General features: G+C 43.5%; 4 protein-coding genes across 18 annotated transcripts in view; 2 read left to right on the forward strand and 2 right to left on the reverse strand.

Annotated features, from left to right (window-relative positions):
- The first annotated feature begins 2,542 nt into the window (after positions 1-2,542).
- Positions 2,543-17,890, forward strand: LOC108708781 (sodium-dependent proline transporter-like). Of its 2 annotated transcripts, XM_041582752.1 has the most exons (15): positions 2,543-2,783; positions 5,616-5,823; positions 6,705-6,836; positions 7,151-7,299; positions 7,549-7,598; positions 8,942-9,080; positions 9,421-9,555; positions 10,460-10,563; positions 11,393-11,517; positions 11,995-12,107; positions 12,928-13,062; positions 13,290-13,389; positions 13,586-13,704; positions 14,293-14,466; positions 16,093-17,890. In XM_041582752.1, the coding sequence occupies exons 1-15, from the start codon at positions 2,664-2,666 to the stop codon at positions 16,249-16,251; spliced, it is 1,962 nt and encodes a 653-aa protein (XP_041438686.1). In that variant the 5' UTR covers positions 2,543-2,663; the 3' UTR covers positions 16,252-17,890. The 2 variants fall into 2 exon arrangements, with proteins under 2 accessions (XP_041438686.1, XP_041438687.1); XM_041582753.1 differs by lacking the exon at positions 2,543-2,783 and having other exon boundaries at positions 5,702-5,837.
- Positions 17,891-23,059: 5,169 nt separating this feature from the next.
- stim1.L (stromal interaction molecule 1 L homeolog) lies at positions 23,060-84,207 on the reverse strand. Of its 13 annotated transcripts, none has more exons than XM_041581147.1 (14): positions 83,944-84,206; positions 47,435-47,565; positions 45,623-45,737; positions 44,576-44,687; positions 42,724-42,839; positions 41,442-41,619; positions 38,718-38,895; positions 37,286-37,453; positions 37,087-37,187; positions 35,857-36,092; positions 34,428-34,508; positions 33,538-33,668; positions 26,227-26,277; positions 23,060-24,098 (listed from the first exon to the last, which is right to left on the reverse strand). In XM_041581147.1, exons 1-14 carry the CDS (start codon positions 84,047-84,049, stop codon positions 24,075-24,077), a joined length of 1,728 nt encoding a protein of 575 aa, XP_041437081.1. In that variant the 5' UTR covers positions 84,050-84,206; the 3' UTR covers positions 23,060-24,074.
- A 22,525-nt stretch (positions 84,208-106,732) lies between these two features.
- rhog.L (ras homolog family member G L homeolog) lies at positions 106,733-126,179 on the forward strand. Its single transcript, NM_001086532.1, is given in 3 exon segments — positions 106,733-106,817; positions 122,062-124,341; positions 124,808-126,179. A coding segment is annotated over 1 exon segment (576 nt). The 5' UTR covers positions 106,733-106,817; positions 122,062-122,085; the 3' UTR covers positions 122,662-124,341; positions 124,808-126,179.
- Positions 126,180-140,145: 13,966 nt separating this feature from the next.
- pgap2.L (post-GPI attachment to proteins 2 L homeolog) overlaps positions 140,146-144,179 on the reverse strand; it is a 5,825-nt gene continuing 1,791 nt past the window's right edge. Inside the window, exons 1-5 of one of the 2 annotated variants that reach the window (XM_041581085.1) lie at positions 144,018-144,179; positions 143,578-143,830; positions 142,914-143,020; positions 142,518-142,626; positions 140,146-141,610 (exon numbers count right to left, since the gene is read on the reverse strand). The exon at positions 144,018-144,179 is cut by the window's right edge and continues 15 nt beyond it. In XM_041581085.1, the coding sequence (XP_041437019.1) occupies positions 141,483-141,610; positions 142,518-142,626; positions 142,914-143,020; positions 143,578-143,830; positions 144,018-144,179 (759 nt within the window). In that variant the 3' untranslated portion in view covers positions 140,146-141,482. 2 annotated transcript variants of the gene reach the window in all.

A 144,179-nucleotide genomic window follows, 5' to 3' on the forward strand; every position in this document is an offset into this window, starting at 1 on the left:
AAATATTAAGGGGATATGATCACTATATATAAATATATAAGGGGGATATGATCACTATATATAATATATATGGGGATATGATCACTATATATAAACATATAAGGGGGATATGATCACTATATATAAATATATAAGGGGGATATGATCACTATATATAAATATATAAGGGGGATATGATCACTATATATAAATATATAAGGGGATATGATCACTATATATAAATATATAAGGGGGATATGATCACTATATATAAATATATAAGGGGGATATGATCACTATATATAAATATATAAGGGGATATGATCACTATATATAAATATATAAGGGGGATATGATTACTATATATAAATATATAAAGGGGATATGATCACTATATATAAATATATAAGGGACATATGATCAATATATATATATAAATATATAAGGGGATATGATCAATATGTATAAATATATAAGGGGATATGATCACTATATATAAATATATAAGGGGGATATGATCACTATATATAAATATATAAGGGGCATATGATCACTATATATAAATATATAAGGGGGATATGATCACTATATATATAAATATATAAGGGGATATGATGACTATAAATAAATATATAAGGGGGATATGATCACTATATATAAATATAAAAGGTGATATGATCACTATATATAAATATATAAGGGGATATGATCACTATATATAAATATATAAGAGGAATATGATCGCTATATATAAATATATATAAGGGGATTTGATCACTATATATAAATATATAAGGGGGATATGATCACTATACATAAATATATAAGGGGATATGATCACTATATATAAATATAAAAGGGGATATGATCACTATATATAAATATATAAGAGGGATATGATCACTATATATAAATATTTAAGGGGATATGATCACTATATATAAATATATAAGGGGACATGATCACTATATATAAATATATAAGGGGATATGATCACTATATATAAATATACAAGGGGGGATATGATCACTATATATAAATATATAAGGGGATATGATCACTATATATAAATATACAAGGGGGGACAGTAATGAAATAGAGAAAGTACAGAGAAAAGCGACTATACTGATAAAGGGAATGGAAGGGATCAGTTATGGGGAAAGATTGGGTAAGATGAGATTCGGAAAGGAGGTTCCATGTTAAGGAGGGAACGGGTTGTTACAGGGAGAGTTGAGAAGTTGTGGGAATCAGTTGTACAGACAGATACATTAGAGAGGTACAAGGAAGGGTCGGATGCCTTTTTAGCGAGTGGCTGATATTCAGGTGACATCTGCTTATGGATGAAACCAGTTGTGTGACTAGGTATAAGGAAATATATCAGGTTACAATATGTTTCTTTACAATGAAGTAATGACGTGCCCCTTGCGTCTGCCCCATTGTCTCTGTATTGTATCAGACCTGACTATAGAGATACACCTGACTCTCTGATTTAATGGGAAACTACTTATAAATAGAATATACATTATATCTTATATTACTCAATATATATTCAAAATATTCAGTAAAACCCATTTGCCAAAGAGTCACTTCTCTGCCAGTTTGTATTTATCAGTATTAGTAGGAGCTGCCATACTGTTAAATATATTTATATATAGTGAAATATGCCCCAGAAATGCCATTTAACCACTACCCCCAGTGCCAGAATGTGCCATGGAGCAGAAACACATTATTATAGTACTCTGCACCTACTGTAATGAACTATAAATCCCAGCATACACTTGGCTGTCTGAGAATACTGGGAATTTCCTCATTGGCCACTGAAGACACAAGGGAGGGGATTGGTGCTGGGAAAGACCCTGGAGTCTCGGAACCCCATGTTTATAACTCCCTGAACCCAGTGATATATACAGGTGTAATGAGTTGGGGTACAGCATATTTTATTTATAATGGTAGCAGCATGTCATCCTGGATATGGGGAAGTCCTTAAAGGGGAAGTAAAGCTTCACAAACCTTAGGGCTATTGTTAGAATCCCATGCTAGTATTATATATATCATTGATGTAGATATGAGAGGCGCTGTTCTATTGCTGCCTAGGGAAGGCATTGGATTCTACCAACAGGTGAAAAGTGGTACTGCAGCCTTTAAAGCCTCTGGACTTTTCCTGCAATAATTCTTCTTTCCCATTAAATGAAATAAGACACAGGCATTGGGTACATAGTTGTAGAAGAACAAGTCTCCCTTAGGTACCAGGCAGCTCAGTTCTGCACCTATAAATACATATACACTGTATATACACAGATAGTTCTGCACCTATATATATATATATATATATATATATAGTCAACTACAAGAGGTCCTCTGCACTCAACCCATTATCAATATATTTAAGACAACGACATTTTTAAGACAACGACATTTTGTGCATACTGCTACTAAACCTTCCCTTGTTTTTTTATATATATATATATACTGTATTACAGACAGTTCTGAAATCCCACCCAGTCTAACTGTGAGTGACATTTCAGGTTGGGTGAGTCCTGTTGCCATAGGGACATGGTGATGACATAGGAGGCTGGGCGGGGCTTAGCTCACCTGGCCCAGGTATTGCTGTGTGTGTGTGTCGTGCGCCTTTGCTGGAAGAGAAACAAACTGAGCTCCAGGGACCTCCACTCACCCTCCTTCCTATGAAGTTTCCCTCAGAGCAATGGAGTGAGGGGCTACAGAAGGGAGACCCCCCAGGAGCACAAATGCAGAATTATGGGAACGAGGGGGGAGAGGGGGCAGCAAGTCCAGACACAGCCCAGGTAAGTCAATGGGAGACTGGGGGAGGGGCGGGAATGAATGGGGAACAGACATAACCAACTGCTGCTGATTCTGATTCTGCCCCAACATTTACCCCCCAGACAGTTGGAACAATGAGAGAGAGAATGAGAGAGAGAGAGAGAATGAGACAGAGGTGAAGAGAATCAGAGAGAGAAAGAAAATGAGAGAGAGAGAGAGAGAGAGAGAATGAGAGAGAGAGAGAATGAGAGAGAGAGAGAGAATGAGAGAGAGAATGAGACAGGTGAAGAGAATGAGAGAGAGAGAATGAGACAGAAGAGAGAGGGAAAGAGATGATGGTAAAGAGAAAGACTATGAGTTAGAAGAGAGAATGAGAGAGGGAAAGAGAATCATAGAGAGAGAGAGAATGACAGACTGAAAGAGAATCAGATCGAGAAAGAGAGAATGAGAGACTGAGAGAGGGAAAGAGAATCAGAAATAGCGAGAATGAGACAGAAGAGAGAGGGAGGGAAAGAGACAGGAGAGAGAGAATGAGAGAGGGAAAGAGAATGAGAGAGAATGAGACAGAAGAGAGAGGGAGGGAAAGAGACAGAGGTAAAGAGAATGAGAGAGAGACAGAAGGAAATAGAGTTTGAGACAGTGAGTGAGAAAACAAGCAGATGTGACAGACAGAAATGAGAAGCCCAGTGAGAGACAGACCAAGAGAGAGGGAATGAGAGGGGTTTGGGGGGCCCAGCAGTTAAAATGTAATCATTGAGGAATCACTTCTCCCACACGGTGTGTAACGTTGTATCTATTGTTGTATAGGCCCCGGAGCCCAGAACATTCATTCTCTGTGTATGTACATGTGAGCGGGAGCTGCCATACAGGTTGCAGTCTAATGAGAGGAGTATAGGGGTCAGTCAGTGTCATGTGTGGATTACACTTGGGTGTGTGATACATGTCTGTGAGTCTGTACATGAAGAGGATCCGCCTGTCCCTACAGGGCTATAAATAAGCTGCTATAAGTGGCAGTTTGGGTGCAACCGCTTCCTCATTTAGCTCTTTGTGCAGGGAGAAACCTTGAGCCGGCAGGGGGGGGTATTAAAGGGCATATTTTCTATAAACACAGAAGCTGCACTTGCTGTGACTCGCACGACCCACTGGGCTGAACAGAACACACTGCTCTCGGCCCCGACCCAGTTATAGTCAGAAACCCTGGGGTTTTAGCATCTAATATCCTGCTGAACTACACCTTTCTGTCAGGGGATGCTGGGAAATGTAGTTCTGGCACAGCTGGAAGGACTGAATGGATGTGTCATTAACCCAGTGCTGCAGGCAATAATCCCGCCCCTCCGTGCGTAATATAATATAATAGGCCGGGAATCTTGGAACTGCCCTATCACAGCGCAATTAATAATTATCATTCCAGTCATTAACCTTTAAAGAATCCATCTGCCCAAATGATAAACAAGGAAAGGTTGAGTTATAAATAAATGTCTCCTGCTCTTCCCTTCACTGCTTGTCTGACTACAGAAACAATATAGCAAGTCTCCTCCAGCCAACACCCCTCCTTTTCCAATGCTGCTTGTTACAGTTACAATGTGTGATGTCTACTCTGCTTGCTTTAGGGTTGCTAGTATAACTGGCCCTAGCAACCAGACAGATCTGTACATTCTTGTCCCGCTGAAACTCAGGGTGAAGGAGGAGTTAGAGGGTAAATAAACCTGTACAGATGCAGTAACACAGGGGTGTAGGTTTCCTGTCCATTGCATAATTGAATATAAGTGGAAGCTGCCATACTGGGAATGTGGTGGGAATTCGGGTCCAGACTAGGAAGCGTTTCTGGGTGTGGCTGGTTCTGTGCTTGGATTCCAGTGTCCCTATGGGCTGGAGTCAGAATAAAGTGAATTTCCAGGGAAGTCTTTGTGCTGCCGGGAGGGAGTGGAAATGTTCCAGGAATCAGCTCAGCGCTGACAGATAGAGAAGCTGCACCTCCTTGTTCCAGGATTTCTGGGGATTTTAACCCTTCCAGTGACCAGTTCAGGTGGGTCAGTGACTCCCGTGGGTGTGTAATTGTGTTGCACAAGTGTCGTCTGAACAACCCGAGGCAAATCGGGGGTCCCACAAAGTGTCAGGATTAAGGTTTTGGACCAGAAACAAATTCACAAAAACAAACTGTCAGGTTTATGCGTTTGATACAAAATATCCCAGAGAATAAGATTTGTTATTGGGCCACATGAGGGAATTGGCCCAGGGGCCGACCAGTTCTCAGGCAAGTACAATGTAACATTGCTGAAGCAGCCGTTAGATCCTGGGGGGGCCATGCCCTCTGTTCCCCAAATCTGGGACCCCGGTCACTGCTGTGAGACACAATGGGGACAGCCCCCCAATTTAACAACTCCTTTCTCCAATTAATCCAGTCAGTGATTTCTGGCCTTGGAGTATATGGGCCCTTTTATTGGGTGTCTCAGTCTGGTGGGGGGGACTGCACCCCACAAATCAGGGGTTACACTGGACCATAGCACCTCCTATACTGGGAATAACATTGGGAGACTCAGGGAATGGGTGAGATTTCAGCAGAAATGGGAACTTGATAAATGAACATTTCTGAACCTCATTTATATATAAATATGGGGGTGACGGGATGAGCCCCCAAAATAACATCCCTGAGAAAGGGTGGGGGTTACTCTCTGATACAGATTTCAAGATGCTGCACCCCAAGAACCCCCACCTCTTGCTCCCGACCCCCCTTACCTGCCGTAGTGTGGGGCGCTGTTTGGTTTTGTGGGTTTTTTACGTTACTTTTGTATCCAAAAAATGTATTGATCTTATTGGGGGTTATTTTGAGTTTTACCCTCCTCTCCCTTTCCCAGGATGCCCCTGGATTAGAGTCTGGCATCTCCCAAGATGGGACCAACCTCCAAACCCAAAGATCCACCGAGCAGGCGCCCCCCACACCCTCTGGGCCAACTCGTGAGACCTGGGGAGGGAAGTACGAGTTCCTGCTCTCCTGTATTGGATATTGTGTGGGACTGGGCAATGTCTGGAGGTTCCCCTATCTCTGCTACCGTAATGGGGGAGGTGAGCTCCAAAATGTACTACCTGACATACTTCTGCCTTACTATTTGCTGTACTACAGCCTTACTGTTTGCTATACTAGAGCCTTACTATTTGCTATACTAGAGCTTTACTATTTGCTATACTAAAGCCTTACTATTTGCTATACTAGAGCCTTACTTTTTGCTATACTAGAGCCTTACTATTTGCTATACTAGAGCTTTACTATTTGCTATACTAAAGCCTTACTATTTGCTATACTAGAGCCTTACTATTTGCTATACTAGAGCCTTACTATTTGCTATACCACAGCCTTACTGTTTGCTATACCAGAGCCTTACTGTTTGTGCTATACTAGAGCCTTACTATTTGCTATACTAGAGCCTTACTATGTGCTATTCCACAGCCTTACTATTTGCTATACCACAGCCTTACTATTTGCTATACCACAGCCTTACTATTTGCTATAACACAGCCTTACTGTTTGCTATACTAGAGCTTTACTGTTTGCTATACTAGAGCCTTACTGTTTGCCATACTAGAGCCTTACTATTTGCTATATTAGAGTCTTACTGTTTGCTATACCAGAGCCTTACTATTTGCTATACTAGAGCCTTACTATTTGTTATACCACAGCCTTACAAATTGCAGTATTACAGCCTTACTATTTGCTATACTAGAGCCTTACTATTTGCTGTATTACAGCCCTACTACTCATACCCAGTTTGATATAGTCTTGCGCTACTGCTCATGCGCCACTCCTCTTATAGTTCTGCCATTCTGCTCAGACTCTGCTACTTACTGTACCTTGTCCTTGTTCTACCCCATTGCTTTTGTTATTGGTGCTGCCCAGTTCACAGACTGGGAGATACATGGACTCATTGCAGTTTGCTCTCTGTCCCTAGGAGCCTTCCTCATCCCTTACTCAATCATGCTGTTCTTCACTGGGCTCCCACTCTTCCTCATGGAGCTGAGTTTGGGCCAATATGGAGCCGCTGGACCCATAACAGTGTGGAAGTGTTGCCCCATCCTTAAAGGTACGACCAATAGACACAACTATGTACAAGTGCACCAGCAGTGGGACTAGTAGGAGTAGTAGGACACTGTCCGGTCAGTCTGTCCCCAGCCAAACCTACACCTTGACTCCTGTCTGTTTGGGGATCACTCAGTTTTGATTGGTCCTTTTCCTGATGGATCTGCATAGGTCCCTGTTGTGATTGGATCACTGGCCTGATACAAGATTATTTGACCCAAATCCTGGGCAGTTTTATCCGGCAAATCATGTTTATCATTAATATTATATAATATTTTCTTCCCTGTTCTCCTCTCACAATAACTTTATCTCCCTTAGGGATCGGCATCGGGATGCTCCTGGTATCGACTCTGGTCTCCCTTTATTATAACGTTATTATTGCCTGGACTTTCTTTTACCTGGGTCAGTCCTTCCAGAGCCCCCTGCCCTGGTCCTGTGAATCGCCCCTGTACTCCCAGCTCTGCCAGGTGAGGACAAATTGGGGGCTGTATAATGGCCCAGAGGGCACAATATTATCCCAAAGCCAAATAACTGCCCCCGGAGTATTACCCTTCTATTACTGGACACCAGTCATTCAGACCTTCCCACTGATCTTCAGCAGACGTGAGGCCAGGAATGGATTTGCACATTAGTACAGTGTGTAGTCACTACTATTGCTGCTCACTTTCCTGCACTGCTGGGCACAGTGTCTGATCTGAAATCTGTCTTTTTTGCAGAATGTCTCAAGCAATGGCTCAAAGTTCAGCGCAACAGAAGCCTTCTGGAAGTGAGTATAATAACAAGGAAAGTACACATTATGTATATGTATGTGTGTGTGAATACATATATAATACACAAAAGCCATGAATATCTTGTAAATTATATCCTTATAAACGGTGAGTAGTGATGTCATCAGTTATAAACGGTGAGTAGTGATGTAATTTCTGTCACATGACTCACTAAAATTTGTGTATTATAATTAATAAAGTACCCCCAGTTGTAAAATATGAGGAGGCCTTCGGCCTCGTGTTTTTATATGGTCATGAAACTCCTCGGTAACTTATAATATCCTTATATTTTACAAGAGGGGGTACTTTATTCACTATATATATGTGTGTATTTGCATTGCACATGGGCTATGCCCCACCCAGCCCTGGAATTAAGCTTCTTGCCCCTGTAAGCTGCCGTCACTGCTTTGAAGTCCCACCCACTGCTTCAGTTAAAGGGGAACTATAGTGAAAATTAAAATTTATTACAAGCTTCCTTATACTGAAATAAGAAACATTCTAAATATAATCATTTAAATATCAAGTTATCTTCACCATCCCTCTCTCAGAAACAGATGCCGAGAGAGGAATAGTGAAGATAAACTTGATTATTTCAAAAACAATGTAGAATATTTAATAGGTTGTATTTAGAAAGTTTCTTATTCCAGTAAGATGAAGATTACTGTTAAATTTTCATTTTTGCAATAGTTCCCCTTTAAAGACTTCTTGCTCCTCCCCCTGCTAACTGCCATTGTGTGTTCTGGTCCCACCCACTATTTCAGTTGCAGACTTCCTGCGCCGCCCCCTGTTAGCTTCCTTCAGAGTGTCCTAGTCCCATCCACTGCCCTCCCCTTATTGGGTTAAAGGAGAAGGAAATCCCCTGGGTGCAAAAACCCTCTTTTCCCAAGCGACCTTCTTCCTGCTTTGACCAGCGTTTCTGGCACATGCGCAGTAGGAGCATTTCACCGGTACGGATCTACTGCGCATGCGCCAAAAGTCACGAAGTTTTCGTGACTTTTGGCGCATGCGCAGTAGATCCGTACTGGCAAAATGCTCCTACTGCGCATGCGCCAAAAACGCCGGTCAAAGCAGGAAGAAGATCGCTTGGGAAAAGATGCCGTCTGTGAACTCCGTGGACTGGACCTGCGCAGAGGGGTAAGTAACAAGTTAGGGGCATTTGCCCAGTGGGACAGGTAGGCCAGGGGGGAGGAGGGAGGGGAAGCAACACAGGGGAGGGTTTTTGCGCCCACGGTGTTTCCTTCTCCTTTAAAGTCATTAGATGCCCCAACCTTTCTCTTTGGACTGGGGCTCCATGTAGAAAAATGAGGAGGTGCCTAACTGTCTCTTTCCATGTGACCTGCAGTGAGAAAGTCCTGGGAGTCGTGCACAGCAGTGGCCTGGATGACCCGGGTCCAGTCCGATGGGAATTGGCGCTGTGTTTGTTGGCAGCCTGGATCATCATCTTCCTCTGCATGCTGAAGGGCATCCATAGCTCTGGCAAGGTAAGTCCTCACTACCCCTCATCCCTGAGACCTACTCATTGGGGGGAGCTAGAGTCTGACTCACTATACATTTACTCCAGTAAATAAGAGAATAATGAACTAGAGCCAATTCGGCAGCACATAGTGTAAATGTCCATCTGTTACTCACATTGGGATAGTGATTTGGCTGATTTATGTGTAGGAGTGTTATATCCTATTCATTTCTGTACAGTGAGATAAAGGGACATTTAGCCCAACTGGGCCACATCTTAAGGTTCTGACACCAGCCCTTGCTCCAGACTGTAGACACAAGCAGAACTTCAGATTCCCAATACTTAAGTGATATCCTTTTCACCTGCAGGTTGTCTATTTCACTGCCACGTTCCCCTACTTTGTCATCATTGTGCTGCTTATAAGAGGGGCCACACTGGAAGGCTCCATAGATGGTGTGAAATTCTACCTGACAGCTGATTGGAAGAGACTACAAAGTGCTCAGGTATTGCATGCCCTCCCAATCCCCACTGATCATGGAATCACCCAATATCCATTGCCCTGAAACCCCATACCCAAACCACATCCAGTGGTGTAACTATAGAGGAAGCATTGCCATTGCAGGAGGGCCTGGATTTCTGGGTCTGCTCTACAGATATTGCCTCTCCCCCAGGGTTGCCGGTCTAATTTTCAAAACCAGCAAAAGTCGGCTACAAAACCAGCCCAAAACTAGCACTTCAAAAGTAGCCCAAAATAGCACATTATGTGCAGTGAAAAAAAAATCTAAAAAATAAATGAATATATGTGAAAAAAGTATTTTTAAAATTTTCATTGTTTCGCAAATTTTTCCATGAAGCAAAACGGTACAGAATCACCCGTCGCCAGGGGCGTAAGTACAGAGGGGGCCCAGGAGGTATAGGGGTCCCATAAGTTCTAAATAAATAAAAAATTTCAAAAAACATTGCTAATACAGGTCAACCTCTAGACATTTTGGTGGCCAGCAGATTTTTGCACCAAAATTGTCTGAAATTGGGGAAAGTCACAGGAAAATGCGAGAATGCTTAAGAGTGATGGGAGACAGAGCCCAAAATATGGTAACTCCAACTTCTACACAATTGCATGCTGGGTATTGTAGTCTTAAATTAAACTTGGCAGTTGCCAAACTGTTAAACAAAAACTACATTACCCAAAAATGCATTGGGAGATGCAGGCTTGGCACATTAGGGAAAGAAAAAACGTTGTTTTTGGGGTTGTACTTTGGAAACCCTATAGATACCCCCAAATACACTGCCATCTAGCCATCCTACCATCTCCACTGCCCAACCGTGGCCAGACATGATTCCAATATGTGCTGCCCCATTACTCTACTTTCAAGCCTTTCCCCCCACTCACCTCTCCTTTCCCATCAGGTGTGGAATGATGCAGCTTCACAGATCTTTTACTCCCTCGGGATTGGATTTGGGGGGCTGCTTTCCATGGCTTCCTACAATAAGTTTGATAATAATGTTATCAGGTGAGTGTTGAAGAGCTTATGGTCAGATACATTACAGGACAACAAAGGAAAACACAAATTAAAGCAATTATGGTGTCAAGGCAATGATGAAAAACATATGCCATTTCAAAATTTAAAAAATATGTACATTTGACTATTTACAGACCAGTAAGTCTGACACCTGTATTGGGGAAATAATATGGAGGATTGTTATGCGATAAAATTCTTATGTTGGGAGAATAACTTTATAATAATTAACATGAAAAATAAAATATGTGCTTCGTATGTGGCGTAGTCGGCAGGACTGTGGACATGCTCTACTAGGAGTTCTTGATCCACTGCCACAGAAATGTTTGTTTTCTACTAAGGTCTAATTGTGTTGGAAGGATTATGTTTACATGGACGGGCCCCAGGACTGTGTGTGCAGCAGCTCTCCGTAATGGAAGGAATTACCTTCTTTACCTGTTTTACCAGAATGTTTTGCTCCATCTAATCCAATCTCTTAAATACAGACCTGAAAGCTAATCTTGTAATCAGTGAGATGCTGCTATTGGCCACCACAGGGCTCTGCAAGGGAAACTCTGTGCCCTATGGGAGAGCTTGACATACCTTGGGAATTCTCTATAGTCAGTAGATGGAACTCATAGAATCATAAAGTGATTGATATAACTTCAGATGAGGGGTGCTTTATTAAGGGTGCTTTATGGCTCACACTAGTGTCATTTTGCACAGTGTTGTTGTGTGGTGATCTGTTTGCGGTTTATATCTGCTCCATCTGTAGACGGCACCTTCCTGTATATGACACAGGTTAAGAAATATATTGCAAGTTCTGTTTACTCTGTCCCCACAGAGACACGTTGGTCATCGCCATTGGGAACTGCTCCACAAGCTTCTTTGCCGGCTTTGCCATTTTCTCTGTGTTGGGCCATATGGCCTGGAAAAAGGGGGTGCCAGTGGGAGAGGTGGCGGATTCCGGTAAGTGGGATTTTTATGATTCTTTCTGACGACCAATTGAGTCATTTGGACTCTGAGGGGACAAAGGGACAGTAATGTTTATTTTTTCAGGTGAAATGATCAGTACTGCCCCCTTAGCACAGAGTCCATAGCACAGAGGTTTATGGAGACTTGGTACAATTGTTTCCTCTTAGATCATGATATGGTAAACTTGCCCCTCCCCCTGTCACTGTACTGGCCCTTTAAGGTCACGAATGCCCAAGAAACGGTCATGACTTTCCAGCACACATTACTATTCCTTTGATACTTAACACTGTTAGTTATGGGGTGATCTTGGGGCAACCTTTCCTTGCATGGACTTTAATGGGACCCCAGCAGTAGATCCACATTGGCACATAGAGACCCCTATGTGCATCAAGTCTATAGACAGAAGCAGTAGGGGAAATAACCACGGACAAATTCCTAACATTCCTCTCACTCTGTCCCTCATCCTCATAGGTCCGGGTTTGGCTTTTGTAGCTTACCCAGAAGCTCTTGCTCTGCTGCCAGGCTCAGTGTTTTGGTCTATCCTGTTCTTCCTGATGTTGTTCACCTTGGGAGTAGACACTCTGGTAAATGCACGGCTGAGGTGGTATCATCAGGTCCGAGAGTTGTGGCTCTCAACTACGAAATGTGGCAATAGAAGTAGGGTGGCTATTGGCTGCTCGTTGTAACCAATCACTTTATTTTCTTTCTGGTACCATCTGATGTTCTAGACATGCTCCTCACATTCTCTGGAACATGTCCTCAGGCTTCATTTCACCATTTGCTATAAAGAATACGTGTTGTAAAGATGCTAAGCAAGTACAGGCAGCAGCACGCCATGATTTAGAGGTTGCCTGCGGCCTACATCACCTTCCACAGGCTCCATCACCTGGCTGAGCTCTTGGCCAATGGGGAGTTTGTGACTAACAAGCACCTCGAGCACCACAGCGGATATATATATAATATATTTTTGAAAAAATGGTTTATCACAAATGAGGAAAGTGCAATATATTTCTTACACCTGAATATATTCCCAAATGCACTGGTATTTGGGTATAGATGCAGTGCCATGGGAGGAAGCCTCAGCTAAGAAACTGGAGGCATGGAATAGTGTGGGAAAGGAGTAGCAGGGGGCATGGAGTAGCAGGGGGCATGGAGTAGCTGGGGCATGGATTAGAGGGGGCATGGTGTATCGGGGCATGGAGTAGACGAGGCCTCATAGCATAGCTATTATTTCATACCACAACTCTTTAGACTGGAAGGGAATCCCATCTGTTCTCTTGGCCTGCTGCCTGGGAATGGATAGGGAATTACACGCCTGCCTAGGCTGCCCTCTCCTGGCAAGGTTGTGCAATTGCTCCTCTATAGACTACATACTAACATGGTTAGTATTGTCTCCCCCCACAGTTTGGGAACATGGAGGGGATCACGACAGCCATACTAGATGAGATCCCATCTCTGCGAGACTGGAAAAAGAAAACTATATTTCTGGGCATCCTCTGCTTTTGCTTCTACCTGCTGGGGCTCCTACTCATCACTCAGGTAAGGATCAGGGGGGATATTTCCTTCTTCCCAAATTCCATGAAATGAATTTGTGTCTCAGCAGAGATGCATTCAATTAAATTATTTTGGTTTTCCATACATTGCTAAGAGAGGCACATACAGTATCACCTACATACTGTATAATGGCAAAGGATCTTGGGAGATACAAGAGCAGCTAATGACTTGATCTCCATCCTTCTTACTACCCTTCTATTCTTGCCTCACAGGGAGGAATATACTGGTTCACTCTCATAGACTCGTACAGCACAAGTTTTGGCCTCATCATCATTGCCCTGTTCATGTGCCTTGGAATCTCTTTCTTTTATGGTGAGTTCAGCAGCGCCCCCTACTGATCTGGCTGGTACTGCATTCTCTTAATTTAATTAGGTATTGTCTATATCACTATATTACCATTGCTTTACCTTAGCCTGCCCCATAGAGTGAAGTAGTCTTGATGTAAAACCCAAATAATTATTTGGTCAAACAGACTATTAATAATGCATTTTACTTCTCTCATCTCAAGGTGTCAACCAGTTTTGCCAGGACATAGTGGACATGGTGTGCAGGTGTCCCCCCTGGTGCACTAAAGTCCTGTGGTACTTCAAAGCCTGCTGGGCGTTCATTACCCCTCTCCTATTACTGGTAAGTAGGTCTCAATACAATGGGCACTAACCCTGCAGGGGGGGTTAAAGGCAGGTACAAAGAGGGCATTAGCATTAAGTCCCCTCTCCCCTAAAAAAAAATTATTCTGGTTAATGTGCCAATGTCATCTCTGAATGAATGATGGCACTGGCTGTCTGGGTGGTGCATTTTCTGTGTCTGTCTCGTGTTCTATAGAGGGTTATGGGCCGTGGGGCCTCCTCCCAAGCACTGACAGGGCTTTAATAAAAGGAGGGATGCAGGGAATCCAGGATTCAGTTTGGACTTTTGATCAAGCTCATGATTTATTGGCTGAATAGTGCTTGTTCAAGTCATGTGACATTAAATCACTGAATCAACTGAAACAATTCTGAAAAAAGTTCAGAAATGATGAGTTTGATGCACCTCTAATAAAGACAAGGGATTACAGTCATGACCCATGATGCTTTATAGAACACAGAAATATTTTGTGGAAGATTTGGTACATCCCTGGTATAACTGGCAGCACCTTTGCCTTTGATGGGTGCCAAGGTGGTACAAGTTCTGTTCTTCTTATTTCCCATCACATATTTGTGTGTCTTCTTTTTCAAGTTTATCCTGTTCTATATATTCCTGGAGATGTACAACACGCCTCTGCACTATGGCTCCTACGAGTACCCTCACTGGGGGAAGGCTCTGGGAATTTGTATGGGCACACTCTGCTGCATTCAGATCCCAATCTGGGCGACTGTAGCAGTATTCAGAGAGACCGGAACCCTCAAGGATGTGAGTATTTTTTTATGATCCCCCCCCAGTGACTGCAATCACCAATCTTATACCCCAGTCAGTGCTCCAGTTTGCTGAAAATCACCTCATCCTGAGATACTGACTGCACATGTTACTGTACTAGGTCTGCACTTGATCCCAAAGGTCTCTGTGTCCCAAAATATCAATCCCATAATATATGGTCAAAAGTATCCAAACAACCCTACTAATTGGGTTGGGGGGGTGGCTATATAAGACACCTCCTCCTCATTACTAACTTGTATATATAAGCACCCAGCCTGATGATAATGGATGGATGTAAGATGATGATAATGATGGATAGAGGATGATGATGATGATAATGATGGTTGGAGGGTGATGATGGAGGATGGTGATAATGATGGATGGATGGAGGATAATGAGAATGATGGATGGAGGATGATGAGAATGATGGATGGAGGATGGTGATAATTATGGATTAATGGAGTATGATAATGATGCATGGAGGACAATGATGGATGGATGGAGGATGATGATAATGATGGAAGGAGGATGATGAGAATGATGGATGGATGGAGGATGATAATGATGGATGGATGGAGGATGATAATGATGGATGGATGGAGGATGATAATGATGGATGGATGAGGATGATGATAATGATGGATGGATGGAGGATGGTGATAATGATGGCTGGATGGAGGATGGTGATAATTATGGATTAATGGAGGATGATAATGATGGATGAAGGATGGTGATAATGATGGATGGAGGATGGTGATAATGATGGTGATAATGATGGGAGGACGGTGATAATGATGGATGGATGGAGGATGATGATGATGTTTATGATGGATGATGATAATGATAGACGGAGGATGATAATGATGGATGGAGGATGATGATAATGATGGAAGGAGGATGATGATGAGAATGATGGACGGAGAATGATGGATGATAATGATGGATGGATGGAGGATGGTGATAATGATGGATGGATGGAGGATGGTGATAATGATGAATGGATGGAGGACGGTGATAATGATGGATGGAGGATGATGATGTTTATGATGGACGGAGGATGATAATGATGGACGGAGCATGATGAGAATGATGGATGGATGGAGGATAATGATGGTTGGATGGAGGATGGTGGTAATTATGGATTAATGGAGGATGATTATAATGGATGGATGGAGGATGGTGATAATGATGGAGGATAATGATGGAGGATGATAATGATGGAGGATGATAATAATGAAGGATGGTGATAATTATGGATTAATAAATGGATGATAATGATGGATGGAGGATGATAATGATGGATGGAGGATGATGGATGGTTGAATCAAGCATCACTATTTAGTAGTCTTGGTTTAACAGGTGCCAAGAGACCACAATGCCAACTACAAGGCTTGGAAGAATAATGGTCTGACCCTGATTCCATTGAAGCAAACCATAAGGCTACAGTATATAAAGACATTCCTTGTACAAGATTTGGATGGTCAGACTATGGCCATAAAATCACCCTGGCATGAGACGGGCATGAAACCCTAGAGATATCAAAGTAATGGCTAATGTTTTGGACCAAGTCCCAAGGGCACTTTAAACTGACCAGATTTAATGTATTCCTTTTATTCCCCACAGAGATTTAAGAAATCCCTGCGCCCGTTAAACACCTGGCGCAATGCCAACAGCCCACAGGAGCATAGCAGTGCCATCATCGATGTGCCCTACACAGTCAATCTGACAGAGCAGGATTTCTCAGATGCCGTATGGCAGGGGGCAGGAATGCTGGAGCACTGATAGCAATTGGGACCTAGGGCAAGTCAGTGTACAACTCCAACAAGGAGGAGGAGGCATTTAGGACTAAATTAAATATGAACATGGAAACCAGAGGACTTGCCTTCACCATTAGGTTCCACTGTGTACTGAGGTCCCAGTAAAGGCATAAGAAGAAAATATATCCAGGTCTCCTTCAGGGATGAGCAAGCTGCATCCTTGGCCCATCATTGTGTTCTGGTTCTAGTTGCAGTAGAACAGCTCTAGTGCCATGAGGTTCTGATGATGGGCCCCACTTACCCTACCAGACATTGAACTATTGTTTACATGATCCTCTGGGTATCTTATAGGACAGAGCATCACCGCAAGGTTATCATTGCTGCCATTACAAGGGGAAGCACCACTCCATGCTCAGAAGAAGCTTCTCTTTATCCATAACGATACTCATTACTCAGCGTCAGAGCAGCACATTGTATCATAGCTCTGCTTATAACTCAGGAATACACAGGACTTGCGATACCAAATGGGAATGGCGCATCCAAGGAACTGACACCAGCAGAACCTGTACAAGGAGCACCAATTCCTGTCCAAGTCACATCATTGGAACCAACTATAGTGGATTGTTACAAACCTGACAACACTACCTACCTGCTTCCTTTCTCTACTTCCTGGTCTTGTGCCGAGAAAAGCTCCACCTTCCCCAAAGGGGTGGGACACTAAGATGGATCCTGGCTTTTTGGTGAATGAACATTTGCTATTATCATCCATTGGAACTATAATTAAAGTGCATCATGTCTCTTCCATGACCTGAAACAGGAGAATACGGTGCTACAGGCAGTTACGACTGCCCAACAAACCCCTGAATATTGAGGCAAAGCAAGTTCTCAAGTGCAACGGGGTCAATATAGTAACACTGGGCAAATTAGCTCTGGTGCAGTAACCCAAGGCCACCAATCAAATGTTTCCCTTTACCCATTTTATTTGCTACAAACTCATCACTGGTCGCCATTTGGTTTGTGCCCGGGTTACGGTGCCAGTCTATTTACTGAAACACCTGAAAGGAAGTAAACTGATTCTATCAACTTATTATTTATTGATTTTGTAAGTAGAATGTACAGTTTCTAAGTTTGTTTTTAAACCCTTCAGTATATTTGTCTCTTCCTGGTCTTTATGATTCTTACAGACCGGGGCAAATAGGTCCTCTTTCATTGCCACTGGATTGAGGCTAATGCCACATGCGGCAGTTCCATAGCCAGTGTATTTCCAGCAGTGGAGAAATGCCCCAAATCCCCTGTTCCACCTCCTATTGACTTCAATGGAATCTGCCAATCCATGAGACGGACATGTACTTGGTGGTGCAGGAGGTGCCCCTCCCTGCTGCCAATTGCCACCTGTAAAGCAGGTCATAAAAATCCCAGAATCCCCTTGTATGAGTTATACAGTTACCTACCTCCAGGGCAGAGTTTTACCCAAAAGTTCTAATACAAATCTGCCAATGTGAGCTGTTCCAGTGATACCCAATGGACTGAGACCCCTCAGAAGCCCCTCCCACAGACCAAACAGCAGGACCAATCAGTACAATATGTACAAGGATGGGTCCCACCATGGCAACATTTCCATCTCTATGTGCAATTAATATCAATAAAATGTGCAAATACGCAAACTGTTCCCTCTCTGATCTCTCCCAGGAGGGTGATGGCAGAAACAACTGCCCCTGTTGGCTGCACTGGGGAGAGGGGGGAGGGCAGGAACTAATAGGAATGATGGGAAATTGCTGAGTAAAGGTATTGGCTCTTTAAAATAAAGAGTGGTTGGATTTGTTCCCCTATGGAAATGTCACCTGCCCCCATAATGGCAATAACACAACCTGGATCGGCCATTGAACAGCAAAGACTTCAGTTCAGTCACCTGACCAAGGAGCTTACACTCCGATATGTACTACAGGTAGGGGATCCATTATCCAGAAAGCTCCGAATTACAGAAAGACCGTCTCCCATAGACTCTTTTATCCAAATTTTTTAAAAATGATTTCCTTTTTCTGTGTAATAATAAACCAGTAGCTTGTACTTGATCCCAACTAAGATATAATTAATCCTTATTGGAAGCAAAACCAGCCTATTGGGTTAATTTAAGATTTACATGATTTTCTAGTAGATTTAAGGTATGAAGATCCAAATTACGGAAAAATCCATTATCCAGAAAACTCCAGGCCCCTAACATTCTGGATAACCGGTCCCATACCTGTATAGGAAGTAAGGATTAAAGACTCCTAGGGCTTAATATAAGGACAAAGATTAGTTCCCTGGTAACTTCCTTACATTGGGATCTCCTAATAATGCCAATATAATATGTTTGAAACATCGCCACCTGCTGTTCATTTGGAATTAATTCAGTGAGAAAAGCAAAGTCTAGTAATGTGGTTCTGCTTAGAAAAATATCACAAAACTCTTCTCTGCTCACACACAGCTGGATAATTGGTCTTAACTGGTGACTGCACCGATGGAGCAAATCTGTTGCCCATGGCCACCTTAACTTCACTTTCTAAGCAGAGCAACCTCACACGGATGACCGTAATTTTCAGCCGACTCAAGCCAGGAGGGTAAAAATGAACAGCAGTTACCCCTCTATCATTATACAAGGAGTAGGAAAACTGGGAACTAATTGTGTCAGCCGCATACATTTCTGCAAAGGTTCTTTTCCAATATGCCTTAAAAACTACTATTTCCTTTCATTATGTTGGAGAATAAAGGATAAGTAAAACTTTTTATTTTAAAATCCCGAAAAAGACTGAAAACAGAGCCCAGAATAACCGCCATTTCTCTTAGCTTTAGGCTTGAGCAGGACGTGGCTGAAATGAGCTGCTTGTGATTTGGAAATGACATGAGACTGAATGCAGGGAGAAAGGAATGTTATTCTGGGCAATATTTATAAAATGTTAAGATATTTCCCTTATTATTTAAGATGAACTAAATGATAAAACCTTTATGAAACCAATGAAGCCGTCCCCCTGTTAGTTGTAAGGCCACTATCAAACATGAAATAATCCTGTAGGATGGATGTTCCAGAAGGTTTGGCAATGAAACAGAAGAGGGAAGTATAACTCTATATATATTTAATTAAAAGTAGGGAGGGGTGTGTGTATGGATGCTGGGTTTTCATTTGGAGGAGTTGAACTTGATGGACTTTGTCTTTTTTCAACCCAATTTAACTATGTAACTATGTAACAGTGAAAACTTGCTGCTGTTTATTTACAGTAAGGTCCATAAATCGTTGGACAGAGACAACTTTTTTCTAATTTTGGTTCTGTACATGACCACAATGAATTTTGAATGAAAGTTGAACTGCAGACTTTCAGCTTTAATTCAGTGGGTTGAGCAAAAAGATTGCATAAAAATGCGAGGAACTAAAGCCTCTTTTAAACACAATCACTTTATTTCAGGGGCTCAAAAGTAATTGGACAATTGAGTCAAAGTCTATTTCATGGGCAGGTGGGGGCAATTCCTTAGTTATGTCATTATCAATGAAGCAGATAAAAGCCCTGGAGTTGATTTGGGGGGGGGGGGGTGTATGTGGAACAGGAAACATGCGATCAAAGGAGCTCTCCATGCAGGTGAAACAAGCAATCCTTAAAGGGATCCTGTCATCGGAAAACATGATTTTTTTCAAACTGCATCAGTTAATAGTGCTATTCCAGCAGAATTCTGCACTGAAATCCATTTCTCAAAAGAGCAAACAGATTTTTTTATATTCAATTTTGAAATCTGACATGGGGATAGATATTTTGTCAATTTCCCAGCTGCCCCTGGTCATGTGACTTGTGCCTGCACTTTAGGAGAGAAATGTTTTCTGGCTAGGGTTGCCACCCGGCATTTTACCGGCCTAGCCGGTAAAATACCTGCCAAGGCCGGGGCCAGTATTACAAATTTAAAATTTGTAATACGATCAAAAGGAGCCCTCGGCCTGCCCCCAATCCCCTACAACTTACCTTTTTCTTTGCCTCTTCAAGCGTCCGCGGGTCTCCGTCGCGTGGCCCTGCCCCTTTTGCCATCACGCCCCGCCCCTTTTGCCATCACACCCACCCCTTTTGAGGCCCCACCCCCAGTAAAAAAACTTATAAAAGGTGGCAACCCTATTTCTGGCCGGCTGCTGTTTTTCCTTCTCAAAGTAACTGAATGTGTCTCAGTGGGACCTGGATTTTACTATTGAGCGCTGTTCTTAGATCTACCATGTAGCTGTTATCTTGTGTTAGGGAGCTGTTATCTGGTTACCTTCCCATTGTTCTTTTGTTTGGCTGCTGGGGGGAAAAGGGAGGGGGTGATATCACTCCAACTTGCAGTACAGCAGTAAAGAGTGATTGAAGTTTATCAGAGCACAAGTCACATGACTTGGGGCAGCTGGGAAATTGACAAAATGTCTAGCCCCATGTCAGATTTCAAAATTGAATATAAAAAAATCTCTTTTGAGAAATGGATTTCAGTGCAGAATTCTGCTGGAGCAGCACTATTAACTGATTCATTTTGAAAAAAATGTTTTTTCCATGACAGTATCCCTTTAAGCTGCAAAAACATATCCGAGAAGTTGCTACAATATTAGGAGAGGCAAAATCTACAGTTTGGTACATCTGAGAAAGAAAGAAATCACTGGTGAACTCAGCAAAAAGACCTGGACGTCCACGGAAGACGGAAGAGTAGTGGATGATCTCGGAATCATTTCCATGGTGAAGAGAAACCCCTTCACAACAGCCAAACAAGTGAACAACACTCTCCAGGAGGTAGAGTCTCCATATCCAAGTCTGCCATAAAGAGAAGACTATATAATTATAATTAATAAGCTTCTTCCATAGGAGTGATACTGGTTATTGGTCATTTTAAAGGACACCAGTTGCCCGAAAATATTTTCCCTCCACCAAAGGTGAGGGCTAATAAAGCCAACGCTCCAGTTGGGAATAACAGTAGTTTCTTATACAACACTCAGAGGGAGGGAACACGTGTTGTGCAGTGCACGTTCGCATAATGATTGGCTGACGTCACACATAATGACTCATTCTGATGCGTGTGCCCCAACATGGCCGCTCCAACCAGGTGTGGGTGTTCTAGCGCTGGCAGGGGCCAATTTTTTTAAAAAAAATAGTTACCCCCAACCGGAGGGCTGGCTCTATTAGCCTAAACCTTTGGTGAAGGAAAATATTTCTTTTAAGAAAGTTTGAATTCCGGGCTGAGCTCTTTGTGGATTCATTGCTGAACTATAAGGTGACTTGGAGGCTGCACAGTCCAGCACGTGGCTCAGTAATGTTCCCTATTTTAAAACCAGTAAGTCTGGTATAACAGAGCTCTGTGATTGATTCAAATCCTGCCTCATTATCCTTTGGAACTGTTGAATTTGAATAGAGGCTATCACTTATGCTTTGGAGAATCATTACAGGGGCCAATGGCTCAGGTACAAGTAACTTCACAATTCTGAATCTCCCTCCCTAAAACCGTATTTAATCAAATTAATCACAAATTGAAAAACAAAGTCAAAAAGTTTCACTGAGCAAAGTTGAAAATTCATCAAATTTCTCCATCCCTGAAGCAGGTGAAGCTGAGAACAACTAATTTAGGGCAAACGTGTGAATAAAGTAAATGTAGTTGGGGGGCAACATGTTGTCCCTAAAGTTCCAGGCGACTGAAATAATTGTGTCCCTCAGACAAGAAGGATATTTGGTGGCAAAGCTTTGGTTTATTGGATCTTCTGGTTGGTCCATTGGAACTTGAACGTGCTTTATCTGAGGATAGGGTTGCCACCTGGCCAGTATTTTACCGGCCTGATCAGTAAAATGATGCTTGACCTCAATATTATTAATAGGAAAAATCTAAATATAAGAAGGCCGGTATTTTTTGCAAAAAAGGTGGCAACCCTATATGTGGATGACACGTCACTGTGTAGGCTTCTTTTACTTTACAACGAGTCTCAGATCTCAAGTGTCCTCTGTGAAGAAGCAGTCGACTCAATGGCCATACACCCATCTACTTAAGAACTCTAATTGGACAGATACCGATTGGACAGGTTTAAACATGAGGAGCACATTGGCTAGTCAATACAGTCCTCTCCTGATTGGGCTGCACAGGCCATAACAAATGAGCAGATCATACTGTATCTGGCCAGCTTTACTGCAGTCCTCACTAGCTTTTTGCTTCTTATTTCCGCCACCTTCAGTGTATGGACTTTGCTACCTCTTCTTTCCCAAAGGTCTCCAGTTTTGACTACAGGGTGGGTGTGGAGGTCTTTCATTCCAACTATGTCAGTAGATATCTAGTTTGATAGATGGGTACCAGAGTGATATGAAGTCTGACTGATTGGTACCCGAGTGATCTCAAGTCTGATAGATGCACACCGGAGGGATATAGAGTATGATAGCTGGGCACAAAAGTGATAATGAGTCTGATGGGCACCTGAGTCGTATCGAGTCTAATTGATGGGCATCTGATTGATATAGAGTCTGATTGATGGGCACCTGAGTGAAATTGAGTCGGATAGATGGGAACCTGAGTGATATTGAGTCTGATAAATGGGCATCCGAGTGATATTGAGTCTGATTGATGGGCACCTGAGTTATATCAAATCTGATAGATGGGCACCTGAGTGATATTGAATCTGATTGATGGGCACCTGATTGATATCAAGTCTGAATGATGGGCACCTAAGCAATATGGAGTCTGACTGATGAGGGCTATGGAGTCCAATAGATGGGCACTTGAGGGATATCAAGTCTGATTGGTGGGCACCTATGTGATATTGAGTCTCATCGATTGGCATCATTTGGGGTGACCGATTAAAACAGTAAATGGGTTCATAAGATTTTAGGATTTTTTATTTCATTTTCCTTATTTTATCTGCATGCCCATAAGAAGCAAAGAAGAGAGAAAAACCAAGAAACATAAAACAAAAATGAAAAAAAGGACAAAAGTTGCAAACGTATCACCCCCCAGACAGAATAAAACCAGTAGTCCTGAATAACCTCTGCCCATTCCCAATAGAAATAAAACAATGCCCTTGTTCAGGTGCTGGTTGGTTGGCAAAGGAAGGAGACTTCCCAAAAGCCATGCATAGCAAAGCAAGGACGTCCACTATATGGGGGGAAAGGCAAAGCGGATTCAGCCCTAGCAGTCCCAAAACCAACACGAGGATGAACAGCCTACCCTCCATCTTTGTGTCAATACCACTAAACCGTGTGTTCTTGGGGTGGGAGAGCAATGAGGTCCTACTCTCCACACAGCTCTTCCCAGCATGGCTGTGCACCATCGAATCACAGGACGAGGGGGTAACAGTGATAATTCCCATTACCCCCGTGTGTTCCTTTGCTCCTCTGGGAACAACAGTCCAGTCCTTACTTCTTTGGCTTCTTAAAGATTTTCAGTGTCAACTTCTTCTTGCCCGAGACCGAGTCAGTGTCCTCTCCTGTGGATCCACTGTCATCTTCAGCCACGGCCTTCTTTCCCGCCAGCTGTGGGATGCGGGTACCCTTGGAATTGTTGTGCTTCGATTCCGTCCCTGGAGAAGGTGTGTCAGCTTCTGTGGAACTTGGGCTGTGGGATCTTGAAGAGTCCGAATGGGACTGAATGGTACCGGCTGTGCTGATCTCACCCAAGCTGGGGGATTTTTCAGACAACTTATTGCTCATCTGTGGGCTTTCAGGCACACTCTCGTGCCCGGCACCTACGTTTGCCAGTTCCAGATGACGGTTGCCTCCATTGGGCGTCTGACTGCCAGATGGCACCTCTTCCAAGGTTCTGGGCAAGGCTTTGGAGCTGGGGATTTTGGAACTGTGCCCACTGACTCTTTGCTCAATCATGTAGGGGATGGAGGATTCAGAATCTGAGCGACTCAGGTCCCTTAATGGTAAAGAGAAAACAGTTAGTGAGGCATTAGGTGTTCAACCCTAACTCCACACTCATGGATCATGAAGATGATTGGATGCACAATCTGAGAAGAGCTATGCCAGCCAATCAGCAATGGGGACATAACATGCAGGTTGTAGGAGATTTACTGGAGACATTTGGTTTAGTTTTTAACTCACTGGCAGAGGAGCTGGTAGAACCCTCTACTACTAATAGTATTACTGAATGGGAATGTAACTGCCATGTTCCCCTTTCTCATATTACAGAACATGGGAACTGTAGGGATTGGTTAGCTCATGTCAAATACAAAACCCCCAACACAAACACATGCTGGTTATGAGTGGATCTCCAGACAGTCACCGCACCTACCAGACCTGTGCCCCAAGACCATTATTTCTGCATTCAGCGCCAGTTTGTACAAGTCTTGGGTCTTCACAAAAGCTCATTCATTTCTCAATAAATCCCTATAAATGCACTAGTGCACTGCTTCACATGGCTACCAAATGCAACAGGTACATAAACCCACATGTACAGCTGGGAACACTATTGTACAACATGGAGGGAGATGTATGACCTGCTCAATGCACTCAATGTATGTACATAATGCCTGCTCATAAGGGTTATGGATAAGCCTGACGGTACTGTATGGATTTAGCAGAACCAATGAAAGAAAAGAGTGGCTATAAGTAGGGGGAATGCCCCATTTAATTGATATCTCACAACAGAAGGCAGCAGAACAATCAAGTGTAAATAGGAGAATATTCATAGCAGGTCCCAGATGTTTTCCAACAGCAACAGCCAATGGAAACCTGGGATAATCAGAGGATTGTGGGATACCGGATCAATAGGAAATAGAGTACAGCTGGAGTCACACCACTGTTTAAAGGAAGAACTAGAAAACAATAGGGAGAAAAAATCTGAGGGGAATAAAAAAAAAGGCCAGTGGGCGGTAAAGATCCCACTAGTGAGTATGAGGGGCCAAGGCCTGTAAGGGGCAAAAAAAGCTGGTCTAGAAGAAGATAGAAAGACTCCCTGTGCCCCAATGTGAGACCTCTGGACTGAGAAGTTGACATCCCAGAAGAAAAAAAGAAGAGAGAAGATAAAGGTCAGCAGGTGTCGAAGAGCAGAGAAAAATTGTTACTTGGGACAGAAAGGGAGAAGAAGGTTCCAAAGTCTTAGCCAAGAGGTGTCTGGGGGTACAAGGTAAGAAGGAAACGGGGTCAGTCACTGTGCAGAAGGGAGAGGCTAACTGGAAATAAACACGGATCCTAGAAGGGTCATGAGAGACCCACTTCTCTTCAGGGCGGTGTCTGGCTAAAATCCATATGGTCTGGCTAATTCAATTGCAAAGTGCACTGGTCTAGAATTATTCTCCCAGAGCTCCCACAACTCCCAACCCTTCTCTAAAAGCCTCTCTGGACTACTCTCCAAAGGTGCCCCTGTTCCCCCTCATTGTTTGTGAGCTTTGTGACCTTATTTCTTCTGCTGGACCTCAACCACCACGTTCAAGATGCTTTCTCCAATGTCCCCTCTCTCTAGGCTCAGACCCTGGTTTCACAGCTGCTCTCTAACGCCTATAAATACCTCTGCAGCCCCCATCACTTGCTATTACCCTGGTTGTTGTAGATTACCTTTTTACTCTCCAGTGTCCACCTCTCCTATTTACCATTTAAACCTAACAAGTGCCCCAACATCCCCTGCCTCCCTACTCACTCACCATTGCCCCTATGGGTGCAGTCGTTTTAGATTTGTCAGTGTGTGCAGTGCTGGCTGTGCGTATATGCAGTGTATGTGCAGAGTATGGGCAGTGTATGGGCAGAGTATGGGCAGAGTATGGGCAGAGTATGGGCAATATTGGATATGCAGGTCAGTTAGGGGCATAAACACAGGGCTACATACCTCCCTTGCAGCTGAAATGAGTCAGGGAAAGGACAGATGTAGAGGAGTCGGAATGAGTCGGACTAAAGGAAACCTGAATGTGGATTGGAAAAGGGAACAGAAGAAAGATTCCAAGGAAACCATGGGAGGGGGCAAATATTGAATAGCAGTGATGAGCACTGGAAATGACAATGTATGGGAGGGGGCAGTAGAGAGGAGCCCCGGATGGCACTTTAGCGCTTACATTAGGACTTCCATCTTGGACAGCTTCCTGTCTGACTGACTCCTCGGCATCCTGGAGGGAAAGAAGAAAATATTCCCAGTAAAGTGGAACGTTAGGGTGACGGGACCCCCCAAGCAAGCAGAGCCCAGGGAGCCCAATGGACCGGCGGCTTCATATACAGACAATTGTCTCTTCCCCAAAGTCACGGGAAACATGGAGGTGCCAGAATGAAGCAGCGAGAGAAGCAGGAAGTTCTGATGCACCCAGCAATGGAGATGGACAGATGGACGCAGTACATATACATATAATTACATCCATATATAAAGTACCGGACAGACATTTCCATTAGAACTAGGAGACTGGGATAATTATTTTATGGGAACACAAATTGTAATAAATCAGTCAGGCTGGACACCCCTAACCCTCCCCATGTCTGACTATCCTCTATGCCACATAACTATATATTCTGTATAATAATGCTGGGGGCACAAAGCTGCCCATTATAGGATCTGCCAGGGTCTCATGGTCACTAACACCCCAACTTTGCCCGGTTGGGTCCACCAAGCGATGGGCTGAACCAACAATCCTTTAGCACAGGGGTGCATGTTGACCCCATCCTTGCCCAATGGACTCTTCCGCATCCCAACAGATCCGTGAATAAGCCCTGAGCAGCTGCGGGTTGTGGGTCATGTAATCCTTCACCTCTGGAGACAGGACAGAAACTGCTGATTCTTAGCCCCTCCTCCTGCCTATATGTGTCTGGCTCCACCTCATCTCCTCAGTTCTTTGTCCTGCCTCAGGAGGTGAAGGACAGTTTTATTTTATTTTAGTTCTTATTCCACAGCATGGATGTCTCTCCAACACCTTAGGACACACAGAGCTGTCCATATGGTGCAACAGGAACACGTTGAGCCGATACTGCCAGTCATGGTAGAAGGGATGGCAAGCTCAGTGTTCATTATGGGCCATAGGTGATACGCAGAGCTATCACAGGCACACAACCTCTTAGGGTACGCAGAGCTACCCGTTCATTCTGGAAGCTTGTTACAGCACCCTCAAGAATCCATGAGCCCAGAGGCTGCAAGGTTACAGTCACAGGCTAAGGACTCTGAGATTAGACTCGCACGTATTCTTGGGGGGCAGTCACATCTCAGGTGAGTATTGTTCCCCAGCAGGTTCAGGCATGAGCTTGAGTGGCGTGGAGGGAGTCTGGGCGTTGCCTATCAATGAGCGGTGCGTAAGCGCGCCAAGGTTCTCTTTGCGCTTACCGGGTTGCTTAGCAACGTGCGGGGAGACAAAAGAGCACCAAAGCTTCCTTTGCGCTTCTCTTACTGGTGCACTGACGTCATCAACCTCCGCCATAGCCGCACACGATCACAGTGTGGAGTACTAGTGACAGCAGCGCAGCAGCACGGGTTCCGCTACATGAGCCCTTATCTACACAGCAGCACTCGGAGTTCATAAGGCAGAGGCACAAATACCTTCTACAACGGACTAGTCTCAAAATTAAGTAATACAGCCAGTGGTGAGTGCAGTTCAACTTACTTATCATCAGATCTCTGATATACCATGGAGAAAGCAGATATACAGATGGCCAAAACTGCTGAGAAATTACCAAAATGTAAAACCTGCAGACATTCATTAAGGAAGTCTGAAAGAAACTATTGCTCAGACTGTAAAGTTAACATGAATAAAGCAGACTTCCAGGGACCACCCATTTTGTCGCCACAACCTACTTTATCACAAGCAGTAGCAGAGCCACCTTCCACTCCAGACAGGAGGTCATCCCCTGGCCCAATAATACCAGCACCTACTTCGGCTACTCCTCAACCAGGCACAGCTGATTCCTCTCCAGTTCCACTCTGGAACCAACCACCTCTCATCCCTCCAGCACAGGTACCACCACAGTTTGGGGAATTTTTACAATGGATTATGAAATCTACCCAACCCTTTCCCGCTGGGCCTGCTGGTAATATCCAGCCACCTAAACATACAAAGAAGCGTAGAGCTGCACTACCAGTAGAGTCATCTTCAGACTCTGAGGAGGGTCTGGCTTCAGATTCAGACAGAGAGGAGATCCTTTATTCAGATAAAGGCACATCGGACCAATTGCAATCTTCTACCGATACAGATTCAGAGGATGAACAGAATGTCTCCTCTAACCCAGAAGTGTCAAAAGCTACTTAGGGAGATGTTATAAACACTTGAAATAAAGGATGAAACAGTCGCACTTTCAAAAGCTGACAAGCTCCTGGGTGTTCAGAAAAAATCCAAGTTAGCCTTTCCAATATTCAATTAGATCACACAGGCTATCGAAACAGAATGGAATCAACCAGAGCGACACATTGCTCTCACTCAAAGATTCTTTAAAACATATCCTATTCCGGATGACCATCAAAAGAAGTGTGATAAGGCTCCCAGGGTGGATTCCGCTGTCGCCCGTCTATCCATTACCAGCAGTGGAGGCGGCTTTTAAGGACCCTTTAGACCGCCGCATGGAGTCCACTTTACAGAAATCCTACATTCAAGCAGAAGCAATACTGCGACCGGCAGTAGCCTCAGCTGGCCTTGCCTGCACGGCTAAGCATTGGGCACAAGAACTAGCCACACATCCTCCGGCAACTAGGCAAGAGTTGCAAACAGAGGTAGATAGACTAGTCACAACTTTCGCATTCCTAGCAGACGCAGCTATGGAAGTTACTCAACTAGCGGCCAAGGCTACGACAAAAGCAGTAGTCACAAGGTGTGCCTTATGGCTCAAACACTGGTCAGGCGATACTGCCTCAAAACTAAGACTATCACTCGAATTCACAGGCAAATCTCTTTTCAGCCCTGACCTTAAACAGATTATCTCTGGAATAAAGAGTACCTTCCTTCCCATGGGAAAGAAACAAAGATTTGACAATCCTAGTAGGTTTCCCAATAGAAAAAATTGGCCTTCTCAGACCAGACCTTTTTTGTCCCTTTCATTCCAACTTTAGAGCAAATTCCACAGACCAATCGAACAAGCGCAGCAGACCAACCTGCACCAACAGACTCGTCCCAACTTCAATAAGCCTAGTTCCAACAGAACTACATCGGCCTTACTTAGCCCAACAAGGGCAGAGTGTGGTAGGTGGCAGACTGCAGAGGTATTTGGGAGCATAGGAAACTCACGTAACAGACAATTGGGTGCTCTCCATAATCCGACAGGGCTACAGAATTCCCTTTTCACCTCATCTGCCACACAGAAAGTTCCATATGTCCCCCACTACTCCCAGAAGGGAACACCTACTACAACAGGCAATCCAGCTGCTGTTGCAGGCAGACGTTGTTCAAGAAGTTCCTCATTCCCAGAGGTTTTTATTCAACACTATTTCTTATCAAAAAGAAGGACGGCACCTTCAGACAAGTGCTAAACCTAAAACCTTTTAACAACTTAATCTCCAATCAAAGATTCAGAATGGAGTCCATTCGGTCAGTGATAGCGACCATGGAACCAAACAACTTCATGACATCCATAGACCTACAGGATGCCTATCTACATATACCGACTTGCCCCGAGTCCCACCAGTATCTCCGTTTTGCCGTGGGTGACCACCATTACCAATTTAAGGCCTTGCCTTTTGGATTTTGTACTGCGCCATGTGTTTTTACCAAAGTACTAACACCAATCATAGCCTACCTCAGGGAGATGGGGATAGAAATCCTACCTTACTTGGACGACCTGCTCATCACAGCACCATCGGCCGCTCACGCAACCAGAGACACTCATACCTGCCTACAGGTATTAACTCAGCACGGATGGCTGATAAACCACCGCAAAATGCACTTTCTCCAACTCAAACCATCCGGTTTTTGGGTCTCTATTTCAATTCCCAATTACAGAGAGTATTCTTGCCACAGGACAAGATAAACAGATTAATAAAGGCAACCAAAGTCCTCCAGACATCACAGACAACCTCAGCAGAGGACTGCCGTCGGCTGTTGGGGTTTATGGTGTTAGCTCTGGAAGCAATTCCATTCTCCAGATTCCATTTGCGACAACTTCAGAACAACTATCTGAGCCAGTGGAACAAGAACACAAAGATCTACAACAGATCATAACCATATCATCCAAAAGTCTGGAGTGGTGGATCAACTCAGCCAATCTCGACAAAGGCAGGAGTTGGGCTCCCAACCACTGGGAGATTGTACACAGTCTACAGACGCCAGTCTCAGAGGCTGGGGGCCGGTCTACAACAACCATACATTACAAGGCACAGGGGCGCCGGAAGAAAGTATGTTGCCCATCAATGTATTGGAACTCAGAGCGATTGCTCTAGCACTGGAGGGCTGCACGACAATTTTGAGTTCCAAAGCAGTCAGAGTGCAATCCGACAATGCCACAACAGTGGCATATGTCAACAAACAGGGGGGCATACGCAGCAAATTGGCCATGCAGGAGGTCTACAGGATATTGCAATAGGCAGAGCTAACGGTGACAGGCGGTATTTATCCCAGGGATACTAAACTTGGAAGCAGACTATCTGAGCAGAACCACGATCGAGCAGGAAGAATGGTCGCTAAACGACGAAGTGTTTCTGCAAATAGTACACAAATGGGGCATACCTCAGATCGATATGTTTGCCTCCAGACACAACAACAAACTTCCACTCTTTTGTGCTAGAACCAAAGATCCACAAGCAGCATTCGTGGACTCCTTAGTCAACCCCTGGAATTTCAACATGGTCTACGCGTTCCCACCCCTGGCAATTTTTCCCAAGGTCATTGTGAAGATCAAGCAAAGCATCGCCACCACCATTCTCATGGCGCCCGACTGGCCAGAGTGTGGTACTCGGATCTAGTCCGACTGTCTATTGCCAAACTGTGGCGATTGCCAAACCTTCCAGACTTGCTCACTTAAGGACCACTAAATCATCCCAATTTGCCACTACTGCGTTTACTGCGGGGCTCGAGACCGACTGGTGGACCCGACAAGGTTATTCACAGAATGCTATAAATGTATTACTTCAAGCAAGAAAACAGTCCACCACAAAGACGTACTACAGGTTGTGGAGAACTTTTTTAGGCTGGTGCCATCAACATTGGGATAATTGTTCCCCATATGTGATAGTCGAGTTTCTCACTGAAGGCTTCAGAAAAGGTCTAGCTCTACGAACACTTAAAACTCAAGTGTCAGCATTAGCCATCTTAACCCACACGATGGGCCGACACAATGGAAATACAATTCCTTAAGGGGGTGGCCAGAGAACGTCCCCCAATTAAACAACCGCTTTCAACCTGGGATCTTCCTCTTGGCCTGAGTGCTCTACAAAAACCACCTTTTGAACCACTAGCATCTTGTGAATTAAAGTGGTTATCTCTCAAAGTATTATTTTTGGTAGCTATTACCTCAGCTAAATGGGTGTCAGAACTAGCGGCCCTTTCCTGCAAGGAACCATGGTTGTCTATCCATTCCGACAAGGTGGTACTCATAATTTCTACCCAAAGTGGTATCCGAATTCCACCTAAATCAGGATATTATTTTACCATCTTTTGGTCCTCATCCAACACAGGAGCGAGAGAAATCACTACACACACTGGATGTAGTGAGAGCTCTAAGGATTCACCTAAAGAGATTGTCGTAATACCGAGGCTCACATAAAGGACTGGCCATTTCTAAGAAGATGATTGCCCGTTGGTTGGTAGAGACTATAAATATAGCACACGACTACCAAAACAAGACCAGACCATTCTCAGTAAAGGCTCACTCAACTAGGGCACAAAGCACTTCTTGGGCAAAGCAGCCACTTGGGTTTCACCAAATACTTTCATAAAGTTTTACAATTTAAATGTGTTTGCTTCTCAATCGGCCGTGTTTGGTCGAAAAGTTCTTCAAGCTGCAGTAGCACAGTGAATAGGCAAATTAAGCTACGCATTTCCAATTACCTACCCTAAATTCGGAACAGCTTTTGGATGTCCCACAACGTCTGCACTGACAGGAGGGCCGACTAGAGAAAAAGGGGTTTTATACTTACCGGAAAACCCTTTTCTAGTAGGCCCAAACTGTCACTGCAGTAAGTCCCACCCAGGCTGATTTTAGTATGGGCATCGGGACCTCTTTCTCGCTATCTACTCTGTTGTCTCTTGCTCTTCCTTCTATCTACTATGTCTCCACCAGCTGAGCTTTTTAAAAGAACTGAGGAGATGAGGTGGAGCCAGACACACATAGGCAGGAGGAGGGGCTAAGAATCAACAGTTTCTGCCCTGCTTTATGGCAGCTGAGATTCTAGATATCTGTATAACAGAGCATTCTGTGCCAGTGGCTGCACAGATCCTATCTGATCCCCATTGTAAGCAGCAGTCCTGTCCTGCTTTATGGCAGCTGAGATTCTAGATATCTGTATAACAGAGCATTCTGTCCCAGTGGCTGCACAGATCTTATCTGATCCCCATTGTAAGCAGCAGTCCTGTCCTGCTTTATGGCAGCTGAGATTCTAGCTATCTGTATAACAGAGCATTCTGTCCCAGTGGCTGCACAGATCCTATCTGATCCCCATTGTAAGCAGCAGTCCTGTCCTGCTTTATGGCAGCTGAGATTCTAGCTATCTGTATAACAGAGCATTCTGTCCCAGTGGCTGCACAGATCCTATCTGACCCCCATTGTAAGCACAGGGCTGCACAGATCCTATCTGATCCCCATTGTAAGCAGCAGTTCTGTCCTGCTTTATGGCAGCTGAGATTCTAGCTATCTGTATAACAGAACATTCTGTCCCAGTGGCTGCACAGATCCTATCTGATCCTCATTGTAAGCAGCAGTCCTGTCCTGCCTTATGGCAGCTGAGATTCTATCTTTGGTTTGAAGTGCAGTCCTGCATCTATTCTTCTGCTGCATGGACATGCACACCCTGAAACGTTTTTAGGTGGAGACATATATAAGTGCCCATGGGATCAAGAAATTAGGTTAGAGGGTACAGTAGCCAGTGTAATAGGGTCAATGTACTGGAGGGATTAGGAGAGCAGAGAGTTAATGATGCAGGCGCAAGCTCAGCAGAAACATGTCAGTGCATGGATAATGCAGCGAGGGATGCAGCACACACGCATGCAGATATACCCGACACTGGGAGAGCGACATGAGATCCCAGAAGTGACATCAGGAGGGGGCAGATCAGGAAGGGGGTCCATCTGCACATAGTAAGTGGTAGAGTGATGGTAATAGACGGGATGAGAGAGCGGCCCAGGAGGGGGCAGAGGGGTAGTGGAAAATGGGGGGCAAGTGGAGGGAGGGGAGGTGGAGGGGGTGCTGCAGGGGTGATGCTCAGAGCTGAAAGACTGTCCAGTAGAGAGACTGCGCATTCGGTGGAGAGACACCTTGCTGGGACGGTAATGGAGCTGTGGGGTGGCCTCGCTCTGGCTCACCAGATACCCTTCTACCAACCTCTGGGGTCCGAGTGCAAGCTGGGAGTCCACGTGTCGCTGCCGAAGGCTCAGGTTGGGGGCTGCTGGGAGAAAGAGACTGAATTAAATGGAGTCGGTATGTCAGGAATATATCCCGGAATAATCCAGTCATGCTGAGAGGAGAGACATGCAGCAGGGGGTGCACTGATATATATATGTGTGTGTGGTGGGTACAAGGGCAGCCAGAGAAGGGCCCACTCATACATCTGCACTCACACTCACTCCTTCACTCACACTCACACACAGGTCAGTTCTCTATAGACACACAATGTGCACAGACATTATCCAGTTTGTCACTATATAAAGAGCAGCTCCATTTAGCTTCAACCACAGCATTAACAATCATTTAACAAGAGCAATAGAATAATAATGGGATCAGTGGACCCTGTTGACAAGAGCTTACAATCCAATCATGTTGGTGGAGCAATACTAGAGGGCCTACTATACGCTTGCTCAATCAAAGGTGTAAATACAGAAGTCTTTCTCCACTTCATATATACATACGTGTGTGTGTGTGTGTGTGTGAACCAAAGCCCTATGGAACATGAGATTAACTACAGACGGCTGAGTAACTGCGTGCCGGTGTAGGAATGCAGGGTGAATATCTCACACAGCGCCAGACACACAGCCTGTAGGGAGTCAAGCATATAGTTCTACATAGAGAGGGGAGGAGCTACAGAAACATAGGATATTCCCATATGAACATTTAAAGGGGAAGTGCGCAGCTATTCCAGAGGAGGAGGTGAGCTACAGAAAGCATGGAGGGTGCAAGAGACAGACCCCAAACAAAAACGAGTTCAAACCAGAAAACTTCCAGAGTGAGGAATCCTCAGAGCAGGCAGACGGGCGCTCATTGAACCTGCGTCCCATAACCCAGGCTGCATCTGTCTCAGCCAATCAGGGAAGAGCCAAAGGAAATCAATGATGTGACAGTGGGAAGACAAGGTGTGACAGCTGCTCGGCTGAGTACTGTGCCTACCACTTACTCACTGTCCTTCACTGACTGGGAGGCACAGGGGCGGATTTACTTTTATCGAGTGCTGAGTGGCACCCATGCAGTTGGTCACTGCAATCAATCTGATATTTTCTTTCATTTTCTAACTTCTCTAATGATCCTGATGAACTGCAAATGGGTTGCTATGGGCAACTGCCCCGGGGTGCAGTTTAGCAACTATATTAATATAGTAAATAAGCCCCACAGTAGTATCAGTTCCGTCCTGCAGTGGGCGCTCTCACTCACTCACAGACTGGAGACACCCCCATGTCTTACTTCCATACACACCTCATGCTCATATACCAGTCCAACCAATTGCTTTTAATGGAGAACTAAACCCTTAATTAAAAAATCCTACCCCCCTACCCTACATAGTCCCGCCTCCCTGCTCCCCCCCAGCCTAGCCGTTACCCCTGGTAAATGCCCCTAATTCTTTACTTACCCCTCGGTGCAGATTCAGGGCATCAGAGTTCACGGGCGCCATCTTCTTCTCTTCTGTAAGAGAGCGGTGTATCGGCACATGCACAGGTGGAGCAATCTTCCGTTTCGTGATAACGTTGCATGTGGCGAAAGTCCCGGAAATTGCCGATGCCAAAGATTACCGAAGAGAAGAAGATGTCGCCCATGAACTCCATTTGCCCTTAATCTGCACCAAGGGGTAACAACTAGGCTGGGGGGGGGGAGAGCAGGGAGGGGGTCTTTGTAGCAGAGGGGTAGGGTTTTTTTTAATTAAGGGTTTAGTTCTTTAAGGAGCACTTTACCTTTAAAGAAGCTTTTAGTATGATATAGAATTTCATGTTCTAAGCAAACTTTCAAATGGTCTGCATTGTTTATTTTGTATAGTTTTAGAATTGTCTAGCTGTAAGATGGGGGGGGGGTCACTGACCCATGCAGCCGCTGTGAGATTACAATTTTATTCCTTTTTATTCCTTACCTTTCTCTTCATATTCCGGTCTCTAATTTAAATGAATGCCTGGTTGCTAGGGTAAACTGTACCCTAGCAACCAGATAGCTGCTAAAATATCACACAGGAGAGAACGGCTGAGCAAAATGCTAAACAGTTAAAAAATCACAAAAAATAACAAATGAGAAGCAATAGCAAAGAGAATGTGTATATCACAGCGGGCACAGGAAATCTTGGCACATTATTTGGTCCCTCCCCTCACCCACAATTTTAACCAATGGAAAATGCCCGTCCTAAACGCTGGCACAAAAGTAACCCGCGGGTGGGCACGTACATTGCATAGTGATGGGAGATACAATATCTTCATCCAAGTCATCGAGGTCGTCCGACATAATGAAATGTGTGGGTGCAGGGCGAGACACCCCCATAAGGCTGGGGTCTATATTCAGAGCCGTCATCAGCGCATGGAGCCCGGGGTTATTGACAATCTGGAAGCCACAGAGGGTCTCGATCTGCTGCCAGCGATGCAAACGCTCACGGAGAGCAGCGGTCACTTCACTGAGTGCCTGTCTATAGAGAGCGAGAGAGACAGCTGAGTGGGTCACTATCTGTGAGTGTGAGCTCCTCAGGGGACTCTTCCCACACCCCAAATACCTACAGACCCCTAATGTGGAAATGTCACTGTAAACTCAGAATGTGATAGGGGCCTTGGATTGTAAGCTCACTGGGGCAGGGACTGATGAGAATGTGATACGGACTTTAGATTGTAAGCTCACTGGGACAAGGACTAATAAGAATGTGATAGGGACTTTAGATTGTAAGCTCACTAGGACAGGGACTGATGGGAATGTGATAGGGACCTTAGATTGTAAATTCACTGGGGCAGGGACTGATAATAATGTGATAGGGACCTATGATTGTAAGCTCACTGGGGCAGGGACTGATGGGAATGTGATAGGGACCTTAGATTGTAAGTTCACTGGGGCAGGGACTGATAAGAATGTGATAGGGACCTATGATTGTAAGCTCACTGGGGCAGGGACTGATGTGAATGTGATAATGACATTAGATTGTAAAATCACTGGGGCAGAATGTGAGAGAAACCTTAGATTGTAAGCTCACTGGGACAGGGACTGATGGGAATGTGATAGGGAGCTTAGATTGTAAACTCACTGGGGCAGGGACTGATGTGAATGTGATAATGACATTAGATTGTAAACTCACTGGGGCAGAATGTGAGAGAAACCTTAGATTGTAAACTCACTGGGACAGGGACTGATGGAAATGTGATATGGAGCTTAGATTGTAAGCTCACTGGGACAGGGACTGATGGGAATGTGATAGAGACCTTAGATTGTAAGCTCACTGGGGCAGGGACTAATGGGAATGTGATAGGGACATTAGATTGTAAGCTCACTGGGGCAGGGGTGGATGGAATGATGTAAAGCACTGCCTATCTTGACAGCGCTATATAAATAAATGATGATGATGTAGTGTGGGTATGTAGGTGCTATAAATAAATAAAGGGTAAATAAAACAGTTCTCAGGTGTGTGTGAGACTCACTTTGCCGTGAGGATTTTATGATCCACATCATCGAGGGAGGAGCTATGAGCCACGTGAAATGTCCCAAATAATGTATTTCTCTTCTTTTTGATTTTTTCTGCCTAAAAAGAAACAAGGGAACAATGTCAGGAGACATGAAGCAACACCAGTGGGAGAGTCTGGAGACCCAGAAACCCCAGAGAAATGGGGAGCCCCTCACCCCTTCCTTGGCCAACATCAGCTGCTTCTCGGCATTCTGCTTCTTGATATTGTAATACTGAACCTCCACCTCGTGGGTCAGCTGGAGCCATTTCTGCAGCGCATCCGGGGCCGACCAGTTACTGTGAGACTCCAGCTCCTTCTCGGCATTCTTTAGGGCCATTCTCACCTGTAACACACGGGGCCACAAACCATTAGTACTGGCCACTAACCAACCCGTCCTGCAACTGACCAACCTGCGCCCGGCTGGGAAAGCACAAATGTATCTATAGGATTAAAGGGGGTGTTCACCTTTAAATTAACTGTTAGTATGATGTAGAGAGGGATATTCTGAGACTATTTGCAATTGGCTCATGTTTCATTATTTGTGATTTTTAACTTAGCTTTTTAACTTATTTAGATTTTTATTCAGCAGCTCTCCAGTTTGTAATTTCAGCCGTCTGGTTGCTAGGGTCCTAATTACCCCAGCAACCATGCATTGATTTAAATATGATTGGAATATGAATAGGAGAGGCCTGAAAAGAAAGAGGAGTAATAATATGTAATAATACATTTGTAGCCTTACAGAGCATTTGTTTTTTATATGGGGTCAGTGACCCCCATTTGAAAGCTGGAAAGAGTCAGAAGAAGAAGGAAAATAATTAAAAAACTATATAAAAAAAAATAATAATCAAGACCAATTGATAAGTTGCTTAGAATTAGCCATTCTATAACTGAAAGGTGAATCATCCCTTTAATGTGGGCAGAAAACTTGGTGCAAACTGGTGAATCCATGTCTTCCCCCCCTTTACTGACAACTCCTGCATCTGCAGTTTTGGGGTCTTTGAACTGGCACCCCTTATATCCTCTCCCTGTCTACATGAACCCAGTCTGACTTGCCTTCTGTCCCATGGTCAGACAGGAACCTCCCCCTGGGTAAGTGAATCCAATCCCCCACCAGTACTTACCCAGGAACAAAGCTCTGATTCTCTGTACTTCCTGCTCCTGGGCTGTTCTCTTTCCCATGGTCAGACAGGAACCTCCCCCTGGGTAAGTGAATCCAATCCCCCACCAGTACTTACCCAGGAACAAAGCTCTGATTCTCTGTACTTCCTGCTCCTGGGCTGTTCTCTTTCCCATGGTCAGACAGGAACCTCCCCCTGGGTAAGTGAATCCAATCTCCCCCAGTATTTACCCAGGAACAGAGCTCTGATTCTCTGTACTTCCTGCTCCTGGGCTGTTCTCTTTCCCATGGTCCCAAGGTAAAAAATGATCCTGTCCCTCCCCCATTGACTGTATTTCCAGCTCTGATTTAGTTTTCTCATTATCAGGCAGAGGTTGGGCAGATTGTGAATGATCAGAACATTGTACCCGGGAGAGCAGTGGAGTTTGGAGCCAATGACTAGTGAGTGAAATAATCACATGATGTTTCCCATTGCTGTTCCCTCCCTCACCTGCTCCAGCTCCTGCTCAGCGTATTTCTGCCGACTCAGCTCATTCTCTGTTCCCTCCCTGAGCTCCCGCAGCCTCTGAGCCTCCTGTTTTGCCAGACTGATCTCATTCTGCAGCTTCTTCTCCAGGTGAACCTTCTCCACCTCCACCGTGTGATGCTCCTCCTGGGCCTTCTGCAGCCTGTGAGCACAAACAGACACGTGCGACAATCAAATCAATTAAGGTTTATACATAATCAGATGTGTGAGTGTAATGGGCGACCAATGAATGCTCTGCAATTCTGCAGCCTATGAGCTGGCAGGGTTTTATTGGATTATACAGATAAATATATAGATATATACCATGATAACTCTGCGTCTCCCTATGAATCCGTAAGAAACAGAACAGTTTTACTTTGGCAGAGGATAAAGTTTATTTTATTTTTATTATTTGTTTCTACAGCTCAGTGTGCAGCATGCAGTGTGTGAGAGTGTCCACTAGAGGGCAGGACGGGACTTTGAGCAGTGAAATAAATGGAAATAAAAGGCAATTAATTAACTGCAGCAAATACACAGAGACTCGTTGCTGAGGTTTGGATATTGCAGATATTAACCCTTATATAGGTAGTGTAGGCCCACATGCTAGCACTCTACATCAGCTACTCCCTGTCTGTCTGTCCCAGCCTTGGGTTGTGTCCTTCTGTACGAGAGCGGCTGCTACTGAAACTGCCCAGAAACACATTTCTAATTTGCTATAGATACAACAACCGTCATGAAGGGACATGTAATTACTAAATTAGGAAAAAAGTATATATTTCACAACAAATTCCCAAGTCTGCTCTGTCCCAACTTGTCTATAAACTGGGAGCAAATAGTCTAACTGTGGAACAAAGAAAACCCAGACACAGGGACAAAACACACCTCCACAACTCCTGCTTTATACTCCATAGTTTTATGGGATCTCTCTGTACAGACTATGAGCAAACTTAGGGGCTGTTCCTGCTGAATTGTGCTTAGTACAGGGAATACCTATGCTGCCAGCTTTATGGGATCTCCATTATTAACCCCTTTGTACACCGTTAAGCAAGTCCCAACCTATCAGAATAGGGGCCCATTAGGAGAATCATGGGAGGAGAATTCAGGTCTCACAGCTGATCCAGTAACAGAGAAATCAGGGAAAATAAAGAAGTAATTCTACTTTCCCATTATAATATTCCCACGTTGTTACACTCAAACTACAAAAGTCGTAAGTGAATGTGGAATTCTGCTGTGATTACATTACAGAGAGTGGGACAATCAGGATGGAATTTAGGGTTAACACTCATTTGCTCATCCGAATGTTACTGCCCCCCCCCTTGAGGACAAACAAAGCTCATTAACCCCAAATAAATCCCACGGAGGCCCCAGGCCAAGCTCTGATCTACAAGAATTTACAGTAAATCTGAAATTCCAAACCCATATTGATCCGCTTCACTTTCCGATCATAGATTGGCCGGGTCTATCTCTCAGCTGCCTGTAGGGAAAGGGGTAAAAAGCTGAGCCCCCACTCCCTGGCACCCCTTTAAGTGAATCTACCCAATGGAAACAGAATGCTGGATATAAAGCTGTGAATTAAAGGGTTAATGAGTCAGTAACTAGCGGTTCTGATCCAGCCAATGATTCAGGAATTTACTGGTTATTAATGGGAAACCCATCATTTTTTCCAAATCTGGGAGTCAGATTTCAAATGAACCCAAGGCTACAATTGAAAGTTTCCATGCGGGGAGAACAGGGGGTGCAGACACACAGGAGAGGGAGCCCAAGTGGTTACAGGTCCAGGACTCCCCGACTCTCTCAATACAGAGGGACCCCCCCCGACTCTCTCCAAACAGAGGGACCCCCCCCCGACTCTCTCCAAACAGAGGAACCCCCCCCGACTCTCTCCATACAGAGGAACCCCCCCCGACTCTCTCCATACAGAGGGACCCCCCCGACTCTCTCCATACAGAGGGACCCCCCGACTCTCTCCATACAGAGGGACCCCCCGACTCTCTCCATACAGAGGGACCCCCCGACTCTCTCCATACAGAGGGACCCCCCGACTCTCTCCATACAGAGGGACCCCCCGACTCTCTCCATACAGAGGGACCCCCCGACTCTCTCCATACAGAGGGACCCCCCGACTCTCTCCATACAGAGGGACCCCCCGACTCTCTCCATACAGAGGGACCCCCCCGACTCTCTCCATACAGAGGGACCCCCCGACTCTCTCCATACAGAGGGACCCCCCCGACTCTCTCCATACAGAGGGACCCCCCGACTCTCTCCATACAGAGGGACCCCCCGACTCTCTCCATACAGAGGGACCCCCCGACTCTCTCCATACAGAGGGACCCCCCCGACTCACTCCATACAGAGGGACCCCCCCGACTCTCTCCATACAGAGGGACCCCCCCGACTCTCTCCATACAGAGGGACCCCCGACTCTCTCCATACAGAGGGACCCCCCGACTCTCTCCATACAGAGGGACCCCCGACTCTCTCCATACGAGGGACCCCCCGACTCTCTCCATACAGAGGGACCCCCCGACTCTCTCCATACAGAGGGACCCCCCGACCCTCTCCATACAGAGGGACCCCACGACCCTCTCCATACAGAGGGTCTCCCCATAGCTACAAAACCAAGTCCAGGAGTGGCTCAGAGCCAGAAATAATGGGTTAGTACAGAAGGTACAAAGAGGCGACAGTGTGAAACAGCAGTGCACCCACCTCTCCTGCAAGTCATGGAGACTCTGCTCAGCACGGTGCAAACCCTCCAGGTCCTTCATCATCTTCTTCATGTGGTCCTTGGAGTAGCGGTTCTGGATGTAGGCAAACCAGCACCCCCCCACCCCGATGACGATGGACACGACCAACATGAAGTCCTTGAGATGATTGTGACGAGTCACTGCGGGAAAGAAACGGGCACTGTCACTAGTGTTTCTCGGCAGGATGGGGGGCTGTATCCATGAGGGGGGTTATTTCTGTTCTTGCTCCAGGTTCTGCCATTTTCTGCTTGTTCACTGTCACTTTTGCACTGGCCTGGGCATCGCATGGGGTTCACAGGAGTGGGAGGGTAATGGTCACCCAGTGGGTTTTTAAAAACTAGTGGTGAGCACAACTTTCCCTTGTTTGTTATAGTTTATACAGGAGCAGTGACCAGCTCCATGTTGTAGCTCCCACCCTTCCCAGCTATAGTCAGGTGATCCCACTGGTGTCTAATAAAGACACCAGTGGGATTTTGGGAGTTTTACTTTGAAAGCAGCAAGTAAGTTGCAGGTAAAACGTAGTCCCTTTATAAAATGTATAATGAAACCATAGAATTCTTAATGAATCAGATGAAAATTAAGCGTAGGACTGGCCAGATATGGGATGACTTTGACGTAGTTGTTCATCTTAAATATATTGCAATATATGGACAAACAATCCCTGTTTTGTTTAAAGGGTAAGGCATTTTTCAGTAGCAGTATGCACAAAATGTCTCTGTCTTAAATATATTGATAATGGGTTGAGTGCAGAGGATCTTGTATTTGTCTAAATGTATTTTGTGGTCACAGCCTCATTGCACCCCCGCCTAATGGTTTTAAAAACTAGTGGTGAGCACAACTTTCCCTTGTTTGTTACACCCAGTGGGTAACTGCCAATAAGGTATTTTTATTATAAAGCTCCCATACAATGTTACACAAGACACTGACTTAGTGTTGTGATGTGGCACATATATGTGTAATTAAATACAGGGGCAGTGAATGTAGAGGCTGGTGGGATGTGCCCCTTGTGCTTCCCGGACTATTGGGGAGCTGGGACACGGGGCAGTAATAACCATTTAATAAACAGTTAATAAACCGTTAATTTGGCGGTGCTCATACCAAGGACAGATCACTGGCATATGATTAAAAGCGGCTCATATGAAGGGATCAAGGCCCAGCTGAGTCTCTACAGGAGGTGCCCAATGAAAAATGACTTGGGAACTACAATCAGTTGTAACATTCCAACCCCATTACCAGTCACTTACACAGAGGAGGCCCAAACAGCACCGTGTCCAACGCCTTGAGCTGCAGCTTCTGCCTCTGACTGCGGTCGGTCATTTTCAGGAGGGTGCCCGTCATGGTGGCGTTGGCGATTGCCAACCTGTGTGACACGAGAGATTGAGGCACAAACACGTTCCCATTGCTTTGTACAAAGCACCATTACTTCTGGCTGTGTGTTATTAGTGACCCAACTACTGACAGATATTAGATTATATTTTATTATTCATATGGGACCCTGGATCCACTGTCTGACAGTTGCAATTTTAACACAAACATCTCCAGTTCACACAACTCCTAGTGATACCAGAGCTTCATGCTCATTAACCTGAATGTAATCTGATTAGAGGGAGAAGCAATCAAGTCCTGAGATATTACAGGGAGAAGCAATAAAGTCTGGAGATATTAGTGGGGAAGCAATAAAGTCCTGAGATATTCGAGAGAGAGAAGCAATAAAGTCCTGAGATATAATAGAGAGAAGCAATAAAGTCCTGAGATATTAGAGAGAGAAGCAATAAAGTCCTGAGATATTAGAGGGAGAAGCAATCAAGTCCTGAGATATTAGTGGGGAAGCAATAAAGTCCTGAGATATTAGAGGGAGAAGCAATCAAGTCCTGAGATATTAGTGGGGAAGCAATAAAGTCCTGAGATATTAGTGGGGAAGCAATAAAGTCCTGAGATATTTGAGAGAGAGAATATTCGAGGGAGAGAAGCAATAAAGTTCTGAGATATTCGAGAGAGAGAGAAGCAATAAAGTCCTGAGATATCAGAGAGAGAGAAGCAATAAAGTCCTGAGATATTAGAGAGAGAAGCAATAAAGTCCTGAGATATTAGTGGGAGAAGCAATAAAGTCCTGAGATATTAGTGGGAGAAGCAATAAAGTCCTGAGATATTAGTGGGAGAAGCAATAAAGTCCTGAGATATTAGTGGGAGAAGCAATAAAGTCCTGAGATATTAGTGGGAGAAGCAATAAAGTCCTGAGATATTAGAGAGAGAAGCAATAAAGTCCTTAGATATTAGAGAGAAGCAATAAAGTCCTGAGATATTAGAGAGAGAGAGAGAAGCAATAAAGTCCTGAGATATTAGAGAGAGAAGCAATAACGTTCTGAGATATTAGAGGGAGAAGCAATAAAGTTCTGAGATATTAGAGGGAGAAGCAATAAAGTCCTGAGATATTAGTGGGAGAAGCAATAAAGTCCTGAGATATTAGAGGGAGAAGCAATAAAGTCCTGAGATATTAGAGGGAGCAGCAATAAAGTCCTGAGATATTAGAGGGAGAAGCAATAAAGTCCGGAGATATTAGAGGGAGAAGCAATAAAGTCCTCAGATATTAGAGGGAGAAGCAATAAAGTCCGGAGATATTAGAGGGAGAAGCAATAAAGTCCTGAGATATTAGAGGGAGAAGCAATAAAGTCCAGAGATATTAGAGGGAGAAGCGGGCGACAGGCTCATGTACTGGCCATTAAGTGCAGGAGAACAATCTTGTGTTACTGAGCAACCCCCAGCCAGCGAATACAAAGGATCTCATTAATTCTCTGGAAGAATAAACATGGCACAAACGTCAGTAAGTGAAAGAACATCCTCAGCTGCTGCACCCGATACACAGCACCCACAGTGAGGCTACGGGGCTGATACACGGCACCCACGGTGAGGCTACGTACAATATGGGCATCCTAGGGGCACTATGAGGGGGTCCCATGTGTACTGAAGGTGCCTCAGAAGGTGGGGGGAGGTTGTAAGTGAAGCAGGGACTAAGGTGAGTGACATATAAATATATAAATAATGGATAATAAAAAGTGAGTTGAGGACTTAAAAGGAGCACCGGCCTCACCCACCTACCTGGGCATGTCTCTGCCACTGAGCTGCAGCTTGCGGAATGTCTCTTCATACTGGGGCAGCTCCACATATGTGATCAACCACTGGGCCACTTCATCCACCGTCCAGTTATAGACTGCAAGAGAGAGTAATGAGATGTAACTATGTGCAACTGCAACTCACAGCAACCCCCAGCAGTGACACAGTGCAGGACGTCAATAAACCAGCAGCTTTGGTCCTATGAAAGTCCCTAATTGGGAGTTATAGTCTCTTATTAATACATACAGGTGGGAGTTGCCTTAACAAGTATATGGGTATAGACACCTGTTACTTACTGTATATAGACATTTACTGTATATGGGCATTTATTACTGTATATAGACATATTTTACTCTATATAGACATCTATTACTCTATATAGACATCTATTACTGTACATAGATATATATTACTCTAGACCACTGATCACCAACCAGTAGCTTGTACGTAACATGTTGCTCCCCAACCCCTTGGATGTTGCTCCCAGTGGCCTCAAAGCAGGGGCTTATTTTTGAATTCCAGGCTTGGAGGCAAGTTTTGGCTTCATAAAAACCAAATGCACTGCCAAACAGAGTCTCAGTGTAGGTTGACAATCCAAATAAGGGCTACTAAATGGCCAATCACAGCCCTTATTTGACTCATGCTAGTGTTGCTCCCCAACTCCTTTTACTACTGAATGTTGTTCACGGGTTTTAAAGGTTGGAGATCCCTGCTCTAGACATATATTACTGTATATAGGCATATATTACTGTATACAGGCATATATTACTGTATATAGACACATATTACTCTATATAGACATATATTACTGTATTTAAACATACACACAGTGGGTTTATATTGACTGGGCACTATTAATGTCAGGTGCCAACCTTACCCACCATCTGATTAAATACAATATTACCCACATCCCAGGGAACACTGACCAATTGCAAGCCTCAGTCACATGACAGCAACATGGCAGTTGTCGGTCATTTCCTGATCACTGAGGCGGGGTTTACCCAATTAATAATGGGAGCCGTTTATTCTCACCTTCTGATATTTTCCAGCTGTTCCAAAGATCCTCCACACTGATCAGCTTGTCCTCTCCATGGAAGGTGCTGTGCTTGGCTGTGGGGTCGTGGTAATTCAGGTCTTCCCTGAGAAACTAAAAGCGAGAGACCCCACATGAGACCCAGTGGAACTGCAGCCCAGATAATGTGTGAGACAGAATTGTCTCTACTAGAGAAACCCACACTTCTCCTACACGGGTGTCCTTACTTCTCATTATTTATTAGGAGTCAGGAACGCTCAGAGGAGGAATGGTTATCCAAAGTCTACATAGTGACAGCGCCCTCCGGTGACTCCGAAAAACAGTGTTTAACAACATTAATAATGTTTCCCAGATTCCCGATTCCTCTTCCTCATTAAAGGGGTTGTTCACCTTTAAATTAACTGTTAGTATGATGTAAAGAGTGATATTCTGAGACAATTTACAATTGGTTTTTATTTTTTTATTATTTGTGGGTTTTGACTTATTTAGCTTTTTATTCAGCAGCTCTCCAGTTTGTAATTTCAGCCATCTGGTTGCCAGAGTCCAAATTCCCCTAGCAACCGTGCACTGATTTGAATAAGAGACTGGAATATGAATAGGAGAGGGTCTGAATAGAAAGACGAGGAATAAAAAGTAGATATAACAATACATTTGTAGCCTTACAGAGCATTTGTTTTTAGATGGGGTCAGTGATACAGTAAAGGTGAAATGCCCCAGAGGGGGTGCCAAGTCCCTACGAGACACACTCTGTGCTATCAGGAGACTGCCAAGAGTCAGCACAGGGACAAGAGTCTCAGTTTTCAACCAATTGTACAGAATGTACAGAATGAATATATATATATATATATATGTTATTCTCTGTATATAATATGGCATGAATATTGGGCAAAGTGTTAACCATTAGACATCACATGATCATGAAGTGCATCACAGAACAACTTGGGCAGAGCCCTGGTGCCCCCCACTACTCCTGGGCATAACACACAGCCGCCAGTCAGGGTTTAGTTGTGCAATGTCACCGGGGCCAAGTGTCCCTCCCCCAGCGTCTTGCTGCTTCAGCTGTCGCTCTATATATTTAGCCAGGGAAGATGCAGATGTAAAGTGATAGCTCTTTTCTGTTTTCCTTGAGCTGACAGTTAGGCTTCAGGGCACGAGAGGAGCCAGGGGGGAAAAATAACATATATATATATATATATATAATATATATATATATATATATATACACATACAGTATATGCACATTATATTAGTATACAGCTGGCGTCTGACAATACATATAGAATATATATATATTTTATATATATATATATATATATCTATATATATATATATATATCTATATCTATATCTACACACACACATATATATATATATATATATATATATATATATATATATATATATATATATATATATATATATATATATATATATATATATATATATATATATATATATATATATATATACACACATACACACACACACACACATACATATATACATACATACATACATACATACATACACAAATAAAAGGGAATTCTATGGGGGCACATGTGGGTACTGGTATTGTTAAGGTTCTAGTTGGAATATAGGGCAGAGGGCAGACAAGGTGCCATGATGTAAATACTGGATAAAGATGCCCATTCAGCAAAACAAATAGAAATGGAGTATCTGTGGGATGATTTCCAGGCCCAGCCCAACACATAATCCATCATGGAGAGTAGCAACGAGCACTGGGGGGCACAGGGAGGAGGGTGGGCACTGGGTGGCACAGGGAGGAGCTTGGGCCAATGCCAGTCACTCACCTCGTCGCTCTCCTCAACATCCACACTGCCGTTGGCATCATCGTCCATCTGTTTGTGAATACTCATCACCGCCTCGAAGCTGAGCAGCTCATCAGTACTGTGGCACAGGAGCTTGTCTATCCGACAGAATTCTGTAGGACAAAAATCACACGGTTACTTTTATACGTCACTAAACCAATAGGTAGACACTCAAACATCCCCATCACCAAACTGCCACCTCCTTTAATGCCCAAACCACAATGGCAAATCCCGAAAACTCTCAATTCCCACATTGGCACTTAAAATAATCTTCTAATTCCCACACTGGCACATCCCTAAAATCCCAATTCTTAGATTTGCACATCCTTAAACTCCTAATTCCCTAACTGGCACATCCCAAAGATTTAAATTTCCAGACTGGCACATCCCAAACCTCCCACACCAATTCCCAGAACAACACGAATTCCCAAACTGTCACATACCTAAAATCCCAATTCCAAGACCAATTCCCAGAACAACACTAATTCCCAAACTGTCAAAAACCTAAGATCCAAATTCCAAGACCAATTCCCAGAACAACACTAATTCCCAAACTGCCACATACCCAAGATCCCAATTCCCAGAATGGCACATCCCAAATAACCAGATAGGCACTTCCCTAAAATTCTAAGTCCAAAGCTGGCACTTCCCTAAGATTCCAATTCCCAGACTGAGAAAAGGACAAACGTAAGGTCCCAGACAGATTAATAAAGAAGAGAGGCCAGTGCTTACTATACAGTGTATTGAATAAATCATTATATATAATATTAACCCTTGAAGCACATAACCTATAGCAAGGCCCTGTATGGATTTAGATATTGTGATATATACACACACACACACACACACACACACACACACACACACACACACACGAGTACAGATATACGAGTGGAAAGAGATTAAAGGGAACGAGTCACCCAAACAAAAAGCTGTATAGTAAAGTCCTTTTCAAATAAAACATGAAACCCAGATGGTTTTGTATTGTTATTATTATTATTATTATTATTATTACTACTAATATTCTTAATAAAACATTTATGCTTCAAATTCCCTAAAAAGATATGTGAGCTGTCAATCATATTTTGCCCATATGCCCGAGGCACGACTTGTTTATTTTGCTGCTGCAGTTTATAGTGGGTCTGGCACAATATCCGACACACACTGGGTACAAGTGATGGATATTTAGGGATGAACTGAATCCACTATTTGGGAATAGCCAAATCCCAAACAGAATCCTAATATGCCTCCTATGCAAACTAGGGACGGGAAGAGAAAAAGTGGCAAAAAATTTTTTTTACTTACTTGTTATGTGACAAAAAGTTACGTGATTTCCGTTCACGCCCGTAACTTGCATAGGCACAAGGATTAGACCAAATCCTGCTGAAAAAAGGCCGAATCCTGAACGGAATCCTGGATTTGTTACATCCCTAGTAGTTCCGCACAAGGACACTGAGTGGGGCATTACTCCTAATAGAATGACTTGCTGCATAGCAGTTATTATTTCATTTATTACTTTACCCAAGGGGAAGGGGCAATTGCCAATACTTGAAATGCCACTGCCCCAAGCCCAGATCATTCCTATACACTAAGCCCAGCCCATGGCGCAGTTATCTATTCTTACCAACAAGTTACCAGGGGGTCACTGACCCCAGCAACAACAACAACAAATGATGCAGCATTTTTGTGATTAATTTTATTACTTACCTTTTCATCCAGGCCTCTCCTATATCTCAGTCTCCTACTGTCTGGTTGCTAAGGTAAATAAAGCCTAGCAACGAATTGCAAACTTTCTCAGAATATCACTGCCTACATCATACTAGTTGATTTAATAGGATAGGCTAGACCTGTAACACACAGTAGGCATTGCAATGGCCCAGGTTCACTGTGATTAAGTAACAGACCTGGTGTGATCACAACATTGTGCCAAGACTTGTGTTACTTTCTGTGCAAACATCTTTACTGGCCGTGCCACCAACACAACAAATAAGTGACTGGGTGAGTTTAACTCATTCAGCACTGGTTGCCTCAGCAGGATCCAATTCAGCAACAAATCCCATGATCCTTAGCAGAGCAGGCAGTCTCAGCATGGCAGTGCCCAGTATCCCAACACGACAGTCTGCCCCTCCCCCATACAGCAAACCCCCAATTTCTTATTCATAAAGACAATCCAATCAGTAACATTTACATAAATTCAACTTAAAATTCTGCATATTTAAAGGGGCTCCTGCCATCCAAGCAACTCACTTTTTATAACCCCAGCTATATTGTTTGAAGGGGCTGTTCTCCTTTAAATGAACTATTAGTATGATGTAGAGAGGGATATTCTGAGACAATTTGTAATTGGTTTTCATTTTTTATTATTTGTCGTTTTTGACTTATTTAGTTTTTTATTCAGCAGCTCTTCAGTTTGTAATTTCAGCCATCTGGTTGCTAGGGTCCAACTTCCCCTAGCAACCATGCATTGATAGGAATTAGAGTCTGGAATATGAATAGGAGAGGCCTGAATAGAAAGGAATAAAAAGTAACAATAAATGTGTAGCCTTACAGAGCATTTGTTTTTTTAGATGGGGTCAGTGACCCCAATTTGAAAGCTGGAAAGAGTCAGAAGAAAAAACGAATAATTCAACAACTACAAAAAATAAAAAAAAGAAGGGCAATTGAAAAGTTGCTTCGATTTGGTCATTTTATAACATACTAAAAGTTAATGTAAAGATGAACCACCCTTTAAATATATGGGGGAGTATAAGCACAGGCCCAGGCTCAATGCTGGGGGGCATCACACACCTCATTTCTCTCTTATTTTACTTTTCCCAAATAATGCAGATCCAGGAGTGACCTATCCATAAAAGGCTGGGACTGACCCCCGAGGCAGCTTCTCCTGCACCATCACATACAGAGAGTGAAATTACAGGAAAGACAGGTTGTGGGTCGCTGACCCGTAACTGCTGACTGTTCATTATAAGAGTGGAGAGAATGCGGGAGATACTGGTGTGATGGGAGGAATGTGCTGGTACCTGCCCCACAACATCGGGAGAGCACAAAAACAACTGTAAAATAATTAAAGGGCCAGATACTCCATAAGTAGTGAATATTGACTGATAGGAGTCTATGCACAGCCTTATTTACTTACAAAATTGGGCAAATTCCAATGAAATGGAGCACAATTCTCTTCCTTGCTGCACTGACCACTTAAAGGGGTTGTTCACCTTTAAATTAACTGTTAGTATGATGTAGACTGAGAGTGATATTCTGAGCCAAATTGCAATTGGTTTTATTATTTGTGGTTTTTGAGTTATTTAGCTTTTTATTCAGCAGCTCTCCAGTTTTCAATTTCAGCCATCTGGTTGCTAAGGTCCAAATTACCCTAGCAACCATGCATTGATTTGAATAAGAGACTGGAATATGAATAGGAAAGGCCTGAATAGAATGATGAGGAATAAAAAAGTAACAATAACAATACATTTGTAGCCTTACAGAGTATTTGTTTTTAGATGGGGTCAGTGACCCCCATTTGAAAGCTGGAAAGAGTCAGAAGAAAAAAGGCAAATAATTAAAAAACTATAAAAAAATAAATAACGAAGACCAATTGAAAAGTTGCTTAGAATTGGCCATTCTATAACATACTAAAAGTTACCTTAAAGATGTACCATCACGCAAACAAGGGGGTGCCATAGTAGCACAAGAGCTCACACTCACAGAAAGAGTTAATAGATCGTGGGAATGGGGAAAGGAGTTCTCTGTTTACAGAATGAAAAATCACAAACACACCCAGATATTAAACATTGTGCTGTGTAAACTGCAGCTCATGGGATTCTGCAATGAAACAGCACGATAATAAAAGGAAAAGCTAAACCTCAGGAACAGAGCAGACATCACAAATGGAATTCCAATAAATCACATTATTATTATAATACACTTTAATTAAAATAAGCTTATAGCTGCAATATGTGTTAAGTACAAGCTCTAATTACCCATTTTAAACAATACCTTTTTATTACTGCACTGAAAAGCTTTTCATTATAAAGTCAAACACCTAATCCTCACTTTACTATATTAATATTATTAACAACACAATAAGCGATGAACGGAAATCTCAGTGCTTACAGCAGAGCCCCCCACTGGGCATGATAAGGATATTAGGAGTTATACAGGGTATCACTCATGTATTATAAGGGATAATGTACCCCCTACTGTAAATGATAAGGATATTAGAAGTCACTGAGGGGTTGTTCTGTGACCATATAAAGGCACAAGGCTGCAGGCTGAGTTATACAGGGAACTCTGAGTATCACTCATGTATTATAAGGGATAATGTACCCCTACTGTAAATGATAAGGATATTAGAAGTCACTGAGGGGTTAGCGTGACCATATAAAGACACAAGGCTGCAGGCTGAGTTATACAGGGAACTCTGAGTATCACTCATGTATTATAAGGGATAATGTACCCCCTACTGTAAATGATAAGGATATTAGAAGTCACTGAGGGGTTGTTCTGTGACCATATAAAGGCACAAGGCTGCAGGCTGAGTTATACAGGGAACTCTGAGTATCACTCATGTATTATAAGGGATAATGTACCCCCTACTGTAAATGATAAGGATATTAGAAGTCACTGAGGGGTTTGTTCTGTGGACCAATATAAAGGCCACAGGCTGCCAGGCTGAGTTTATACAGGGAAACTCCTGAGTATCACTCATGTATTTATAGAGGGGATAATGTACCCCTACTGTAAATGTAAGGGATAATTAGAGGTTCACTGAGGGGTTAGCGTGACCATATGACAAGACACAAGGCTGCAGGCTGAGTTCATACAGGGAACTCTGAGTATCATCATGTATTATAAGGGATAATGTACCCCTACTGTAAATGATAAGGATATTAGAAGTCATGAGGGGTTAGCGTGACCATATAAAGACACAAGGCTGCAGGCTGAGTTATACAGGGAACTCTGAGTTATCACTCATGTATTATAAAGGGATAATGTACCCCCTACTGTAAATGATAAGGATATTAGAAGTCACTGAGGGGTTAGTGTGACCATATAAAGACACAAGGCTGCAGGCTGAGTTATACAGGGAACTCTGAGTATCACTTGTGTATTATAAGGTATAATGTACCCCCTACTGTAAATGATAAGGATATTAGAAGTCACCGAGGGGTTGTTCTGTGACCATATAAAGGCACAAGTCTGCAGGCTGAGTTATACAGGGAACTCTGAGTATCACTCATGTATTATAAGGGATAATGTACCCCCTACTGTAAATGATAAGGATATTAGAGGTCACTTTAATGTCTTCCTATTTTAAAGGGGAAACAACCCCAAAATAACAACTTGACATAAACTTAGAGCATCTTTGCAATGTACAAGTGAGTTTAGTGGTTTCAGAGATATTAATAGTTTCAGAGAGCAGCTAATTTTAGGTTTTTGCCTCAACAGCCCTCTTTGAAGGTCAGGGTCAGTGACCCCAGCTGTTTATGCACTTTCTGTATTCATTTATCCCTAAGCTTGAGGACTCTCAGTTGAAACCTGGTATAAGTCCAGAATAGAGAGATCTCAGTAACTGCTGAAAGTAGAAAACAAGTGGAAATAGCAGAAGCTCAGAGGAGAGGTCTCAGTGTGTGATTAATGATTCTTAGAAGTGGGTGAGAGCAGCCAGAACGTATCCACAGTAAAGGGTGTGTTTTGTCTGTAGGAGAGAGGAAGGTGGCGGTTGTATCTTGCACAACACTTGTTACTTGGTGCAGCCGGATGCAGAGAGGAAGCGGCAGGAGGAAGTGGCAGAAGATAAAGTGTCACACAACAATATGGACAACTGGCACCTGGGAACGGCACGATCTGTACAGGAGGAGGAGAAAGGAGGCTGCACAGCAGTTATAAAGGGGAAAAAGAGGTGCAGAGATTAGCACCTAAAGGTTGCAACAGCTGCTATGGAGCCTGCACTTCTGTTAGTCATTAGTGGGAGGCCTGACACAGTATTCACTAGGGAGCCAGAAACTGAACTCAAAGCCCCAAACTAACAGCTAAATAAACAGATAATCTAACATGTTCCACTGTGTGTTCCAGCCAATGAACCTGTGACAAGTAGTACCTACCCCTGCACCCCAGGTCTGCATGGCCACTCCCCTCCTGCACCCCAGGCCTGCATGGCTACTACTCCTCCTGTACCACAGGCCTACATGGCCACTCCTCCTCCTGTACCCCAGGACTACATGGCCACTCACCTCCTGCTCCCCAGGCCTGCATGGCTACTACTCCTGCACCCCAGGCCTGCATGGCCACTACTCCTCCTGCACCCCAGGCCTGCATGGCTACTACTCCTCCTGTACCACAGGCCTACATGGCTACTCCTCCTCCTGTACCCCAGGACTACATGGCCACTCCCCTCCTGCTACCCAGGCCTGCATGGCTACTACTCCTCCAGTACCCCAGGCCTGCATGGCCACTCCTCCCCCCTGCAGCCCAGGTGCATGGCTACTACTCCCCCTGCACCCCAGGCCTACATGGCCTCTGCACGGCAGAACTGTAACCCTTGTGCCTGTACTACAGGCCTCTATGAAGAATTCTGCCCTGCTGGCTTGCATGCCTTTAAAAAATAATGTATAGGCTGCAGCAACCCGTTTGCATATTTCTCTTAAGAGACTCAATAAAATACATCAACCCCTGCAATATGCAGAATTGAGCAGTTCAATATAAAGTTGTAGTTGTCCTTCATTATGTTTCACTCAGGGCCCCACTTTATTTGCTGCAATTTCCCTGTCGGCAGAGCAATGAGAGGAGCGGAGGCAATAGGATCACATTCTGCCCCTCCAGGTCTGACATAAGAGAATGTGCTGGTACCAACCCTCCTCCTCGCCCGCATTTCACTATGTGAGGTTACCTGCAAAATTAATGGAAATCTCGTGAGTAATCTTTTAATAGCAAAAAGGAAATTACAGGTTTTGGAAGCAGATCATAAATTATGTCAAGATGTTCCAGAATCCCGGAGAGACGGCTGCACAAGGAACTGCAGAACAATTCTCTTGTGTTTCTACTGGTTTAATGAAAAAGTCGAGGACTGAAAAAAGTACAAAAACTCTGAATTAAGAACAGTCTGGGCTTTGGCTTCATGATACATGCGGCTAGTAGAGGGGCACGTACCCCAAAATATAATGTTCTACCGAATCAACTAAGTGACAATAAATCCAGATTAAACCAGAATACAGTAAAACAGACTTGTGCAGAGCTGACACTCTAGCTGGTTTTGGCTGCTTTAAGCACCTTGCCCCAAAGGACAAGTATCAGGGTAACGCTTCCCACTGAATCTGTTAATCGGCTGATGGGGTCAGTGACCCTGACAACTATAACTGTAATTTCAGGCTGCAAAGAGACAACGAGAAGAAAGGAGTCTTTTTGCAACCTGAATAACTATGTTGCGATGGAACAGAAAATACAAGTTTAGGCTTCCAAAAGTGCACATAAATACAATATTTACAGAAATACAATGTTTAAATGATTTTAAGGGATGGAGACGCAAATGAAGGAGATCCCGAGCATTCCGGATAACAGATCCTGTCCGTGTAGAGAGTGTGGGTAAGAGCCAAACCAGATATTAATTCCTGGAGAAATACAGGTTCATTGAGAGATCCCATGATAGGGAGATGCTACCGAGAACAAAGCAGAGATTGAAGGTGAGAGCTGGAATAACCGGATACACAGGGATTGGCACAGTCCCACTCAGTAAATATTAGCACATGGGGGGTGACATTAAAAGGAATAGGACAGTTGGGGGTGCACTCCTGCCTCCGGCTCCACCAAAAACAAACACATTTACCCACATGAAGAAGCGACGAGACAAAGGAATCTCACCCACTCCTCTCGGCTGCCGGTGGGCGTGAGCACTCAGGAATCCTCTTCCACAATATTCCCATGAATTTACTACAAAGTTTTTTTTTTGTTTGAATCCAGTTCAAATGTGGGTTTTTTTATGCTTTCCTCTCCATGATTTATTCTTTGCAGCAATATATGTTTCTGCCCCAGATCAGTGATGCCCAAACAAACAATGGCATTTGGTAAGATCCACGGGTGCAAGTAAAACACAGAAGACCGGCCCCAGGAGGCCGCAAGGGGGCTCCCAGTTTGGACATATCAACGAGATCGGACACAATCATAAGATCTGTCAAAATTGACCCCAACTAGGAGAAAAGTCACAACCAGAAGGCAACAAAAAGCCTATAGCTGCCCATACATATTAACAGATATCTTTCTTAAAGGGATACTATCACGGGCAAACTTTCCATTACAGTTAATAGTGCTGCTCCAACAGAATTCTGCACTGAAATCCAATTCTCAAAAGAGCAAAGAGCAGCCTAACAGCAGAACAATGGGAAGGTAACAAGATAGCAGCTCCCTAACACAAGATAACAGCTGCCTGGTAGATCTAAGAACAACACTCAATAGTAAAATCCAGGTCCCACTGAGACACATTCAGTTACATTGAGTAGGAGAAACCACAGGCTGCCAGAAAGCAGTTCCATCCTAAAGTGCTGGCTCTTTCTGAAATCACATGACTAGGCAAAATGACCTGAGATGCCCCTACACACCAATATTACAACTAAATACACTTGCTGGTTCAGGAATGACATTTTATATTGTAGAGTGAATTATTTGCAGTGTAAACAGTGTCATTTAGAAATAAAAACTACATCATAAAGATCATGACAGAATCCCTTTAAAGTCACCCAGTGACATAATTCATGCCTGGCCTACAAGCCAATGTCTATGGTCTTTGCTTCTCTCTCTCTATGCACACAATTATATTCTAGTTAGAAAAACCAAATTATATCCGTTCCCAACACAATGGATTTTTGAGCCACACCCTATTACACATTCCTATAAGCTGTTGGCAAAGACTCCTATAATATTATAATTAATTATTAATAGCTGTGTATGAAATAAGCATAGGAACAGCAAAATAGCACAAAATGACATTATGGCACAGATAGCACTGCTGCTTCCAATGGGGATCAGATAGGATCTGTGCAGCCACTGGGACAGAATGCTCTGTTATACAGATAGCTAGAATCTCAGCTGCCATAAAGCAGGACAGGACTGCTGCTTACAATGGGGATCAGATAGGATATGTGCAGCCACTGGGACAGAATGCTCTGTTATACAGATAGCTAGAATCTCAGCTGCCATAAAGCAGGACAGGACTGCTGCTTACAATGGGGATCAGATAGGATCTGTGCAGCCACTGGGACAGAATGCTCTGTTATACAGATAGCTAGAATCTTCAGCTGCCATAAAGCAGGACAGGACTGCTGCTTACAATGGGGATCACATAGGATCTGTGCAGCCACTGGGACAGAATGTTCTGTTATACAGATAGCTAGAATCTCAGCTGCCATAAAGCAGGGCAGGACTGCTGCTTACAATGAGGATCAGATAGGATCTGTGCAGCCACTGGGACAGAATGCTCTGTTATACAGATAGCTAGAAACTCAGCTGCCATAAAGCAGGACAGGACTGCTGCTTTCAATGGGGATCAACAATAGGATCTGTGCAGCCACTGGGACAGAATGCTCTGTTATACAGATAGCTAGAATCTCAGCTGCCCATAAAGCAGGACAGGACTGCTGCTTCCAATGGGGATCAGATAGGATCTGTGCAGCCACTGGGACAGAATGTTCTGTTATACAGATAGCTAGAATCTCAGCTGCCATAAAGCAGGACTGGACTGCTGCTTACAATGGGGATCAGATAGGATCTGTGCAGCCACTGGGATAGAATGTTCTGTTATACAGATAGCTAGAATCTCAGCTGCCATAAAGCAGGACAGGACTGCTGCTTACAATGGGGATCACATAGGATCTGTGCAGCCACTGGGACAGAATGTTCTGTTATACAGATAGCTAGAATCTCAGCTGCCATAAAGCAGGGCAGGACTGCTGCTTCCAATGGGGATCAGATAGGATCTGTGCAGCCACTGGGACAGAATGCTCTGTTATACAGATAGCTAGAAACTCAGCTGCCATAAAGCAGGACAGGACTGCTGCTTCCAATGGGGATCACATAGGATCTGTGCAGCCACTGGGACAGAATGCTCTGTTATACAGATAGCTAGAATCTCAGCTGCCATAAAGCAGGACAGGACTGCTGCTTACAATGGGGATCACATAGGATCTGTGCAGCCACTGGGACAGAATGTTCTGTTATACAGATAGCTAGAATCTCAGCTGCCATAAAGCAGGGCAGGACTGCTGCTTACAATGAGGATCAGATAGGATCTGTGCAGCCACTGGGACAGAATGCTCTGTTATACAGATAGCTAGAAACTCAGCTGCCATAAAGCAGGACAGGACTGCTGCTTTCAATGGGGATCACATAGGATCTGTGCAGCCACTGGGACAGAATGCTCTGTTATACAGATAGCTAGAATCTCAGCTGCCATAAAGCAGGACAGGACTGCTGCTTCCAATGGGGATCAGATAGGATCTGTGCAGCCACTGGGACAGAATGTTCTGTTATACAGATAGCTAGAATCTCAGCTGCCATAAAGCAGGACAGGACTGCTGTACAAGGCCTCATTGTGTGGGGTCGGTGTGTGTGTTTGGGACTGGGTGTTGGCTAGAGACAGTTGAAATACAAAGTAGGATGTGGGTGACACAATGTTTGTACGTTGCAGTTATTTAAATGCCAAGGAACCTCATGTGCCAACAGAACAATGATAATGTAACAATCACTTGCTGGTGTATAATAATTCTGCACCTCAGCTTGGCGCACACAAGTAAAGATCACATTCAGAGAGCGAAAACATTTCATTGTTCTGTATTTCGGCACAAGGAGGGCGTTTGATTCTCCCTCTCTGTAAATCTCAGGCCGGTTCACCCACTTAACTCATGGCATCTATTAGACTCAGAAGCAATTTGCCTGAGTAATTGGCACTGCAAAGGGAAGTGTAATGAGCTCTGTGCCCTTCTTCTGGCGAATATCATTAGGATTTATTGGTGAGAGCGGGTACAGCCACTCTGAGTGCTGCTTTTATTGGCCCATTAATGCTGGGCACCATGCCAGGGGCTGCAACACACCAAGGACAATGTATCTTTATTAATGAAACCAGCGCTCAGGTGAACATAAATATATATTTATATAATGAATAAAGTACACCCTATTGTAAAATATAAGGATATTACAAGTCACCATATAAAAGCACAAGGCCGAAGGCTGTTTTAATACAGGTCGTGGAACTCCGAGGTAACTTCTAATATCCTCATATTTTGCAACAGGGGGTACTTTATTTATTGTTATACACACGTTTCAGTGAGTCATGTGACAGAAATGACATCACTACTCACCGTTTATAACCGATGACATCACTAGTCACCGTTTATAACTGATTACGTCACTACTCACCGTTTATAAGGATCATGGCTTTTGTGTATTATATAATGGACAAAAGCCATGAATATCTTCTAAATGACATTCTTATAAACAGCGAATAGTGAAATCATCAGTTATAAACGGTGACTCGGGGCAATATAATATATAGTGAATAAAGTACCCCCTTTTGTAAAATATAGGGATATTATAAGTTACCGAGGAGTTTCATGACCATATAAAAACACGAGGCCGAAGGCCGAGTGTTTTTATACAGGTCATGGAACTCCGAGGTAACTTCTAATATCCTCATATTTTACAACTGGGGGGTACTTTATTTATTATAATACACAAATTTCAATGAGTCATGTGACAGAAATGACATCAGAACTCACCGTTTATAACTGATGACATCAGAACTCACCGTTTATAAGGATATAATTTACAGGATATTCATGGCTTTTGTGTATTATAATACACAAAAGCCATGAATATCCTGTAAATTATATCCTTATAAACGGTGAGTTCTGTTGTCATCAGTTATAAACGGTGAGTTCTGATGTCATTTCTGTCACATGACTCACTGAAATATATGTATTATAATAAATAAAGTACTCCCAGTTGCAAAATATGAGGATATTAGAAGTTACCTCGGAGTTCCATGACCTGTATAAAAACCACTCCGCCTTCAGCCTCGTACTTTTATTTGGTAATGAAACTCCTCGGTGACTTATAATATCCTTATATTTTACAATAGGGGGTTACTTTATTCACTATATATTATATTGCCCCAGTACCAGCTGCAGCACTCAGATATCCCCCTTTCCAAGCTGCACTACAAGACACCACCCTGATACCACCCAACCCCAGCCATGATGCCCCATTTCCAAGTATCCTGACGTTTTTCAATATGAGCGAATGAAGAAACTGGTTTAATTCCATTCTCAACCGACTCCTCCACCCAAAAACGACATTTTGCATAACAGAAGTCAATTTAGTTTGAAGCCACTTCCCAATATACATTCATGACACATGTAATTGCCTTTGGCAGCAGTATCTGTCTGGCTATTTATATCCTCTGCACAGCTTGTTCCGACTCCCGCAACAATGTAGCAGAAGCAGCTGATGAATAACCAAGGAGAACAAACTTCTGCTACATTGGTTCAACAGTCAGAATGAGATAAGCAAACAGCGATTCAAACGACTTATAACTTGATATAACGTAACTTAAATAACTTAAATAGACAATTATCAGAAATTTGTTTATAATGATTATAATTATAAGCAAACAGTTTTGGGGGTATTGTTCCCATTTTAACCACAGATCAAATACCAAGACTCAGACATTCTATTGTTTTCTGAATAATAGCTGCTTATTTTTAATTTGATAAAGTGACAGCAGTGCAAAGAATTTGAGGATCTCATCATTTAAGGGCATTATATTATTAAAGGGGAGGTGTCCCTTTTAGTTTACTTACAGAACAGCCAATTGCAAGCAACTTTTGAATTGGTCTTTATTATTTTTTATTAGGGATGCATCGAATCCACTATTTTGGATTTTGCAGAATCCCCAAATCCTTCGCGAAAGATTCGACCAAATACCGAACCGAATGGGAACTTCCTTGTTTTGTGACAGGGGATACAATTCGCTCCCCGCCCCTAATTTGCATATGCAAATTAGGATTTGGTTCGGCCAGGCAGAAGGAACCCTGCTGGATTCAGTGCATCCCCCTTTTTTTTTTAAGATTTGCCTTTTTCTTCTGATTCTTTCCAGCTTTCAAAAGGGGGTCACTGACCCCCATCTAAAAAACAAATGCTCTGTAAGGCTACAAATGCATTGTTACTTTTTATTACTCGGCCTCTCCTATTCCAGTCTCTTATTCATATCCATGTATGGTTGCTAGAGGAATTTGGGCCCTAGCAACCAGACTGCTGCAATTGCAAACTGGAGAGCTGCTGAATAAAAAGCTAAATAAGTCAAAAACCACAAATAATAAAAAATGAAAACCAATTGGAAATTGTCTCAGAATATCCCTCTCTACATCATACTAACAGTTAATTTAAAGGTGAACAAACCCGTTAAGAGATTCTAGGAAATCTCGGTGCAGCAACCAAGGGAGTATTCCTGAGCCTTGTACAAAATTACAAACAGGACCAGAGTTCAGCAGCCACAGCACTAGGCTATAAGGCTCCTGGTTTGCAGAGTACACAGGGTGTGGCCCCAGGGCCGGCATTACAATGATCTCTATTTATTTGACTTAACATTCATCCTTGTTAAACTCAATATTTAGATTTCCAGGACAAGCTGCAGAACAACAAGTGCCCACACTCGCCGACAGTTTATACAGAGAATAAGATTCACTGTGGCCTCAATTCATCCTGCAGGAGAGGAGGGAGCTGCCATATGGGTTACCCGTCTGCATAATACAGAGCTTTACTCTCTGCACTCCATTACTTGTGAGTCAGGACTACCACTGGCCAACGCTCGGCTGCATATGTGGGAAATGGGGCAAGAAAAATCCCCGTATTGTGCGATTATATTTTAATCTCTGTAGCGTTGCATAATAAGTAGAAGGCGGAGCTTATTGGAGTCTGCATAGAGAGTGTGGGTTCATCATTGGGTCTGTGGGGAATAGAATGGGAGTCGGAAACCGTGATAATTCTGCAGGATCAGATCATTTGCCCAAAGGCACAAACATTACGACGGCTGAAGGGCAAGAGTCAGAGAGAAGGAGCCATTTGTGCACATATGGGGGGGGGGGGGGTGTATGGAGTGCAGGGGCTAAATTTAGCTCTGTGTTTATGTGCAACTTTCCCTCTGGAATTTGGTAAGAATTTATGGGACACTTTCCTCACCGGAACTGCTCATAAACTCTCGGTCTGTAGAAAAAGGAAGAAAGTTGGAAAAATGATGAGTAAATGAAACAATAACCCTTGCACCAATGTCAACTCTACTCAAAAAGTATACTTGCACCAATGTCAACTCTACTCACAAAGTATCCTTGCACCAATGCCAACTCTACTCACAAAGTATCCTTGCACCAATGTCAACTCTACGCACAAAGTATCCTTGCACCAACGTCAACTCTACTCACAAAGTATCCTTGCACCAATGCCAACTCTATTCACAAAGTATCCTTGCACCAATGTCAACTCTATTCACAAAGTATCCTTGCACCAATGTCAACTCTATTCACAAAGTATCCTTGCACCAATGTCAACTCTATTCACAAAGTATCCTTGCACCAATGCCAACTCTATTCACAAAGTATCCTTGCACCAATGTCAACTCTATTCACAAAGTATCCTTGCACCAATGTCAACTCTATTCACAAAGTATCCTTGCACCAATGCCAACTCTACTCACAAAGTATCCTTGCACCAACGTCAACTCTACTCACAAAGTATCCTTGCACCAACGTCAACTCTACTCACAAAGTATCCTTGCACCAATGCCAACTCTATTCACAAAGTATCCTTGCACCAATGTCAACTCTACTCACAAATTATCCTTGCACCAATGCCAACTCTACGCACAAAGTATCCTTGCACCAATGCCAACTCTACGCACAAATTATCCTTGCACCAATGCCAACTCTACGCACAAAGTATCCTTGCACCAATGCCAACTCTACTCACAAATTATCCTTGCACCAATGCCAACTCTACGCACAAAGTATACTTGCACCAATGCCAACTCTATGTACAAAGTATCCTTGCACCAATGTCAACTCTACTCACAAAGTATCCTTGCACCAATGCCAACTCTATGCACAAAGTATACTTGCACCAATGTCAACTCTACTCACAAAGTATCCTTGCACCAATGCCAACTCTATGCACAAAGTATACTTGCACCAATGTCAACTCTACTCACAAAGTATCCTTGCACCAATGCCAACTCTACGCACAAAGTATACTTGCACCAATGTCAACTCTATTCACAAAGTATCCTTGCACCAATGCCAACTCTACACAAAGTATCCTTGCACCAATGCCAACTCTACGCACAAAGTATCCTTGCACCAATGCCAACTCTAATCACAAAGTATCCCCACACCACAGAACTGTGCACGCTGCAGCCGCACACAAATATTATTACAAAGCCTCTCTGCAGTATTGTGCCCATAAATCTTCAGAGAAATGTAGCCCAAAAGAAGACCTGGTGGCCGGATGCAGCCCTCTTCCCTTGTGGCACGGAAGAAGACTCACAAGTACCACAGAAATTACATTTTGATCCCATTAACCCCTTGATTACTACACGGAACAAAATAATAATCACAACTAATGATGAACAATTCCTGTAACATGGCCCCATGGGAATAGAACTCAGCTCAGAACCAGACAGCTAGCACTCACAGAGCACAGCGATCCGCACACAGATCCAATGTCACCAACAGAACCGGCCTCACATGAGCCTCTGCATTGCAGATAACTGGATGATTGTGCAGTTCTCCCACTCTATTCTACAAGCAGCAGCTCATGTGAAAAAAAATATATATATATATATATATATATATACACAGAACCAGTACATCTCAGAGTCCCCTGATCTGCTGGACACAGCACAGAGATGGAAGTAATCACAGGGAATGCAGCACTTAATGCAGCTCAGTGCAGTCTATACAGTGGGTTCAATACAAAGAGCATGTGACAGTATAACCTCTATTATATAGAGATAGCTATACATACTATTCTCATTCGCTTATGGAACGCCGGTATAGGCTGCAGCAGGGCACAGTCATTGGGTCGGGGCAGAATCATTTTAAAGGAATGGTCAAGTTAACTTTTAGTGTATGAGAAAATGGCTAATTCTAAGCAACTTTGGCCTTCATTTTTTTTTTTTTTTATATATAGTTTTTGAATTGCTTTCTTATTCTGACTCATCCCAAGTTTCAAATGGGGTTCACTGACTCCATCTAATGTTCTGTAGGGCTACAAATGCAGTTACTGAAACTTTTTATTTCTCATCTTTCTATTCAGGCCTCTCCTATTTATATTCCAGTCGCTTATTCACATCAGTGCATGGTTGCTAGGGAAATTTGGGCCCTAGCGACCAGACTGCTGAAATTGCAAACTGGAGAGCTGCTGAATAAAAAGCTAAATCAAATGACACAATCAGAGTTAAACCGATCCAGTCTGACGCATTTAGTGCAGCACATTGGGGGGGGGGGTCCCAGCAGTGACAAAAGCACAAAAAAAGAGAGTGGGCAACACTCCGTGTATCCGGCTTTGTACATCTGCTCCCAGGAACTGGCCAATCACTGCACCCATTAGCCCCACCCACCTGCACCCTACTGGGTCCCATGAGTGCTCTTTACCATTGTGAAGATTAAATATTGCCATGAATCACTTTTACTGCCACATAATAAACAACCACAAATGGAAGGGGTGATCCGTTTAGTTGCTGGGAATGACATGCTCATTATTTTATGTATACACAATTAAGATCCTCAATCGACTGAGAAACAGAATCACTTCCTGTGCTCGTCTATAAATAACTTTTAAAGGGGCGGGTCAGCTTTAAGTGTACTTTTAGTATGTTATAGAGTGGCTAATTCTAATCAACTTTGTAATTGGCCTTCGTTTTTGAATTATTTGCCTTCTTCTGACTCTTTCCAGCTTTTAAATGGGGGTCACTGACCCCGTCTAAAAAACCAATGCTCTCTAAGGCTACAAATGTATTTTTACTTTTTATTCCTCATCTTTCAATTCAAGTCCTCTCCTATTCATATTCCAGTCTCTTATTCAAATAAGTGCATGGTTGCTAGGGTAGTTTGGACCCTAGCTACCAGATGGCTGAAATTGAAAACTGGAGAGCTGCTGAATAAAAAGCTAAATAACTCAAAAAACACAAATAATAAAAAATGAAAACCAATTGCAAACTGTCTCAGAATATCACTCTCTACACCATATTAATAGTTAATTTAAAGGTGAACAACCCCTTTAAGATGAGAAATACCAAACTGCAAACACGAAAACCTTAATGTACTCCCGGTAAATCCAGGAATGTGTCAAGTTGAGAACAGGCCGATGGCCAATACACGGCTAAAGGGAAACATCAATAAATTGTGTGTGTGTGTGTGTGTGTGTGTGTGACTGCCTGGGGGAGACACAGTTAAAACTGTAAAAGCTGTAAAGCAGCCAGCTTTGGGATTTATTGGGGGCAGAGGCAAATGTCTAGGACACAACTGGGATGGGGAAGCTAGGACCCTAAGCCGCAGGAGCAAGAGTAGATGGGTTAGAGTAGGGTGCAGGGGGAAAATCTGGGGGGGGGGGGTGTTGGTGAGCAGTTGAGTTTAGAGTAGTGTTGAGCAGATACGGTGGAGGTACAGAGGTTTTGGTGGGGAGTGTGAGGAATAGAGGTTCAGGCGTCCTTCCCTAGTGCACAAGTACCTCTTGGCCTGGCTGTAAAGCAGCCAGCTTTGGACTTATTTGGGGTAGACAACAAAGGCAAATGCCTAGGACCCAACTGGGGAGGGGAAGCTAGGACCCTACACCCAAGTTTTTGATAAGGTGGAGATAAGGTGAAGGTACAGGGGTTTTTGGTGGTGAGTGTGTGGAATAGAGGTTCAGGCATCCTTCCCTAGTGCACAAGTACCTCTTGGCCTGGCTCTGATGGCTCCAAATTCCCCTTTGAAGTTCAACATGTGACCAGGGCCCCACTTAGTCCCTATCAAGATTGTAAATGTATGAACACATTTTAAAGATGGGCTTTAAAGGCTGTCCCCCAACCAAGCCTTTGGCCCCCTTGGGGGCCAAACATACAGTTTAGGAACCACTGGTGTAAGGGAGCCATATCTCTCAGTACATTTAATACATACCAACAATATCTTGGGGCACGTTGCCTTATGCAGCCATATGGATTCCCTGCACATGCATTGTGCCCCTCCCACTGAACCTTTTTCGTGGGAGGGGCATCTCAAAGTAAAGGCAATTTTAAGCCTCCTTTAACCTGAAGTCAAGGAGAGCACCTATGAGAAGAGAAAAGTCTCTACAGACTGGTGCCCAGCAAGCCCTAGGGAAGGGACTCTGTACAGGTTTCACCCAAGATCAAGAAGCATGACTGCTCCCGCTCATCAATCAAATATATCAATGTAAGCAAACACCAAGTCCCTACACTTCATATACAGAACAACAAAGAGCAGATTTGCCCTAAAGATGCGTCGAGGAAATAGTCAACTATATAATGTGCACTGAATAGCACGAGTCAGATTTCCCCAAGAGGCAGAAGTTTGGGGTAACATTGAGACAGGGGTACTTGGCCCCCCGCTGAATCACTGGCCACAAAAACCTCTGCTTTCCAACACAATCAGTGAGACGTAACCAAGTGCAACACAAAGTATGGTCAGAAAGAGACTTTAAATTATATCCTAATGGGCCTTTGTATAAAAGAGGAGACATCTGTCTGGGGCCCATGATCCCCCAGCACAAGGGAACTCTATGAATGAACTAATAACTTTAATTATATTTAATTATACCAACAACCTCCTATACATGGTAAAAGCTCTTTCCATGAGATCAAGCGGAAAGCACTTTGATCAGACTAACCAGACCCAGAATATAGAGAATAAATCAGAACACAAGAACCTCGGTCCCGGGGGGTTCAGAATCAGAACAGTAGCGCTGGTCAATAGCACCCAACCAGCAATAGCACCCACACAGATCGTGCTCAGGGCTGGAATGTACAAAAGGGGCCCAGAAATCTCTATTGGATCCATTTCCATTCACAGTACATAGGGACAAACTCAGCAACATTTATAGAGAAATCTGTTAGTGATATGTGGGAAATTTGGATTTGTATTTATTGCATGAAACATTGTCTGTGACCCCAGCTCCCCGTACCAACTTCCAGAATTAGGGGTGCAAATTCTGGAGGGCCCATGAACCCCTTGGCTCACCCAGATCCAAAACAGATAATCTGTAAGGGAAATCCACATCATCTTGTATTAATGTCACCCCTATCTCCGCCTACTGATATAGATCAGCACTGCTGCAATGAAAGGCTCATTATTAATATCTGCATGGAATTTATACATTCTCCTGTCTCTGTTTCCTTCTGGTACTCTGGTTTCTTCCCACACCCCAAATATACAGGAAGGTTAACTGGCTCCAAAATAGTGTCCCCACTGTGTGTGAATGTGACAGGGACCTTAGGCTGTAAACTCACTGGGGCAGGGAAAGATGGGAAGGTGATGGGGGCATTAGATTGTAAACTCACTGGGGCAGGGAATGATGCCAATGACAGAATATGTTGATAGTGTGCATAAGAACATTCAGATGAGATTGGTTTGATGCTTTAGGATTAGGAGTAGTTACTGTATATATAAAGTGAACTATTACACAATTCCAAAGTAAATAACCAACGTGATTTTCCCAGAGAATTTATTTTGAGTTTAGTCCAGTTTAGTCCAAGTTCTATACTATGGGGTGAGATTTGGGGGTGAGTGGGGTACCCGGCACAGACATGAGAGTGACTGGCACGTTCTCCCGAGTGATCACAGGCCACACACAGGAATCTCACGCATTTCACCTTGTTAGGCCGGGGGCTGAAAATAGCACAAGATGGAAATGAGAGCAGCTACCCCCCGAGCTCAGGACTGTCACACACTGCGGGATCAGACTCAGCACATGTGTCCTCCATACACTGTCACTGGCACAAACGACTGCCGCCCTCCATACACTGCGTCACTGGCACAAACGACTGCCGCCCTCCATACACTGCGTCACTGGCACAAACGACTGCCGCCCTCCATACACTGTCACTGGCACAAATGACTCCCGTCCTCCATACACTGCGTCACTGGCACAAACTACTGCCGCCCTCCATACACTGTCACTGGCTCAAACAACTGCCGCCCTCCATACACTGTCACTGGCACAAACGACTGCCGCCCTCCATACACTGCATCACTGGCACAAACGACTGCCGCCCTCCATACACTGTCACAAATGACTGCTGCCCTCTATACACTGTCACTGGCTAGAACGACTGCCGCCCTCCATACACTGTTACCGGCAGAAACGACTGCCGCCTTCCATACACGGTCACTGGCACAAACGACTGCTGCCCTCCATACATGAAAAGAAGCTATAAGGCAAGCTAAAATTGCTATAGAAAAGGATATTGCAGCAAGCAGTAAAAAAAAATTCAAAATTATTTTTTAAATATGTTAATAGTAAAAAAAAAAAATGAAGCAGGAAGGGGTGGGACCCTTACTATCAGAGGGGGGTCAGCTGGTTGATGAAAACAAAAACAAAATAAAAGCGCAGATTCTGAAGTCATATTTTTCATCTGTCTACACAAATGAGGAATCAGTAAGTGAAGGTTTCCTTCTTAACAGTCCCAATTCTAGTAATACAACTAATGATGCATGGTTCACACATGAAGAAATTCAAAAGAGACTAGAACATGTTAAGATTAACAAAGGTCCGGGGCCAGATGGTATTCATCCCAGGGTAATTAGCGAGCTTAGCTCTGTGATTGCCAAACCTCTTTACTTAATTTTTCAGGATTCATTGAGATCTGGCATAGTGCCGAGAGACTGGCGAATTGCTAATGTGGTGCCTCTATTCAAAAAAGGATCCCGTTCTCAGCCTCAAAACTATAGGCCAGTTAGTCTGACGTCAGTGGTAGGAAAGCTTTTCAAAGGGTTAATAAAGGATAAGATACTGGACTTCGTAGCAAATCATAATACTATGAGTTTGTGCCAGCATGGTTTTATGCGTAATAGATCTTGCCAGACTAACTTAATTTCTTTTTCTGAGAAGGAAAGTAGAGACCTCGATTCTGGGATGGCAGTGGATGTGATTTACTTAGACTTTGCTAAAGCATTTGATACAGTGCCACACAAAAGTTTACTGGTTAAATTAAGGAATGTTGGCCTGGAACATAGTATTTGTACCTGGATAGAGAACTGGCTAAAAGATAGACTACAAAGAGTGGTGGTAAATGGAACATTTTCTAATTGGACCAGTGTTGTTAGTGGAGTACCGCAGGGCTCTGTACTAGGTCCCTTGCTTTTCAACTTGTTTATTAATGACCTGGAGGTGGCCATTGAAAGTACTGTTTCTATTTTTGCAGATGATACTAAATTGTACAGAACTATAGGTTCCATGCAGGATGCTGCCACTTTGCAGAGTGATTTGTCGAAGTTGGAAAACTGGGCAGCAAACTGGAAAATGAGGTTCAATGTTGATAAATGCAGGTTATGCACTTTGGCAAAAATAATATAAATGCAAGTTATACACTAAATGGCAGTGTGTTGGGAGTTTCCTTAAATGAGAAGGATCTAGGGGTCTTTGTAGAAAACAAGTTGTCTAATTCTGGGCAGTGTCATTCTGTGGCTACAAAAGCAAATAAAGTTCTGTCTTGCATAAAAAGGGCATTAACTCAAGGGATGAAAAAATAATTCTGCCTCTTTATAGGTCCCTGGTGAGGCCTCATCTGGAGTATGGGGGCAGTTTTGGACTCCAGTCCTTAAGAGGGATATAAATGAGCTGGAGAGAGTGCAGAGACTAAGTGCAACTAAACTGGTTAGAGGGAGGGAAGAGTTAAATTATGAGGGGAGACTGTCAAGGTTGGGGTTGTTTTGACCTTTTTACCCATAAAGTGGATCACGGTACCAGAGGCCTCCCCTTTAGACTAGAAGAAAAGAACTTTCATTTGAAGCAACGTAGGGGGTTCATCACAGTCAGGTTGTGGAATGCAATGCCGGGTGATGTTGTGATGCGGATTCAGTTAATGACTATAAGAGTGACTTGGATGATTTTTTGGACAGACATAATACAAAGGCTATTGTGATACTAAACTCTATAGTTAGTACAGGTATGGGTATATAGAATTTAATTAAAAGTAGGGAGGGGTGTGTGTATGTATGCTGGGTTTTCATTTGGAGGGGTTGAACTTGATGGGCTTTGTCTTTTTTCAACCCAATTTAACTATGTAACTATGTAACTGTCACAAACGACTGCCGCCCTCCATACACTGTCACTGGCACAAACAACTGCCGCCCTCCATACACTGTCACAGGAACAAACGACTGCCGCCCTCCATACACTGTCACTGGCACAAACGACTGCCACTCTCCATACACTGGCACAAACAACTGCCGCCCTCCATACACTGTCACTGGCACAAACGACTGCCACCCTCCATACACTGCGTCACTGGCACAAACGACTGCCGCCCTCCATATATTGTCACTGGCACAAACGACTGCCGCCCTCCATACATTGCGTCACTGGCACAAACGACTGCCGCCCTCCATATATTGTCACTGGCACAAAAGACTGCTGCCCTCCGTACACGGTCACTGCCACAAACGACTGCCGCCCTCCATACACTGGGTCACTGCCAAAAATAATTGCCGTCCTCCATATATTGTCACTGGCACAAACGACTGCCGCCCTCCATACACTGCGTCACTGGCACAAACATCTGCCGCCCTCCATACACTGCGTCACTGGCACAAACGACTGCCGCCCTCCATACACTGTCAGAAACCACTACCGCCCTCCGTACACTGCGTCACTGGCACAAACGACTGCCGCCCTCCATACACTGTCAGAAACGACTGCCGCCCTCCATACACTGCGTCACTGGCACAAATGACTGCCGACTCACAGGAAGTGGCACTGCCAGCCATGGGTGGGGCAAGCTGAGAAGGACTGGGTGCGTGGGAATGAAATGTATAAAAATTCCAGGAAATAAACTCATAAAATGTTTGTTTTTGTTCATTTATTAAACATTTCTATTTTGTTCTCCCGTTCAGTATAAATGAGCAAATTCCACTCACAGCTCCACCGAAATCCAACCACAGGAGCTGACACTCGGACAATCAATACAACACCATGTGTCCAGCCCCGGGGCAGACAGACAGACAGAGCAGGGAATTTATAGAAAGAGTCAGAGAAAATAGAAGTTTCCCATGAGAATGTGCAGCAGCAGCCAAATTGTGGATCCGATGAAATGTACATAATGTAACACAATGTGGATAGAGATGTCACAACACTGCAGTCACACTCACTTACACATCTATACAGTATAAACACATCCTGAACCCCACAAACTCACATGAGATTATCTGTGTCCAGTCCATAACATACAGGTTGCCATGCCAACATAAACACTCTGCTCTGCCACATCTCACTGCTGCCCGGCCCTGTGCCCAATATCTTACCGATAATCAATACTGCTCTTTGGAACCTATCTACAGGGGGCTGTGTGTTGGGGTACCTACAAGGCAGAGAATGGGGTACGTACTGGACAGAGAATGTAGTATATTGGGGTATCTACAGGGCAGAGAATGTAGTATATTGGGGTACCTACAGGGCAGAGAATGAAGTATATTTGTGTACGTACAGGGCAGAGAATGTAGTATATTGGGGTACGTAAAGGGCAGAGAATGTAGTATATTGGGGTACGTAAAGGGCAGAGAATGCAGTATATCGGGGTACTTACAGGGCAGAGAATGTAGTATATTGGGGTATGTACAGTACAGAGAATGTAATATATTGGGGTACATACAGGGCAGAGAATGTAGTATATTGGGGCACATACAGGGCAGAGAATGTAGTATATTGGGGTATGTACAGTACAGAGAATGTAATATATTGGGGTACATACAGGACAGAGAATGTAATATATTGGGGTACATACAGGGCAGGGAACTCATTCCCCAGCAGAACAGAAGATTCCTGTATATTAAAGGAAAACTATACCCCCCAAAATGAATACTTAAGCAACAGATAGTTTATATCAAATTGAATGACATATTAAATAATCTTACCAAACTGGAATATATATTTACATAAATCTTGCCCTTTTACATCTCTTGCCTTGAACCACCATTTCGTGACTCTATCTGTGCTGCCTCAGAGATCACCTGACCAGAAATACTACAACACTAACTGTAACAGGAAGAAGTGAGGAAGCAAAAGGCAGAACTCTGTCTGTTAATTGGCTCATGTGACCTCACATGTGGTTTGTATGTGTGCACAGTGAATCTTACGATCTCAGGGGGCGGCCCTTATTTTTTAAAATGGCAATTTTCTATTTATGATCACCCAATGGCACATACTACTAAAAAAGTATATTATTATGATAATGGTTCATTTACATGAAGCAGGGTTTTACACATGAGCTGTTTTACTCAGTATCTTTTAATAGAGACCTACATTGTTTGGGGGGTATAGTTTTCCTTTAATGACCATTTTCTTCCCAGTGAGAATTTCTTTCCCAGAGGAGCAGAAAACAATGAGTAAATATTTGTATTGCCGGGAGATTTTTATTCTGTATCCAGGACAAATTACAAATAAAGAGAAACAGCAGAAACTGGCAGAAAAACCTCATGGAAAGTTGCCCAAATAAACTCCCTGCACAAGCCCATTATACGCCCAAGCCTTGAACCGATACCCCAATAACATGCAGTATAACTAGGTACCATAACAACAAACAAGATACGTCTAGCCCACTGATACCTAAACTTTCCCATTCCTGAACTACAACTCCCAGCATCCTTAGCCAGGCCTCAGCTGCACAGGCCCAGCCCATCCCCCCAGACAGGGGAAATCGGATTGGCTCCTGTTTCATATAAAGACATTTACAGCTAAGGACGTCTCAGAATCTTTATTCTATGTGTAACAAGCTGGGATATTTATTAGCGAAACAAACATTGTGATGGCCATAACCCCCAGGTACTTATACTGGAGATAATATTACTCCCTACCAGGAAGCAACACAGCATGTGGATTTAACTGCCTTGTGTTTACTGGGACCGTATCCACGGAGTAATCCCTCTGCCTGATCTCACCGCTCAGATCCATTTACACCCGACTCTTTATTTATACCTGTCTGTGCTGTGACCCAAATTCAAGGGCAACTACTACTTTGTGGTTATACATGCACACAGAGCTGCCTGACCCTGTATAACTCAGCCTGCAGCCTTGTGCCTTTATATGGTCACAGAACAACCCCTCAGTGACTTCTAATATCCTTATCATTTACAGTAGGGGGTACATTATCCCTTATAATACATGAGTGATACTCAGAGTTCCCTGTATAACTCAGCCTGCAGCCTTGTGCCTTTATATGGTCATTTAACCCCTCAGTGACTTCTAATATCCTTATCATTTACAGTAGGGGGTACATTATCCCTTATAATACGAGTGATACTCAGAGTTCCCTGTATAACTCAGCCTGCAGCCTTGTGCCTTTATATGGTCACAGAACAACCCCTCAGTGACTTCTAATATCCTTATCATTTACAGTAGGGGGTACATTATCCATTATAATATATGAGTGATACTCAGAGTTCACTGTATAACTCAGCCTGCAGCCTTGTGTCTTTATATGGTCACAGAACACCTCAGTGACTTCTAATATCCTTATCATTTACAGTAGGGGGTACATTATCCCTTATAATACTCAAGTGGTATCATTCTATTTGTAAGTAACCAGATTGCTGATACAGGTATTGGACCTGTTATCCAGAATGCTCAGGACCTGGGGTTTTCCGCATAACAGATATTTCTACAATTCAGATCTTCATACCTTAAGTCTACTAGAAAATCATATAAACATTAAATAAACCCAATAGGCTGGTTTCGCTTCCAATAAGGATTAATTATATCTTAGTTGGGATCAAGTACAAGCGACTGTTTTATTATTACACAGAAAAAGGAAATTATTTAAAAAAAATAAAATAGAGTTCATGGGAGAAGACCTTTCTGGTTAATGGGTTTCCGGATAATGGATCCTATACCTGTACTACAAACTGGAGAGCTGCTGAATATAAGCTAAATAAATGAAAAAGCACAAATAATAAAAAAAGAAAACTAATGGCAAAGTTGCAATACTCTAACTAAATGGTGAAGCCGCCCTTTAAGAACTAAACCTGTGTATTGTGCACAGCCCTGTGAGTCTGACACCAGACAGAATGGCTGCCCCATGGCTACACAGAAGCAGATTCATATCAAGTACATCCGTGTAAGTGAAGTCAGTGCAGAGTATATGGGTGCAGGGCGGCGGCGCATATAAAACACATTCCTGTGCTGTTGTCAGACTAACGACTCGGGATTATCTCAGGCCCCAGATACTGTTTTACCTGCAGGTCATTCACCGCTCACTAACAAATGTAACACTTAGTGATATAATGATTTTCAGTAAGAGCCAGGGGAATGTGACTTCCACATTAGAGTGACAGGAGGAAATACCAGGAGTGATTCTGTTCAACTACATCTCTCTTATCTCTCATACAGAGTATATATTATGTGTGACTGTACAACATGTACAACCCACAACACTGTCATCCCCCCCCCCAACAGGGTGCTTCACCTTTAAGTTAACTTTTAGTGTGTTATAGAATGACTAATTCTAGCCAACTTTTCAATTGGCCTTCATTTTTTCTAGTTTTTGCATTATTTGCCTTCTTCTGACACTTCCAGTTTTCATATGGGGGTTGCCGACCCTCTCTAAAAAAACAAACTAACGGCTCTGTAAGGCTACACATTTATTGTTATTTTTACTTTTTATCCCTCTCCTATTCATATCCCAGTCTCTTGTTTAAATCAATGCATGGTTGCTGGGGTAATTTGGACCCTAGCAACCAGGCTGCTGAAACTGCAAACTGTTGACTAAAAAGCTAAATAAGTCAAAAACGACAAATAATAAAAAATGAAAACCAATCGCAAATGGTCTCAGAATATCCCTCTCTACATCATGCTAACAGTTAATTTAAAGATGAACAACCCCTTTCAGGGCCTTTAATCCTTGCACTCTTGTTACTAGGGTATCTGTAGGTCAGCTGTTATGTACAACCAAACTCTCAATTTTTGCGAAACTCTCAATTTTTTTTGCAGCAGTGCTGTTATGCTTTACGGCAGCGATAGTAACAGCCTACAAGGCCTGGGAAGCAGATTACTACGGGTGCACAGGCGGGAGCCACGGTCCATGCCAGATAAAGGTTGGGTCTCTATGTAATTGATATGTTCAGTGACAGGAAGAGAGAAGCCTAGATCAGACCAATAACCAGTTATACAACCTCCAGGTGAGTGCAGTAAGGATAATACAAGCAAATGTGTTTAATGTCCATGGGATTAAATGTGAGTGTGCACATATATATATATATATATATATATATATATATATATATATATATATATATATATATATATATACACATATATACATATATACATATATACATATATATATACATATATATATATATATATATATATACACATATATACATATACATATATACATATATACATACATATATATATATATATATATATACATACATATTGTATATACTGCTGTAAATCAGTGCCACAGGCTATATTGCTGCCGGAAGCTGAACTAGCCACCAGGCAAGTAAATCTCATTTTCTGGGGCCAGTAACCCCCCAGCTGTCCTTCCTATGGCTTTTCAGTAAACATGGGACTAAACCAACAGCAACTCCCTGCTGAAAGGGCATGTTACCTTAAATAATACAGCCAGTGCCAACCTCAGCACCTTTGCAATTGGTCCTTGCTATCATTTGATTCCCTAAGGGCTTGCACGCGGGACCCCCAATAACTTCTAAAGCCAGGGCTCATTAGACTTAATTGCCTTTATCAGCAGTTTGATGGGGGCAAAGTAGGAGGAGGCCATTGCTGAACAAGTTTTCCAACAAACATCCCTTATTATGGAGCGACAGCTGCGAGTTCCCACACTCCAAATGTCAGCGTTCAGCACAATGACATCACTTGCACGGAATGGTGACACGGCAAGCGCCAAATCCAACATGGATATTAAAGGACCAGTAACAATTTTTTTTTTTTTTAAAGGTGTTTCTTTTTAACAAAAAAATAACACCAAAACAGTTTTAACTTGCAAAGTTTTTATTAAGAAATTATTTACCGATTCTCCACTTCAGAAACGGCGACGATCCATCGTGCGGCGCTCGATTTCTCCTCTCTGGCTATCTCCTATAGAAGGCAGGGAGGAGAAATCGAGCGCCGCACAATGAATCGTCCTGTCGCCGTTTCTGAAGAGGAGCGCAAGCAGAGAATCGGTAAGTAATTTCTTAATAAAATCAAATTAAACGTGAAAACTGTCTTGGTGGGGTTTTTTTTCATTAAAAAGAGACAAATTTTTTGTTACTGGTCTTTTAAAGGAGAAGCGGAAAGCACTGTGGGAGGGCTTCACATCATCTAATTGCTCTTAAACAAGAGTAAATAACAGGGGTACCAAAATGTTTTTAAAATGAACTGTTAGTGTGATGTAGAGAGGGATATTCTGAGACCATTTGCAATTTGTTTTCATGTTTTATTATTTGTGGTTTTTGACTTATTTCGCATTTTATTCAGCAGCTCTCCAGTTTGTAATTTCAGCAGTCTGGTTGCTATGGTCAACATTACCCTACCAACCAAGCACTGATTTGAATAAGAGACTGGAATATGAATAGGAGAGGCCTGAATAGAAAGATGAGGAATAAGAAGTCACAGTAACAATACATTTGTAGCCTTAGGGCAGCGACGCAGGCTCAGATTCGGGGAGATTTAGTCGCCTCTTCTTTGGGGCGACTAATCTCCCTGAACTGCCTCCCGTCAGCTAGAATGTAAATAGCCAGTGAGATGGATCTCGGAGCGCTTCCTCGTGAAGCAACTTCGGGCGATTATGGAAAACGAAGCGCACGATTGCTATCTCGCCTTCGATTTACATTCTAGCCGGCCGGAGGCAGTTTGGGGAGATTAGTCGCCCCGAAGAAGAGGAGACTAAATCAAACCGAATCGGAGTGTGTGTTTCTGGCCTTACAGAGCATTTGTTTTTTAGATGGGGTCGGTGACCAACCATTTGAAAGCTGGAAAGAGTCAGAATCATTCAAAAGCTACAAAAAAGAAGAAATGAAGGCCAATTTAAAAGTTGCTTAGAATTGGCCATTCTACTACATACTAAAAATTACCTTAAAGATGGACCACCCCTTTAAGAATAAGATGAAGAATAAGAAGTTGATATTAAAATACTTCCTATACTTCTTGCAGCAGTCGCTTCCTCTAATCTAAAGGCACATGTAATAATGGTCATTAACAAAAGCGCCAATTGGCTGAACAAAGGACAAAGTGGACATCTGTGTGTGTGGCCAGAAATGGGCAACCACCCTACCAAAAACCCAAATCCTGGGAAAATTATTTCCAAGATTTGTTCAATTTGTTAAAGGGAAATTTGCTTTATCAGCTGATTTCTAAAAACGAAGTTGTACATTTCTAGCAGATTATTATTGCAATGTTGTGCCAAGAAACGGTGAGCAATAAAGGGTTATTTTGTTATATAAGAGGAGTGGGTCCCATATGATTGAATCGTTAGAGATTGTTCCCGGCGCCGGATTTGATTACTCAGCAGGAAACTGCCTGGCGATGTATCTAAGAGTCCATCTATCATGTCTCTAGCAGAAGCGGTGAATTACCTCTTTTATTCTGCTATAATGGTACCTACCTACATGGAATTAGAGAAACACAACTGTTAGTGGAGAGGTTTAGCTTGGCCTTTAATCCTCATTTCAGACAGCTGCGGCCTCAATACTGTTTCTCACTCATTGAGATTGACATACTTGTTCTACACTGTCTATAAGGCCTCTAACAGACGAGCGTTTTTAGCTGCGCTCCCATTTCATGCGTTCAGCCGCAGGGGAGTAGACGCACTGAATTCTTTTCAATGGGGCTTTACTCACACAGACGCATGTAAGCGACGAACGCAGGTCCTAACGCAGCATGTTGCATTTTTTCTGCGTTCGTAGCTTACATGCGTCTGTGTGACAGTAATGGCGTGCGTTTACTCCTGCGCTCCCCTGCAGCTGAACGCATGAAACGGGAGCGCAACTAAAAATGCTCGGCTGTAACAGCCCTAAGACTGATAGGAGGGAACAACTTATTATTGCACTTAGGGCTCTTGCAGACGAGCGGTTTTAGCTGCGCTCCCCCATTTCATGCGTTCAGCCGCAGGGGAGCGCAGGAGTATATGCACTGAATTCTTTTCAATGGGGCTTTACTCACACAGACACAGGTGAGCGCCAGAGGCAGGTTGGGACGGACGCAGCATGTTGCATTTTTTCTACGTTCGGTGCTTACATGCGTCCGTGTGAACGTACTGAACGCATGAAACCGGAACGCAGGGGAGCGCAGCTAAAAACGCTCGTCTGTAAGAGCCCTTAGTGTCACTTGTGCAGTTGTTTATCACATTCGCCAGAGCAGATTGGGTTCTCCATCTAAAATACCAAAATCCCCCCCCCCTCCAAAAAGACAGCAGTAAAGTGAGAGTGAGTTGATGCAAATCCCTCAGGCCTACAGGACGAGCTGAATTCCATTGTATCCATTACTCACACAGAGAACAAACCAACTGATTTACATGGGGCTGCGCCGTGGGCACTTCTACCTTCAGTTTCTTGGGGTTACTCATCAGATAATTCCAGGCACCAAACCTGAACCCTTTCCTATTCTTTACAGACACCCCAAAGTGACACCTGTAGGACACAACTTCCCAGTCTGCTTTACTGCTGCCCTTGTAAGAACCAGGAATCAGTAAATCAGATGAATTTCACCCATTTACTCAGCGACTTCTCCGAGGTCACTGCACATGGCACTTACAGACAGAGTCCCGGCTCTTGTTACACCCCCTATTTATCTGCACCCCCCAAGCCAGATATAATGCCCAAGCCCCTCACTCTGTAGTCTTCGTCTATTTGGGCAGAGAAATATCCTCACTGAGCCCCCGTATGTATAGAGTAAGGAGAAGGAGTTGTCCGGCTGACTGTCAGCACAAAGTCTATAGGAAATTCCCTCAGATGAAGCCAGACAGCTGAGCATAACACAAGAAGCAGCACCACAGGGAGACTTGCAGCAAGTTGTTTCAGACACTGAAAACCAGATCCTGTACAACTACAAATCCCGCATGCTGGGAGATATAGTGCAACAGCTGCTGCTTCTCTTCTATCCTGTCCAACTCTGAATCTACCCCTGCCATAGGTCAGTGCAGTAAGTCACACCTCCCAACATTTGGAAAATAGAAAGAGGGACTAAAACAGTGGCGTTGTGAAACGATTTTGACCCACACCCATTTTATGGCCACGTCCCCTAAATACCACATCCTTTTTACAAAATTTGGCAGGCTGTGTAACGTTTGGACACATTTCTCTGGGTTTTAGGGTCAGGTTTTATGTGTTGTTATAGTTTTATAATGGATGTGTTTGGTCCTTTAAGATGCAAGTTTTCCCAAGAGATCTGTTTGTCTTAAATTGTTACAATTGTTTCTTTGCTTGTCTTAAATAGTTACAATTGTTTCTTTAATTATTTTAAATTGTAACAAATGTATCCCAATGTATCGCAACTCCCTATTTCATGTGTTTGAGCACAAATTAGGAGACAATGTGTATGTGCTACCCCTGTCTGTACCTTGCGAGTACAGACTCAGGCAGCAATGTATTCATGGGCAACACCCCGATACTGCAGACACCTTTGGGAAGTAATTTAGGCTGGAAGTCAGGGTGAAAACAGGGCAGAATGGTGGATTGACAAGGTTGTTTGCAAATAAATGAGCATGTTTAATGGAACTTTCTACAGTGAGGTTCACCTTAAACGGCTCCACTCTGACTTTGCTAGGGTAGTTAGTATATTTATATATGGTACTTAAAATCAGGAAAAAAATGAAAGTTCACTGCTGCACACCATTTACTTGCATGTAGGGTGCATTCAATTCCCAGACTGCCTCCAAGTGCAATAGTATCCAAGCTGTGCAAAGGGAAGAAGCCCACCGGTTCACACAAATGTGCCACAATGTCTGCAATAAACAAGATGAAGCCTTAAGCCCGTGTGAACTGCTTTTCTTCTTCCCTTTGCATAGCTCAGTTAAAATCAGAACTCGAGAGATAAAGAACAAAAAAAAACCACATACGGCAAAAATCATAAAAAATAAAAAGAAACGACCAATTGCAATTCTTTATATACTGCGGCCTATACCAAAACAGAATGTACAAGTGAGCTTCCCCTTTAACGGAAGCTGGGGTGACGACATATTAAGCAAGTTACTGCAACATCAAAAAGTGGAAGCATGCGATGCCAAAATGTGTCCTGGAACAGCAGTGGCTCCTTTTACTCCAACAATATTAATAATAATAAGCCCAAAATTACAGGACTCTGTGCCTTTAACTTTCTCTTCCCCAAACACATTCCAAGCCCCGGTGTCCCGGGCAGTTAATACTGAGCCAACATTCCAGACACACTTACCCCCCCCCCACACTCACTGCCGCCAATCACCTGCACTTACTGAGTACCCCCCATATTATTATTATTATTTTTATTATTATGGGAGCAACAGTGACTCAGTGACTTTCCTCTGATACAGGAGCCAATAGACATTATTTATATATATATATATATATATATATATATATATATATATATATATATATAGATATAGATATAGATATAGATTAGATATAGATATAGATATATACCTCCCACTGCACCATCTCACTAACATGCGACTAATGAATAAAGTGCCACATTACACAGGACAGTCGCATTAGAACAAGCCAAGTGTTATTAAACGGGATTTAAAGGGACACGTCTCCTAAATCCGACAGGTCTGGCATCAGTGAGTAACCACTAATCCTTCATAAGTCAAACCAATGACCTTCTGAGATCCAAAAGGAGATGCCAGTGAGCTGAGAGGTGCCACCCAAACACGTATGCGCCGCATTTCTACTTACTGACAGCCACTCGCACGGCGACATTTCCTTTCAAGGGGAAGTTCACCTCCATCTTTGAGCATACGTTGCACAGTGGTTGTATAAAACAATAAAATAAAAGTCTTCACTTTGCATCTGATGTGGTTTGGATTTCAATTTAACCCTTTATTCTCCAGCTCTCCAGTATGCCTTTTCCACTACTTTCTGAGGTCACTGACCCATACCTCTATATTGCAACACACTAACTGTTATGAAACTAACGCTGTGCTTCCACCAACAGAAATGCTTGTCACTTGCACAGCCTCACATTCCCCAGTCTCACCCCAGATCAGAGGCACAAGATAAATCAGTAAAGGAGACAACAGCTATGGGACATCAGTGCACTTGAGAAAGGGCTTTGCCTTAAACATGTATTAAACACACCGATACATTAATTTGCAGCAAAGTCCTGCAGTGTCAGCCGTCCTCCTCCTTCAAATATACTGCTTATGTTATGTAGTGCTACAACAGGGGCACAGGAGCAACCTGCTTAAAGGGGTTGCTTACCTTTGAGATAATTGTTAGTATGATATAGAGAGGGATATTCTGAGACAATTTGCAATTGGTTTTCATTTTTTATTATTGAAGGCTTTTGAGTTATTTTTATCCAGCAGCTCTTCAATTTGCATCTTAAGCAATCTGGTTGCTAGGGTCCAAATTAGCCTAGCAACCATGCATTGATTTAAATAAGAGACTGGAATATGAATAGGAGATGCCTGAATAGAAGGGTCAGTAATAAATAGTAGCAATAACAATAAATTTGTAGCCATACACTATTAGATCCGCTCGTTTAGTGAGGTCGCCAGATTAATCGATCTTAACCCGATATATCCACCAACATCTGGGCAATATTGGGTGAATCTGAACGGTTGGTCCTGGGGCCGAACAACTAAATTATAGAGATCAACTAGTTAATGTGGTCCTAGATCGTGAAAAATTTAATTAAACTTGACCGATCGATATCTGGCCGATTTTTAGCCTGATATCGAGGACCCGTCAGGAGGCCCAATTGATCTAAAGGACCCACATTGGCAGCTTTAATCAGCTCGTCTATGGCCAACTTTACAGGGCATTTGTTTTTTTTGAAAGGGGTCAGCAATGCCCGTTTGAAAGCTGCAAAGAGTCAGGAAAAAACTAAAAAAAAAAATAATGAAGACCAATTGAGGAGTTGCTTAGGATTGGCCATTCTATAACAGTAAAAGTTACCTTGAAGGTGAACTGTCCCTTTAATCAAGGATACAGCTGTGTTGGAATACTGGAGTTTTGAAGAAATTGGATATCAATACATGTGCCAAAGCCATTGGTATGGGACCAGTATATGAGTAAGGGGCACAAGTATGTATATTTTTATTTGTATAGCACTGTACTGCAAAACAATTAGCTGCAACAAACAAGGGGTCACTGCATTAATAAGTAACAATAAGTGCATTATTAGAAATACAATTCACATAAATATAAAATATAATTACAATACAGATTAAAGGCTCAGTGTTAAGGAGACAAAAGGATTGAGGACCCTACCCCGTAGAGTTTACAATCTAAGTAAGCTTACAGTATCCTACAAAAACCATGGGGCCCCAGCACAGGGGTCAGCAGCACCAGCAGGTCTGGGAGTATATAAAGGTCTAAATTAGGGATGTTCTGAATCCAGGATTCAGTTCCGGATTAGGGACAAGATTCAGCTTGTTTCCTTCTGCCCGGCCAAACCGAACACGAATCTGCAAATGCAAATTAGGGGCAGGAGGGGAAATGCGTGACTTTTTGTCACAAAACAAGGAAGCAAAAATGTTTTCCCCTTCCCACCCCTAATTTGGATTTGCAAATTAGGATTCGGCAGAATCTTTCGCACAGGATTCGGGGGTTCAGTCAAATCCAAAAATAGTGGATTTGGTACATCCCTAGTCCAAATAGCCCAATATATTGTGAGTGTCTCTGGCATCTCTAGCAGCCCCTCTGCCACTTGCCAAACCTCAAAAATTGCCAGTGTGGGACTAGTCCGCAGCAGCATGGCTACATTATCAATAAAAGCAAGAGAAATGGCAGATTCTTACTATTAATTCCCAGATCCCATAGGAATGACTTTTAAAGGGGTGATTCACCTTTCGGTTAACTTTTAGTATGTTATAGAACAGCCCATTCTGAGCAACTTTTCAATTGGTTGTCATTACTTATTTGATGATCAGTTTTTAACTATTTGTCTTTTTCTTCTTTCAAACGGGGGTCGCTGACCCCTTCTACAAACAAATGCTCTGTAAGGCTACAAATGTAATGTTATTGCTACTTTTAACAGACGTGTCTTTGTATTCAGGCCTCTACTATTCATACCCCATCTGTCTCTTATTCAAATCAATACATGGTCGCTAGGGGAATTTGGACCCTAGCAACCAGACGGCTGAAATTGCAAACTGGAGAGCTGCTGAATAAAAAGCCAAATAACTCAAAAACCCCAAATAATAAAAAATGAAAACCAATTACAAATGGTCTCAGAATATCACTCTCTATATCAGGGATCCCCAACCTTTAGAACCCGTGAGCAACATTCAGAAGTAAAAGGAGTTGGGGAGCAACACAAGCATGAAAAATGTTACTGGGGTGCCAAATAAGGGCTGTGATTGGCCATGTTGTAGCCCCTATGTGGATTGTAAACCTACAATGAGGCTCTGTTTGGCACTGCATCTGTTTTTTATACAACCAAAACTTGCCTCCAAGCCTGGAATTCAAAAATAATCACCTGCTTTGAGGCCACTGGGAGCAACATCCAAGGGGTCGGAGAGCAACATGTTGCTCACGAGCTACTGGTTGGGGATCACTGCTCTATATCATACTAACAGTTCATTTAAAGGTGAACAAACCCTTTAAGGCTGCTCCCCAGTAACATGACACAAAACTCCCATGAGCCCCTGTAGAAAGGCAACAGCAGGAGTAGCTGAGTACTAAGCACTTATGTGTCTGTGCAACTGATGTATAGTGGTACTGGGAGCTGCCATATTGACTAGTGAGTAGCAGGGAGATCTCTCTCTCTCTCTATATATATATATATAAACAAGGGAAAGTTGTGCTCACCACTAGTTTTTAAAAACATTAGGCGGGGGTGCAATGAGGGTGTGACCACAAAATACATATAGACATATAGATAGCTTAAATATATTGATAATGGGTTGAGTGCAGAGGAATCTTGTATTTGTCTATATATATATATATATATATATATATATATATATATATATATATATATATATAGATATATATATATGTGTGTGTGATTGGGCAAATGTGCAGTGATCAGACAGGCACAGTCCCATGTTATTTCCCATGATCCCCAGTAGGAGGGGACAGACACATCAATGAACAGGTACTGACCGCTCAGCATAGGATCCTCCTCGGTACTTTCCGTGGGGCTCTCGGGCCGGCTCGGCTGCAGAAAGGAAGCGCACAAAGCCCATAGCAGAGTCCGACACCAAAGCATTCCGCCCAACAGTCCCGGGACACTCCCGATATTCCTGAATCAGTCCGCAGTCCCGAGACGCTGTTTAAAAGTCCCGCAGCGCCGATATCGTCTGACTCCAGGGCTGCTGCTAGTTCCTAGTGCAGAGTCGGCCTCCGCTGACGTCACTGGCACGTAGCGCACGGCGTCACGGTCACGTGGTAAAGAGAATCCAACAAAAAGCGGGAGTTGATCGAGTGCGGCGGCTCCTTGTGTGACACACCCTGTGTGGTGACTTCCTGCCCTCGCAGGGCGCTAATAATGTCGCTGTATGAAGAGTTGTGTGTGTGTGGGGTTTGAACGGAGACTGTCTGGAAATAGGCTCTGGTATTTCAACCATACCTCCCAACTGTCCCTTTTTCTGAGGGACAGTCCCTCTTCTTTTGACAGCTCAACCCGCAGTCCCTCATTTGTACTGGAAAGTCCCTCTTTTCTCTGCACTGAACAGCCAGAAAAAGAAACAAAGTTTCTCACTTAATTGGCTTTTAGCAGAGAGTCCAGAACAGCTAACAGGTGCAACTAAGATACTTTGTAACAATTTTAAGACACAAAAACACAGTTTAGATAAGAAGAAATATTTTCAAACTTTCATAACCTGACAAATTTTGTAAAACAAACATGGTAATAAGGGGGTGTGGCCACAGAAAGGGGTGTGGTAAAAAAAATTGCTGCGCAACGTGCGGGAAAAAATTTTTTGTCCCTCTTTTTACTTCCAAAATGTTGGGAGGTATGTTTCAACTACGCACAGGCCCGAACAGACTCACTTCAGTCTTTTATGTGGAGACATGGGCCTCTTGGCAATAACAAGTGCTGAATTAATCTCATACCTCCCAACATTATGGAAATGGGAAGAGACAAAAAAAAAATTTCAGCAAGGAGCGCGACATTTTTTAACCACTCCCCTTTTTGCGGCCACGCCCCTAATTACCATGCCCATTTTACAAAATTTGCCGGGTTATGAAAGTTTGAAGGCAATTCCTGTAGTTTCTAAGTTTTATTACAGTTTTACTAATGGAGGTAAATAGCCTTTTTAAGATTGTGAGTCCAAAGTCAGGCCCGCGGGCCAATTGCAGCCCTTTACACCGGCCCTCAGCCTCCATCATGAAATGAATAATAATGTGGCCCCCCCAGCACAGTACGATCAGGAAGCGCGTAGCCGTGTTAGTAATAAGGGCACATAGTGACGCGCCGCTCTCGCATACTTCCTTAGGGCTGAAGGTGCAATAGAGATACTGACGTGTTAATACTGTGAACTAAAGAACGATGAGAGAGCAGTGCGTCACTACGTGCCCTTATGTGTCTATTGCTAACACCTTCAGCACACACCTCAGACACAACACAGACCTCGGGGTCCCCAGCTGCCCCCTGCGCTGCTACCGCCGACCCTGGACTGTCTTCATGTACTTGGCCTTATCACCCGCCAGTCTCTCCACTCCAAACCGCTCCGGCCCTCCCGTGACAGGGGAAAGAGAAGGACTGTGCGCACAGTACCGGGCTGTGGGCGTTTCTTCTCCCCTGAGGCCATAACCGAGCTGCAGCACCCCATCCCCGCCGTGACTCTAAGACTGCTCACCCGACTAGCTGTGGCGGCAGATGGAAGCCAATCTGCACACAGTGGAGAGACTGGTGTTCATGGGGGCAGCAGGGGACCCCGTGGGAGCTCGGCATCAGTGGCGGAACTACCCTCAGGGCCCCCCCCCCCGGCAGCCCGTGCACCACTGAAAATGCGGGCTGTGCGGAGGGGAGAGGGGCCCGGCTGCGCGTCATGCACCAGGGCCCGCCCCCCTCTAGTTACGCTACTGCTCAGCATCAGACAGCAGCAGTTCCTGTGGCAGCCAGCAAGAGGGGAAACTGGGCCAGGAGGTGCCGGTGCACAGGGGCAGCAGTAAGAAATCTACTCTACCGGCTCAAGGACCGATCCCAGTGTGCTGCCCGTGTGCTGCTTTACTGTGACAGCAAAAAGAGAGAGAGCAACACTGATACAGTTCCACACTGTGCTGGGGATCTGAGGCCCAACCGGTGCGCTACTTCCTCCTGCGCTGCCGCTGTTGGACACCTGGAATATAATAAGGAGCCCGCTGACATCGCCTTCCATGAACACTCATGCTGTCAGTAGAATATGGGAGAAGAAATCGAGCACCACACAATGGGTCGTCGTCGCCCTTTCGCCTTTTCTGTAGAGGACAGGAAGCAGAGTTTCTATAAATTATTTCTTCATAAATACTTTGCTATTTTAAAGTTTAATTTGTCTTGGTGTTTTTATTTCGTTCTATACTAACAAATTTAAAAAAAAAAAATGATTACTGGTCCTTTAATTGACAAACATCTGTACGAAAGTGATGTTCTGGAAAAAGTAGCGACTGACACCCATGGACATTATCAGATAGTCAATACATGCAAAGATATGATCATTATCTGTCAGAAATGTTCTAACCTGTATGTTCGACTTAACGACCATTTGCCACGGTACGAAAATTATTGGGACAAGGGTGGTCCGAAAATCATACGAAACGTTGTTTTGTACAATTATATCTGCGCATCTATGACCATGTTTGTAGTTTCCTTAATAAATAAAAAGCCACAGGCTTAAACTGGCCATATGCTATAAGATCTGCTTGTTTGGAAAAGTTGCCAAACAAGTGGATGTTCCCCTGATATGCCCACCAAAAGGAAGGTTATATCTGGCTAATCCAATAGTTTGTCCCTGCAGCCAAATGATTGGATTACAATGATGGGCATACCAGCCCACGGGACGAGGACCGCATCAACTAGCCAATGCATTCCTTGATCGAGCAGGAAATCAAACCTGCCAGACTGAGATATGGCCAATTTTTTTTGCCAGATATTGGTCTGGGAGGCCCGTCTGAGAGCCCCGTACACTGGCAGATAAGATGCCAAATCTAAAGGACCCAAATCAGCATCTTAAATCTGCTTTTGTATGGTCACCCTTTGTTTTAGATATAGACCCAATCACAGGACACACCATCTTCTCACTCTTTCCAGCTTTCAAAAGGGGGTCACTGACCCCATCTTAAGAATGAATACTCTGTAAGGCTACAAATGTATTGTTATTGCTACTTTTTATTACTCATCTTTCTATTCAGGCCTCTCCTATTCATATTCCAGTCTTTCACTGAAACCAGTGTAAAACCAATTGTACTCTCTACAACATACAAGAAGTTAATTTGAAGGGGAACAACCCCTTTAAACTGGATTTTGGTTTCCTTTAATACTAGCAAGTAATTATAAAACACCCACATATTTTAAGGAGCTGTACAATAGAGGGGTGCATTTGGTTTAGGGTGGAGTTATTTATTATGAGACACTCTGAGATGTCAATTGAATGTGATTTCATTGTGACATACCAATAATATATAGCACATGTCATATCTAACCATCATATCCGTTATCTCGTGATAAACGAAAATATAATCATTTACTAAGGTATCTGCTTAATCTGTTATATCTGTAGTATAATATAAGGTTACTGGATCATTTGAAAATCAGGGTCATTTCTAAGGAATACAAAGTTGCTGCACTGATTGCAGATGATTTACCCACCCCATGTTCTGTCCAATTATATCTCTCCCTTGCCCATCCTTAAAGCGATACTGACATGTAATCATAGGAACGTGTCAGTATCAAGTAAATGCTGCACATGGAATAGTTCCCCGGAAAGCCGGGTAATCAGCCTATGGAAGGATCGCCCCAGCCCAGCGTCACTGAAATGGTTCAGAAGATCATTTAGCAGTGTCGGAGGGTCGGGTGAACGCAGGTTTGCGGGGCCTGGGGGCAGCTTTGCGGGGGAACTATCCAGATGCAGCATTTACTTGATACAGACATGTTCCTATGATTTTTATAGGAACGTGTCAGTATCACATTACTTGTTACATCGTTAGCAAATCCAGTCCTTATATTGCAGCTGTGTGCAGTAGTGATGTGCAGGCCAGCCCGATACCCAAGGGTCAGGCGGGTATGGGCCAACCTCACACCCCCAGGTCCAGGTTGAGCTCTTCTTTCTGCTCCCACCGCCTGCCACCTTACACTGCCGGCTTCCTTTTTATAGATGCGCGCCCCGCCCCCTTTGTGATGTCATCAGTGGGACGGGTCTATAAATGGAAGTTAGGGTCGGGTCACATCATATGGCAGCCATCGTGGAGAGTTGACACACCCATTCCAAAGTCATCTAGGTACATCTCGGCTCCATGTGGCTCATGTGATCATGCTTCCTTCTCCACCCAACCTTGTGATTAAGCCTTCATCCACTGTACCTAATTGTGCAGAAAATGTTCAGAATTTTGTCATATCAGTCACTCAGCCTCACAATTATGTCTGCATGTTGTTTTTCTAGCTGCAAGTACACTGCGTCTATGGATACAGTCTCCTGTGGGACCCCTGGAGCTACCACCATACTCAAGTAGCTGCAGAGTTCTCCTGCATTGATGGACGCATGGTTCGGAACAGGAAGCAGGACAGATGCGCCAGACGCAATTATGTGGAAGTGCAAGGAGCGTGTTTGGGCACAAGTACCTTTAATGAATGATGTCAATTTACCCAACGTCTGCCTCCATTTTTGCATTATTGACTGCAGCCGGGGTTGGGTGATATAAAGATATATACAATATATCTTAAGGGAGAATTCAACCCCTTATCAAAAAAACCCTACCCACTACCCTACATAGACCCCCCTCCCTCCTCCCAGCCCCGGGTAAATGCCCCTAACTTTTTACTTACCCCTCGGTGCAGATACAGGGCATCGGAGTTCACAGCAGCCATCTTCTTCTTTTCTGTTTTCTTCGCGAAGTAAGTGCCGTTGAATTGAAAGGGGTTGAATTCTCCTCTGATTTTCGGATTCTGACTTTTTTCATCCTCGGGGTATAATAAATCCCCAAACAATCAAGGTTTTTTTTTCCACTAAAATTTTTTTTTGGGGGTTTTGGCATTCAGATTTTAATAAATAACCCCCAAAGTGTAATCACATGGAGAGAGGCTGAGCTGTATCTGTACTATATATAGAATATAATCAGTAAGGAACTGCCACATATATAATCACCAAGATTAACATGGTGAGATTTATAGAGTTCAATAATCACAGAGACTGGGCCATATCTATATTATCATTTACAATATGATTTACAGGCAGTATTGGATGATACAGGCAGATATCTGCAGTATTATAAGGAAAACACAATGTAAGAAAGCAGGAAGGATTGCAAGTATTAGTCCACGGGGGAAATGTGTATGTCCCAGTGGGTCAGTGACATCTCAGTCAGAACCATGATTTAGGGGGTGGGACGATGATAGCAGTGGGGTTGCAATTTGCTTATTTGTGTCTGGTATAATAACATTGAAACCCAGACAGTATATTTTGAACTGGACAGTCCCCTTGAAAAGCGGTGTCACCGTGTCTTGGTTAAAATCGGGCAGGAGGCAATTCTACTTAGCCCACGGCTGCAATTATGCTGGGGAACAAATGCTGCATTGTGGGTAAAAACATGTCATTTTGCACCTGAAAATATCACTTTGCACATTGCACTTTATAAATGTATTTTCCTATTATGGGCCACATTCAATACAGTGAGAAGGTTTAGCACGTGAAAAGTCATGGCCGAGATTCAATTCAGAAAAACGTATTTCACCCACTGAATTGAATCTGGCCCAATATGTGGAAAATATCAAAGATTGCTTTTGGCAAAACAGACTATTAAACTTAAATGTATTTGAGATCTGACCCTGTAAGGACACTTTTCTACAGGTTTCTTAATTTACATTAATCCACGGATGCCTTTCTATTCCATCTACTGCTCAGCAACCCAAGGGAAGGGTCAGTACCTACAGGACCAGAACCAACTCCAGAAGTGGCTCTTTCCAGCTTTTAAATGGGGGGTCGCTGTCCGTACACACATGGGCTCTCTAAGGGCAGAAACACACGCTGCGTTTCGGGAAGATTAGTCGCCCGGCATCAAATCTCCTCCTCTTCGGGCCGACTAATCTCCTTCGGCAACTTCGGAAAACAAAGCGCTCCAAGTGCCACGGCGACGGGGAGGCAGTTCGGGAAAATTAGTCGCCCCAAAGAAGAGGAGATTTGTCGCCAGGCGACTAATCTCCCCGAACTGCAGAGTGTGTCTCTGCCCTAAAACCCAAATCTCGCCCCTCCTTGTTCTCTGATGATAAGATCAGCTCCTTGTCAGCCCTATTGCAGAAGTGCTGGTTCTTCCGGTTAAACCAAACAGAAAGTGGGAGGGTGAAATCCTGGAAAGCAACTTAGACTTCCTTTTATTTTGCATTTCTAGAGTAAGTGCTTTAGTTAAAGTGGTTGCTGGGAGTTGCAGGTATAGGACCCGTAACTGCTGAAGGGCTGAGAATAATAGATCCATGCACAGGGGTGAGTGGGAGAAGCACGGTTGAACTATGCACCCCTGCAGGGCCGGAACTAGGGGTAGGCAGAAGAGGCACGTGCCTAGGGCGCAATCAAGTGGGGGCGCCAAGAAAGTACCTCTTTCTTCAGCCTACCCCTTGTCCGGACCCTTTCTCTCCCACCGGCACTCTCTTCCCCCTTCACAAATTAAAATATTTCCGGCATGCGCAGTTTATGCCACAGTTCCTGACACACGCAGTTTCTGATGTGCACGCATGCGCACTTCCGGCTGTGCGTGCATGCGCATTTCTGGCCGCACGCGCATGCGCACTCGAAGTCCGGCGCACAAGGGGGCGGAGAGGGCTGCCGGGTTGCCTTGGGCGCCCGGCTGTCTTGGCCCGGCCCTGCACCCCTGCTACAGTAGTCGCTTAATCCTTCCATACTATCTTCTGAGGCAGGATCACAATGCAGGATACTCAGGGCACTTACCTGCTAATTAATATTATTAATAACACAGATTCATAAAATTGGATGTAGACATGAAACATACAAGTAAATATTCAAAGCAACCTTTAAAAAATACATGAGATAAAAAGGACGGTGCCCAAAAGATCTTACAATCTAAAAAGAATGGTTAGCTCCACATAATGAGTTTCAAGGGATCGCACCACAAACGTGCAAGTGAAAATGCTGTCCGAAAACAGATTGACACAAGGATCCCCCTTGTCTTGTTTCCATAGTTTGTATTGCTTATTATAGCCCCACTCATGCAGCCCTCTGCCATCCTGTATTCCAAGCTGCTGCCTGGTTGCCAGGGTAATCCATTCCTAGCAACCACACAGCAGGTTCAAGTGCAGGCCTGGGAGCCACAGAACAAAACCAGATATATACAAATAATAAATAAAAACACAAATTCTGCCAGTAGACAACTGAGTTTCAATTTGTTTATTAAATGGTTTTACACACTATCTTGTATTCTTTCTTTTGTTTTAAATACTGATATGCACAGCTGCAATCCATTAGAGTGCAGATATTTACCAAAAAGCTCTTAAAGGGGTTGTCCACCTTTGGGTTAACTTTTAGTGGGTTATTTACTAAACTCCGAATGCAAAAATCACGAAAAATTTTTGATTTTTTAAATAAAATCAGACCAATTAAAAAGAAAACACAATTTTTTCGGGAATTTATTAAACCCTGAGGATGGAATAGTCAAAATAAGAAAATCTGGCATCTCAGACCTGTTGAGTTTGCATATAAGTCAATGAGAGAAGTCCCAATGATATTTGGGTTACACGCAATACCCCGAAGTTTTCGGGCAAAACATACAAGAAATTGGAGTTTTCAGATGAAAAATCGTGAAAATCAGATCAGCAAAGCAAAATTTCAGGAAAATGTAATAATAAATAAGCGCAAAAAACCCAAGCATTTGATCGGAGTTTGTGGCAGAAAATATTGATAGAAATTCGGACTTTGATAAATAACCCCCCTAGTATGACAAAGGGATGGATATTCTGAGACGATTTGCAGTTGGTTTTCATTGTTTATTATTTGTAGTTTTGAGTTATTTAGCCTTTTATTCGGCAGCTCTCCAGTTTGTAATTTCAGCAGTCTGGTTGCTAGGGTCCAAATCCCCCTAGCAACCATGCACTGATTTGAATAAGAGACAGGAATATGAAAAGGAGAGGCCTGAATAGAAAGATGAGGAATAAAAGTTTAATACACTATATAGCTTATTTTTCCATCTAGGAACCTAGGAAGTAACGTACCAGCAATCAGCATACTAAACCCATAACTACATTTACTTCTGAGATTGTGGACGAGTGAGTCCATTTATACATTTGATGCTGCTTATTACCTTTGAGACTGGACTTAGCGCAGAGCTCACACCCATCTATTACCCAATGGTTCTTTTAATAGATGGAACTTTTGGGAAAATAGACCAACAACAATCAAGTGGGCAAATTCACTAAGCGCCGAATTTGCGCTAGCGTCCACTTCACTCACATCGCAACACTTCGCCAGGCGTAGATTGGCCAGGACAATGCTAATTCACTAAAATCCAAAGTTGCGTCCAGAGCCCTAAACGCTGGCGAAGTTGCACTATCGTTACTGCGACAAGTGAAGTGAAGTTGCGCTAGCGTTGTCTAATTTGCATATGGCAGGAAGTTAAAGTTGAATGGACGTAGCCCATACATTACACTGCACAAGCCCAGGAAACCTTAATAACCTTCCCCCGGGGGGAAGCCAGGTACCCCAGAATAAATTAAGATTTTTTGCAGCCTATCACCCTAAAAATAAAAAGTCGCCAGCATTTTGTGGGACTTAGAAAAATGTTCAACTATTTTTTTGGAACTCCTATCTACTCTATTGCACTTCGCCTTGTCTGAGGTGGTGACGACAAGTCTGGAGTAAGAGGTAACGTTCAGAAAAATCTGCATTTTAGCGAATTTGCGCAGTTACGTCCATTCACCAGAGTGAAAATTCGCCAGGCATAAGGGAGTGAATTACCGCTAGACGCCAGCACCCATTAGTAAATCGGCGAAGTAACGAAATGACGTCACGCTGCAGAATTTTCGCTAACGTTAGTCACTTTGCCCTTTAGTAAATCTGCTCCAAGGACTTTATAACTGATAATAAGATGATATCTCTCTCACATATCCAAAAACGTTGGGGTTACAAACAATTGCATTTTTATACACAAACAAGTAGAATGAAAGATTGGAACAGAATCTTACCTCCCAGGAAACAGATGTTAATGTCTCCACTAAATATTATCAAACCTCTTTCAAAAATCTATAAAATTACTTTTAGCTCAAGTATTTACACAAGAGAAAAAAATCTGTATTAAATGGAAAAAAAGAACTAAATGTAAACATCACTAGTCACCGTTTATAAGGATATAATTTACAGGATATTCATGGCTCTTGTATATTATATAGTGAATAAAGTACCCCCTCTTGTAAAATATATGGATATTAGAAGTTACCGAGGAGTTTCATGACCATATAAAACCACGAGGCCGGAGGCCGAGTGTTTTTATACAGGTCATGGAACTCCGAGGTAACTTCTAATATCCTCATATTTTACAACTGGGGGTACTTTATTTATTATAATACACAAGTTTCAGTGAGTCATGTGACAGAAATGACATCAGAACTCACCGTTTATAACTGATGACATCAGAACTCACCGTTTATAAGGATATAATTTACAAGATATTCATGGCTCTTGTGTATTATATGAGTTATAAGTTATAAGCTTCTTTATCTGTTCCTATAAACTCTGAAAAGTTTACCACACACCTTATGTTACATAAAGTGCATGAAAAAATGAATGTATTGTTTCATTCCATATGTCCGTTTTGTAACAGATGAAATGGATCTCCAACACGTGACACGACACTTCGCTCCACATTTGAAAGCACCCACATGTCTCATCCGAGAGGAATTCCTGGACTCCTGATTATCATGCTGGGAGACAGAACATTTCTTAGAGGATGACTCTTCCCGCAAACAATTTACACACTGGCTCCAATATCGCTTTCAGGTTAGAATCTGAATATATAAAAAATTGGAAGATGTTAATGAATGAACTTGTGAATATATATATATATAGTAATGAATCAAATCAACTGGACGTGCTATATTTTAAGTGTCTTTTAAGACGTTTTGTCATCTCAATTCAGAATGTCCTGTACCCTGGAATACCCTGGAGTCTTACTCCAATCAGTATAATGTGTTTAGTGAAACCAGCATGGGGTCAGAGAGCTCACGGAGGCAGGCGTTGATGGTATTAGCATAAGGTGTTATTAAATCATTCTGGGGAGAGGTGGTTATACAGCATTGTATGTGGCAGATAATAGGGGTCACAGCCTCCGCCTCTGTTTTTACATATACGGCTTCTTTGACTCCTCTTTTGAACCAATCCTCCTCTCTGTCCAGAATGTGAACTCGGCATTCTTCAAACGTGTCCCTTTTCCTTTAGATGTAGGTTCCCAGCTGAGTACTGACCAGAGGAGCTGACTCTCCATTTTGTAATGGTTCTATGGTTTCTCCCACGTATAAGTCTGAGCATTCCTCACTACCCTGCATACACCATGTTACTCTTCTTGTGCTTTGCTATTGGGTCTTTTGGATGAATCAGTTGTTGCCTCAGGGATGCAGTGTTTATTTACAGATCCTTCTTAGTTTTTCTGACACCCCAGAGATATATGGGAGGACCAAGTTCTTTCGTCTGTCCTGCTTTCCACTTTCACTGGTAGTCTTGGTCTATCTCATACTTCCGGTTTTAATTAACATTGCATCCCTGTCTGCTTTAAACCTAGCAACACACTGAGGCAACAACTGGTTCACCCAAAAGACCCATCTGTCACCATTAATGAGCTTTGTTCTACCCATGTATCCATTAACACATCCATGTTATACCCTTTCTCCAAAAATGTATCCCACAATTTGCAGGCCTCCTTCATAAACTCCTCATTCCTGTGCAACCGCAGGAATTGACCTACTGAAATGCCTTTATTAAATGTATGTGGATGGCAGGAGTCCCCTCTCAACAAAGAATCACCTGCACAAGGTTTTGTGTACACCATTGTTCTAATCTTTCTGTTTCTCATTTCAATAATTTTATTGTTTTTTCAAAAAATAAAATGCGTTGTCGTTTGTTACATACATATAGTCATTATAACATTATAGTCAAATATATTATAAAGCATATATCAAGGCTTGAGAAAAGACTGTGTGGTCTGAAACGTTGCCAATTGTTTGGGGTCAGAGCCCATTTCCTAATAAAGGCATTTTAAGAAAAGAAACCATTGACTGGTGCCGTTTATAACTAATGTAGTTAGAGTGTCAGCAAGTGAGGAGGGAGGGTTCCCCCATATCTGTAATCTATCCAGGGTTGCCATACTTTTAAAAACATGGGAACTTTTGGGCTTAAGTAGGTTAAAGTTTATTTGTGGAGATTTCCAAGACCTTGCTAAGACCAGTCTAGCAGCCAAAAATATGTGGTTAATTAGTTTCCTATGTGCTATTGTTACATTTTTGTAAAGGGTTACCCTGGTGGTCTAGTGGGGGGACGGCAGGGATGCCTGCCGCCCCCTCGGCAGGGACGCCCGCCTCGTCTTCTTCCTCCTCCGCTGGTTCATTAAGGACGCGCACGGCGCATCTCTTCTGCTTTATAGGCGTGATAACGCCAGCGCGCAACGGCACGAAAATTCAAATATTTAAAGGGCCATTCCACCTGTTCTCATTGCCCGTTATAGGTTTGTTCCTGGTGCCTTAGCTTTTGCTATTCTGGACTCTGAGCTTGTTTCTGATTATCTGTTGTGACCCCTGCCTGTTCCTGACGATTCTGACCTCTGTATCCTGATCCATTGCCTGAATTTCAACTACCGCTTCTGCTATATCCTTCTGATTGATCTCCCAGTTTTGACCCTTGGCTTCCTGACCTCGCTTTGAATGCAGCCTGCCCAGACCCAGCCTGATTTGTTTACGCTCACTTTCTGCCTGCCTCGACCCGGCCAGTTGGTGTGGCTTAATATAATTTTTTTTATAGAAAATGTAAAATTCTCATAAGTGCATTGGTAGTAAACCCATTAGAAGTTTTAATTTTGGTGATTGGGGTAAAATCTAGGCGATTTCAGAGTTGTCTCGCAAAAAAGCGACTAGGTTTGTTGGTATTTCTCTGTCTTATGTGTGAGGACTAGAGTTTGATTGATCTGAGTTCTTAGGTCTATATTAGGATTTTCCATTCGACGTACCATTAAATCATTTAATTGTGTAGTTAGAGTAGTGATCTCCAAATTTTGTGCCTTTTTCCGATGTGATCCCCATTGGATCAGCAGCCCACGTATAACAGCTTTGTGGGCTTCCCAGACCATAGCAGAAGAAGGAATGGTAGATGTGTTTTCCTGAAAGTATGTTTTCAGGGAGGTTTCTAATTGTTTGTATAGGTCTGGCACCAATAACGTATCTAAAGGGGGCAGGCCGTGGTGCGTGACAAGCAGCCGGGCCCCCGCCCCCCTCCGTACGGCCCGCATTTCATTTGCGCGCGGGCTGCCGGGGGCCCTACCTGGCCCGCTCGCACCCCCTGCTCCCCCGGTAGTTCCGCCACTGTCTGGCACTTTTAAAAGAGATTCATTCATTCGCCACCTTGCCAGACTTTTAGGCATATGTAGAAGAGTGAGTTTATACAGAATGGGTGAATGATCCGACCAGGATATGTTAAAGATTCTGGAGGATTGGGGCATCGATATCAAACTTTGCGAAGACCATACATGATCAATCCTAGTATATAGGTTGCGGGGCGAGGAAAAGTGGGTAAATTGCCTAAACCCTGGGTGGAGTTCTCTCCAGACATCTACCCAGCCTTCTGAATTGCATAATTTGACAATTTTCATACCTTCTGTTGAAATGTGGGGGTGGTAAAGATCAGGAGGTGTTGAAATTGTTTGTCTATCCCAGTACCTGTCCAGAATGCTCTTGGTATCACCCCCAATGATTAAGTGGCCTTCCCCCCCAGTGTGACAGAAAGACCACCAACCTTTCAAAAAACAAGAATTGCCCCGCGTTCAGAGCATAGTAAGAAACTAAAGTCATTTTCATCTCAGCCATAGAAACTTTTAAAGCTATATACCTGCCCTCCGATTCTTCAAAGGTCTCTAATACCTGTAGGTGTAAACCTTTCCTTAATAGATTGCGACCCCTTTAGTTTTCATAGTGCTATTAGCCATATAGACCATGGGGTAATTCTTGTGCACAAACTTGGGGTAAGAGGTTGTTGAAAAGTGGGTTTCTTGGAGGAATAGTATATCTTTTCGGAGGGAGTTGTAATATTAAAAAGTTCCTTCTTGTCCCCGGCGAGTTAAAACCTTGAACATTATGGGATAGGATTTTCAAATCCATTGTGACTGTAAAGGCAAAATATCATACATGTATATAGAAAGGCAATCAGCCCACAAAGGCTGTCCAGCTTATACTGACTTTTGTCAAATGCGAAGACCACTTTCTTAATTCAATAAAACATCTTAACAAAATAGTAGAACATGAGAACGTAATAGTAAAGTAAAATACACAATAATTTGTGAGATAATGTCAGTGGAACAGTCCACTGTTTGGTGAGTTTCACCCCTCAGTCCCTACAGCCAGTTAAGGAAACCGGGACAAAACTGTTGGGGGGGCAACAAGGTAAACCCGAGGGGCTAACCCTGGAAGGGAGGGAACTACGATGGGCAAGCATAATTGGGAGTATTGGGGGCTGGTGTTCCACCCCTGTTAACTCAATAGTGTTCCATAGTCAAGGATAAGTGTGTTGGCATATTGGGTTTTGTCCAGAGACCTTCTCCCACCAACTGTCATCTAAAAGCAGTCGCTTCCATTGAAGATTTGGGTGGGGAGGTAGTTATTTGGGTTATCCCAGGGAAACACAGTGGTGGGTAACTAGTAAAATGGATATGAATAGTGCATAGCCCAACCTAGATATGTAAAAAACAAAGAACTAAGACAATGGCTTCATCTCAGCAACCGTCCAGATTACCGTCCCAAGCATAATCATGACTCCAGGTAAGTCTGTCAAAAATCTCAAGTAGGTGATGTTCTCCGCCTTGGTGAACCCGTTGCTCTCTCCCAGATAGGGCTGACTCCACGAGGTTGAGCGGGTCTAGGTGATTTCGTTGGGCTGTCCGTGTGTCGTGGTGACAGTCCTAGGCGGGATAATAGCTCTGTTCCTAAGTGTAGAGAGCCAATTTGGTGACTTTGGCCATTGTAGGAAAAGGATACTTTTACTGGAAACAACCATCGGTACCTTATCTTCAGCGTTTAAGTTATTGGAGCCAATGCTTTACGCTTCTGGAGCGTTATGGGAGCCAGGTCCGGGTAGATTTGGAATTGAGTGCCCTGATATTCTAGGCGTTCTTTCTGACGTGCGGCCTGCAGTATCGCTACTTGTGTCTGGTGGTAATGGAGACGTAATATGATGTCTCTAGGCGGGTCGCCTTCTCTTGGGGGCCGCAAGGCTCGGTGAATCCAGTCGTACTCTAAACGTTCCGCAGGTAAATTAGGGACCAGTGATGTAAAAATATTATCTATGGCAGAAGAGAGATCCGTTACCGTTTCTGGGATGCCTCTTATGTGCAAATTGTTGCGCCTGGATCTGTTATCTGCATCCTCAATTTCGTCCCAAAACTCTTGTAGTTGTCCTTGAAGCTCCTGAATGTCATTCTCATGAGCATCCAAGACAGTTGTAATATCGTCTACTTTGTGCTCTAAGACGTTGGTTCTTTGCCCCAAGTCATGTAGCTGTTTAGCAATGTCCGCTGATATAGTAGTCGCCACGGCTGCCAGTTCTTGCTGGAGCATGGATTTAAACTTGTTAAGTAAGGCCGAGTCATTCGGAGGGCCTTGTGGTGAAGTGGTTGGGAGTCGCTCTCTAGCCAGGAATCTGCCAGTGAGTCCATTGAAGCCAAGGCTGGGGATAGGGGGCCTAGTCGGGTGTGATGCAACACTTCTCGTGGTGTAATGAGATGAGGTACGCGGGCCTTTCTGTTCCCGTCTGCGCCTTCTTTTTGCCAATCCGAGACCCCCGTTACTTCCGGGATATTTAGCCATTCTCGACTTGCCCAATCGTGGATTAATTCTGTTATTTTCCAAGGGTTTTAGTGCCCCATCGGTACGAGCACAATCAAGGTGCGGCCATCTTGGATTGCTGCTCACTAGCGCCCACCCCCCTAATCTTTCTGTTTCTAACAGAAATCAACAAATCCAAATACACTATTTCGTTAGCATTATAACAACTGGTAAAGCTAAGGTTAAAATCCTCATTATTCATTCTTTTCATGAACCTCTCAAATTGTTCCCCTGTACCTGGCCACACAAACAAAAGTTCATCAATAAAACAACATGTTCTAGTCCAGGGGTCTCTTAACAGTGACCCATGTATAGGTTTGCATATGTGGACGCAAACTGTGTCCCCATAGCTGTCCCACATTCCTGGAGCTAATACATCCCCCGAATGTGAAATAATTGTGTGTTGACAGATATCAGATTGCCTCTATAATAAAATATTTTACTCCCCCTGTGTAGTTACTGTATCTGTTCAAATGGTACTTAATTACCATCATACCTTTACTGATGTTATTCCAATATTTAAAAAGGGATTACGATCTCAGCCTGGCAATTATAGGCCAGTAAGCTTGACATCTGTGGTGGGCAAATTATTTGAAGGCTTGTTAAGGGATCACATTCAAAATTTTGTCCTAATGAATGGCATTATGAGCAACAATCAGCATGGCTTTATGAAGGATAGGTCATGTCAGACGAATTTGATTGCATTTTATGATGAGGTAAGTAAGATTTTGGATAGTGGGGGGGCAGTAGATGTGATCTATTTGGATTTTACCAAAGCGTTTGATACCGTGCCCCACAAACGACTGCTTTCTAAACTAAGGTCTGTTGGGCTTAATGAAGTCGTTTGCACATGGATAGGAAACTGGCTACAGGATCAGGTACAGAGGGTGGTTGTTAATGGGACATTCTCTACTTGGAGTAAGGTTCTTAGTGGGGTCCCCCAGGGCTCAGTATTGGGTCCACTTTTATTTAACTTGTTCATTAATGACTTAGGGGAGGGTGTTGTAAGTAATGTATCAGTGTTTGCAGATGTCACAAAACTATCAGCCCAATTAATTCCTCCAGGATGTGACACTTGCAACAGGATCTTGACAAACTGGCAATCTGGGCAGCTAAGTGGCAAACGAGATTCAATGTTGATAAATGTAAAGTCCTGCACCTGGGATGTAACAATATCCACTTATACCCTTAATGGGACTGTACTAGGCAAATCCATTATGGAAAAGGACCTTGGAGTCCTTGTAGATGATAAACTTGGCTGTAGCAAGCAATGCCAGTCAGCAGCATCAAGGGCAAAGAAGGTCTTGAGCTGTATTAAATGGGGCATAGAGTCACGGGAGGAGGGGTCATTCTTCCACTGTATAGAGCACTGGTAAGGCCCCATCTAGAATATGCCGTACAGTTTTGGTCTCCATCACTCAAACAGGACATTATTGTATTAGAGAGGGTACAGAGAAGGGCAACTAAGTTGGTAAAAGGTATTGAAAATCTTAGCTATGAGGAAAGACTGGCCAAATTGGAGATGTTCCCGCTGGAGAAGAGGCGCTTAAGGGGTGATATGATGACTATGTATAAATATATAAGGGGATCATATAATAATCTCTCTAATGCTTTATTTACCAGTAGGTCTTTCCAGCTGACACAAGGTCACCCATTCCGATTAGAAGAAAAGAGGTTCCGCCTAAATATTCGGAATGGGGTTTTTTTCAGTGAGAGCTGTGAAGATGTGGAATTGTCTCCCTGAATCAGTGGTACAGGCTGATACATTAGATAGGTATAAGAAGGGGTTGGATAGCTTTTTAGCAAGTAAGGGAATACAGGGTTATGGGTAATAGCTCATAGTCCAAGTTGATCCAGGGACTGGTCCGATTGCCATTTTGGAGTCAGGAAAGAATTTTTCCCCCTCTAAGGCAAATTGGAGAGGCTTCAGATGGGTTTTTTGCATTTCTCTGGATTAACTGGCAGATAGGTAGTTAATATAAAAAACTCAATGGACATGTGTCTTTTTTCAACCTTACTTACTATGTTACTATGTTACTAGAAGACTACATCGGACATACCTTATCCATACAAATCACTCAACTTCCATAGAACCTTCAATACATCCTTAGTATCTTTGAGATAGGAATCCAGCCTCTTAACTAGTGGCTGGAATAGTGGATGTATCAACTCAAATAGTCCCTCATGTAAAGAGGAGATCCCAGAAATAATGTGTCTACCCTTTGTGGGCACTTCCCCTTTGTGCACCTTCGGAGGGTGGCAAAATATTGGTGTTTGCGGATAATCAGGAACGATTACCTTACACATCCTTTCTGTAATTAAACCTACCTGTTTTCCAAAAAGGGCAATGTTTTTCAATATCGTAAAATCTTTCACAGGATTAGTTCTCAGTATCCTATACTTCTCTGTATCTGCCTCAACACAACAAGGATCCCTCCTTAATTTGCCCATTTATATGTTAAGGACATATTCATTTTAAGTTCCTTAAGCACTTGGGAGACACATCGTGATGGGGACAGGTTCTTTGGGTGAGACACTATCAGATCGAATTGACTATTACCTGCACCCAGGGCTGGGCCAAGGTATTTTGGCACCCTAGGCAAAGGCTTCAATCAGTGCTCCCTTCCACCCTGCATTACCATTTCCCACCTTACCATTCATATTGCCCCCTGTACCTGTGCAATTTGTTGTGTGGGCTGATCTCAAGCTGCTGCTAAGAAAGAAAGTGCCACAAGGGGGCAGTAGGAGATCGTGCAGAACGTCATGTCCAGGAGTGTATTTCTGTGTCTGTCTACAGGAGTCATTTACAAATACAAATATTTAGTATAATTGCATGTTTAAACTTGCTGAAATAGATTTCATTCATGTATTTATTAAATAGTAAAAGTTCAGTAGTTTTGTTGGCTCTGCCTCACCAAAGCTTTCTTATTTCTTTCAAAGCTCTCTCATTTCTTTGCATCCCCGAGGTAAGTGCTAATTACATGTTACTATGATATTTAATTCCTAGATCATGAGGACTTTTAAAGGGGAATTAAAGTGTAAAATAGAATAAGGCTAGAAATGCTGTATTTTGTAACTAAACATAAACATGAACTTACTGCACCACAAGCCTAATAAAACAAATAATTTATGCTTTCAAAATTGGCCACAGGGGGTCACCATCTTGTAACTTTGTTATACATCTTTGCAAGACCAAGACTGTGCACATGCTCAGTGTGGTCTGGGCTGCTTAGGGATCGTCATAAATGATCAAAACAACACAAGTCAAATAATATCTGCCAGAAGCCGATACAGCAAGACTGATTAATAATCCGAATATACAGACTGCACTGGATCCTGTGTTGTCATGTAATCTAATGTGGATTTTATAGTTTTTTTATTGTTTAATATAAACTTTCTCCAACTCTGCAGAACCAGTGGCTGCAGCAAAATAATCCTCCAAATAGAATCCCAGTTTATCTGTTTAAATCTGGCTCCATGATCTTTGTCCCGGCAGCTCGAGTTGGAAACAGTAAAGGGAATGTAAAGGCAAAAATAAAATCCAATACAAATCTCTACACAGTCACCGACTGCTCTACAGGGAAACAAACAAAGCTGCTTGCGTTCTGCATGGCTGGGAAGTAAGGCGAGGGCTCCCCCTGCTGTTCATAAATATGATTGTTTCCCTGCAGAGCAGTTAGGGACTGTCTGAAAATTCCTATCCACAGCAGTAAATGAAGGGAGGATTTCACTGCATACAGTCAGGCTTCTTATAAAAACGGTACACATTTTTTAATTAAAGTATATTAGAGATATGTTTCTTTTTCTTTAAGTTCAATGTGAAAATAAAAACAGGGTAAATAGATAGACTGTGCAAAAAATAAAAAATGTATCTAATATAGTTAGTTAGACAAAAATGTAATGTATAAAGGCTCGGGTGACTGGATGTGTAACATAACAGCCAGAACACTACTTCCTGCTTTTCAGATCTCTAACTCTGAGTTAGTCAGCGACTTGAAGGGGAGCCACATGGTACATACCGTATATACTCGTGTATAAGCCGACCCGTGTATAAGCCGAGGTACCTAATTTACCTAAGAAAACTGGAAAAATGTATTGACTCGTGTATAAGCCTAGGGGCTGATTGAAAATCAATCTGTACTTTGTACAGGAACGTTCCTCTAGTCATATAGACAGCCCTGCTGAGAATAAGGATTGCACTTCCCCAAGCAAACAGCGTATAAGAAATTCAAATCCCGTAATATCGGATCCCTCACCTCCCTCTCCCATAGCGCATCAGGACTCTGTGACTGACGATCGCCGCCCGGAGCAGGTCCAGGAGCTCCGGGCGGCGCGTCCTTCCCTGCCGGCGTCGCTCCCAAAATGGCGGCGCCCATGGCCGCCACGTGGGTAGCGGCGCCGGCGCCTCTACCCACGTGGCGGCCATGGGCGCCGCCATTTTGGAAGGACGCCGGCAGGGAAGGACGTGCTGCCCGGAGCTCCTGGACCTGCTCCGGGCGGCGATCGTCAGTCACAGAGTCCTGATGCGCTATGGGAGAGGGAGGTGAGGGATCCGGTGAGGGATTGGCGTATGACCCGCGTATAAGCCGAGGTCGAGTTTTTCAGCACATTTTGGGTGCTGAAAAACTCGGCTTATACGCGAGTATATACGGTATCTGTTCAGTGAATATCTAGTATAGGTAAATCTAAAACAACTGGACTTGCTATATTAGAAACATTCACCCAGTTTTTATTTTTACACTGAACAACTCCTTTAAAGAAAGTAAAAATGGGATTTTATTTTTTTGCCTTTACGTGCCCTTTAAGGCTGGGGTCCTATAATAATTCCGTTGCTGTTCTTCCTCCTAAATCACATGGATCTAAAGCATTTGTGCTGAGCTAGGGGTATAGGTGAATAGTGTTTGTGGGTAAGGTGGGTTTAGCAGGGGCTAATAGATAGGGGGCAGCACTAACAACAGACAGGACACCTATCCCAGCTGAGCAGACTCTATTTCTGCAGTGATTTCCCAATGAAGTGCAAGGAAGGATCTCAGAGCCAGGTTTACAATCACTATTACACTAGGACACTCTAATGAAAAGCTATACATACAAACACATCGACATACTGAGAAATAAATCTGGGGGTGATTTTTGGTGATGCCCGCAACATATCTGCCACCTCCCCCCCATTAAGCCCAGTCCATGTCCCATTACAAGCTAGTCACGGCCATTGCTACTCCCCTTTATAGTTATGTCTAACTGTCATTGCTATTGTGATCGCTGCCTGTCGCTTTTTGTTCTCTGGCTCTGACCCTTGAAATAGTGAGCCAGATCTTCTCCAAGTCTGTTAGTCAGCTAACTTCTGCTACATTGTTTAAGGAGTGAGAACCAGCAATGCACAGAATATAAACAGCCAGGCCGAGGCTGCTTTCTTTTTTACACTGTACAATGGATATTGGAGAGTTGCTCAGAATTGCTTTTTATTTCATTATGCAATGCTTTTTTTGTGGAGGACTCTAAGTGTGTGCAGAGCCATGTATTCTCTATAGGAAGCCACGAGTCTGTGACTTTGGTGGCAACTTTATGGGACGGGGCTGTGGAGATTTTCTGCCTTTAGAAAGAGATACTGACACCAGACATTAAACACTTTTTTTTACATCTATCATAATATTGCCTTTGAAAGCAACTTATAACTTTGACATAAAGTATTTGCCTAATGCTGTTACATTACCTGTCTAGGGTTGCCACCTTTTATAAAAAATTTTACCAGCTGCTGGGGGTGGGGCCTCAAATGGGCGGGTGTGATGTCAAAAGGGGCGGGGTGTGACGGCAAAGGGGTGGGGCCACACAACGGAGACCCGCGGACGCTAGAAGAGGCAAAAGAAAAGGTAAGTTGCAGGGGATTCGGGGCAGGCCGAGGGCTCCTTTTGATCGTATTACAAATTTACCGGCAGCTACATTGCCGGTAAATTTGTAATACCGGCCCCTGCCTTGGCAGATATTTTACCGGCTAGGCCGGTAAAATACCGGCCGGGTGGCAACCCTATACCTGTCTGATGCCCTATGTTCCTGTATGAGGGGGCTGCCATATTTGTGCAGCAGGAGTCCATTGGCATTAGAAACTCTAAGTAAGGCCAGGGTCGGACTGGGGGGCCCGGGGCCTACCGGGACTACTGTTCAGGGCCCCCTTCGACCCCATATTGTGATGCACTGAGTGCACTCAGCGCTCCTGCTTGAGAGGCGACACTCGGTGCACCTGCATGAATGGACCTGCGCACATGGTGCTGCACAGCGCCCAAGGAAAACTTTCTTTTTGTACAAGCTGATGGGGAGAGGGGACTGGCCCAGCAGTGGCCCATTAAGGGTCGGGGCCCACCGGGTTTTTTCCCGGTATCCTGCTGGGCCAGTCCGACACTGTAACAGGCTGAGATGGGTCAGGTTGGCAAAAGAGTCAGGTTTAGGAAATTTAACTAAAATAACTTAGATAAACAAACCTCTCAGCAAAAAACAATCAACCTGATCTATAGGTAACTTTTAATGTACATTCATATTTAAAAAAGTCGTTTTTTAGTGTCAGTATCACTATATACAGTCTAGTGGAATTTATATACAGTCTAGTGGAATTTATATACAGTCTAGTGGGATAGGCTCTGCAGCAGACACACTAGTTACTGAGCTTTTCTGCACCAATGATATGTCCAGCTCAACAGCTTTTATTTTTATTTGCTCTTAGTAAATGAGGGTCTTTTTGTGATGAAAATAAATTAACGTGGCCATAGACGTAACAATTACAATCCTGTGACCACTGGATGCTGACAATTGTTTGTTTTCATTACAGTCTTTTAGAGCCGAATCGTCATGTAAAAACATTCGAATTCAACCTGATCCGACGGTTCAACAGTAAACACTGGACGATGTTCAAGCGCCTTCAAAGGCACCCAATCAAAATTTTAGGACTTTTGGTTGATTAGCGAACCGACCAATATCAAAGTCTTTTGCCGATATCAGTTGGCTCGTCTTCCTCCATATATGCACTGAATATCATACAAAACTTTGTTTCTTTTCTGCGTCTATAGCCACCTTTAGGGAAATTGCCCCATAATTGACATTAGAGAGTACAAAGCATGTTCCTACTGCTGTGCCCACAAGTCCAGGTTATTAGCCCCAGCTTCTGCAGCATATACATTACTCTTTGTATCAAGTCCCAGGGCTAGAGGAACACAGCTGACATGTTTAATTTCAGTTCTCCCTCCTTTTCTCCCCGTAACACTGATCTATTACTCAGCACTGTACAGCCCAGTCTGGGGCTCTGCAACAAGGCAGTGAAAGGGTTATAAGAAAGAAAAACATGTGGGGGTCTTGGCTTATGGTTGACCCCTGGGCTTCCAATGTGCTCCAGATGTGATGTGACTGCGCAGAGGTTAATATGGGGAGAGCCTGGGGTGGGGGGAGAGCTTGCAGCTAAGGCTGAGACTGTTAAACAAGGTCTTTCTTGTAACTTCCTCTTCTCTCACTTCCTTCTGCTCTAGTGAGACTCTCCCAGCCAGAAACCCAGCCCTGCAGCCACCGGCCAACTTCTCTTCTTCTGACTCCCTGGGACCCCAGTCTGTCCCACCCAGACAACAGCTCCTGCCTCAATCCTCATAGCATCTCCTTCTATGTGACCATTCACGGGACCCCTCCAGCACCCTAGCACCCAGCTGCCTAGTAACTCTATCCTCCTACAGACCCTCCAGGCTCAGAGAGAGCTCCAGTAGGACCCCTGGTCTCCAGCACAGAGATATGAGCGGTAAGTAACACACACAAGGCTTCTACTGCTCCCAAACTAGAGTCTCCCCCTGGGTATTTGCACTTGGTTGGGTCCCATGGGGTAAAACTGTCATGTTACATAGCACGGCAGTGAAAGGGGCTATTTAATCCCAACGGGGCTCTGCACCAATGAAACTGCATGGGGCGAGGAAGCCATTTGTATATTACACTGTCCTACACCCTTTCCCCTGTCATGCAATTATGAGGCATATGTTATACCCACAGACTCTTAGAATTAAATTCCACTGGTGCCTAATGTGGGCCTTATATAAAAATACAGGGGGCGATTAAGCACAGTTTCTAAAAGAAATAGTGTATATGGAATAAAGTTCTCTTCTTTTGTATAAAAGAAATACCCAAAATTCAATTCGTAATAGAATATTTAGTCCAATTAGCTCCTAGGATGCTGCCACTTCGAAAACCCGGATGGTGAAACCAGGGGTAGTGTAAAAATAACATGAAGGGCTCACTCCCCTTAGTATGGATAAAATGCACTTACAATGATTGCAGGCAACAATAGCGTGTAGTTGTGCAGTGGGAAGATTCAGTTCCCATCAATAAGGAAAGCATTCAGAAGATTCAAATCCCAGTCCCAATGCATTTTGTCACTCTCATTGGCTTCTTCAAGGGTTAAAAATCAATATAATGCCTCTAGAATATATACTAATAAAGGCAGAAATTTGCTCTGCTTTCCCAGCTATAATCGTTTATTTTTTCAATTATTGCAGGGATAGCGGAGCGAATTTCTGCCTTTATTAATATATATTCTAGAGACATTATATTGATTTTTAACCGATGAAGAAGTCACCGAGAGTGATGAAACGCATAATGTGGGCCTTTTTCCACTGCTAAGGGAACAATTTAGAAGTCAGTGTTACAAGAATAACTTCTGTACCAAATGCAAACTACATCTCTCAGCTTTCTATTTGCAGCACAAATTCGAGAGACACGGCCATCTTGATATAGACTGTAAGCTCCTTTTCTGATTGCCAGACTCTCTTTTTTGTTGTCTGTTATTGAACTGTCCCTCCCAACAGTAACTGGCTGAGGCTGATGGGAGATTTAGTTCAAGTTTTGGTTTAGTTGTGCCGGGTTTATAAAGGAAATATAACAATATCATAGAGAACGGAGACATATGCATTTAAACACTGAATCAGGTATCTAGTACAGTAGGGACAATTAGATTGCAAGCTGCTGTGTTCAATTGTTGCTATATGTGAGCATGCACACAATGAATGGGCTGTGTATTTATATTGGGTGTAAGGGACCAAGTTTTAGGGGGGGATCACAAAAGGGGAATGTCACAGTGGTGAGAGGGTGGAAAGATGGTGACAACAGAACAACATGGCAGTAGTGGGGCATGATGGTGACAAAAGTAAAGCAAAGTGGTGACATTAGGGCAAGATGGAGACTTTAGGCCTGTGGGGAAGGAGCAATAGATGAAAAGGTCCATATTTCATACATGTTTCATTTTGGCCCAGTGGGCAACGTACCAATCATTGCAGTTACAGAGACTCGAGGACTGGGTTAAGTCCAAGGGCACCTTCTGTCTCCCTTGAGTCTCCCTTAAGCATTGCCCGCAGGCTCAGTAACCCTCCCTTGCATGATTGTTGCTTCCCCTCCCTGGGCTTTGGCGCTATGTGAGGAAGTGAGAGAGACAGTGCGTGAGACATCAGCAGATAATTAAGGAGGAAGCCATATTGGAGATAGCTTAAACCATGTCCCTAGTGGAGGACCACTTGTTAGTATTTTGGGTCTCCTAATTGAATTTTTTAAATGATTTTGTGGGTTAGTTACATGTAAATGGGAATACCCCCCTCTAGCTGGGAGTTGCAGGTTGGTTAACTGTCATATAAATCATTATAGTATTAGGCCAATGGCCCCACTGTTACTATGTTGCCACACTGTTCCTGCTCTTCCCGCCTGTTATTCCTTGGCCTCCTGCTGGGTGGTCTACTCTCTGCTTTGAGCTCCAACATTCAGTCTGGGCCCCTTGACTCATAGCAAGGCTACAGATATAGGAAACATTGCTGTGTGTCGGCCATAGTTCCAAGAATATCTTGACTCTGGCAAATCTCACCCAAATTAGTCCTCGCCAACCTTTCAGCCTTTTTGGAATCACATTTACTCCGCCTCGGGACATGGTTGGGCACAGCAGGGCATACCATGATCATGATGAAAAGGCAGATTAATTGGGGTGTATTTCACCACCATGTTACTTGTTATATATTACTCTTTTCTGATTGGCCCTCAGCAGACTTAATGACATGCCAGAGAGAGAGTGAAGTGCACAAAGCAGGCACAATCCGACATATTGTTGCACCCTGCTAGAGTCCTGCAGCGGGTCGGGTACCCGTGGGTTGCTCGCAAAAACCAGCAGCACCCTGCTGGTTGCGGGTAGAAGTTCCCGGTGCGGGTATAGATGCAGGTCAGCAGTTTTGCGGGTTTTGCTCCTTTTTTCTGACCATGGCTACTTCTAATGATGTCACTTCCAGTTTACAATGACAAGGTACTTATGGGTCGGACCGTGTAGCGGGTCCAAGCGGGTAAGAATGCGAGTCCGGGTTGCGGATTGCAGGTTGCGGGTACAGGTCGGTACGGGTTCCAAAAAATGGAAACGCGCAGGACTCTACACCCTGCCCTGCATGCAGAGACCTGCTGCTGTCCCCATGAATAAAGCCCTTCCTGCTTTTGGCAGAGCTGTATTCACAAGGGGCAGTGCCATTCAGATACACAAGTTAGGGTGCAGTGATAGACACAAGCCACAATAGGAACCAGTTACTTACTGGCTCGTGTCCTTGGATGCTGCACTTTGCATTTTGTGCCAAAATTCTGGTGCAAAGTGTAGTCAGACCCTGGACAGAATTAATTCTGAATGAGCACTAAGGTCCTATTGCACTTCTGTCCGGGAGTCTTTGTGAATGATGCACATTAGAGTGAAACTGTCAGTTTGGCAAATGGTCATTGATACAACTAATCTGAGGGACACCAATAGGATACTGCCAGGGTGTGTGCCCTCTAACCACATTAAATGCTGTGCAGCCCTAGCCTTGGGCTTGTTAGTATGACAATGTGATAGAATAAAAGCACTGCGTATCTTGACAGCGCTATATAAATAAATGATGATGATGATGATAGAATGGCTTCCAGGTTTATATCCCCTACAGAGACTGTCTGCGGTTGAATAAAATGAAGCAGTTTGGTGGTATCCAAACCAGTGCGTAATGCTTCTATACAATAAATCCACACGCATGTGCAGCACACGGGGTACAATACACATAGGGTGGCAACAATTGGTGGCATAAATATTTATGCCACCCAGACCCAGCACTTGGTACAACCACCTTTGGCTGCCATCACTGCTGCGACTTTTTGGGGGTTACCTTTTTGGGTGGTTCACCTTTAAGGTAACTTTTATTACGTTATAGAACGGCCAATTCTAAGCAACTTTTCAGTTGGTTTTCATAATTTATTTTTTTATAGTTTTATAGTTATTTGTCTTTTTCTTCTGATTCTTTGCAGCTTTCAAATGGGCGTCGCTGACCCATCTAAAAAAAAACAAATGCTCTGTAAGGCTACAAATGTATTGTTATTGTTACTTTTTAATTACTGATGCTTCTATTCAGGCCTCTCCTATTCATATTCCAGTCTCTTATTCAAATAAATGCATGGTTGCTAGGAGAATTTGTACCCTAGTTACCAGATTGCTAAAAATGCAAATTGAAGAGCTGCTGAATAAAAAGCTAAATAACTCAAAAGCCACAAATAATAAAAAATGAAAACCAATTGCAAATTGTCTCAGAATATCCCTCTCTACATCATACTAACAGTTATCTCAAAGGTGAACAACCCCTTTTTAGTGGGTACCAGTTTGTTAAGGAGGGATTGGGGCTAGTGATGTCCGGGTTGAGGTTTCCTTGACCTGCACCAGCCCCGTACTCTCCCAACCCTAACCCGGCCTGCGCCCCCCACACGGTGATGTCACAAAAGGCGGGCACGAGTCTATAAATTGTGAATTTGGGGCTGGGAGAACGGAAGTGAGTGCTCAACCTGAAGATTTTTTAAAGATGCCCGGCCCGAACACTCCTGACCAACGGTAAAACCCATGGGGATTTCAATAATGGAGGAGACACAGTGCTCCAGAATAAATTGTAAATGACTCACCAAATAAATAGTGTGGTCCGGTTGCACCAGCCCCAGACCCCCAGCTTTAGGGAGTAGTACAGCAAAGGATATAAAGAAGGAGCAGAGTCGAACTACAGGAGCAGATATGATATCATGAATGCCCATATATTGTTCTTTTTATGATATAGATTTTGTATAACTCTACCAAACACCTTATACATTTTTGTACCATTTTCTAAAAATTCTTTGTTCTTTTTGTGATATCTAGCCTCTTAGAGACATATAAGAGTCGTCGTCTCTTTAAGGATTGTCGCTGTTTTTTTTTTCCTCTAATTTTCTTATTAGTGTTGTGATTGGTTGTTCTCTGTATAAATGCTCCTATCCTGTGGCTGACGTCAGAGCCCATGACTAAGTGCCCTAAGTGGGTGCGAAACGCGTAGGGCGGATGGAGATGCAAATATACATTTTTTTTAACTTTTTATAAAGTGTGGGTCCGTTTGAATGCCGGTCCGCCCTGCTTCTTCTTTACATCGCTAATTGGGGCCCATTTTTTGTTAGTTTTCAAATAGGGCCACAGATTCTGAGATGGACTGGGATTAGGGTTTTGGATTTGGAATTATCCATCTATTGTAAGCAGATGCCCAGTTTCTTCTGATCACAAGCAGCCCCCCAGCATCCATACTTCTCTGTATTTCTGGTGTTTTTGAGATGTGGGCACACGTATTGCTCTGATCTTTTTATTTTGGTCTCATCTGAGCACATAACTTTTCCCCTCATTTCAGATGATTCTCACACATTTGACAAACACCAGATTTCCTCCCATCCGTGTTATTGTTCTACTCTTGGTATGGAGGGGGGGGGGCTGATTCTCATCAGCAGGGTTCGGTCATTATGGGAAAATAAAATAACCACAAAATATTCATCCTGCAAGGTAACAGGCTATTAAAAAAATCTTGGGGCAAAGTGGATCCCTTGCAGCAGCACAATGATCCCAAGGCAGATTAACACTGGAGATGAATGGTCCAATCACAGCCCTGATTTCAACTCAACAATTCCATGTTTCCCAGTTTGTGGGACAATTTGGGGAAGGCCGTGTCCCATTTCAGCACAATAATACCCCATGCATAGAGCCAGGTCCCTACAGAATGGGGTTGCTGAGATGGGAAGAACTTAACCTCAACTCAACTGAACCCCTGTGGGATGAATTGAAACCCCAACTGGGAGCCTGATCCCCAACATCAGTGTCAATCTCACTGATGCTCTTGTGATTGAATAGAAGCAACTCCCAGCAACAATGTTCCAACATCTACTGGAACCTTCCCAGAAGAGTAGGGGCAGTTACAGCAGCATGAGGGCCAACTTCTTATTACTACCAAGTTTAATGTGTGTGTTGTAGCAGAACTACACTGTCTGAGTGTAATGGAATCTGTACATGGATGTTACTGTCTGAGTGTGATGGTATCTGTACATGGATGTTACTGTCTGAGTGTGATGGAATCTGTACATGGATGTTACTGTCTGAGTGTGATGGTATCTGTACATGGATGTTACTGTCTGAGTGTGATGGAATCTGTACATGGATGTTACTGTCTGAGTGTAATAGTATCTGTACATGGATGTTACTGTCTGAGTGTAATAGTATCTGTACATGGATGTTACTGTCTGAGTGTAATGGAATCTGTACATGGATGTTACTGTCTGAGTGTAATAGTATCTGTACATGGATGTTACTGTCTCAGTGTAATGGAATCTGTACATGGATGTTACTGTCTGAGTGTAATGGAATCTGTACATGGATGTTACTGTCTGCATGTAATGGAATCTGTACATGGATGTTACTGTCTGCGTGTAATGGAATCTGTACATGGATGTTACTGTCTGAGTGTAATAGTATCTGTACATGGATGTTACTGTCTGAGTGTAATAGTATCTGTACATGGATGTTACTGTCTCAGTGTAATGGAATCTGTACATGGATGTTACTGTCTGAGTGTAATGGAATCTGTACATGGATGTTACTGTCTGCGTGTAATGGAATCTGTACATGGATGTTACTGTCTGCGTGTAATGGAATCTGTACATGGATGTTACTGTCTGAGTGTAATAGTATCTGTACATGGATGTTACTGTCTGAGTGTAATGGAATCTGTACATGGATGTTACTGTCTGTGTGTGATGGTATCTGTACATGGATGTTACTGTCTGAGTGTAATAGTATCTGTACATGGATGTTACTGTCTCAGTGTAATGGAATCTGTACATGGATGTTACTGTCTGCGTGTAATGGAATCTGTACATGGATGTTACTGTCTGAGTGTAATAGTATCTGTACATGGATGTTACTGTCTGCGTGTAATGGAATCTGTACATGGATGTTACTGTCTGAGTGTAATGGAATCTGTACATGGATGTTACTGTCTGAGTGTAATAGTATCTGTACATGGATGTTACTGTCTGAGTGTGATGGTATCTGTACATGGATGTTACTGTCTGAGTGTGATGGTATCTGTACATGGATGTTACTGTCTGCGTGTGATGGTATCTGTACATGGATGTTACTGTCTGTGTGTGATGGTATCTGTACATGGATGTTACTGTCTGCGTGTGATGGTATCTGTACATGGATGTTACTGTCTGCGTGTGATGGTATCTGTACATGGATGTTACTGTCTGTGTGTGATGGTATCTGTACATTTATATGCTGCTCCCAAATTGTGGCTGATGTGCTTGTTCCTGTTTTACCAACACAGACTTCTCTATTAACTCTTGCTGTGCCACTCATTATATACAGTCTCTCTACATGTACAGCCTGGTGCTGCCACATTAGATCCATAAGTAACTGGTCCCATAAATAATGATTCAACTCACAAGTGAACATGCAGAATATTGTGTGAAACCCAATCACAAGCAGACACATAATGAGCTTATGATGGGCTGCTGGGAGTTGTAGTCTAACAAGAGCTGAAAGGTTGCTTTTATTTCTCAGCATAATAGTATGTAACTGTGTGCATTCTCTGGCTGGATTGTGTTGCCCTATGGGTGCCCATGTCCCAGTAGGCATGAGAAGGGGCACGGAGCACCCAGCAGCTTAAACAAGAGACTCAGTTTGTTTTGTGTGTTACATAAAGGAAACCACAACAAGAGAGCGACTTCCTCCCCTAGAAAAACAGACGCAATCTGATTGTCACCTTGTTCTCTCTGCCTTTTTTTGTGTATTTTACAGGCGGGCGCTGCGTGTGTTGAGCTGGGCAGGAAGTGCAGACGGGCAGGAGGGCACAGCGTGGGCTGGAGGGATCATTCTCTTATATAATAATTCCATTGTTCAGCCCCTCTGTACGACTGCAGAAACCCCGGCCCCCCGTTATGTGCCGAATGTCTCATACCTCCCAACATTTTGGAAATAAAAAGAGGGACAAAAAAGTTGCCACATGTAGTTCAACAATTTTTATGACCACGCCCGTTTTTGTGGCCACACCCCCTAAAAACCATGTTCATTTTACAGAATTTGGCAGGTTATGAAAGTTTGAACACATTTCTGTGTTTTTTTCCCCAGTTATTACAGTTTTGCTAATGAAAGTGAATTGCCCTTTAAGCTGTGAGTCTAACTTTTCCCAAGGGACTTGCTTATCTTATATTGTTACAATGATTTATTTGCTTATCTCGAAATTGTTACCAAAGTATCTTATCTGATACTGTGGCTGTTCTAGGCTCTCTGCCAAAAGCCAGGTAAGTTAGAAACGTTGTTTCTTTTTCTGCCTGTTCAGTGCAGAGAAAAACTGGACTTTTCAGTACAAATGAGGGACTGCGGATTGATTCCAGTGCAAATTGAGGGACTGTCCCTCTAAAAACGGGACAGTTGGGAGGTATGCTGTCTCCTCTCAGAGACATCCGAGACACCGAGGCCTCAGATAAAGCACTTGGGCCCCACTAGTGAAACCTGTGTCTGTCCCATTGTACTCAGGCACCTATAAGGTTAGGTATGGTTAGTGCAGCTAAAGGGAAAGTATAAAGAGGGAGAGATGATCCTGCCCATTGCAACTGGCTTCCATGCTGATTGTCACACTTTACTGCTTTATGGTGCTACAGGCTGTGAATTACAACAGGGAAATGCTTTATGTCTGGACTGTGACCGCTCAGCTGGTTCATGTCAGTAGATGGTGAATAACTTCTCACATGGGACAGATCAATGCAGTGTAGCATTACAGGCAGCGGCAGGACTCCTGCTCAGGGGTATCTGCCCCAGGGTACAAAGCCCTGAATAAAAGCTTAATTCTACCCTAGCTGCATGTTCTTCTACCCGAGTACAGGTATGGAATCTGTTATCCGGAAACCCATTATCCAGAAATCTCCAAATTACAGAAAGGCCGTCTCCCATAGACTCCATTTTATCCAAATAATCCAAATGTTTAAAACTGATTTCATCTTTCTCTGTAATAATAAAACAGTCGCTTGTACTTGATCCCAACTAAGATATAATTAATCCTTATTGGAGGCAAAACCAGCCTATTGGGTTTATTTAATGTTTATATGATTTTCTAGTAGACTTAAAGTATGAAGATCCAAATTATGGAAAGATCCCTTATCCGGAAAACCCCAGGTCCTGAGCATTCTGGATAACAGGTCCAAGTTGATTCTACATAGAGCTGGCAGTCTAAAATAAAAGTGTACAAATCGAAGAAACTGCAAAAATGCAGAAGGAAGCGGAGTGCCATCAATTCTTTATTTGGGTTTAGATCCCATGTGATTATACAGCCCTCACGGTGTTTCTACTAATGGAATCTTTCTATCCCTGACCCCTTGTGTCCCCATGTGCCTCTGTAGATCTGACGGAGAATCCCAATAGGAATAAAATACATGAATGTTTGGTCGGAACTTTAGTTACCCTTTAAATGGATGCAGATGTAAGAACTGTTTCCCATGGGCGGATGTTTCACAAATATGTTCTTTCTGTTCCTACAGCAATGGGCAGTTCCCTGTTAAAGGGGAACTCTACCCCATGAGTTTTATTTCTTTTGCCTAATGAATGAAAATCTAATTCTGAGCTACTCCCAATATCTGTTCATTCCTCGTTCTCACTGGGCTTAAAGGAGAATTAAACCCTAAAATTGAACATGGCTAAAAAGTGCATATTTTCTATAGTGAACTTATTGCACGAGGCTAAAGTTTCAGCTTGTCAATAGCAGCAATGATCCAGGACTTCAAACTTGTCACAGGGGGTCACCATCTTGGAAAGTGTCTGTGACACTCACATGCTCAGTGGGCTCTGATTGGCTGTTGAGAAGCTAAGCTTAGGGCTCGTCACTAATTATCCAGCAGAAAATGAGCTTCCCTGGCTGTAATATAAGCTGATGCTACAGGTTTGCTGATTATTAAATTCTGATGCTAATTGCACTGGTTTCTGTGCTGCCATGTAGTAATTATGTGTATTAATTACTAATCAGCCTTATATTGTGACATTTCTATTCTATGTGTACTGTATATTGTGAGTGGCTCCCTAAGCTCAGTAAGTGACAGCAGCACAGAGCATTTGCAGTAAATCAGCAGAAAAGAAGATGGGGAGCTACTGGGGCATCTTTGGAGACACAGATCTTTACTGCTAAAGGGCTGTGGTTGCCTTGGGCTGGTACAGAAGCACAAAGCATCATGTACAACATTTCTAGCTACTTCTTTAGTTAGGCTTTAGTTCTCCTTTAGATGTGTGTAAATGTCATTGAATTCAGCTGTTTATATTGTCTGTCAGACAGGCCATACACACAGAGATCCGCTCGTTTAGAGATGTCACCTAATGATGTATCTCTCCCCGATATTCTCACCTTGTGGGGGGTGATATCAGGCTGATCAGGCCCTAGGGCCCAACGATCAGATCACAACACGAAGAATACAGGTGGGAGAATCCAACAGGATTTTTAGCCCTTTCTGATTCAGGAAAGCCCATCAGAGGGTCCCATACACTGCCCAGTAAACTGCCGACTTAATCTTCACCAGCTTATATGGGGCCCTTTAGTCTTAAAGGGGTGCTTCACATTTAAATTAACTTTTAGTATTTTATAAAATGGCCAATTCTAAGCAACTTTTCAATTGGTCTTATTTATTTATTTATTTATAGTTTTTTATTTATTTGCCTTTTTCTTTGGATTCTTCTCAACTTTCAAACAGGGGTCACTGACCCCATCTAAAAACAAATGCTCTGTAAAGCTATACATTTTAAAGTTATTGCTGCTTTTTATTACTCGTCTTTCTATTCAGGCCTCTGCTATTCATATTCCAGTCACTTATTCAAAGCAGTGCATGGTTGCTTTGGTAATTTGGGCCCTAGCAACCAGATGGCTGAAATTGCAAACTGGAGAGGTGCCGAATAAAAAGCTACAGAACAGGCACTGAACATATAAAAGGAAGGAGAGAGTCTCATAGATTGCGGCAGGGAGTTGCAGTGGCGCCTGAGATGCCACCATAAGACTGGCAATAAAGGGCTTGTTCCCCTTTAAATTAACTGTTAGTATGATGTAGAGAGGGATATCCTAAAACAATTTGCAATTGTTTTTTATTATTTGTGGTTTTTGACTTATTTAGCTTTTTATTCAGCAGCTCTCCAGCTTGCAATTTCAGCCATCTGGTTGCTAGGGTCCAGATTCCCCTGGCAACCATGCACTGATTTGAATAAGAGACTGGAATATGAATAGGAGAGGCCTGAATAGAAAGAGGAGTAATAAAAAGTTGCAATTACAATACATTTGTAGCCTTACAGAGCATTTGTTTTTTAGATGGGGTCAGTGACCCCCATTTGAAAGTTGGAAAGAGGTAGAAGGCAAATAATTAAAAAACTCTAAAAAATTATTAATGAAAAGTTTCTTTGAATTGGCCATTCTATACTATACTAAACTTTAACCCCTTTAATAAACTCACACTTCATCGCAAAACGAATAATTTTCGTTAAAAAAAACAAAAAACCTCAAAACAAGTACTGTTTTCTATTTTCTATCTTTTACCCCTTCCCTAAAATGTAAGTGTTAAAAATGAATTTGTTTCCCAGTAGGAGAGTCAGAAATGTAACTTCCTCAATGTGACAGTTTGATACATAAGTCGTTACATTTCCCAGCAGCCCCACCTTCCGTCTCCACTGTCACATACAACTCATATAATTGTTTCTGCAATTCACCGTTCACTTACATTTTAGTATCTTATAGAATGGCTAATTCTAAGCAACGTTTCTATTGGTCTTCATTTGTTAAAGTTTTTGAAGCATTTGCCTTCTTCTGGCTCTTTCCAGCTTTGAAATGGGGGTCACTGACCCCATTTAAAAAACAAATGCTCTGTAAGGGTACAAATGTATTGTTATTCAAATCAATGCATGGTTGCTAGGGGAATTTGGGACCTAGCAACCAGATTGCAAACTGGAGAGCTGCTGAATAAAAAACTAAATAACTCAAAAACCACAAATTATAAAAAATGAAAACCAATTGCAAATTGTCTCAGAATATCACTCTCTACATCATACTAACAGTTAATTTAAAGGTGAACAACCCCTTTAATGTATCAAACTGTAACTGTTACAGTAAATCTGTAATAAGTGAAAATGACAAGGACGGTGAAGGTGAAATGGTCCTTTAATGCTGATGATTCTAATGGTGCCACAAACAGGCGTGTGACATGTATATATTTGGGTGCAGAGTGTGAAGCAGCAGAAGACGAGTCTGTGCCAAGAGCTTTAGACTGGCAGATAAGGCAACTGTGTCCTGTGCATTTCCACTTACAGACCTGAGCCCACTGCATGGAGCACAATCATGTCATTGTATATATACACTTGTGCATCATGATACCCCCTCACACACACACAGAGCCAACCACCCCGGGGGTTTCCATCATGTCATGTTTTGTGTGTAACAAACAAGCCGCCCTAGTGCTGACTCATTTCATACACACCGTGCCAGTCATTTACACATTCAGCCTATTCCCCTCACCAACATCAACCTTTCTGTTCTCTCAATTGCTTACATCTCACTTCTTCTCTGAACTGCTTACATCTCACCCTTTCTCTTTTCTGAACTGCTTACATCTCACCCTTTCTGTTCTCCGAACTGCTTACATCTCACCCTCTCTCTTCTCTCAACTGCTTACATCTCACCCTCTCTCTTCTCTGAACTGCTTACATCTCACCCTTTCTGTTCTCTGAACTGCTTACATCTCACCCTCTCTCTTCTCTGAACTGCTTACATCTCATCCTCTCTCTTCTCTGAACTGCTTACATCTCACCTTATCTGTTCTCTGAACTGCTTACATCTCACCCTCTCTCTTCTCTGAACTTCTTACATCTCACCCTTTCTGTTCTCTGAACTGCTTACATCTAACCTTTTCTGTTCTCTAAACTGCTTACATCTCACCCTCTCTCTTCTCTGAAATGCTTACATCTCACCCTTTCTGTTCTCTGAACTGCTTACATCTCACCCTCTCTCTTCTCTGAACTGCTTACATCTCACCATTTCTGTTCTATAAACTGCTTACATCTCACCCTTTCTGTTCTCTGAACTGCTTACATCTCACCCTATCTGTTCTCTGAACTGCTTACATCTCATCATTTCTGTTCTCTAAACTGCTTACATCTCACCATTTCTGTTCTCTGAACTGCTTACATCTCACCCTATCTGTTCTCTGAACTGCTTACATCTCACCCTTTCTGTTCTCTGAACTGCTTACATCTCACCCTCTCTCTCTTCTCTGAACTGCTTATGTCTCACCCTTTCTGTTCTCTGAACTGCTTACATCTCACCATTTCTGTTCTCTGAACTGCTTACATCTCACCATTTCTGTTCTCTGAACTGCTTACATCTCACCCTATCTGTTCTCTGAACTGCTTACATCTCACCCCATCTGTTGTCTAAACTGCTTACATCTCACCCTTTCTGTTCTCTGAACTGCTTACATCTCACCCTTTCTGTTCTCTGAACTGCTTACATCTCACCCTTTCTGTTCTCTGAACTGCTTACATCTCACCCTTTCTGTTCTCTGAACTGCTTACATCTCACCCCATCTGTTCTCTAAACTGCTTACATCTCACCCTATCTGTTCTCTGAACTGCTTACATCTCACCCCATCTGTTCTCTAAACTGCTTACATCTCACCCTTTCTGTTCTCTGAACTGCTTACATCTCACCCCATCTGTTCTCTAAACTGCTTACATCTCACCCTTTCTGTTCTCTGAACTGCTTACATCCCACCCTTTCCGTTCTCTGAACTGCTTACTCCTGTATTCATTTTGCAGTTCTCTTGAATATCTGTATTGTTACTTTTGTGGTGCTTAGATCAGGGCAGTGCAGCAGGGGCCTATGTGCCTGATGTGGCCCCCCAGAGAATGTGTATGGCACCCACCAATTTACTCACTGGCTCCGAAGACCTCTTTATTTTGTAATAGCTCAAGGCATGCTGGGAAATGAGTGGTGCCTCATACTAGAACATCTCTAGCAACGTTCCAGTGCTTCTGACAGCTGATAGGGCGTTCTGCCTGTCACTCATGATCTTTAACTTGTTCTTGGCCAAAGCAGGAAGGGCGGCTCCCCACAAGTAGCCAAGAATGACAGGAATTAAAAAAAATAATTCTGTACTGTTTTTTGTTGCTTAATGGCCTTTCGTACTCAGCCTTTAGCGGGAGGAAGCACTCAGCTGTTTCCTGAACCTTGTAGTCTGTGTAAAAATAGACTCCCCAGCTCTGGGGGCTGCTACTTCTTTATTTGGTTCCTCTGCTCTTGCTGAGAAAATACATATACTGCACTAGATATACAAAAAGTGTGCACTTCCACGAGCTACTCATTAGTACTACACTATGAAAGGAAGAACATTCATTTAATTTTGTAAAAGCCTGCAGCCTTGTGTCTTTATATGGTCACAGAACAACCCCTCAGTGACTTCTAATATCCTTATCATTTACAGTAGGGGTACATTATCCATTATAATACATGAGTGATACTCAGAGTTCCCTGTATAACTCAGCCTGCAGCCTTGTGCCTTTATATGGTCACAGAACAACCCCTCAGTGACTTCTAATATCCTTATCATTTACAGTAGGGGGTACATTATCCCTTATAATACATGAGTGATACTCAGAGTTCCCTGTATAACTCAGCCTGCAGCCTTGTGCCTTTATATGGTCACAGAATAGCCCCTCAGTGACTTCTAATATCCTTATCATTTACAGTAGGGGGTACATTATCCCTTATAATACATGAGTGATACTCAGAGTTCCCTGTATAACTCAGCCTGCAGCCTTGTGCCTTTATATGGTCACAGAACAACCCCTCAGTGACTTCTAATATCCTTATCATTTACAGTAGGGGGTACATTATCCCTTATAATACATGAGTGATACTCAGAGTTCCCTGTATAACTCAGCCTGCAGCCTTGTGCCTTTATATGGTCACAGAATAGCCCCTCAGTGACGTCTAATATCCTTATCATTTACAGTAGGGGGTACATTATACCTTATAATACATGAGTGATACACAGAGTTCCCTGTATAACTCAGCCTGCAGCCTTGTGTCTTTATATGGTCACAGAACAACCCCTCAGTGACTTCTGATATCCTTATCATTTACAGTAGGGGGTACATTATCCCTTATAATACATGAGTGATACTCAGAGTTCCCTGTATAACTCAGCCTGCAGCCTTGTGCCTTTATATGGTCCCAGAACAACCCCTCAGTGACTTCTAATATCCTTATCATTTACAGTAGGGGGTACATTATCCCTTATAATACATGAGTGATACTCATCGACAGAGTGACGATACTTTACTAAAATGAGGAAGGATAGAGCCTGCAAGGTCTCATGAAACTTCCCTATTTGCGGCTGGCGGGAAGGAGAAAACAGTTGGATTTCTTCAGTGTTACTGACACTGCACTTGGGGAAAGTCACTGTGATGCAAGAAACTGGTGCTGGCGGGTAACGATACTGAGGTGCAAATGTCAGCATTCTGTTTCCCATCACTCCACTACAGGGTGTTTGTATTTATAGAGATATCTATGGCATCTGCCAATGGGGGCAGGGAATAAAAGTGCAGCGAAGGCTATTGGTCATTTCATTGTTTCTAATAGACGTGTTATTGTTTGCAGGCTGCTGACTCCCGGTAGGACAGTATGCAGAGCATTAAGTGTGTGGTGGTGGGCGACGGAGCAGTGGGAAAGACCTGTTTACTCATCTGCTTCACAACCAACGCCTTCCCTAAGGAATACATCCCCACAGTGTTTGATAACTACAGCGCCCAGACGGCAGTTGACGGGAGGACAGTTAGCTTGAACCTGTGGGACACTGCTGGCCAGGAAGAGTATGACAGACTGCGTACACTTTCTTACCCACAGACCAACGTCTTCATCATTTGCTTTTCCATCGCCAGCCCAACCTCCTATGAGAATGTAAAGCACAAGTGGTACCCTGAGGTGGGTCACCATTGTCCCAACGTGCCCATTCTCTTGGTGGGCACCAAGAAGGATCTTAGGAACAACGCAGATGTCATAAAGAAGCTGAAAGAGCAGAACCAAATGCCCATCACTAACCATCAGGGTGGAAATCTGGCCAAGCAGATCCATGCAGTAAAGTATATGGAGTGCTCGGCGCTGAATCAAGATGGCATCAAGGAAGTGTTTGCGGATGCTGTGCGAGCTGTTCTCAACCCGACTCCCATCAAGGACAAAAAGAGCTGCTTCATTTTGTGAGCGGAAGTTTCATTCCCTCTGCTCTCAGTGCTGAGATCATTCTGGCATCTTCTAGTTCCTTCTCCTTTCTCTTGAGGTTCCACACCTCCAATGCTTACCTCCACTATTTCATTAATAACACTGCCGTGGCTTTCCCCCGGTGGATCTACTGATGGTTTGAGGTCTTCTATCTCTGGACCAACTCTGTACTTCATCCTTCGCGACCTTAATCACCCAAATGCAGATGCCCAAGCGATGAAATGCATGTCCTCTTCAATGCAGCTACCAAATCAGGGTCTCCGATGGTGGGACTTCTATAATCTGGTGATATACTGAGATTCTATTTATAATGGTTTTTACTCAAAAGCCATTGAGAAAATGTCTCAGCTATTGGGTTCCTCCACCGTATGCCATGGGTTTGCTGTGGTGTGCTGGATCTACTGATGGTTTCAGATCTTCTGTCTCACGCTTTACTTCATCCTTATTGACCTCACTCAGCCAAGTGCATTTGTTCCTTTGTGCAGCTACCGTATCAGCTTCTCCTTTGGTGGGACTCCTACATTCTGGTGATATACTGGGATATTCTTTGTACCACAGCCATGAAGAAAGTGCCTCAACTGTTGGTTTTCTCCACCACATGAATTCAAGTTCTAGGGCAGTCAGCCCTGTACTGATGTTGGGTTAATACCCCACGTATGGCTTCTATATCTTGGTACTGCACCCCAAAGTCATTATTTGTAACAGTTGTTTATATAAAACAGTATGGCCTTATCCAGGTGATTGGAAGGGGAATATGGATGGCTTCCTATTGATCTCTGTGGATTTTGTTAATTCTAAAGAATTATGGCCACTGTTTACAGACATAACAGGAAAAATGGTTAAAGGGGAACTACACCTGTGTTCAGCATGGACCTAATAACTAGAGTTTAAAATGGTAATGTGCCATGTCTGATAATTGTTTTACTGTCTGCCTTAATACCACCCCCAAATCCATCAGATACTTGTGTCTTGGACTTAAGGTGGCCATACACAGGCAGATTAAAGCTGCTATCGGTCCTTTAGACCAATTCGGCAGTTTATCTGCCCATGTGTGGGGGCTTCCGACGGGTCCCTCCGATCGATAACAGGCCAAAAATCAAGATATTTGATTTTTTTTTTTTGATCTAGGACCGTATCAGCTAGTTGATACAGTCCTACGATCCTTTGTGCCCATTTGCTTCATTATCATCTGATTGTTCCGCCCAGGGGCGTAACTACAGAGGAAGCAGACCCTGCGGCTGCAGGGGGGCCCAGGAGGTACAGGGGGCCCCATGAGGCTCTCATTGATGAGCAATTTGAACATATATTGGTAAAACAGGACAAACACTGGATATGTTGGGGGCCCTAAAATTAATTTGCTGTGGGGCCCAGCAATATCTAGTTACGCCACTGGTTCCGCCCTAGGGCCAAACATTCAGATTAACCCATTGTCTCCCTGCCGTTAGTGGGCATATAAAGTAAATCGAATAGTGTACGGCCACCTTTACAGATTAGGAGGAGTTTCTTGTACAGCGGGTTTCATTGTGAATGGAAGTTCAAACAGCTTCTTCCTACAACTGCTCTAAAGAACCTTGGAGGCTGGAGTAAGTGTAAAATGAGTTCTTTAAAATGAGTTCTTTAAAATGAATCAGTTAATAGTGTTGCTGCAGCAGAATTCTGCACTGAAACCCATTTCTCAAAAAAGCAAACAGATTTTTTTATATTCAATTTTGAAATCTGACATGGGGCTAGACATATTGTCAATTTCCCAGCTGCCCCAAGTCATGTGACTTGTGCTCTGATAAACTTCAATCACTCTTTACTGCTGTACTGCAAGTTGGAGTGATATCACCCCCCTCCCTTTCCCCCCCCAGCAGCCAGGGAAGGTAACCAGATAGCAGCTCCCTAACACAACTGCCTGGTAGATCTAAGAACAACACTCAATAGTAAAAAACCCATGTCTCACTGAGACACATTCAGTTACATTGAGAAGGAAAAACAGCAGCCTGCCAGAAAGCATTTCTCTCCTAAAGTGCAGGCACAAGTCACATGACCAGGGGCAGCTGGGAAATTGACAAAATGTCTAGCCCCATGTCAGATTTCAAAATTAAATATAAAAAAATCTGTTTGCTCTTTTGAGAAATGGATTTCAGTGCAGAATTCTGCTGGAGTAGCACTATTAACTGATGTGTTTTGAAAAAAACATGTTTTTTGATGACAGGATCCCTTTAATTACTATTTAGCTCTAACGACTACAAAATAATGCATAACAAACAAAAATGCTATTTCCCACATGTTGAGCACAGGTGTATATTGCCACTTTTATTTCTAAAAATCGATGTAACCCCCAGGGGCCAATTTCCCGAATATTACATTTTATTTAAAAATGCCTAATTCTGGCTGTAAGTTTCCCCTGGAAGTTGGGTCCTGGGATATCTAATGGTTTTATTGTTAAAGCTTCCAGTTAGAGCAACCACTCAGGATTACGTCACTCGGGGGGGTTCCTCAGGGGCTGTCCTTATACTCAGGTCCTCTAATAACTGTTACAATGTATATGATATCTTAGCAAGTCACTGATTCTTATTTACAGGTTTTTCATCCCAACTACACTGCTATTTTAACACTCACTTGTATCATCGCATCTTGGCCACGCCCAGGAGGAGCCAATAACACTGACAAACATCTGGAAGAAATAAGAAAACATATACTGTAGCAGCACATTAGAACGAGGAATTGTAGGGGGAGGGGTTAACAAATAGGGTGTCAGTTCCTTTTGTGGGTGATCACAAGAGCTCTCCATTGAGCAATGAACGTGAGGATCTTGGAGGAACAGTGTTTTCCACTTGCCTGGCACCTCGTTATGAGCCAGGGTGGAAATATGCAAACGTGGCTGATTAGTCAGAAGATTATTTATAGGAAATTTCTAAATTTTCTTCTTGCCAATGACCGGCCAATCAGAGGAAACGCCCAGCTCTTATTGTCACACATAAGCAGCAGATTTCCTGTTTGTTCCTGAGGGGCCCTCCAGCTGTCAGGTGATTTGTTGGAGTTGAGTTCAGCTTGTGCAGCTCCATGTTTGATCCCAGAATTCCTAGTGGGGGTCAAACATATTCATGCCGGGGCCAAGTCTCTGCACTCCATTGGCCAGTTTGGTGCTGTGCATGATTCCCGAGGAGATGTGGTCGCAGTGCAGGGGCCGCCCCCAGGGAGCAGATAGCTCTGAATATGGTTGAATCTTATTGGCCGAGGTTCCAAATAAACAAGTCTGTGTGGTTGGGATCCGTGTGGTAATTGCCTTTCACCTACTAATGATCAAGTGTCCCATTAACCCTGTAACTGCTGGGGTACAGCAGCGAGATGGACCCGTGTGCTCGCTCCTGCTGTATGGCAGCTCCACTGCTCTGGCTTTTTTATTGTGTGTTGTGAAAGTAACAGATTTTTGTGATGTAACTGCCTGTGAGAAATGTTTTATACCCGCAGAACTGTGCCCTCGGGCGGCCAATAAAATCTTTTATATGCTTTCCTTCTTGTCATTTACTCATAAGACCCGGTGTTGATCAGAAGAAACTACAGTACAAGCCTATCACTTACATGGGCCCAACAATATACATTTACTTTTCCTATACAAGATTGCAGGACATGCCTGGGACTGCTTTACTGGAGCTGCGAGAGTGGGAGAGATGAGAAAGTGCAAACAAAACCCTGTATTAAATATATATAGATCAGATCAGTCAGTGCCTCCTCATTCCTGTGCTGATGATTAAATCTCCTTTCCTCCCCATCAATGAATCCCTCATTCTTCTCTCTTGGAAGAGAATCCCATAAATTCCCTTACTCAGGTGTCTGTTGTGCTGCTGGGCATTCACCAGGGAGGGAATAAATCTGATTTGTGGAGTGAACTCTAAGCCAGTATCAGAGGGCTGGAAGGTACCTCCATATAATATTAGGGGACCCCTATTTAAGTGCAGGTCAATAACACAGGGTCCTTGGGTCCAAACTAGTAATCTGTATCACACCAAGGCTCTATGGGTTCCACCCCAACCCCCATGTGTTGCGCTTCCTCATACACAGAAAAGGGAAGTAGAAGTGCAAAGAGCATTGCAGAACTAATGTGTTTCTGCTTGTTTCATCAGTAGTGTGAACCAACTGTTCATGGTGTCAGCGAGTGAGGCATTTCACTTTCCTTCATGGGGGATTCCATGTTTCCTCTCATCACAGCAAGCCCATCCTGACACATGGTGAGATGGAGACAGTAGGACAATATGGAGACAGTAGGACAAGATGGAGACAGTAGGACAAGATGGAGACAGTAGAGCAAGATGGGGACAGTAGAGCAAGATGGAGACAGTAGGACAAGATGGAGACAGTAGGACAAGATATAGACAGGAAAAGATAGAGACAGTAGGACAAGAAGAAGACAGTAGGACAAGAGGGAGACAGTAGGACAAGATGGAGAAGGTAGGAAAAGATATAGACAGGACAAGATAGAGACAGTAGGACAAGATGGAGACAGTAGGACAAGAGGGAGACAGTAGGACAAGAGGAGACAGCAGGGCAGCATGGAAACCATAGATGATGGAGACAGTATGAAAAGATGGATACAGTAGGACAAGATGGATACAGTAGGACAAGATGGAGACAGTAGGCCAAGATGGAGACAGTAGGACAAGATGGAGAAGGTAGGACAAGATGGAGACAGTAGGACAAGATGGAGACAGTAGAGCAAGATGGAGACATTAGGACAAGATGGAGACAGAAGGACAAGATGGAGACAGTAGGCCAAGATGGAGACAGTAGGACAAGATGGAGACAGTAGGACAAGATGGAGAAGATAGGAAAAGATATAGACAGGAAAAGTTAGAGACAGTAGGACAAGAAGAAGACAGTAGGACAGGATGGAGAAGGTAAGAAAAGATATAGACAGGACAAGATATAGAGACAGTGGGGCAAGATGGAGACAGTAGGACAAGATGGAGACAGGAGGGCAAGATGGAGACAGTAGGACAAGATGGAGACAGTAGGGCAAGATGGAGACAGTAGGACAAGATAGAGACAGTAGGGCAAGATGGAGACAGTAGGGCAAGATGGAGACAGTTGGACAAGATGGAGACAGACAGTAGGGCAAGATGGAGACAGTAGGGCAAGATGAAGACAGTAGGGACTGCAGACCTGGTCAATGGAGGGGGGATTGTGTGTTCATAAACTTGTTTGTATACAAAACCTAAACAATTAGTCATACATTTCTATTCCTCCCAGTGGCCCCAGGTTTAGGGAGACTGTAACGTGAGACATGAGAGAAGGCTGATTTCTGATCCCAGATCTGGGTGCATGCGCTGGGGACCTAATCATCAGGATCAGAGGCACCAGATCTCACGTTTTCTGATAATTCAGCTAAAAGCTGCAAGGCACCGGCCACACCCCCCCCCCCCCCCCGGATCACAGAGAGGTGCTCAAAATAGGTTAAGGGGAGATAATGTTCTCACACCAACTGGGCTAGAGCTATAGGGTGCTATACTTGCACCCATACAAGTTCCTTACAATACACTGACTGCACCTACTATGACAAACTGGGTGCTACTGGGCTCACATGCACAATACTGGCCCGTGGAGGCATTAAATAGCCTTTGGGCCCCTGAACTGGCCGATACCATGAAATGCTTAGAGGAAAAGCAGAATAAAGAGACATGACTTGGCACAGACTCTTGTACCACTGCCTGTCACTCTCCCAACCCCTCCCAGTATCTGCTCCCTGCCCCAACTGCATGCAAATCCCCCCCCCCCCCAATATAGCTGTCCCCTCTGCTCAAACAGGAGCCCCATTGTCTCGGGTGCACATCCTCCTATTTTACTAACAAATTCCCCATTGATGGGGCTGCAGAGTGGAAGTGAAATGGGGGGCACGGCCTCTGTGCTGGGGAAAGGTTAACCCTTTCAGCCCTGCATCATTAGAGTCACGACTCCTTACTCTCTCTGTTCCCTTAGCTCCTTATTTTCTCTTACATTGCAGGTGACCATTTCTGTGGGTATTGCTAAGCTTTCTTACAGATATAGGGGGGAATTCACAAAAGTGCTGATATTGAGTCAACATAAAAGTGGAGATAAAAATGTCGGATTTCCCACCAAATTCACAAACCTCTATCTCCTCTTTTGTGAATTTGTCTTTTAAAATTTTGAGCATTTAGCTCCTACTACACCTGTCAGTCAGCTATCAAATTGGCATTTCGTATGTTACCTAGGAAAATTCTACATCATTTTTTTTATTATAACCTGCGATTTCTAAATCTGCCTACGTGTTTGTGTAATTCCACTTCTGTAACAAGATATAAGGGTCTAAATACAAGAAATGCTATTTTGCATAATATTGGGATTTGTATCAGAAATATGGAGACGGTAGGACAAGAGGGAGACAGTAGGACAAGATGGAGACCGTAGGACAAGTTGGAGACAGTATGACGAGATGGAGATAGTAGGATAAGATGGAGACAGTAGGACAAGATGGAGACAGTAGGACGAGATGGAGACAGTAGGACAAGATGGAGACAGTAGGATGAGATGGAGACAGTAGGACAAGATGGAGACAGTAGGACAAGATGGAGACAGTAGGACTAGATGGAGTCAGTAGGACGAGATGGAGACAGTAGGACAAGATGGAGACAGTAGGGCAGCATGGAAACCATAGATGATGGAGACCATATGAAAAGATGGAGACAGTAGGACAAGATGGAGACAGTAGAGTAAGATGGAGACAGTAGGACAAGATGGAGACAGAAGAGCAAGATGGAGACAGTAGAGCAAGATGGAGACAGTAGAACAAGATGGAGACATTAGGGCAAGATGGAGACAGTAGGACAAGATTGAGAGAGTAGAGTAAGATGGAGACAGTAGGACAAGATGGAGACAGAAGAGCAAGATGGAGACAGTAGAGCAAGATGGAGACAGTAGAACAAGATGGAGACAGTAGGGCAAGATGGAGACAGTAGGACAAGATGGAGACAGTAGAGTAAGATGGAGACAGTAGGACAAGATGGAGACAGTAGAGCAAGATGGAGACAGTAGAACAAGATGGAGACAGTAGAGCAAGATGGAGACAGTAGAACAAGATGGAGACAGTAGGGCAAGATGGAGACAGTAGGGCAAGATGGAAACGTGTGCCCTGACTAATAATCCCTATTAATATGATAATAATTCCTCAATGGGAGAGGTGTGAAATGAAGATTGGTTGAACCAAAACAGAGCAGATTATATTAGAATTGATCTGACACACGGGGAAGAGTTATACTGAGTTTTACTCCATTTTTAAAATGTCGGGAGAAAAATGTTGTTTTAATGTCATTTGAAAGACAAATTCATAAATTCACTTAAAAATTAAAAGTGTCGGTTGAGTGGGAATTTAGGCGGATTTCCGTCTGTGAATATGGAGAAAGTATTTTACACCACTTTACCACCACTTTTACTTCTCTCCACTTTTGTGAGTCCCAGTGCAGGGTATATAGAGACTTGCCCCTTGGTCTGTTCCTGGGTTCCCTGCCCCACGGTGAGTAACATCCCCACCCCAAAGAGATTTGACTTCTTGTTCTGCTGCCCCCCCCCCCAATGTACCCCATATGCTCCCATGGTTCTGCCCCTTAGCCCCTGTCTGTGCAAGTCATTATTATTTGGGTCTCATTCTGCTTGTCCCCCCCCCCGTTTCATTTCTGTCCCTGATTGGCTGCAGCTTCTCCTGCTCATTCCAGCAGTTGGTTTTGGAATGTGTCCCTTTCAGCCAACCCCTGGCACGGAATTGTCTGAGCTCTGAAGCCGTGCCAGCCTGGGCATCACACACACACACTGGGCTTCCTATTCATTCCAACACATTACACTCACTAGTGCTGACTATGCCAAGGCACCCAGCAGAGACGGGCAGTGCCAGGCAATAGGTGCCTTTCTATTTGCTTTTTATGCACTGGGGGTTCTCACCACAACATCAAACCTCTTTCCATGCCACCCTGGCACTGATCCAAGAAACAGACGTGGGCTCATAACAGCAGCACAGTGCCAGGCACACAAATGAGTATTAGTCCAGAATGAGTTCCTAGCAGGCAACACAAATAAGTGTAAGTGGGTGATGCCCCCTGGTGGTGTGGGTGGCACCTGAACAATGGCAGTTTGGGGATTTTCTGCTTGATTTCAAGATCAGGTTGAGATTAGTCTCTTTACTCCGCGGTGACACCAATGTCTCATTTACTCACACTCACCCTCCCATACTCCATCAAACAATATGCTGTATAAATTGTAATTCAAGGAATGTTATTTATTTATTAACCTGCAGCAAATGTGCTAAACAATATGTAGGCCATATCAGTAAAAGAACGTATATTCTGTATATTAGGTATTAAAGGAAATAGCGGCACTAATGTATCTGAGCATGTTTTTTTGATTGTTCTAAGGTAATGTAACCTTCCTCTCTGTGATAGGTATTGAAAAGGTTGTTGTAGGTCCTAGGGGAGGCAATCTATGCAGGGTCTTGAGCAAAAAAGAAGTGAAGTGGATCTTTATGTTGAAAACAAGACAGCCTCAGGGTCTGAACTACGCCTTTAATGTGTCTTGTTATTACGATGAAGTCGATGTAATTGTAATGGAGTTTGCAATATATTCTGTCACTATGAACGTCTCACTAATGTATAAACATTATAGATACAATACATCATATTATTGTATGAACATGTATATATATATATATATTTACAGTATACTGTATTGTATAGGGTGTATGTCCTTGGATGCTTTTTTCCTTGTTGTACATTGTTTTTAATGCCCCTCCCCTTCATTGGTTAATTGATGTGTTTTGGTGATTGGCGGGTCTGGGGTATATGCTTGACATACCGGTCTGCCTTCTGTTTAAGCTTATGATTAAGTGCAGGACGGCACGAAACGCGTAAGGCTATGTATTGATCTACTTTTTGCCCTAAGATAATGTTTTCAGTTTTTTTACAAGCCATTTTGTGGGATCTGTGAGTGCCTGCCGTTTTCTCTTTTGGTTTTCATCCTCCCAGTTCCTACAATCTGTCGGGCCAGACAGAAGCACTGGGAACCAGTTATCCCCATTATTGCCCCCTGGGACAGGTCACTGGCTAATGTGTTTCCCTTCAAGAAAAGGGGGGGGGGTGAGTTTGTAATGGGAACATGTGCCTGAGCTGTTACTCTGAGCATTACAGAGCCTCTTGGATAGGGGCAAATAGGGGCTACTATCACCCCCTTCTGACAGCACAGTGGTAGATCTATATGGCACTCTATGTTCCCCCAATACAATGTTGAAGTAGTCGGCTCCAAGCCACCCAATAAATGATGTCGGGAATTTTCTCTACAGATTGTGTCAGAAACCTTCCCTAATGGCTCCTCCCATTCATTGCAATACGGGCGTTACAGCCAATGGCTGGGTTGGTACCGGGCACTTGTCTGGGTGAATATACGGGCAGAGGAGATTTCCCATGATCCTTCAGTCTGGGGTCTGTCCCTGCATTAACTGTTCTCTCTCTCTCTCCTCTCTGGGGGAAAAGGATATATATTTTTATATATATATATATATATATATATATATAACAGGGCCGCCATCAGGGGGGGACAGGGGGACAAGCGTACCGGGCCCGGGCATGAAGGGGGGCCCGGCAGCGCTGCATTTTTTTGAAGATCCGGGCCCCCTTACGAGCGCCCGAGCCGTACGTCTTGCCTCTTCAGTGCCGAATGCGGAAGTGCCGAAAAGCCGAAGCCGATGCGACGAAAGACCCGAAGTCACGGAAAAAGCCGAAGTCCCGAAGTCACGAAGCGCCGAAAAGACCCGAAGTCACGAAAACAGCCCGAAGCCGAAGTCCTGAAGCGGTGAAAAGACCCGAAGTCACGAAAGGAGGCGAAGTTGAAGTACTGAAGCCCATGAGTTCAATTCTTACTGAACACCAGTTTGTGGTTTTTTTTTTTTTTAATCCCCTGGCCACCAATGTATTATTTTAATATTCTATAGGCCCCTGCCACCAATCTTTTTTTTAAAACTTTTGTTTTTGGGGCCCCAATTTTTTTTTTAACTCGTAAGGGCCCCTTGCCACCATTGTTTTTTTTGGGGTTTTTTTTTAAAAAAAAAATTAATTTTCTTTTTGGTGGCCCCAAATTTTTTTAACTTGTAAGGGGGGCCCCTGCCACCAGTTTTTTTTTTTTTCAAAAAAAAATTATTTTTTTTTAAATTTTTTTTGGGGGCCCCAATTTGTTTTTAACTTGTAAGGGGGCCCCTGCCACCATTTTTTTTTTCAAAAAATTTTTTTTCAAAAAAATTTTTTTTTTGGGGGCCCCAATTTGTTTTTTAACTTATAAGGGGGCCCCTGCCGCCAATGTTTTTTTTTTTTTCAAAAAAAATAAATTTTTTTTCAAATTTTTTTTGGGGCCCCAATTTGTTTTTAACTTATAAGTGGGCCCCTGCCGCCAATGTTTTTTTTTTTTTTTTTTTTTCAAAAAAAAATTAATTTTTTTTCAAATTTTTTTTGGGGCCCCAATTTGTTTTTAACTTAGAAGGGGGCCCCTGCCACCAATGTTTGTTTATTTTTTAGTTTTTTTTAAATTTTTTTTTGTTGGGGCCCCAAGTTTTTTTTAACAGGGGGCCCTGCCACCAATGTTTTTAAAAAAAAAAAATTTTAATTTTTTTTTTTTTGGGGCCACAATTTTTTTTATAAGGGGGCCCTGACCATCAATAGCTTTTACAACTTGTGTGGGGGGGGGTTACTTTTTTAGCGCTGATGTCTGTGTGGTCTTTTAACTGCGATGTGGGCGGGATATGGGGTGGAGCTTGGTCGTCAGTGTGGGCGGGGCCCCCAAAAATTTTGTTGTACGGGGCCCCGTGATTTCTAATGGCGGCCCTGTATATATATATATATATATATATATATATATTAATATATATATATATATATATATATATATATATATATATATATATATACATACACACACACACACATGGTACTGTTGGTCTGAAAAGGGGGTCTCTGAATAGTAGAGTAATTACTCATAAAGGAAGAGGCACAGGCAGCGCCTGGATAACCCAAAAACACAATGGAGCAGGCACTCGGCCTATGACTATGAATTGTTTGCAACATGAAACGCGTAAGGCTGTGTGACAGACTGCTTTAAAAATCTTTAAAAATGCCCCCTTTATTGGAGCTCCCTGTAGATCTGCTATGGTCCCTGTTTAAAATGGGCATGTCGTGTCGGTCTCTGCCAGAAACACAGCAGGAGGGGGACAGCTAATCGGATCCCTATATATACGTATATATATATAAATATCTCAGCTACTCGGTTGTATTGGGTTTCACTGGGATGTTGCAGCATATACTGGGTTTTACTTTTTATCCCAGTACAGCCCAATTTATCACAGTATATCCCACCCAGTATATCCCAGTACAGCCCAGTAAATCCCAGTATAATTACCATGTCCATGTTATAAAATTTGTCAGGTTATTAAAGTTTAAACACATTCCTGGGAGTTTTAGGGCAATGTTTTATCTTTTATTACAGTTTTGCTAATGAAGTTGAGTTGCCATTTAAGCTGTGCGTCTCAATTCTCCCATGAGACCTGCTTATCTTAAACAGTTAAAATTGTATCGTTGCTTCTCTTAAATTGTTACAAATGTACAAGTGAAGCTGCTGAGTATTCTGGGCTCTCTGCTAAAAGCCAATTAAGTTTTAGAAACGTTGTATCTTTTTCTGGTGTCAGTGCAGGAGATAAAAGAGAAAGTCGGGCCATTTCATTAATAATCCGGGACCGGGACTGCAGGCTGAGCTGTCAAAATTGTGACTGTTCCACGAAAAACAGAACAGTTGGGAGGTATGTATATGAGGAAGGGGTGTTGTTGTGCTGCTCCCAATGCACCAACCATCTGCCATACTGGTGCTTAATGGTCATACTGGGCATCATGCCAATGGAGAAGGTGTTACTCACAGTGTTGCCAACAAAGTATCCTTGGTAACGACAATTGAGATGAACGAATTCCCCGGGTCCCTGTTGTTTTCCATTCACCCACGTGCCAATGAACTTGGATCCGGTCTCAGCGTATGTGTAAACTCCCTGCCCGTGTCTGACACACGCATTACACATGTTAGTGACACGGTAACCCCCTCATACACAAACTGCACTCTAATAATGTGGGAGCGGTCTACTAAACAGCGGTAACAATAACCCACCCTCACTGCCACACACTAATAATGTGGGACTGATTAACTAAACAGTTCTAATAATAATCATTAGTGGGGGGCACTTGTGCAGTGGAGCTACCCCCCCACTTATATTTGTTATATTAGTTGTATCAGTTATATTAGCAATATGGGGGGCTAATGGAGTGCGCTCTGGCTGTCAGATACAGGACCCCGTCTGATCAGTTGGATCCCAACTATGGTCTGTGGTGCAGCAATGCACAGGTATGGGACCTGTTATACAGAATGCTCGGAACCTGGGGTGTTCCAGATAATGGATCTTTCCCTAATTTGGATCTTCTTCCCTTGAGTCTTAAACATGAAATAAACCCAATAGGCTTGTTTTGCCTCCAATAAGGATTAATTATTTCTTAGTTGGGATCAAGTACAAGCGACTGTTTTATTATTACACAGAAAAGGGAAATCATGTTTAAACATTTAGATTAGATTTATTTGGATAAAATGGAGTCTATGGGAGACGGCCTTTCTGTAATTCGGATAATGGGTTTCCAGATAGCGGATCCCATACCTGTATAATGAGTGTAAGCACAATGGGCTCCAGCAGAAATCTGATTGATAATATGGGCCCCCCCAAGACTCCGAGGGGCAAATTCACTAAACGACGAAGCGCCTAGCGCTAGCGTGAATACGCCAGCTAGGCGCATTTTCGTTAATTCGCCGAATAACGGACGCTGGCGTAAATTCGCTAGTGTTATTTCGCACCCTTACGCCTGGCGAATATGCGCAACGGACGTAACTACGCAAATTCACTAACGCGCAAATTATTCTGAACGCTACCTTTTACATCAGACTTCCTTCACCACCTCAGACCAGGCAAAGTGCAATAGAGTAGATAGGGATTGCTTCAAAAAAAGTTAAAAAATTTTCTAAGTCCCAAAAAAACGCTGGCGTTCTTTCATTTTTTATGGGTGATAGGCTGAAAAAGATCAAAATTTTTTGGGGGCTCCCCTCCTTCCCCCCTACATTTCCTAACTCATGGCACCTTAACTATACAGTGGGCACATGTGTAGGGCAAAATAAATATTTTATTTGCTGTTTTGACGGTTTCCCAGGCTTGTGTAGTGATGCTACATATTCCTCCATTGTAACTTCAATTTAGCGCCATATGCAAATTAACCATCGCTAGCGTAACGTCGCTTTGCTTGGCGAATTAACACTAGCGCAACTTCGCAACCTTACGCTTCCCCTGAGCGCAACTTTGGATTTTAGTGAATTTGCGTGGCGCTGGCGAAAATACGCCTGAAGTGCGGTGAAGCGGACGCTGGTGCAACTACGAATCTTAGTGAATGTCCCATTGAGGCTTCCCAGCAGGGCAGGGGTTGAGGGGCTTACGGGACACACTAAACCTCCTGTAAAATAAGCGACACCCACTGCTGAATTTCCTATAATACAGCCCCCAGCATGTCTCTATGTCAAGCCCAGGGGGTTATGGGTGATACAAGGGTAACTTACCTCTGGTTAGACAGCCAGTCCCCACTGTAGGTGTCCCTATTGGGATAATAGTAAACTCCCTGGCGCTGGAGCTGACCATCTACCCAGTCACCTAGAGACAAGGGGCAAATTCACTAACAATCGTAGTTTCGACAGGCGCAACTTCGCCGCGCATTGCCGCACTTTGCCACACTTCGCCAGGCGTAGTTTCGCCAGCGCTTCGCAAATTCACTAAAATCCGAAGTTGCGCACAGGGGTAGCGTAAGGTTGCGGAGTTGCGCTAGCGTTGATTCGCTATGTAAAGCGAAGTTACGCTAGCGAAGGCTAATTTGCATACATCGCCAAATTCAAATTTCAATGGAGGAATACGTATCTGCACTACAAATGCCTGGGAAACCTTCAAATCAGCAAATAAAAATTGTTATTTTGCCCTACACATGTGCCCACTGTATAGTTAAGTTGCCATGAGTCAGGAAATGAAGGGGGGAAGGAGGGGAGCCCCAAAAAATTTTTTTGATCTTTTTCAGCCTATCACCCATAATGTAGAAAACACGCCAGCGTTTTTTGGGACTTAGAAAAAATTTTGACTTTTTTTGAAACAATCCCTATCTACTCTATTGCGCTTCGCCTGGTCTGAGGTGGCGAAGGAAGTCTAGCGTAAAAGGTAGCGTTCAGTACAATGCGCAAGTTAGTGAATTTGCGTAGTTACGTCGCTAGTGAAAATTCGCCAGGCGTAAGGGTGCGAAGTAACACTAGCGAAACTACGCCAGCGAAAATGCCAAACGCTAGTGAATTAACGCTAGCGTTCGGCACTTAGTGAATTTGCCCCAAGGAATCCGTGTAAGTGCTGAACTACCATTTAACTAACGTTTGTACTGTGTTACGGATCAATTAGCTTTGCTGTCCTGCCTGTGCTCTCTGGTTGCCGGGGGTCACTGACCCAGGAACTATAAGGTTTCAGTTTCACTATTTTTTTATTTTCAGGCTGCTATTATTCATCTTCCAAACTAATGCCAGCACTGCTCTTTAGTTGCTAGGATAATTATCCCTTAGCAACCTGTAGGGATTAGCCCAGCAACAGGATAACGGTGACTCCCTGGATGAGTACACGGATTAAATCAGACACAGTAGAACAATGGGTTTGAGTGAAACACACGTGTGGATTTTTATTTAAATAGCCCTATTTACACCATTTAGAGCTGGACAAAATGAAAAGGGTTAAAAATAAAACAAAACAGCAAAATAAACCCTTGGCAGCTAACTATACATTCAGGCTTCCCTGACTATCAGACCGGAAACAACCGTGCGTTGCTCTGGTCTCTACGTTAGCAACAGCAGTCTTTACCACACACAAAAGAAAGGTTTGTATTTCACCCAAAATCCCAAAAGTTTGCTTATGTTAGAACTGGTTCCAGGGTGGAGCCAAACCCTAAGCAGGCTGGGAATTCTTATTGCAACCTGGATCTGCAGGTTCGATTCTGCTGAGCTCGTTAACTGGTCTGTGAGCTGTGAACATTACCAGAAACTGAGAGCAAACTGCTCAAACCTGGGACAGACACACACACCATCCTGCACAAATCCACTCACTTCTACTGACCTGCTGTCACAAACCACATATCAGCTCAAAAAACAATTCATAAGTTGCAAAAAAACGGAGACCAAAAATTATCCTTCTGCTTCCTACATGAGACTAAAAGTAGAGTGTGAGTAATAGAGTGAGTACTGGGGGCACATTTACTAGGCTTGAGTGAAGGATTCGAATTAAAAAAACGTTGAATTTCGAAGTTTTTTTTTGTGTACTTCGACCATCGAATAGGCTACTTTGACCACGATTCAAACTAAAAATCGTTCGACTATTCGATAGTCGAAGTACTGTCTCTTTAAAAAAAATTTAGACTACCTACTTTGCCACTTTAAACATACCGAGCATCAATGTTAGCCTATGGGGACCTTCCCCATAAGCTTTCTAAGCTTTTTTTGATCGAAGGAAAATCCTTAGATTTTTCCTTCGATCGTTCGATCGAAGTATTTGCGGTAAATCCTTCGACTTCGATATTCGAAAGTCGAAGGATTTTACTTCGATGGTCGAATATCGAGGGTTAATTAACCCTCGATATTCAATCCTTAATAAATGTGCCCCTTAGTGTTACTACTCGAGTATTACTATATGAGCAGTGTTACTACTCGATTATTACGATATTAGTAGTGTAACTAGTGATGGGCGAATTTATTCGCCAGGCGCGAATTTGCGTGTTTCGCCGCCAGCGAATAAATTCGCGAAACGCCCGCGAAAATTCGCGGCAAAAAACGGGCGCCGGCGTCAAAAACGAGACACCGGCGCCAAAAACAAGACGCCGGCGCCGTTTCGCTAATTTTTCACCATTTCGCGAATTTCGCGCGAAATTCGCAAATTTTTCGGCGAAGCGAAATGGCGCAAATTCGCCCATCACTAAGTGTAACTACTTGAGTACTACTATATGAGTAGTGTTACTACTCAAGTATTAATGCTGGTATCTTCATATTTAGATCCTTTGGGGTACATGTATGTTCCCGCCCTGTGCTTCTTGTTCTCGTGATATTCTCCAATGTAATATCTTGAATTGAGATGTTTTGCAAAATCCCTCATTGAGACCAAGTCTGCCTGCCATTGTGCGTCTATATCTGAAACACAAATTCTAGTTCTTTTGAAATTCTTACGTACTGGTTTGTGTAGCGTATATGGACCCTGAGTGGACAACCACTCCCTTACAGTATTTTGTTTTATGTCTTTATTTTTAACACTCTGATACAAGTTTCGAACACCACCAAAACTGCCTGTATTTTGAGGTCTATAGTATGTTTTCTTTGATGTTTTTCGATAATGACGCCATTTCTAACGTGAAAGGCGGGGTTTTAAAATGTATCAGTTTAATTATCAATCATTCAGATTAAATGTATAATGAACCTGAAAGCTCATTCCCCTTTAGATCAGAAGTAGTCCGCACCTGCCTGACAACCTGTTACATAATGAATTGTGCCTTTCAAAAAGGTTCACACTGTTTTGGAGGGATTTTTCTTTTTTTTCAGTTTTACTATAGCAGAGCAATCCTAGTGTCGCACATTTCAAAAAGGTTCACATGTGAATTGTAATAGTTTTGGAGGAATAAAAACAGTCCATGTTTTTTTTTCCAGTTTCACAGATGCAGAGCAGTCCAATTGTCTTGTTTTCTCAAAGCTATTTTCACCTTGGAATGTGTTAATTTAAAAAGAACAAACATTGAAGTAGTCGCCTGTCTTTTTTTCGGTATTCATCTGTAGTTCTAGCAATAAGCGCATGATGTCCCTCGCAGTTACACAGTGACCACATATAGATCTTGTCATATCAAACATAACCATATTGGGGCGCTCACAGTAGAGGCTAGCTAGGGTTTATGGGAATTATACAAAAAGGCATTTGCGCAGTGGGCGGGGAATGCTATGCCGCAGTGGGCGTGGTTATATCAGGTCAGAAAGACCAGCTCAAACTTAGCTCCAGCCATTAGGGTGGTAACCCCGCCCCCACCTGTCAGGGGGTGGGAACCTGTCAAGTTGATTGAAAGGTTTGGGATATACTACTGAAATGAAACCAGTACAGCACATAGGCATTATTTGTTCTTGGTATTACGTGCTGCTATCATCACTTGTTACACGGTTACATCCAAGTCGGGTGGTGCTTCTCCCAGGACTTGCCCTGGGCTTGTTCACCAGTATGGCCGCACCGATTTACTTGCAGTCAGAGAGGGGGCATCTGTGCCGGGACTGCCCATTGCTGGAGGCAGAAAGAAGACAACAGGAGGCACCAGGGAATCAGCATACAATGGAGTTTAATGCACAGTAGAAATCAAAGATAGAAAATGTCAGTACAATCATTCTTTGGTAGAAAAATCACTAAAAAACCTCTGATTAGAACTGGATAATAAAACCCAAACACTGAGTAAAGGGGCCTGTGCTTTGTAGTGTTAGTGTAGGGTAACTGGCTCCTCCTACTCTCTCTTTCACCTGTATAAAGAATGGCCTCTGCTTCTTTGTCACATGGATTACAGACCAGCCAATGGGGAATAAGCTCAGCTCTCATTGGCTGGGATAATCCATGGGAAATATTTTGTTAGGTGTTCGCTGCACTGTGGATGCTCACTGTTGACATATATGAATATTAGATATAGAATTAGTTGCCACGGGCAGAGGAAATTTCCAGGCCCGGTGCAAGATGCCCATTCTTGGCCAGATTTGGCTACCAAGCAAGTGGGAGTGGCCACGGCATCCTCAGCTCATATTCTGATAGAGAGAAAGGGTTTGTTTTGGCCCCTACAGAGATCAAGTGAGCTGTCAATGTCCTGTATGGACTCCTAAAAGCCTAGTGATGTCAGTAGCAGGACTGCCATATTGCTTGCAGTTAGTGATTAAGAATTAAAGGTTTGGGAGCCCACTGATTTTACATTAACTTCTCCTTTAATTTGCATGACCCCTGACCAGACTCCTCACTGTGGCCCCTACAATCCAGTGGCCCGGGAGTATGCACCTCTGCAGCTGCTGCTACACTAACTAAAACTCCCTTACCTATGGGACAGGGGTATGTTTTTGCTCGCCTTGTCCTTTAATTAACTCCAGTTTCTCAGTAGCCTGACACATCTGGGCCCAGCAGCACCAGGTCTGTTAGTACAGAGGACTGGACCCACTTGAGAAAGGGCTTGACCCAAAACATAGTGTATTTACACTGCTAATAAAAAAAAACACTTGCAGTTCGTAACTACTACTTTGGAGCTGTTCATTCTTTTTTTTTTAAAATTACCCATTTACAGAGGACTGGACCCAGCACCCAGTCACACCCTCAATTAGTGCTGGAAAATTTAGCCCAAGGCAAGGCTATGTCAGCAGATTAATATCAATATAATAAAATATATAAAGAACCAAACAACATAAATTAAAGAATCATTTCTCACTAATGAGCACAGCGATTGTCTCCACACAGTATGAAATGGTCCCAGAATCATCATTCTGCACCTCAAGTTCTATTTTTATTATTGGCTGGGTGGCACCCAGAATCCTCTCTGCCTCTATGTGCCCCTGAAGGGCTAGGAGGGTACTGTCCGTGCATCTGTGGGGGCACAGGTGAGTGGAAAGGTAACAAATGATATTCCATCCACTCAGATGCGCTTGTCCCCCGGCGAGCAGATCATCAGTTCTTTATTCCCAAAGTCCCACCAGGCCGTCATATGGAACGCCATGTTGGACAGCACCACCAGGTACTCCAGGAAAGCAAAGAGGGTGTAGACTGCAATAAAGGTGGAAGAGAGGTGAGGGGGGGCACATATTGTATCTCCATTTCTCAACATTCTCTCATTCCCATCCCACCAGCCCATTATCAGCAGCACTGAATGGGGCACTTTTCTACTGCAGCCTTATAGAAGAACTAAACCCCTTCTGCGCTAAAATCCCTCCCCTGTTTTGCCCCCCCCCGCCTGGCCTACCTCCCCCCCCCCGGGGAAATGCCCCATAGTTGCTACTTACCCCTCTGCGCAGGTCCTGTCCACGGAATTCACAGACGCCATCTTCTCCCGTGCGGTCTTCTTCCTGGATTGCCCGGCGTTTGGCGGCGCATGCGCATTAGGAGTATTTGCCGGTTCAGCTCTACTGCGCATGCGCCGAAAGTCACAGAGTTTTCCCCCGATTTCTTTTTTTTAGGAAACTTAGTGACTTTCGGCGCATGCGCAGTAGAGCTGAACCGGCAAATACTCCTACTGCGCATGCGCCCGGGCAATCCAGGAAGAAGACCGCACGGGAGAAGATGGCACCTGTGAACTCCATGGACAGGACCTGCGCCGAGGGGAAAGTAGCAACTTAGGGGCATTTGCCCGGGGGGAGGAGGGGCAACACAGGGGAGGGATTTTAGTGCTGAAGGGGTTGACTTCTCCTTTAAGGAACTCACTGGCCATTGGCTAAAACTGCAGGTTATTGGAGCTGCAATTAATCATCTGTAAACCTCATTTGCACTAAATTTCTTCTGTATTCTCCAGGAACGAAGCGCCGTCACTTTATTTTGCTGACAGGGTTTCCCTGTGTATTCCAATGATATTTAAAGTGACACAGACACATTCCTGTCTGTAATAGAAAGATGGGAGTGCTGCTTATAGACAGGAGAGGAACATGGGAACTGTCTCAGGACCCACCCCCCAACCTACCTCCAGGCTCACAGTACATATTGTGCCAAATGTAAACCACAATGGACGCCAGAAACATGAGCAAGTAAAAGCCAAAGAGACGTTTCTTCCAGGCATAGGATGTCCGCTCCTAGAACAGACAGACGGTGTATTAGGGTTTGTACTGGATGACACAGACAGACAGATAAGGGATAAAGAAACACAAAGGTGTAGCATCTCTAGCCTAATTATATAGTTTTAGTTCAGTACAAAAGGGGCAGTACAATTTAAAGGGGCAGTACAAATTAAACAACTTTCAGTATAATGTAAACCAAGCCTGTCCACACCATGGACCAGTTACCCACAATTCCACACGTTCCTAGGGCCAGATTATACATACCAAGAGGTCGATGTAGAAAGCATTAACCGTTCCCTTACCTCCGGGCTCCCAGACCACTTGCGAGTCATACGCCATAGTGTGCAGGTCACAAACATGTATCCCAGCGAGAAGAACATGAAGGACATGAAACCCAACTTATGGACCTCTGTGGAGAAACAGAGAAGAGAAGTTCTACACTCTTAGAGTGAACCAAACTGAGACTAAAGCCTCACCTTTATTTTACATGCAGAATATAATCCTGGGAAGGACATCCTATGGGCCTTCATGGAAACTGGTATGGTCGCACCGCCTGCTGCATTAGTGTGTTTTCTTTATAGAAAGAGACCAGAACAATGCCTACAAAAGGGTTAATTATTTATAGGGAAGAGTATGAGGCGGAAGATCACCCTTCTACTCTTAGATATTGCCCCCTGTTCTGGTATATATGTCCAGATAGTCAGGGCATATGGTTGAGAGCCCAGCCAAATCTGGGCTACAGTCAGTCTACTTGTCTATGTCACACAATTTTAAATCAGACACAGGCACCTCCAAGCAGTAAATTAGCCTCTCAGACAAAAGTGTTTGGAGCGGATACAGAGTGTATATGTAGAACATGTGCATTTTAATGGAAGGAGACATGTTCACAGGAGAGCGCCACCCACAGGCTGGACCCTCACACGCATAGTCACAGGGCCACCTCACATTGGACTCTCCCGGCCTTACCGTGATTCTCCGATGAGGAGACGTAAGTGAGCAGCATGAGGAAGAAGATTTCGCAGGAATTCAGCAGGAAGTTGATGTGACAAAGCCGCGGGTAATAGGGGTTGGAGCAGGGGGTGCCCTGATAATATTTTAGGTACGCCATGGCCACAAGGAATCGAGGGGCAGAGTGTAGTCCAATGCACAGGCGCCATAAGTATCTCTGAGGAGTCTCTCCCCCAATAGCAGCACTAACAGAGGGCAGGTAGTTTGGAACCTGAAACATAGAAAGTCATGGGTCAGATTATATTTATTTGGTACATACTTTGTTCTACCACTAGGAGGCGCAAGAAGTCCAAACAAACGGCATTGTGGGAAACAGGAAGGAATGTATTTGTGTATACATGGAGGCAGGGAATAGTGGGACAGTAATTATGGTATAGGGAAAGTAATGGATCACTCACATGGCAGTGGGTCTCAGTCGTCTCGCTGAAGTTGAAGAGGAGGGACCAGACGATGCAGAAGAGGAAGGCAAACAATGGCAGGCAGACTGTGCTCACAGCAAATGTGGTGAATCTCAGAGAGACGAGGGAGTTGGCCCCGCGATCAGGGGCCATGGATATAGG

The sequence above is a fragment of the Xenopus laevis genome, chromosome 2L (assembly GCF_017654675.1).
Source record: "Xenopus laevis strain J_2021 chromosome 2L, Xenopus_laevis_v10.1, whole genome shotgun sequence".
NCBI lineage: Eukaryota > Metazoa > Chordata > Amphibia > Anura > Pipidae > Xenopus > Xenopus laevis.

Excerpts from the sequence above, each read along its gene's own strand:
- LOC108708781 (XM_041582752.1), top strand. The coding sequence starts at position 2,664 with ATGAAGTTTCCCTCAGAGCAATGGAGTGAGGGGCTACAGAAGGGAGAC. Across the intron at positions 9,556-10,459 it reads AGAGACTACAAAGTGCTCAG|GTGTGGAATGATGCAGCTTC; the intron begins GTATTGCATGCC and ends CTTTCCCATCAG. Across the intron at positions 11,518-11,994 it reads GGGAGAGGTGGCGGATTCCG|GTCCGGGTTTGGCTTTTGTA; the intron begins GTAAGTGGGATT and ends TCATCCTCATAG.
- stim1.L (XM_041581137.1), bottom strand. The coding sequence starts at position 84,049 with ATGCTTTGGTGTCGGACTCTGCTATGGGCTTTGTGCGCTTCCTTTCTG. Across the intron at positions 37,188-37,285 it reads TGATGTTGGCCAAGGAAGGG|GCAGAAAAAATCAAAAAGAA; the intron begins GTGAGGGGCTCC and ends GTTTCTTTTTAG. Across the intron at positions 36,093-37,086 it reads CATAAAATCCTCACGGCAAA|ACAGGCACTCAGTGAAGTGA; the intron begins GTGAGTCTCACA and ends CGCTCTCTATAG.